Raw genomic sequence first — 144179 nt, 5'->3', positions numbered from 1 at the left:
AACATTTCTTTTGTGCTCTTTTCCTGACCCTTTTTATATGCATTTGGGTGTTGAGAGCAATCTTTTAGGTGATTATGAATTTCCTTACTCTAGGGTCATGTCTCCACTGCACCATAATTACACAGTATGACTGCACCCTTCCTTCGCTTATGTATTCCTTAAAGAAGGGAGATCTGTGTTTGGATGCACAGTGACAGATTTACAAAAGCTTCAACTGACTAAGGAGTCACTTAGACCAGAATCATACACATGTTATACTTAAATGAGCTTTACAGAAAAGTATTGACATCTTTACAAATTAACCATAGGGAATGTAAGCTAAGATAATGAACTTCTGTGTATCATTTTCACCTCTTTTTAGACTATTCTCTAATGACACTGTACAACTTTGATCTATGGGTTGGTTTGTTTGTTTTTTTTTGGTTTTTTTTTTGGGTTTTTTTTTTTTTTGTCCACTATTCTATTTCAATATAGTTGAGAGAAAAGTAGAATTATTCAAGATTTAGATTTTGCTAAGTTTCATGACAACAATTAGTGAGGCACCTTATTAGTTCCATTTAGGCAGGTAAAACTGTAGTCTTCAGTGAACACCAGGGAAAGATGTTATAAATTACTTAAACAGAAAAAAATCTTGTCTGAATAGTGAATTCCCTACTGTCTACTTAAGAGGTCCTTCCACTTGAAACTTTATTCACTATTTCACATTTCATTTTTTTCCAATTCATTACATTTTCACTTCATTCCATGTCTATACAGATTGTCCAGTGTAAAATAGATGTTATAATTTTACTTTGTCTTTAGCCACTGAAATAAATTATTTTTCTGAATTAAGTCTCTCTCTATGGTAAGGTCTTATTATCATTGGCCAGAACAACATATATAGATGGGTATAACAGAAAGGACATGAGATCTACAAACAAGGAAGAATATATAACATCAAGTTAGGGTCTGCTTATTAAATAATGGAGATGGATTTATAGCTCTATAATTCTAAATTATGGTCTCTTAAACGCCCATCAGAATATATGAGAAGTTGGGACAGTTTTACTGCCCTAGCAGATAAATAACCATACAGTCAAGCATTCCTGATGGAAAGTGCAGGAGCAAATTGATGGATGGACATCTGCAGCACAGCAGCTGATTTTTCAAGTTAAACTCATTAAGACAGCTTAATAGTGATTGGCAAGTTCCTTCAAACAGAATGGCAAATAGGTGAACAGGAGTCTGCTTAAGAAGCCGTCATGTCACTGATTAGGAGTGAAAGCCATGTCTAATCTATTTGCTGGTAAATCTGCTTGTTGAACGAACAAATTTAGCTATTTCACATAGAAAAAAAAAAGTGTTCCAATGAAGCCAGCTGTTACCTGGAACATTCTCAGCCTAAGCATCCTGGGCAGACCTGTGTGAGACAGTTTCAAAATGCTTGGAGTCTACAAGTTAAAAAATTGTACAGACCGTGCAGCCTAATGTTTAGAGTAAAGGAAAAGAGCTAAGAATCTTTGCAATTTTTTACATCTCTGTCCCCTCTCTTTCTTAACATTTCATTGTTCAAGCTTGTCCCACTGTGAAAAACAGCCTAAATGATGACAATCTGCCTGTATTTTGATTACAAGATTTAACCTGTCAGATACTGTTTCTATGCAACTGGAGCTAAAGGAAATACTGACTTTCATGGGTACAGGAACAGAACATTAAGGATTTTAAAGTCCTTGCATCCAAAATACTTAAGTATACCTAAGTGTAAAGCAGACCACATTGAAAGCTATTTTGCCAAGAATGTGGGTTCAGTACCATAGTCAGTCTTCAGATGCTTGAAGAAATCCTTCCAATGGCTTTATAAGGCATTTTTTTTTTATAAGTCATGTTTAGTAATAGAAAATTGTTGGCCTACTAACAAATATTTTGCTACTTTTTTCCCATCAGAATAATAGTATTAAAAATAGCAAAATGACTTTGCATCAGTAACTCTTAGCACCTCCCTTAAGCAACCATGTGCTATTCACACAGGCATATTTGCATAAGGCAAGAAAAATTTTATAGTGGAGACAGGGAAGATAGTATGAACCTGAAAAACTACTAGCAGGGAAAATGTAAGTAGTCTAGTTCTTAACAACTAGACAGACAATTTTGATAATATGCCTCTGAAACAATTTCCTTCATGACCCTAATAGGTAGTAGTTTACTTATTTGCTGGAGTGCAAATGGTTTGGATAGCTTTTTTATTCAACTATCCATATATCCATGGATATTTCCTTATCCATTTTTTAATTGTAGTTAATTTTGGCCCACTGACAAACATTTAACGCTTACTTGCCCTCAGAATAATGAGTCATGGAATCACTCTCTCATGGAATGCCACTAGAATTTAAACATTTTACAAAATATGTATTTATAGGAGTGCAACATAGTGACTGTTTAAAAATATTTAACAATAACCTGTAACAGAAATCTCTCTAACAGGTGTCTGCTCTGTCAGTGTAGGAGGGCATGGTCACTAGTAGATGGTAATAAGATAATCTTCCATTAGTTTCATAATTAAGATACATTTTTTATGAACTGCACAATTTGGAGATAGAATTTCTGTCCTATGAAAAGCAGTATGAGCTCTTTAATGAATGCAAGCAGCCTGGGTTGTCATTGTATACTTCCTGTGAAAGCTGATACTGCACGCAGATCCCTCATTCTTTGCTTCCCCACATAAATCACACATTTCTGAGGCATAGGATTTGCCCGGTTTTCTGAAATTCCTGCCAGATGTCACTTTACTTTGTCACTCAAGAACATAAACAATCTGGTGCTAGCCAGGCAGACTTTTTCCTCTTTTTATTCCTGACTAAAAAAAAAACCAAGTACTGCAGAACTTCCCTGTTTCACAAAACTATACCAGTGAAAATCTATTCTATTTAATATGAAAACAAAAGCTCAATTTGTACATGCAGCTCATACAGTAGCTCTTAATAATATCTACTAAAAAAAAATCTGTTGCCTATAAGTTAGCCATCATGAGGCAGGTAGTGGAATATTTAGCAGAATGTTTTTCTTTCTAGCAAATAAAATTTTCTTCAACAAATATCTGACAAAAACCTGCAATTTTCTTCATCAAATATCTAACAAACTTTGAGGCATAAAACCTAAGTAAAACATTTTGTGCCTGTCAGCCTGAATTTGTATATTCTATCCTCATGTTCATATTTTTTTATTAATAAAATAATGTTTTGGGAAGGATTCTACTTTTACAGTCTAAAGCTAGAAATATATATGACTATATTTCATAAAAAGCATGAATATTTCAAGCAGTGTTCTCTAGTTGTCCTTAGTAAACTTGCACAGGATGCAGAACAATGGTTATAATTTTATTCATATGAGAGAAATTAAAAGATACAGTAAATTCTAAATATTAGGTAAACATCAGAAAAAAAATAGGTAGACACATCATGCAACAGGTGAGCAATTGGTCTGAGAGCAATTGGTTTGAGTGCAAAGGGTTATAATAAATGGCTTTATATCAGGCTGGTCACCGTCACCAGTAGGATTCTGCAGGGCTCTTTTCTAGGGCCAGTTTTCCTCAACTTCCTCATAGGAAGTTTAACAAAGACCAGTACCAGATTCTGCACCTGTATTGGGACATCTCTGGATATAGGGACAGACTGGGGAATACGATGCTGAGGAGTGACAAAGGTGACTTGGCTTGTTAAGCCTGGAGAAGAGGAGGCTGAGGGGAAGTATTGTAGTCCACAACTTCCTCACAAGGGGAAGCCGAGTGACAGGTACCAATCTCTTCACTCTCTTGACCAGTGGCAGGACTCAAGGACAGGGCATGAAAGTGAGTCAGGTGACGTTTAGGTTGGATATCAGGAAAAAGTCATACAGATGGTACTTGACCACTGGAACAGACTCCACAAGGAAGTGGTCACAGCACCAAACCTAACAAAATTCAAGAAGAGTTTGGACAACTCTCTTAGGCACAAAGTGTGACTCTTGGGACTGCTCTATGCAAGAACAGGAGTTGGATTTTGATGATCCTTGCGGGTCTCTCCAACTCAGGATGCTCTATGATTAGTTGCAGCTTAAGTTAGCCATTTATTAATAACTGTAATTTGTTCTTGTAATAACTTCATACCCAGTTGTTACAGATTATGTATCAGCCCCAGTATTATACTCTCCTTTGGAACACGAAGCTCAAAATATCATGCAAGACAAAATAGATGAAATGTCCTATCACTGCATTGAAATCAGTAAGTGGCTAAAACCTGATATTTCAATACTAAGCAAACACTACAGACAAGGCATCAACATGAATAACAGGCTGACAGCTTTTACTTCAGAAAGAAATATCATCTTGGCAACACCGACAGCCAGCTATCTATTGCTTCTTCCTTTGGATTGGGAGCTCTTTCAGTGATTTCAGGAACAAGTCTGATCCTTTGCCCATTAAGCCTTTTGCCCGTCAGACCTGAATAGCCCTCATAAAAAACTTCTAATAACAACTCAGCATCACTAGTGAGTTAATGAACTGTTAAGTGCTTCATGGATTATGTTGGTTTTAAGATTGATCCAGAGCCGTAAAATCACTTCCTAGGAAAAAAAAATAATTACAGTAATGATTACAAAAACAATAATAATATCCACTTTTATAGAATTTTAATCTGTAGAAATCTGGATAATTTACAACCCTTCATATAGTATTAATATGTATAAATCAAAATACTTTATAGCAAAAAAAATATATTTTGAATACCATTATTTTGTCTTCTCTAATAGCCATGCAATGCACCAGCTGAAACAGACTTTTTGGTTAAGGCAACACAGCTGAATTCAGGTTGAAATATTTAATCCATAAATCATATTTATAAATAATACCACTGCTGTGGAATAGGGAGACATAGAAAACATAAAACATGGGTAACTTAAAACCCAACATGGGTAACTTAAAACCCAGTCGACCAAGCAGAATTTCCACTCAGAATGCGATTGCTAAGTGAGTCTGGTTAAGCATCAGGAAGTTTTATTCTTTTCTATATTCAGTCTGTTTTGCTCAGTTGATTTTCTGCTGAAGAGAAAACAAGCAATGTGAAGTCACAGCAAGAAAGAATGGCTTTGTGATTTTGCCAAATCCAGGATTTTCAAGACAGCTCACAAGAATGTTTAATTTCACTTCAAGGTCAAAAATAGTAAAAAATATGGAAAACAAATTGCACATCTTACAACTTGGAGCTGTGTGAGAAAACTTTCACTTTGCTCATCTACATCAGCTGCACTTCATGGCTTTTAAATATCTCCAAAAAAGTACCAAAATGTCATTGAACTTCATCTAGACCTTGGATAGCCAAATTGAATCTTCTTCCTCTCTTTCTTCTGTCTTCTATCTTCATTAACCACAATGTAAAAGAATCAATTCAACCATAATCCTAATCAGTAAAGAAAAATGAATTTTTAGACATGTATGTTCTTTACAAACCTCTGATCATAAATGGGAACTGGAATTCTTGCCCTAGGAAATCTTATGCTACCACTAAGTAAATATTGATCATATGTTTTAAAATCTGTTCTGGATTACAGAGTTTAGCCATTCACAATAATATGAGCACTTGCCAATGATTCCAAGAAAATTTGAAAACATGCCATCCTGGATGATATCTAGAAACATACAACATTTGCAGAAAATGCATTGTGTGACCTCTAAAGAAAAATTTGCACTGCATATGGTTAGCATGGAATTCTTTTTTTTTTTTTTTTTTTTTTTTTTTTTTTTTGCCTTAGAGGAGCAATGAGACAGGTTTCTCTTTGTCTCATTATTGTCAGCTTCAGTGCCAGTATATCACAGAGTTTTAGAAGGTATTGCCATGGAAACCTAGAACTAGTACTGTACAACTTATCTTTGTTAACATATTACACTGTTTGCAAGGTCCTTGTTCTGTTCAGGGAGTTTAAGGGATAAAAGAGAAATATCTCTAGTTCAGTCTCAATAGGAAATCATGTTCAGACTTGGCTTTAAGTCAGTCAGATTCTATTTCTCTGGACACCCACCCAAAATGGATTTTTTGGTTTTGAGCCATATCAATTACTAAGGTCTTAATTTAACCCTGACATTTTATCTGCACATCTTTGAACATGTTTCAAGAAGGAAATAAGTTATTGAATGTGTATTCTGTTTAATTTGTTATCATTTGCTACACAAAAATCTCTTATTGGCTTCATCATCGCCTTTAGTTTCTGTCCACAGCTGTAAGGTTTTGCAGCCCTGGAGGGATCAGATGGAATATAAATGCAGTTCTCTACACACTCATTTCTATGAAATAATATGCACATAGTAGTGCTACACAAATAGAAAACCTACTGCTTCCACAAATATGCCATGCTTCAGTCTGCTAAAACTTAATTGGGCACAGTATGAAAGCTCAATTAATAATGTAAGTTACACTGCTTAATGTCACCCAAGTGGCATCCAATTATTTTTTTCATAACACCTTTTGTTTAATCCCAGGCTAACCTAAGAGACTGGGGCCAGTGTCCTTCCCCTTCCACCAGCCCTTTGGTAAGAAGGCAGGGATCTGTTGGCGAGTCTCAGCATGGAGGCCGCTGGCATGGCAACAGCTGTAACCCTTTTACCTTTCCCAAAGCAGTTCTGTTGCTCTGATGCAAACTAATGAATCTTGAAATTTGACTGTTTGGTAGATTTTGCTTCATAGCAGCCTCATTCAAATTCATCATTTTTAATTTTTTTTTATATTGGGATTTTCCATTAATTTTTCCTGGGCACTGGGGTCCTGATCTCACAAAAGAAAACACCATCACGCTAAGAAAAAGCACCATAGGGAACATCTGTCTTACACTTTGTTACTATGGAATATGGTGGTATAATACACTAAAGGAGATCCCAAAATCCAAACACAAGCCTCTCTCAACCTTACCTTCCTTCAGAGTTTGACTTGACTAGATCACATTAACACAATTCTATTCATAAATCTTTGCAGGTCATTAACTCCCAGCTATTGAAGGGACAGAAAATCCAATACTGTCATCGCCTCTGCCTAGGAAATGGTTAGCAGAGTACCTTTAACACTGAGCTGTCAAACAAATATCCAAAAGGATTTCATGTCATCTTTTCCTATAAACAGAAGCTTCTGCACAGTAGGGAAAAAAAGTTTAATTGCAGAGAAATAGCAGCACTTTAGCTTCTATCCTGGTTTCAGTTAGGGTGGAGTTACAGTAGCTGTTACAGTGCTGTGTTTTAGATTCGGAAGCAGAATGGGGTTGATAACACCCTGATGGCTTAATTTTTGCTAAGTCATGTTTTTACTAAGTCATAGACTTTCGTTCCTTGTCTCATGCTCTGCCAGTGAGGAGGTCTGTAAAAGAAACTGTGAGGGAACACAGCTGAGACAGGTGACCCAAACTGACCAGAGGGATATTCCACACCACAGAATGTCATGGCCATTATATAATCTGGGGAGGGTTACCTGGAAGGGCAGTTGATCTGGTTAGAGAAACGAAAACCAACTTTTTTAGACACACTAATAAAAATAAGGTGATACCAATTAAGCCAAACTAAAAACCTGGTTCTGTGGAATGTGCAGTGCTTCAAGGGAACAAGAGCATTGTTTAAATATACTGTAAGTCTGCCTGACATGTGCAAGGTCTGAGCTATCTGCAATGTGGAGAATTTGTCTTTTGCATTATTATAAAGCTCTCCCTGATTGCTGCCCTACTGGGTTGCCATTGGTTCAGCTTTATGCAACTCATTCCTTACCAATTTATTGATCTCAGCAGCAGCAAGGTCCTTCTCAGGCCTTTGATTGAAAGCTGATGCCTGTTAATAAAACCCCATATAAAATGAAAGAAGACACCAATGTGCATTGAAAATCCTTGCACTTATTCTGAAATTCTTGCTACTTTATGTAGATTTCTCTGTCTACTTAAGAGCTCCAAAATAACTTCCTTTTTTTGTGTGGTAATTGATTGCTGCATGTCAAAATGTGAATACAGCTATTGGCAAATTTGTTCCAGAGATTCTTCCCAACATATTTTAGTCCCATATTCTTTTTGTGAATCCTCATGTTTTGAGAAGTTACTTATGTTCCTCTAAAAGTTTAATCATTATTTATTTCCAACATAAAATTATTGTAGGAAATTGCCTTCTGCTGAATCCTTAATATACCCCTCCATATCTTTTTTCTGTGATTTATATTTGTGCGCACAATTTATATTAAAATGCGCACCTGTTAAATATATCCATACACCTTCACAAAGGTGTAGTACAACACCAGAAGTGAGTCTGCTTACTCTTGATGATTCTAAAAATGAACAGAAAATTTCAGCCACACTCATCAGTTTTTAGCAGTTTCTCACTCTGATTGGTGTTACATGTGTAGGGCTACCAAAGGCAACGCATCAGATAGACAGGCACCAGCCACTGAACCTGCTACTGCAGTCATCCAAGCAGGTGGGTCCATCCATCTGGGACAGGATGCTGTTGAGCTGTCTGCAGGCTCCATCCCACCACTTTTGCACCTGGTTCAGTCTGTTGCACCTCCACCCCCCACATCAGTACTCTGGTCACCCCCTTCCAACTGCTGGAAGAGGAAGAAGACAGAGAGTATGTTGTAACAGTGGCTCAGGGGAGCTTGCAGGCAGACTTAAATGCCCAGAAGAGATTTTTGGTCTGAGTGTTCAGACCAAAAATCTATGTGCCAAAGTGACATAGACTCTAATTTCCCAAGGTGATAACTTTGGCTTCAACTGCACTTCCAAGAGCTGCTGCTCATTCTCCTCCTTAGCCCGACATCCCATTGAGCCACTAAGTTACCCTGACACAGCTGCTGAGGTACCTGCACTATATCAGGTCAGTAAAACCAGTTGTAAAATAATCCCCTGGGACAGCATCGTAAGGATCCTTAGGATGGAGTTCCTGGAAGGCTCCCAAAAGCCTGCATGTAATGATTCCAGCCAAGGCACTGCTGTTCAGGGCCCTGCACCTGGAAGGTACTATCAGGAAGAACTAATCAAGCAACAAGAGCTCCTTCTAAAATTTCTAAGCCAGGTTAGAGAGGGTAATTTAGCTATGAAATTGGTCCAGGAAAGTAGTCCCCTGGTTGCCTCACCTTAGGCTTCTGTAAAGAACAAGCTTAGTGCAAATGAAAGAACCTCTTTGCAGCAACACTGAGCCTCGGAATGGGGGGAAGGAGGAGGGGTTAGAGATTTTTAAAATTATATTCAAGCTAAATGTTCAACTTGTATTTTTTCAATAACCTCATAATAAAACAGAAATCTTACATAAACAATTTGAACAACTACGACATAGGGAACAATGGCTGATGTGTTATGTATATAATGCACATCAGACGTGGGCAACTGCTTAATTCTAATTTAATTTCTCAGCCCTGTAGTCTGCTTTTTGATTTTTACAGTAACATTTGTATTTTTTCCTGATTTTGCAAGCTTAATATTTTCTGATTACATAAGTTGTAGTTAATAAAGTGAATAGTCAGAAGCTCTTGCGTAATCTGCCCAAGGCATTTAGCAATAATTTGCTTGTTCTGTAACCTAATAACCATTTACCTTCAGGGTACAATAAAACAGAAGTGCTAATTCAGTAGTGTTAAAGAAAGACTAATTATACCGAGGACACATCCTCTTCTGAGTTTAGTCACTTGTGACCTATTGTGAAGCTACCAGAGAAGAGCCAGGCACTTTCCTGTGCTGAATTATTCATGGGCTTATCTGCTTCAAACAGCTGATGGAAGCATTGTTCATATGGTTCTACTCATCATCTGGCTACACTCAGCTCAGCACAATTTAAGAAGCATTCCAGTCATGAACATCCAGATAGGGAAACATAGATTCATATTCTATGTGTTCTTCATCTGATTTTCAAAAAAGTCAATCCATTTCTGTATAAATGAGACACAATGTGCAAGAAAAAAATGACAGGGAAAATCTCATGAGCAAATGTGTCAATGGGTTATCATCATAGTCTGCACTAAGATGAAATTACCTGTTAGCTAGAAAGGGAGCCCAAAATTTCCCCTAACTTCATCACCTACAGGTGTGTAAAAGTCTCTTTATTTCATGAGCCATATATTGCCATCATCACAGGAATCCAAGGACTAGACAAACAAAAAAAAAGTCTTCTGAAATTGGATTTATGTATTAAATAAAAGTAAAATGTACCAGCATTCAAGCAGAAAGCCTATAAGTTGTATCAGCAGCAAAACAGGATTCCTTCACATACTGTCATATCCTGTGCACAGCAGGTTTTACTTGAGACACCAGAAGGAAATTCAGTCTCTGCGTACATTCAGTCCTTGACTCAAAAGCTGACCCAGATAAGTATTGTACAATTTTGCTTTACATTAAGGGATGTGAGTGCCCATAAAAATAATTTCAGATGGTACCAGTCATAATATAATAGCACACTTAAATGCTATTTGTCTTGGATAAAGCTAAAAGCTAGAATGACAAGGAATGCTCTCTTTTACTGCACTGTGTTTAAGCTATCCAGACTCAATTATGCAACTTTATTCCCTGTGAAAATTGAAGCATAAGAATTCTTTATTCCCCTGTGTATAATAAATCATTGTGCAGGGCTTTCTGTGTAAAACCAACTAAGGTAATTAAGGCCTTGACCATGCAGTGTGATTTAAATCTAGCAAGTTGCTTCACATTTTTATACATACTTTAATTTGAACAGGATGAAAAGTACCGGGCACATGCAGACCCTACATTCTAAACCTGTTAACACATTGCACGCAAGCAGTTTAGTGATGCTGCCATCTTGGGCATCACACTCTTTAGTTAATCAGTTCTTACCAGAAGCAGCCTGAAATAAGAGCCAGGTAGGAGGGATGGTCTGTTCCTCTCAAACCTCACATGCTGCTTAGAACTGCTGTAATGAAGAAGCCATAATTTTAACATATGCACAAACCTTTTTTTGAAATGTGCTATCTCAGGGAGATAAAGCTACAGAGTCAGTCTGAATAGACCTCCAAATTGAATGGAAAACCAGCAAAGTTCACTTTACTAGAACTATTTTCTAGCTCAGATAAATTGAATTGGAAATGTGGAGGCAGACGAGGAGGACCTAGCCCCAGTGGCTGCATATGTCTGTACATATATATGTATAATATTTATATCACAGTACTAGACTTGCAACATATTGAGTTGATATGTTCTAAAACAACCCTTGTGCTTAAAAATGAGCTAAATTCTTTAGCAGATGCAATCATACAAATGCAGCTGTCTGAACGTGACCCCATGTTCCAAATATAAGCATGTGTATTTATTACTGTTCAAGAAAAAAAAAAAAAAAAAAAGAAATGCTAAAAAAATTAATGACTTTTGCTGGGTGTTGATGTGGCTAAATATGCACCAATCCAGCAAGTCAATACATACTAGTTGTACTTCTCTCTCTGACCAAATTCACTTGCACTTCACTGTGAAAACATGAATCCATTTGTTTAATTTTGAATTTGTCCTATTAAGAGTCTCTGTTAGCCTCATAATGAAAAAAGTCACTCACTAAGAAAAACAGTAGAGGGTTTCTATATGACATTTCAGAGCAGTGGAAAGATGGTGCCATCTCAGAGCAATGGTATTGCATAAAATAGCTGCTTTCAAATGGTGAGAGAGGAGAGCAGGTGCTTCCTTATGCACACAACTGTCATTAGCAAAGGTGATTTATAATGAGAGCAATAAAGGAGCTTGTAGCAGAGAATAAAGCAAGCAATGGAGACCTCATTGCTCACCTGGTTTTGTTCACCCTCAAGGTGGACTAATGCCACTCTATTTAGACACAGTCATGTCAGAGTAACAAATCAGGGTCACATCTTTGTGTCTTGATGGCACTCTATTCCAAACAAACATCAAAAACATGATTATTGCATTGTATCACATACAAAGCTGAGGCTCTGCCACTACCACAAAGGTGGGGCTAGGGAATAATAAGGGTCAAAATAGAAATCCAGAGATATATTGTTCATGGCTTAATGATGGATCCCCTTCTTTTGAAGAATCCATGTTGTATTTTGCCAGGCACACATTTATCTGAGACTATAGGTTATACAGAGGTTACTCTTCTTTCTGTAAAGAGCAACACAGCAGGTGATCACATCTTCCCCGCTTAAACCAGAACTCTCTGTGTAAGAAGAAAACATGATGGACAAAAGCCCAAGTAAATGTCAAGTCTGCCCTAGTTCAACATCTTTTAGTGCAAAATGTCTTGAATATCTAGTTAGCACCAGTACTTGCCCCTATTATGAAAACAAAAATGAAGATTCTTCAGGAAAATATCCATATACAAGGATAATAATAAAGATTCAGATCAAGAAATTTTGTGTATGGAAACAGACCCATGAGATCTACCAAAGGATTCTATGATTAGAAATCTTCTCTAGTCTTATTTGACCTGCTTATGAATTTACATTCCTTCTATATTTTCCCTTAGATGAATGCTCCACAGCTGGAAGTTTATCTATCCATCTGTTTCTGTATGTACAGAATTAACTTTATAGCCAGAAAGTGCCAAGCCCTGCACATTTAGCACAAAGGTAATGGAAGGCACACTAATGCTTCCACTGCCCACACTGGATATTTGACTACCACTGCCAAAACTCTTCTGACATTTATCTCACTGTCTCCAATATGCTTACAATTGTGACGTTCCTTCTTCCAGTACTGACCCTCTCTTTAGCTGTCATGGGTACATTCAGCATGCTATTAGTACCTCAGCTGGTTCTTTTTGTCACTTGTAGCACTTTATAGCTGACCACTTCAGTGTATCTGGACAAAGAGTCAATCATATCCCTAGAATGCAGAAGTTTCAGTACCTGCTCTATTCCCTTATTTATTTGTCCTCATGCTTGCATTGGCATTTTGGAATAGGTTGCTATATGGTCTCTGTGTCCAGACAATGGATCTTCTTCTGCAAGAAAACAAAGGCCTGTGAGTGAGGTGGATGGGACCCGTGGTCCCTCCGGGCAGAGAGGCGCAATGCACACTAGGGACCAGATCAGGCCATGTCACAGGGAGCAGTACAGTGTAGGTAACATCTTCCTGTGCCATCAAAGCCCATATTCAGCTCCCTGTATTCCTCAGACCCCCCTGGTGCATGTGCCTCCTACGGGACCCTTACAGAGCATCTCTCCACAATTTTTCTGTCTCTTTTGTGTCACAGTCCTCTCACTACATGTTCAGTCCTGCAAATGCAAAACATAAGTGAGCTGTGAGGACAAGTGAGTTTCTCTGATCATCTTTTCAGCTTTACTTCTGTGAAGAAATGAACAGCTGTATTTTATTTTCTTTTTTAGAAGATTATATTTTTCCAAATATAGGAAATTTTTCATGAGTGAAAATTTGTGAAAAGCTGTAGATGCATAAAAATTTGTTGTTCTTGACAACTCATAGAAAATAGAAACCCCGTCAAATAACTCAGTTGACCAGTCAGGCAATGGAGATTGCTAGCTCTCTGTGGTGATTACTCTAAGGAATGGTTATTATGAACAACCTAAGCAGTTCACCAACTGAGTTATGTCCATCAAGACAACGCCTCCTCAAAAAAAAAAAAAAAAAAAAACAGCTGAAAGAAAATACTCAAAAGGCAATCAGTGAAGAAAAAAATATCTGGCTATCTGCAAGTAAAAAAACCCCAAAAAAATCTCACATGTACATTTCCTTCCTAGGCAGGCTGAACTTCCCTGACTGGAACATTCTGCCAGCCAAAGCCTGTTCAAAACATAGCAAATGGACTTCATTCCTTGAGCCTTGACTTGCTGTTTGAGCTGCAGCTAAGGTGTTTATAAAAATCATGCAAATAAACAAGCATTATTATTATTATTATTATTATTACTACTATTGTTGGTGCTGCTGTTATAACTACCATCATTATCATTATTATCACTATTAACAGCAATATCATTGCTATTAAACAAACTGCTATTTCTTTCTATCTCCATAGTTTTTAAGAGCTACAGGCATGGATTAGGACTACACTGTACCAGTTCTAGACAGTCAAGCAAAGTGCACAGGGAAAACCTCCTTAGTTTATGGCCCTATTTACACCTGTGCCCAGCTCTGCAGGAGAGGGATGTAGGGGGGATGTCTGACTTTCACACTTGGTTCTCTGAAGAAATAAAAATTTTGTATTTGACCTAAACATCAAAGGGATGGTAAATACCAGTGAATGGATTAAGAATGATTTTCACATTAAAATCTCACTGTAAATACTTCACAGTGATGAACAAACCAATATTGTAAAATGTCTGCTCTGACAACTCTTAATAAATTACAAAATGGCTGAACTACCCAGAGCTGCCACTACCAACCTGTGCACTTACAGCAGAAAATGTTTTATTGCCAGACAAATGCTTATGTGGTTGTATTTATGCAAGAGACCACAGCACCTTGTGAGAAGTAAATCACCTATGTCTATACCAGTCCCTTCTCCATCTTCCCTGAAAAGAAATCTTATCAGGGCACCAGGCGCTGTGTCAGCCTCTGCCAAACGAAGTACTTGGGGTTACCCAGCACCAAAGTTAAGCAGAATGACTCATATTATATGAGAAAACTGCGATGATGAAGCCTTTTCCAAAAGGTCCTTCATCTTATGCCATCAGCTGTAGTCTAGGCCCAAGCATAAGTCTTTCCCTATGATCTGAGGTTTCACTGTGAAACAAGGGCTGTCACTCACATATTTCCTGGCACAGTATATTTTCACCGCAGGTGATTGCCTGTCAAACTGCTGAATTTACAAAGCTATCAGTGAAACCTCCTTCAATTTCCTTGTGATTGCAGTGATTTTTCCTGTTGCAAATGCCATGTTCTTAAAATGTGAGCTTTGTTGTCCCTGTTTCCTGAATTTGCCTTAGCCATTCTGCCCAATTTTACACTAAAGGACGTAAGCAAATGAAGCAGTTGGTACATGGCAGGTTGTGATGCCGACCTATGGTTAGTAATACACTAAAGGGTAAACAACTTCAAAGTACCTCACATTTACTTCAGACTTAGGCATACATGTGGATAGTTTCTGAAGAAAAGCTTGGTAACTCCTGTAAATTGTGAATCTGTGTCTTAGAAATATAGACTGATATAGTAGTCCAGGTTGGAAGGGATCTCTGGAGCTCTCTAGTCCAACCTACTGCTCAGAGCAGGGTTGTGCTCAGTCAGGTCTTGAAAAGCTCAAGAATTTTTCTCATATAATATATTCGTATGCAATCCTGCTGCTACTATGAGGCTGCATATTGACAGCATGTGGCAAATATCTATAGCCAAAGAAATTAAGAGTATCAATCAATAGAGATAGAACATTATTCTTCTCATCCTGAATCCTGTCACAACATGGGACAGTAAATATAAGGTGAGCCAGAAACACACAGCATATTCTTGTTATCAAGAGCAGGAAAATAAAAATAAGTGGGAAAATTATGACTATCAGGAATGAGTGATTTAGGTTACTTAGAGAATCATTATCAAAGATATTAACAAAGGCAGGTTTAATACAAATTTAAGAAAGTCTGATAGCAAGGTTCACTCTATTGCTACAACATGGATGAAACATACAAAGGAAAAATTGCAGTCAATTTTGAATGGGTTACACAGAAATTATAGATGCTAAAGGGTAAGGACACAAAGAGTGAGTGTAAGGGAGACACTCCCATCGAGGCACAAGGTTCAGAGTTGCCCCCCTTGCTTTCCAAACTCCTGTTCAAGATTAGGTGTGGCTAGGTCCAATCCTAATGTCACACTTGGAGATGTATTTAAATGGCATGTATTTAAAGGATTTAGCAACACTTTATTATTTACTTTAACATTTACAAAATTATTCAGTAGGATTTACTACAGTTACAACAGGGACTTCACTGTAGTTCAAGACAACAACATACACAGTATATGTTCTACAGGATGCCTAAATTGATCCACACACAAACACACAAAGATACAAATATGTTCATATGTAAATGTACAAAGGCATACTGGTTAAAAGTTCCCCTCAAGGTCAGAGAAGTACTCATGTTGAATGTCTTTGAATTTCTCAGTATTCAAGGGTTGAGCCTCAAGGAGTGGGGTATCAGCCCAGGCCCCATCATCAGCTTTTGGGTCGTTCTGAGTATCGCAAAATTGAGAGTTTGCAAGCTCTTAGAGGCATCTCACTCAGAGAGAGATGTTGGCACAGCCTGCTGTGGTCCAGAAGAACTCAACGGACCTAAGGACCACTGTTTATAGGATCACAAGGCTTTATTCACCTATCAACCTCCATCCTGGCCATAATTCAAGATGGTAACTACTGTAGCTTTTTAAAAGTCCAGTAGCAGTGGTATCATTCCTCTCGTTCTATGATTCAGGCAAGTAATGTTCCAAGGCTCTCTATGGCTGAGTGGGTATCTCTTGTCCCCCTCCTTAGATGGGAAGCCAAAGTTCCTGGTATGGAAAGTGCTGCCCCCACCTTAGTCATACAAGATTTTCTGATAAGCCTAAGGAAAACTTCAGGAACCATCACTTCATGGCCCCATGATGTCCCTGAGTCTCACTTGCCTCTAATACATCATCATCCTGACACTTTACTATGTCATGTCTTAAGCCATAATAAATGCTTATTGTGTTCATAGCCTTAAAGGACCATGGAAATGCATTACTACTGATAACTTTGGGGCAAAGACAGGTTTCATTTTAAAATAAAAACAGGGCCATAACATCAAGAAAAATCTGAAAGAAAGCACAGAGGGAAACAGGTATCTTCTATCTTAGTATCCTGGTCTGTCTATTTTCAAGTCACAGGAGTTAGGAGGTGTGTACTTGACTCCACTTTATAGGATATGCACTAGCAACAAAATAATTTCTTTATTAAATTATGAGAATTTATGTTTCTGTACAGAATGCTTCAATTATGTAAACCACCAGTTCAGAGACTTTGTGACCAGGGTACACAACACACTCCTCTTTCATCTTTACAATAAGGCTCTTATTATTTAAGGCTCATCCCTGCAGCTCTTAATAATGTAGAACAGGCTCATATGGCTAATTTCTTTAGCATTTGTCAGTGGATATTTATTTATGGGAGGCAGCTGTCACACTCAAAACATGCTAGACATTTCCTCCACAAGAGAGAAACAGCCAATGTGTACAGAAAAACCTGCCTTTCTCTTTGATCTATGTTCAGACCTTTAAGCAAGTAGTCAGCCTGATATGCATCTTACATAACAGTGGGCAGCAGTGGGTGTTTAGTTAGCAACTAGTGATAAGGTCCAGAGGTGAAATCACCTACTTTTCTCAAGAAGGTCTACCTATGAAAAGACATTTAATTTCATTCTTTACAGTGGTCCCACTGGACATTTTCATTTTCAACTTTAGTTTTTATGATGTCTTTCATCCCAAAAGGTCTTCAAAGACACATTCAGCTGCACAAATAGCTTCATCCTGGTATGAGGTTCTGCAACTCTTAAATGACATGTACAAGTTACATGACTGCTCAAGACAGTGAATGGTAGCCTCTAATAGTTACTACTAGAATTTGATCAAGCAGTTATATTTTTCTTCCAAAGTTTAGATATTCTCTTTCTGGTGTCTTCAAAAGGAGTTTTTACCTGTTGTCTGATTAGCAGAGTATCCCATCAAATTCCTGCTGACTTTAACAGGTTTGGTATAGATCCTAGAAGGACAGCAAACATGGATGTGAGTCTTCTTACTAGTGCATATGTCTTTAACCCAGTTAAACAGCTGATGGGATGAAAACAAATTCTGTCCAGTGTTTCTGAAACCATACAGGCTTCTCTTGTAGGACAGTCCAGGTTCTGTGTGGATCTCAATTCAGGGAGCCCAATGATACTCCAGCCAGGTGGATCAGACAGCACAGAGTGCCAAGGGATAGCTACTAGGTACCTGTTAGCTACATTAACAGTGTGCCTCATATCTTATTATTTATCTGCTTGATACCCATGTGTTCAAATTTATATTACTGCTTGTGATGTAGCATCTTGTCCTCATAACACAGTACTCAAGCATTTTGCCCATGTAATATCTTCTGACTGCAGGTACATATGTACTTTATGTGTTTGTTAAAACCATATAGATAAGATTGAGCTGTTTCTAAAAATCACAGCTAGTCCTCCTGTACATACTTATTTGAGTAAACACTGGATACCAGCACAGTGAGATATCAAAAATAGAAAGGATTTAAGGCTGTTGCTAAAACTTATTCCACGTTGCATTTTTTAGACTTGAATTTTTATACTGATAGCATTTTCCAACATTATTTAAACATTATGAAGAATATTCATTGTGCACAAATCAAGTTGGCCATAATTTCTATTCGGTTTCTACGTTTCTCACATCAATATGTAGCATTTTGCTGATTCTGCAGACTGAAACCATTTATTTCTCTTTATTTTTGATAATCATGCAGGGCTTATAGGTTTGTGAGGAAGCTAGCACCTAGATCATCGATAATACAGTTTTATTCAAAAAGTTGAGTTTTTCTGGTTAGTAGCATGCAGGCAAGCAGCAGCCTTAAAGATTTAGTACTTAGTTTTAAACCTAAACATTTCTTGTATTTGTCAGATGAGCAGATTTAATTTAGAAATACAGAAAGGCAATACATCTAGACCTCCACGACATTTTACCACATTTTTTAAGAAATGTATGGTGAAAGATAATATTTTCCAAGCATCTGATGTGTCATAATGTTTCTCATTTTACTGACATAAACAAATGGCAAATATTTTACTTTTTAGAAATGTATTAGACCTGACCATCCCTAGCAACTTTTTCTTCATTCAATTTAAGCAGATTTCCTACACTCAACATGTCATTCACAGGTTCTGAGTTGCAATTCCCAAAACAGTAAGAAAAACAGAGCCATAAATACCAAATGTTACACTGTGAAACCACAGGTCACTGATTTGCACTCCAGGGACTCAAAAGTCTAATGTTTCTATTCTGTTAGGGAGTATGAGGAAAAGGAATCAGTCTGCAACAGGGGCCAGAAGTCTTTGCAATACAGTCCCCAAAACATGGATGATTGTGTTAGGAACATAATTATTCTCTTAAAGGTTATAGTAATTACATCTCTAATTTTGTTTGAACACAGATTAATTCACTCTGCTAAGATCTAGGAGAAAAGAGACCTCCCCAGAGTTCATTAAGAACTGTTGGAAGAATTTTAATTGCAAAAAAGGTTATGCAGAAACATTTCTTCCTACAGAATAAATAAAATAATGAGAAGCTACTAGAAATTTCCATGCTCATGTAGAAGGATAACAATTGTGTGCCCTGTGAGAGTCACTTTGGTGTGTTTAAGCGCAAAAAAGATACAAGTTTTACTTAGCAGGCTTTACTGGATTCATGGAAAATCAAAAATAGCAGTTTCAAACAGCCTAATAAAAGAGATGGACATACTAAAAAAGAAGAAAGAGTATTTTTCATGAGCAGCACGACCCAAAAGCACACACTTGAGAAATTAAAATGATAATCCATATTAGGCAATCCTGTCTTTAAACTGACTATAATCCATAATTACCAGTTGTCTCAGTATTTCAGTAAATCAAGATAAATATTTCACCATAGATACACCTGTCACCAGGAATGAAGTCTGTAACATTTGCCCATGAAAAGTAAGAAGAATTTTTTTTTTTTTCAAAACAGTATTCTTTCAAGTGACACAGTTAACCCCCAGTGTACTTTTTAAGCCTTTTCACAGAGACTGAAAATACTGTAAGGAGAGAAAATTAGTCAGCAAGCCTTTCATTTCTTAAATTGAATTAATGTTTTAAATTTTTTGTTTTCTTAATTGTGTCTAGGAAATCCCCTGTAAGAGAAACCAGACATTTTGACTGTACATTTTTAAAGGCCTGAGCTATTTCATTTGAGGACCACTGTGTACACGTTGAGCAGCAAAAGGATTGCCAAAGCTTTGTACAGAACATTTGTTTGTCATGGGTGACATGAAAGAAATTTCATCTGTTGATTTGTTTAGTTAGTTGCTTTTTCCTTTCACTTTATTTCTAGGTGTCCTGCTAGAACAATGACCACACAAAGCTATTCTTCTTCTGGACAGGGGAAGAATGACAGGTAGGTCTTTTCTATTATATGAAGAAAAAGGTTTCCCTCTGCAGTGGCAAGTACCTTCCTTCCCCCTTTTAAAAAAGAGTTGACTGGGATACAATCCCTCCTTGCACAAGATTGTATAAAAAGAAATCATTATTTCTAAAGTATTTCAAGTAGTTCTGCAGGTATCCAAGAAACAAAAAAGAAGCTCAGTCTGTTAATATCCATATTCTAATTGGATACCTAATTTGCAACACTGGAGTTGCACAAAACACGTATAAACAAAACAGCAATTAACCTTTAGCTCTTGGCATTTTTTTCTTCTACCCAACATGGGTCAGTTACCATAGAGATTATACCTACAAGATCTGCAGATGTGTGTCAAAACCAGCTAGAGTCTTAATCTCAGCCACATCTCAGTATGGCACCAGGATAATTAAAAATCTGCTAAAAGAGAAATGAAAGCGCATCTGAAACACTAAGAAGAAAAACCAAAACAGTTAAAAGGAAAACTGCAACAAGGAGGGAAGGACTTTGAAACACTGGCCAGAAAAAGTGTCCTTTCATAAAGACAAGACATCCTGGTCAGACCTCAGGGTCTTCTCTTGAAGTCAATGCACTGTGAACTTTTAGTGCCTCATGTGATTCAGAGCTCAGCACAGAGCAGGGCCTGGACTATCCACCAGCTCAACTCAAAGTGTTTGATTCCCTAGAGCGGAACCACACACCAAGGCCAAAAACTTATTCCATGCAGCAGTTATTTTCAGCTGCCTATGTGTAGAGCTCTCTGTAATGGTCCAGGGAGTACACCGAAGCCCTAAATTAACTGTTCTAGTTAATGAAGAAAACATTAAAATTGGCAGGAGTTAGCATCCTGTCCTGATGAGATTTTCTCAAGGGCTTTCCTGCAGTTTTTATAAAAGCCAAAAAAAGAGTAAAACTATTGTTTAAGGAATGAAAGAGAAAAGACTCTTCAGGTTTTGATTATCCTCCTAATTTTATGTAGGATTGCATTTTGGTTACCTTTCCAAAATTACCTATATAAGCATTCATATGATACACTTGCAAGAGAATTTGTATAACACCTTCAAATAGAATAGCTTTTTGCACCATCTGAGAGGCTTTGTTAAAAGTCCTTTCTGCAATGTATTCAAAAGGAAATTTGTCAGCACAGTGTTCACCATTATGGCATGGATATTTCACTGAGATAAGAACCATGGGCTTCAGAAAGAGAGAAAAGTTCACAGAGTGCTTGGAAAACACACATGGTATTTTTCTCTGCATCAGAAAGGAAATGAAAAGTAGTCTCTGTGTCCCACAGGCTGGATCATGTAGTGCATTACCACAATTTTATTGGAATCATCATCATAAAGTTCATGTAGCATCACTCAGGTTAATGCATCACAAAAAGACTGAAGAACATCTAGAGAATTAAACAAATCATGCTAACAGAGGAAAATCAAATACAGAGAGAGCCATATTGAGGAGCTGTATGAGTGCCTACAGCAGTACTCTGTATGTACACAGTGTCTTTTAGCTGACAATTGCAACTTTCAATGATCTGGGACTCTGAGGTAGGGACACCTTATTTCTTTCTTTCATCTCAAAATAACTCAGTCAGAAATACAATCCACATTACCTGTTACAGCCAGTGCTTCAAACCAATGGACTGCATTACCTTGAAGTTAAAGCAGAAGAGATGAGAAAAAAGACCTGAAGAGATAAAAGCATAGAGAAAGCAGGGGATTTTTACCGGAACTATGAGCAAAGTTATAGATTAGGTAAAAATACAAAGCAGAATCTTGGAGAAAAAGCCTGATGTATTTTTCTTTCTTGGGGAGAAGATAAGATGAGAGTGCACCATAATCCCAGAACTCCAGAAATGTTAATTGGTGTCTGGAGAAGCAGGAGTCAGTGGGGTACCCCAGCAACATCATGGAACTCGGCTGTTTTATTTTGAAAAAGTAGTTGCAGCCACCCTGAAAGCAGTATGGAAAGAACTGGTTGCTGGAGCTTAATGCATCCTTCCTGGCTCTTATTTCTGAGATTATGGCTATACAAATTATTATGAATTACTGTTTGTACAGTACTCTGGCCATGTAAATCACTGTTCCTTTGTAAGTCACATGCATTATTAATGGTATAATTCTCATGAAACCAAACATCTTTATTTTACTGGGCAAAGCATGTAGAAGTTAACAACCAAAACAGAACAACATTTCTGTAACAGAACAATGCCATTCTTCTCTTTGAAATGAGGCCAGGTAGTAATCCCAGATGAAGCTGAAGTACATGACATGGGAGGTTGAATATCACTCACGCTACCATGTGTGTGTGCAAGAGAGACAGAAAGTGCCATTACCTCCACTTGTGCATGAAATCCTATTCAGAATGTTTCAGTGCTATGGATTGGAAGGGTAAACCTGCCACCTGGGACTGCTTAATGAACATTGTAATTAGCAGCAACAATTAACTAATTGTTAACCTGACAGGAAACAGTGCAGAAGCAGCCAGTCTGCCTGCCTGTGTTGTCCTGAATGCTATTTTAAATCCAGGAGTCTTGCAGCATATTAGGACTTCTATTTGTGGTTGGAACATGATGGCTAGATGCATTTTTCCTAATGCATCTCTCTTAAGTGAAGTACCACCACTGCCTTAAACAATTTCCAACAGAGTAATCAAAAATTAGCATTGACAACACTTCTGATCAAAGGTAGATTTTTTTTTTCCCTATCTCCTACTTTCCCCCAAGGGAAAAAATTTTTAAAAAATCAAAAAAAACCCTAGCCAAACAAATAAATAAATAAATAAAACACAACAACCTGAAGGATATTGAAATCCTAAGGGTAAAATTTTAGATGAAGAGGAAATTTTAGAAAGACCAGACAAGGCAGAGGTCCAGTATCCTAAAAGTGACTATGGCTTTTAAGATCAACAGAATGAAAGATAGTTCTGGACCATAAAAACAGCTGGTATGAAATTAGAGTCCTGCACAAGGTGCACAGAAGGAATTGTTGATCCACAGGTCACTATGGAAAAGCCTGCAGCCTCTGACCCTACCACTAATTGCACAATGGCACTGAGGCCCTACCCCTGCCTCATCACTGAGCCCAGCCTGCTGCTGGGGACCTGCTGCAGAATTTCTTAGGCCCTCTGATCTTTGATGCTTCTTAGACCAAGGCCCAAATTTTATAAATCCATTGTAAATACAAATGCTTGTCAGCATTCTTGAAACAGATGGTTTTACTTCAACTACAGCTAACCACAAGCAAATTTCACAGTAGCTACTGCCATAATATGTAGTAATCTGGACCTTTACCATGAAGTAATTAAAGGAATGAGCACTTTATGAGAAAGTCATTTGGGCTTCCACCTTACTTGCTTCAGATTTTTAGCAAAACACAGATCTATTTCTGAATTAAGAAATTATAAAATGCTGGTTGATATAAGGAAACACAGCAATGTTAGCTGTTAGGTGTTAGCGAGAATTAAATAGTTTCGTATTTCTCTGCAGTTCCTAGGCATTTCTTCCTTAAATTTTACTCAGACACACACTAGTCAATCGATTAGCAGAACTGTGCTCCTCCACATCTTGGCATTTTAGTCCACAGCCACCCCCCACTGTTCTACTCATCTCTTCACAGCTGCTTCCCATGCTCCAGGCTCCACATCCCTCTCTGAGTGCTGCCAGCTTTAGCAGTCAGGACGTCTGGGGCCAAAAGTGTTGTGTTTCTTTATAAGCCAATAGACCTTCAGTGCTTCTGTGAGGCATTCCAGTGGGTCTGGAGTCCCTGTATTAATGTCACACCAAAAAAAAAAAAAAATTCAACTTCTCTCTGAAAACACATAGAAGCAGAGGAGTAAGATGTATAACACTGAGAATGAAAGAAAATTTAAAATTCAGTCTATATAATGTTAATTACAGTCTCTCACTCAGCTTATTTAGATTATTTCTGATTTTGTTAACACTATGTAATGGAATGGTCTAACATTAAGTTTAAATTTGGCGGACATTCATTGGTACAAAGGAATAAAATCACCATCCCAGAATGTTCAATGTATTCTGATATTCCAAATCTAGTTCTAATTATATGGCAGGTATATTTGTACTCTGCAGAATTCAATGTAGCATAAAAATCCTTAGCTGGCTGAAAAAAACTACCTTAGGTACCAAAAATAGCTTAGCTATGACAACAGAGGTGTCAATTTTGGTTAATTTACACTTTACCCAGGCAATCTTTACTTCATTAGGATCACTCTTTCTGATGCAGCACTTACAGAAAAAAAGGTGGTCCCAGGAACTTGGTCCAAGGAGAGCTAGAACAAAACACACATGAAAGAGTCCTGACTAGGCAAGATTTTGCATCTAAATTGATGAACCCACAGACTATTGGTGGGGAATCATTCACTTTTATCCTCTACAGCAGCCACCACCTACAGCCCAGCTCCCATTGTGTGGGTCTCCCTGTCTTTGCAAAGTCAGGCAATAATGGGATGTGGCCTATGCCATGGCCCCTTTTCATCACCTTGCCTTCTGATTCCTGATCCACCTCCTGCATCTATCTAAAACCATTCCAGGTTCTTCATGCTACACCACAATCAGACCATCACGTAGTCTTCTCTGAGGTTTGACTTCTGGTTCATTCAGCAACAGACATTGCTGTTCTTACTGTCAACAAGCCTCAGCCTGAACATATATGATATTTTCACTGAATCACAGCAACAAGTTGACACCAGACAATTCCTTTGGTGGCACTTACATTGGAGAATTCTTCTTCTGAAGGAAGATGGTATGAATAGCCCATATCCTTCAGCAGGGGCTTTTTAGGCACCCTGGCAGGCTACTTCCTCTGACTGCTTCAAGCTCCACTATACCTGAACTGACAAACTAAGAGTCTGAGTCTTCAAGGCTATCAAGAAAAGCTAGCACCTTCAACTGGCATCAAATTTTCTCAAAGTGCTATAAATAGATGCCTTTTGTTTGACTTGTTCTTAGGGGTAAGATGACATCAATGAGTTTTATAGAGAGAATTCTCTTATCTACCCTTCAGTATCACTATATGTCCTATATTAAAAATTTCTATTAGGGAATGCACATCGTCACCTTATCTGGTTTTACCCCACAATAACAATAAAACAAAAATCCAGACCACCTAACTATGTGCCAGGAGCACATCACTACTTATCTTTTCTATTTTACCGTGTAAGCCTGAGATTCTTTCATTGCCTAAAGTACTTTTTACAGCTTATCTAGCTTCAAATGTGCTTTGAAATACAAACCTACGGCTTTGCAATAATGACACTTTCACATCTTCTGATCACTTTTGGGAAATCAAAACTGAAAAGCACATTTGAATGGCAACTTTGGGTCATGTGCCCATGCAGTGGAATTCTTAGCTGAGGCTTCAGGACGTTGAAAGGCACAACAAAGACAGAGGAGCTGTTCCATTTTGTGAGATGTACTTGGAGGACAAGAAAGTTGGAAATGGCATAACACAGTTATTCGAGGATAAACTGTTATATAAGAAAGAGGCTTTAAGAAGGAGAAGCAGCAAAATTTAATACAAAAGGCTAAGAAGGGATAAAATTTTTTTGAAGTTTTTCTTTGCATTCTGAGCATCTGAGATCAACAGATCACAAGGTATCAAGGGCAATGGAGATTTTTACTCTTTATTCTTACTCAGAAAAGGCAAGCAGACACATTTTATTTGTCCAGGCTTGCATAGCTGTTGACAAAGGGAGAAGACCCTCTCAAAGAATCCATAGCATGAAGACGGAGCTAGAGGCAGATTTTCCTGACTCCAAATATGGTGGTATTCTTCACTAGGTCTCTCTCCATTTTTACAAAAAATCCCATTTCCTGAAAACATTAACTGCTTGCTGCAAAGCAGCAAAAATTAAACTTGAAATGATTGAGATATGTTTCAGAGAACTTTTTTAATGGTTCATACAATTAAAGTCAGATTGTTCTGAAAGTATTTCAAGATGAACTTCCATTCATGGCTTGAATGCAAAGCAATAAGAGTTTGCATTTTTAAGTGGAAAAATGAATGGCATCTTTTGTAACTAACCTCCTCATTAAGTGTTCCTCCTTCTTCCTTTGGGCTTCCCAAGTCACTAGTTTACACTAAGTTAAGCTTACAGTGCAGCACAGTTGAACAATCTGTATTTTCATCATCTTCCACTGGAACTCTCAAGGTCAATCTACTAATCAGTTCATTTTTCTCAGAAATCCACAAGGGTTGATTACCCCAAGGGCATCACTAATTAATATTCAGGTTTGAAATAGAAGACAGTTAAGTTGGATGCTAATTAAAGCTGGAGAGTTTCATCCCCAGAAGCCCACAATGAAATCAGTTTTAGTGTTAGAATGTGTTTTGAACCACCTATTTTTTTCACTTTTACTATTTCAGAAATTCCTTCTGGAATCAAATGCACCAGACCTCTCTTCTGTCCAGTTTAATGGTCTGAGACATATTTGTTTAGCTTTAAAAATCCCTGCTGTTATTTCAGAGGTCATCAGACACCTTACACATCATCATGAAATCTGGAGGGACATTTGTGAACATCCAGCAATTTCTGCACTTTAAATCATTTGCAAAACATAGAGTCTGCTTTGTCGTGCAGCCTTGCCCTTCACAGGAAATCTTAGTGGGCATGAAGGTGTTTGGAGGATGAGAGAACTTTTCTTTGACCTCACCCAAGCAAAAATGATTACGACGTCCCTGATATACATCCAAAGCTCACTGAAGACCTCTTCTAAATCCTGTCAAATTGGTGGGAAGACTGCCACCCATTTAAAGAGACTTCAGCTCACATTTTACAAAGACTTGAGAAAATGAAGCTTTATGTGCATATTCATATTTTTATGAAGATAGCTTTACCTCATGGAGTTCCTGCCATTTCTCATTTACCTTAGTCTCGATACAATTCAGGAACTATCAATAACTATTAATTTGTCATTTTCAGATTTACATACAGGACACTGCATCACCCTCAGTGTCACTGACATTTGATATCCTGCTATTTTATTTTCTTGGAGGGCCAGGGTCTCTGAGGGACAAAGGATTGGAAGTAGTGTGCTGCACCCATTAAAGTTAATTGCATGCAAACATTAGAAGCCAGACACCCATTTCAGTCATGAAATATGGATAAGGATTTGCTGAAAGCCATTTATATTAAATTACTTTTATGATAATATTTAACTTTTTGATATTAAATATTTAGTGCCCTTCTGCTTCCCCAATATGATGCACCTTAAAGTCCCATATTTTTGACAGAACTGCAGAAAATTGAACAGGCTGACTATTACCTTCAATGCTCTTCTTTGAACCAGAGGTGGACAAACAAGTCAGAGCTATGAGCATCTGCATGATGCACCACTGGACTAGGTGCCAACAAGTTGTGGCCAAATGCAGAACATAAAATTTCAGACAGGTCCAGACTCACTGTCATGTTATAGAAGAAGGCAAGATAAAGCTTGGTGCCACTGCAGCACCACTATCTCAATTGGGAGTTCTTACCATAGCAGAGTCAGGATTTCCCCCTGCCCTACCCCTTAGAGAAAAACCCTTTCCCTCACTGTTTTTTTTTCCTTTGTGTTCCACAGTAATTCAGAGGGGAAAAAACAATAAAACATCAAAAGCAGTTGTGCATTTTGGCTCCACTTCTCTTTCCGATTTAGGTAAACTTGATGTTGACTTCAGCTTCCCGGGTAGATAACATGGGAACTCTCTGCGTACCAGCTGCTTCTGCTCCTAATGATCAAAACCAATAGTTCAGATTATGTTTCAAAAAACAGCAAAAGAGATGCTTCAGCTGCTTATGAGGGAAATACTAGAGTGGAATCAGCAGTTATAGCCTTGAAATATTTGCCTCTGAACAGAGTGGAGTGACAATATGATACACAGAGAAGCACCCAGCTGCTGGTTGTGATCAAAATCTCAAGTGAAAGACCATGCAAATAAAACCCATCTTATCACTGGCAGTATCAAAGATTATAGAAGGCACATTCACTAATCTATACAGAGGTGCTCAGTCCTGGGAATGAAAAGAAATTAACCACAGGAATATTAACTGTCCAGGGAAGTGGATGGCATTTGCCCTCTTACTAAAGAAGTGTATCTGACTAGATGTCTGAAAAGTTGGCCAGAGCAGTTTAATCATGCCTGTGGCAAATATCCCATGTAATTCATAAGCATCTATGTATAATTCACATTTAATTTTACCTAAATGCAAAATCACTGTATATGATTGAGATTAGTTCCTTCCCCATGCACTCACACTGAAGTGGGTTGTCAGGTTTCTTCCTCTTCTCTCCAAAGATAAAGAAAAGCTGGATATAGCTCTAAAGAGTAGTGCAGAACCTTTTTGGAAATATCCATCAAGTTTCTTCATTTGCTCAAGTGCTTCAAGGAGAGTTTAGACTACGCATTCAGTCATTGTCAGTGATAATCAGAGGAGCAGCCCTGTTTCTTTTCTCTGCATTCAGCCAAAGCTTATGGATGAAAAACAGGTGCTTGTAGTTGAATTCAAGTAAGTTGGGCCAACTGGCAGAGTGCACAGCCCACGGAGCTGGCAGTTCTGGTGTAGGCACCCAAGACTACTGATACAAAAGCACATTTGGTCAATGCTGTGCATCAACTGGGTTCCTCAGCTTTCAACGTCAAGCTCTCACAGTGCTTCGTAGGAAAATCCAGCTAGTGAAGAAAGTTACAGCACATTAGCTCAGCTACAGGGGTTATAGCAAATGCACCTACCAGTCTTCAGCTCTGTACATGAGCTTCCCAGAGGATGTGAAATTAAGTTCTTAGTCTTGGTCTCTATCCTCAACATGTTCAATGGCTTGAGGCCAAAATAAGCTAGAAGCTAGGCACCCAGAAAATTAGAAACACACACATGCTGTGTTTAAAAAAAAGCTTTAAATGACTTGCCAACTTCCTAATAGAAATCTCCTACAAAAATTTTTTCCACAATAGATAAAGAAATGGAGAAGCAAGCATAACATTTATGTCTGTAATATATCAGGCAGCTGCCAACTCATAAGAATTTGCTTTTCTTCCTGTCAGTCCTTGTCTTATTGGCTGCACATTGTTTAACATCTCCACCACACAACAAAGGCATCTCACATGAAATGATTTCACGTCCTGTGTAAGCCTGACTCAATCCACAAGCAGGGCCCATGCTGTGCTGTGAATGAAGCTCCGTACAGAAAGGTACCACCGCTGCATCATCAAAGCCTATACTGTGAGACATAAAAGGACAGCTAAGATTACAAGGGCAAGTTTGGTCACATCTACGTTTCTTGTGCAGGTTAAGACCCCATTATCCAAGCTTCCTACTTATATTGCCCAGATGGTGCAATGACCTAGAGTGAAAAGGTGAGCAAACACAACACAGTGTGCAAATCCACTAGTTTGGGCCTGAGTGCTACCTAGGCCCCTGAGCTAGTATAAAAACATAACTTTTATTAATACCACATTTATTGGGTTTTGGTTAGGGGAATTCACAGTCTTAATGTTCGTCCTGTTTTGTGTGAAGCTTTTCTCAAAAGATGCTACCCAAGAGTGTGAGCTGAAAAGCAAGTTCTCACTGATTTCTGTGGAGGCAAGGCCAGATCTCCTGTGAGAATGATGATCCCTCAAGCATGTCAATCTGCTCCATAGGACCTAGACCCAATCCATAAAATCATTACTCTCTTGTCCTGCTTGAAGAGGTGCCTCTTCAAGCACAGGATAATGTTGATAAAACCTTGTTTGACTGAAATTCAGCTTGGAGGGTACACACTCTGAATGCTGCTGCTGGGTAAGATCAGAACTTCCTGTTCTTCCTGTCCTCCATTCCCTAGGTTTTCCTTTGTACCATCTCTGTGGTGTGCCATTGTGTTCATAGAGCAGCGAGCAGAAAATGGCCTGGCATCTTAGGAGTCTACAAATTCTTACCACAGAAATAGCAGGTAATAATAATGTCTCTGCATGTACTGGGGCAACTGAGTCCAGGGGATTTATTCATAGAGGAAAAAGGTACTACATTGCCTGGCCAGATAAAAAGTTTTGTGTTGCATTGACTGCACATTAAAAATAATAAGAGGTTGTCTGTTCAAAACTGGAATTTATTATAAGCAGCTTCTTTCCAGCCAGTAGTGTGGGCCTAGATGTTGAGCTGCCTTTCAGCCTTCTGCAGGTAAGAGATAGGAATCCTCATGCCCTTGGCTTCATCCTCAGAACTGTCATGTTACGGCCAGCTCTTCTGACCAGGCTCTGCCAGATCCTAGCAGCTTCTTAACTCTGCTACTGCACATTATTTTCTCACTGGGTGAGTGCAAGGGTGCTGTAATTCCCCAGTCCTAGGTTGCTAGTGTCCAAGATCAGGCTGAGAGCAAATGATTTGCTGTAGGTTCAGCATTTGCAAAAGCACTGCCTAGGCTTGTCAGGTAGCAAATTACTTTGGCTGTGCGTGGCTCATCTTGGCAGAAGGAATGCCAGTCATTGGAGGCTGGTGACATTTTGCCTGCCACAATCTACAGATGCTCACTTGTTACAAGTACATGTTGCACTTGTCTCACGCACTGTAGCAATCAGCCCTTTTCTTGGATTTAGGTGAAATGGTCTGAAAAGGGACAAAGGTTCATGGTATTGGAGCAGCAGTTTAAGAAGTAGTTTTGATGCCTGCCCAAACAGCTGTTAAAGACAATAGAAGTGCCAATTCAGAGCTGGCAGAGTATTTCAAGTGCTTTCAGTGCACAAAACTGTGATGGAAGTGACAATCAGATGATGCCCCAATCATCTTTTCTCATTGGAAAAAGCTTAAATGTACAGTCATTTTCAAGAAGATAAAACTGGTCTAAGGAAAAAAGGGTTTTGTTTGAGGGCTTGAGTGGTGTACTGAACAAGTCAAAACATATTTTAAAGCAATTTTTCATAGCCAGGGCTTGCATTAGAAATTTTCAGGGGAAAATGAAGCATATCAGGAAGGCGGAAAGCGTTAAAAGCATAGACATGACTTTAAACCTCTATCAAGAAAATAAAGCAAACCTCTAAAGAGTGTCATACCTGACGTAATTCCATCCTTTCATGAAAACTAACGCCTAAATAATTTTGGTTACCCCAGTCTCCTTTTCCATTCCCTCACATCTCAAACAGCTGTGGTGCTTGCTCTAGTGTTACCCTAATGCCAAAAATGTTTGTTCATATTAGGGAGATTTTAGGGATATAAGCAAGTGTGAGTGTGTTCGTGTAATGATTTTGAAATATCTTCCCACTGTCTGTGGAAAGGGACCCAGAAGAAAAGATCCAGAATGTCTGCAACAACTGGTGAATGACTTAACTTCAAGGGAAAACTAAGTGCCAGAAATTCTCTTCTTCAACACTCCACAGACCTCTCCTTCCTATCCTGTGTCACCAAAATATGCTTAAAGGATCACACTGAAACTTTGCAGGATAGTAGGTGCTCATTTTAAAGATTTAATAAATTAAAAGGCAGATCCAACAGACTATGGGTCTGCTAATGTCAGATGTGAATTGCTGCAAATCCACATGATAGATCTGGGCTGTTCTGTGATCATTGTTTTCCCAGAACACAGGCCAAGAACTCAAGTTAAATGGCCAACCATGGCAGTAGTGAAATAAGAGTTTGTCAAAATCAGTAGAGATTGAACTGAGCTCAATAAAATACATTTTATGGCTTCAAGCAATAGCCCAGGTTAGGAAAAAAAAAAAAAAAAAAAAAAAGATCTGCATTTATTCAACAAAGGACTTGTATTATTACTAGTGGATTTGGAAAAAATAAGCAGCACAGAACTGCCTGAGTCTCTGGTTGTCCGCTGTTAAACTGGGTTCTTAGTCATATAAGCCAAGGTGAAGTATTAATGACCTTGATCCAAGGAAGCACTCAATCACATTCCTAACTTTGGTTTTATAACCAGTCACCTTGGAATCTATTGTACAGATCGAATACTTAAAGGTACACATAAGTCTAAGTATTTTCCTGCCTAAATCTTTCAAATGTGGAGCTAATATTTATAAACAGGAGACAAGATGAAAAAAAGCATGAAGTGATCCAGACCAGGCAAAAATAAAGACCAATAAGTGCAATTGCAAAATGTTTCTAATTATGGGAGGAAGTACAGAGGCACTAAAGTAATGCAACTCAAAACTCTAGATACAAACATTAGATATTGTACATGAACTGCAAGACTGACTAACAATGTAGCCAAAGGACAGCTTTCCCCAAAAGCTTGGACACAATATTGCCACTGGAAATTAATTTAATTAGATGAACAAGAGTATGAAAGTCCCCTTGCAAACATGACTACTCACGTATACACAAATGCAATTATTTTGTGTTTAACTGACAGGGGAAATTTGTGTGTGAAACTAGCAAGGAGAAGAACTATTGCAAAACAAACAACATGGGAAAGAGCTAACTGCACAGTCAATGCAGGAAAGAATCTGTGTTCTGTCTATGACTCAAGGAATGAAATAGAAAAGTTAAGAGCTCACACCGTGAGCTCCCAGCAGTATGACTGTTTATGTGCAACAAAAGGACTAAATAAATACAAGGAAATGGGGAGGAAAAAGTTCCATCAGCAATTTTTAACCAATTTTTTAAAGAAATACCCTTTCATGGAGCTTTAGCTCCACTTACTGGCTGTAAATTAAAGTCCTCATATATACTCAAAGGACAGCTCCCAAATAATTTTTACTGCCTTCAGGCTGATCTCCTTTTTCTTCCATCTGAGCTCCCTGACTAACCTTGGTGCAGCTTAAATCTGAGACACAGCAGTCAGAAGAAGTTGGTGAACTCTGCATACACCACATTCCTGGTGCTCTGAACTCCCCTAGGCTGCCCAGCTGTTTCCAAGTGCGTCCGCTTCTGGCAAGGCTAAAAGGGTTACCGGGATCTGGAACATGGCAGAGGCATGGCAGAGTGAATGTAATTGTGATTTGTGGAGAGAGATCATGTACAAGCCTTTGTAGAGTTGAAAGATATGAGTATTTATCTGCATGAAGCTGTGGCCCTGCCACCTCACTGCCAATGTCTTTTTAAACCTACTACAAAGGGTGCCTGCTTCATATCACAGAGCCATGGAGACTGCTATGCTTATCTGGCTTGGCTCTTCCTTGGCATCACAACAGGATTTGCAGATTGAGTTACTTTAATCCTTCTCAGTCTTATCACAGAGTGCCTGTGGAGTGTGTGAGTGCACACACTTACAAAGAGCAAGAAAAGCCAAATATAAGAAGAGCTGCAGTGTCCAAATGTGGGTTTGGAATTTACTGAGTTACCCATGCACTAAGGCAAATGGCAAATGGTGGGCTCTGTAGGAATAGGTACAACAGTACCTATAGATAGCTGATCAGAGAAGAGCAGGGCAGCCTGAACTTGTGCCAGCAATATTCAGGGGATCTCAGCAGTTACTCATTCAGGCATGGAGAAGCACACATGATCCACAGAGTTACAGAGGACCTCACTAGCAGAAGGAAAAAAAAATTCCTTCCAGACTAGGGAGAACAAGACATGCTGTAAGTGGTCCATTTAAGGGTATTGCATTACTCTAATTGAATCCAAACAGCAAAAGTTCCTTACAGAGACAGAAAGCAATCAAAGGTAGACTCAGCCATGAGACAACTGTGCCAAAAATACATTCATGCTACCTGTAATATCAGATCATCATCAAGAAGGGAAACAATGTTCTCAGCCAATCCCCTGTTCTTCAGTACTGTAGATTTTGGACATATGAATAGCTTCACAGCTGCCAGTGTTCACAAAGTTTCTGACCATCAACATGGTGAAACAGACTGGGTTTCCCTACATATTTCCTAGTCATGTCTCAATTCTTCTGGGAAGAATCTCAGGAATGTGAATTAACCACCTGCTGTTGTTCTTGCCCACAATCAGGTACTTCACCCAAGTGCCTGATGCCTGTCACAATGGACAGATTGCAGTGGCATGTACAGGCAGTGGGTAAGGCAGAAGCACAGGTGGTAGAAAACATTGTTTCTGTGATCACTCTGAGTCTGCAGGGAGTCAAGGCTGCCCCTTGACTTGCTCACTTGAGACATAAAACATTGCAGCACAACTGTACTAGCAAAGCAGTCATCTTTAGGTCAGAGTTAACTGAACCCAACATGACCTTGCTTCAGCTTATTTTTCTAGTGTAGAAAAGCCCAAAGGCATAATGCAAAGTAACACACATTAAGAGGGATTACCTTAGAAAGGTTAGCTCTTCATTTAATCATACATTTCATTTATTGCTCAATTAGCATACCTCATGCATTTTCATCCCTCTATTACCTGTAGTATCTTTAGACCCGGAGCTGTACAGCTCAGCTCTCTGCGAGACATTTACTGTTATCAACTCAGATAGGTAAATCATTTTCTTTAGTCCAGGCTGTCAGCATCTATCCTTTCAAAGGAGATGATAATTTATGTGGTATTTTATGTACCACAGAAAAGGACCCTTTTTTGTCTCCTTAGCTCCCTAGCTGCACTAGGGTTGAAGATCTTCCAGGCTGCATGCAGGTTTCAGGGCCCAAAATCTCTACAGTCTCCTGCTCATCAGGGTCTTTGGTCTCTATACACCAGGTAGCACCTAACTTATCATGTCCATGAGTAAGAACTGCAATATAGCAGTTTAGAAATGCAGAAGGAATGATCAGGAACATCATAAGCAGACTGTCTTTAACAGATCAAATTTTCTCTGAGCACAGAGTGAAAGATTTTGTTCATTCCTACAACAGCTTTCCACCACGACTGTACTACACCATACACCAGAGACACTCATGCAAAGAGCTCCTCAGGCTCTTCAGTCCAGCCCAGATCCAGAGACAATTACCTACAACTTGTACAGTGCTTCTTGCTAAGCTGATCACACTGTTTTCAGGACAAAAAATAGTATCTCCAGGCAGAGTTACTGCCCTACCTATGTGTAACAACCTACTTAGTGGGCATGCAGACACCTCAGTCCCATGCTCCAATGTCATGTAGGTGAGATTTCTGTTGCTCAGAATCCCCATGAAAAGTATTTGTAAGGCAAGTGAGTCACAGCTTTTTGTGCAGAGTGAACTCTGTAAATATAGACTGGATTTAGTGCAGTGCTCTTTTGCCTCTCCAGATGATGCCAACCCAACACTTCACATTCTTTACTAGTTCATACACAGAACAACTGGTGCCTTCACTGTTTGTCACTGTAAGTGCCAGAATCTTAAAAGCAGTGTTGCAGAAAAGATGAACTGATTTCGAAACACAAATTGTGTGTGTCCATCCTTTTGGGACACGACTTTCCGTATCTATGTATCTTCTACATCTGTCTTCCATATCTAAGAAATCACATATTAAGCAATGAATGTACACTGGTGTAAAGCTACTTTGCACAAGCAACTGCAATGCTCAGTTGACGCAGTTGATAAAGTTGAGATGTTCCTGGTTTTGTGAATAGGAGAGCAAGTTTAAGATCCCCTGCCTTCATACATGAAGCTCAAGGTCTTATGTCCTTTTCCAGTATGAGGCAGAGAGGATTTGTGCTGCTACCTCCACAGGGAAAATCATTCACAATAAAAGCCAGGAGAAAAAAGAAAACAGAGTCATAAGAGCTCTTTTAATTGAAATACATTGCCATAAAGAACAAGGAGAAAAAACTTTGGAACTGGAGAAGAGTTTGCTTGCCCAGAAATGTTTATCCATTTAATATAAAGCCTGAAGAAGGAAATACAGTATTATCACAAACTGCTGAATTACCTAAAATATACATTAAAAAGTCACCCTGCCACATGAAAAAATATCATTAGTTGCCTATCTTTAGACCAGACAATTCCTTCAAGGAATATCTAATATTAAAGCATACCATACCTTCTTTCAGCTAAAATGGTTCTGTACAAAATTTTAAAAATTAAAAAATACAAACCAAAACCAACCCACAAAAAACCCCACCCAGGTCTTTTAATAATCATGTAAGCTGAACTACAACTGAATTTTTTTTATATTCCCATACTTCTGAAAAGGAATAATTACATAGATAAAGAACAACTTCATCAAGAAATTGTCTGTCAGTTTTAAGGTAGAATGGGATTTTTTGTATTGCTTTTTTCCTCTTCTTTCCCTATACATCCATTCTGGTGTTTCAGATAAAGTTAACAGTCATGAAAGAGAACTAGACCGAGAACCCTCAGGAGTAAATGGATACCCATATCCATTTATCACTAGGTGAAAATGAGCGGAATAGATTGAAGGATACATAGTTCACAACTTCTGTGTAATTATTTAGTGTGGGTTTCTTCTTGTTCGGAAATTGAACTCAATGTCTCTTTATTGCCTAAGTCCTACAAAGAGTATCCAAATGGTGGTACTGTATTAAAAGAATATTAAAAGAGACCTTGAGATGACCAAGTGTACAGTTGTTCATTCCAAATAGTGAGCCTTGTCTAAAACCAAATGATCCATTCGATTTACGGCAAATTCAGATGAGATTGGTAAAGACTAGAGGATTAAAAAACAATTTAATACTTAATTGTAGATTTGAAAATAATTTGTACTAGGTCCTGAGTTTGACATGTTTGAAAGACAGTGGGGGCATAGGAGATAGACTGTCAAGGATCACAATCCATTTCTACTTGCTGAGCATGGAAAGAAAAATGCCTGTGTCAAAATAGTGGCAGCAGTATTGGAATTTCTCTTCAAGAACAGATAAAGATCAAAAGATCATGGAAAAAGGCCTACTTTTCATCTTTTGTCCAAAAGATGCATTCTCCTGCAGTGAAGGGGATAGATTTTTGATTCTACCTTCTTTCCATGGGATTTATTGCCTGGTCCCCTACTCCAACATCATAGATAGCACCACTGCTTTCCCAGCACACCCACTTCTTCCATGAAACAAGGTGCCTTACACAAATACAAGGAAGGAAAAAGAACTTATTATCAATTTGGGATCACTGTCTCATGAAGACTGATCAAAAATTTAATTATTTGAAAGGATGATGGATTTGTTTTTATTATTGCTAATGTAGAAAACAAAGTGGGATGTAGAGAAAATAACCAAGAACAGGGAAAGAAATCTGGACATGTATCTTCATTATTCCTTAAAAAAAAAAGGTCTTTCAAAACACTAAGTGTACAGATAATTTAAACATCTGAAAAATTAAATGCCAATATAAGGTGCTGTTTTACACTGGCCCATTTTAAGCTCTAGGTACCTGTAAATATCTCTTTGTTTAAGGAAGTTTAACTAACACAATATTTAGACACCTAAGAAGTCTATAAATCACAAGCACATTAAATAATCCCATAGCATGGATGCCAGATGGCCCATGTTAGGAACTGACTGAAACTTTAGCTCAAATTTGCAAACATACTGTTTTCTTGGGCTTCTCCTCTCCAGCATGACTTTAGGTGATATTCATTACAACTGGCGATGCAGCTGAAGTAAGGGGAATAATGCAAAGGTGGCTCAAAAGGAGGTTTCAAATAGCTCAGAAGTTGGCAGCAAGCACGAAAGGACCATCCTCATATCCTGCCTGACAACGCACTTTGCAGCAGTCTTATCACGGCCATGCCACAGCACCAGGAGTGCTGTCAACCACATGTGAAAGCTCTTTTTTTCTCACTTCTTAGTCATACTTAGGAGTTACTGCAGCTCTCCCTCCTCCAGGCTGAGATCTGACAGCCAAAGTAGGGCTATTGAATGAATCTCACTTTTCTCTGTGCTTAAGTCTCAGCTAGTTCTGCCATGACAATGGGACTTGAGTGGTATCTAAAGCTTGTGGTGGCTCTCTGGAAAATAAATTTCTCTCTTTGTTACTGTGTACTTTTAAAGTGACTGATTTTGCCATTCATCCAAGAAACCTGTTACAGAATTATTAACACTGGAAATATTCATGTTGGTATAAATGACATAGGAATGGAAATGTGGGTATATAAAAGCACCAGAAAAGGAATGTCAGAGAAAGTGCTAAAGGACTGGTGAGCATTAATTGCCCCAGAATGGTGTATCTGTGATTTTATGCAAATGACAGAGGAAAGGAAGAAAAAACTTAAATATAAGGTAAAGGCGGAGAGCAGTGCTGGAGCCATAAAATACTCAGATAAGGAAAAAGTTAAATTCACTAATTTAATCTAAAACATATATGGGGACAAGAAATATATAAGGCAACAGGTACAAATACCTGGAACTCTACACAGGGGCATGTGTATTTCTCACATTCCTTATTTTTAACTACAATAAGCTACCACTGCAGAAAGACTCCAGAATGTGTATGTATATCTTTCCTCCCTTCTTCATAATAAGTCATTTCTTCATCCCTTTATTATGTGATCTCATTTTAGTTTACTGGCATCATTTCTTTCTGGGATGTCAAACAGCAAAAGTAGTATTTCCAGGGATCCTTCTGTGCACACCCTCTTCAAAAACTGGACCTTCTGATCTAGTTGCATAGTTGCTGTTTGTTACATGTACATAAGCAGTTTGCAGCATATAGAGCAGACTTTGCTGGTTGTAGCAGGACACTCTGTCCTGGGATGGGGTCAAACAACTCAGACAATACCCTATTTGCAAGGCTATCAGTGGTGGACTGACAGGGGGTGTCATGCTGGGTTTGATGTTGAATTCTACTACAACCAATCTGATGCATCAACTCCCAATTAACATCCTGATAGTGAAACAAAGATTTGGCAGATAAACTGCCTGGCTGACTTGGAGACAAACTGTCAGCAAAACTGTAGGATAAGCAAAATTCATATGACTGGCGGTCATATCACTTTACACCATAAAAGTCCAGTCCACTTTTATATGGTCGTTTCTTCTGACATACTCCTTCCTGGAGACTGTGTATGAAGTTTTCTCCCTTAAAGTGGGGACAGCCCTTCAAGGATACTCCTCAAGACTGAGTGAAAGAGATCTGCACACAAGCACTGGTACAGTGAGGTACATCAATCTCTGCTTAATAATTGTTTCTCTTTGATAGCTTTAATATTATTGCTTTGATACAGTGTATTATACTATACTATATACTACAAGTAATTCTGGCTTTTACACTGTACAGTAATTAATTTGATTAATATTTTGGTCTAATAATTTGTCATAATAAAGAATTAATTTTATATAAATATATCTGATTTACTATCTTTAATCCTGCAGGACAAGGTTACTTAATCCATTGACACTCTGGAGCTAAGACTGGGATCAGGCATCACCAGACTTCTCTCTGAGAAGGAGTTTACAATGCAGGGGGTCCTGTCTGCGCTTCATGGCTCAGCAACAGGACTTCTCCAATAAACTTTGTCTGAAGCCCTCAGTATCATCCATGACACAGGTCTGACATATTTTTTTTCCTAAAATAGTGTCAAAAAAAGAGTCAATAGGTTCTCAAAGCTGCTTAAAGCATATTGTATGGCCTCTGGAGTGATAGGCATTTCTTCACTAGGAATATTTCAACACCTGAGACAGATCTAGGGCCACTACAACTCTTTGCAGCATTGCTGGAATAGCAGTAGCAGGAGACTTTGTCTCCTGTTCTGGGAGCATTTATGGGTCCTTCCCCAGCCCTGCCACAACTCATTTTGAGTTTTTAGGTGAGATATTGACACAATCATAGCATAGAGTATACACCTGTCCTGAGAATTGACTCTGATAACCAGGCTGCACTGCCTGCAATAACCTTGCCAAAATAAAGTGTGCAATGTACAACTTCTACCTGAGGCAAGTTTGGAAAAACTACTGCTGGTCCAAGAAGAGTGAGTCTTCCTTTCATCTACACAGCAGAACATATGGCCCAAATTCAAGTTACAGCTGAGTGAAAGACAAAGAACTACACACAATAGGTGGGTGATGTTAAGCATCTGGCAGGGACAGTTTGTTACCATGCCTCTTGTGACACTAGTAGCAGCAACAAACAGGTTGCATCACTTCAGCATCATCTTGCTGGAAATGACACAAAGTTTAAAAATTTTTATATAACTTTAATTAGGGGTTCTGTTTGCCTTTGTCCAGGAGCAAAGGAATTGAAGTTTCTTTTCAAAGGAGGGTTTCACCACTTGAGGCCTGATGAGCTTAACACCTCAACAGGCTGATACACAAAGCTACACCAAAGATAATGACCATTAATGAACATCAACTTCAAATATTAGCCCAGCATGGAGACACCTGGAAAAGATAGATAAGAGAATGAAGAATGATAACCTAATCAACATCGAAGCTGAAGGGGTCGACAACCAATAGGAAACCAAGTACTAAAACCTGTGTAACTTGACCAACAAACATTGAACCAATTAATTTATCTGGGTTTTGGCTGAATAAGTATGTGAAAAATCTAGTAAAGACCATGTGTGATGGAATTACTTTTTCTGCACAAGCCAGGCAATGTGTAGATGAAGTGATTTCTGTTGCGCATCCTGGCCAAAAAACATCCTAGCCAGAATAAAGTAATGTCTTAATTCTCTAACACTAAAAAATGTTGTTGAAGAGTTTTTGTTTTTCTGCAGTTTTGGTAACAATGTCATCAACGGACAAAGCTGCCAGTAGCCAAGAATGTGGAGGCAGGAGAAAGACTCTGTCCCCCACTTTGTGTGGCAAGTGGCTGAGCTGCAGGAGGCAGTGAGAGAGCTGCTTTGCATCAGGAAGGTTGAGAAGGAACTGGATAGCTGGTTCCAAGCACAGTCTGCAGTGGACTCACAGCCCACCACCAAAAACTCCTTCATGGGCATACACAGAAGGGAGGGTAGCCAATAATGTCCAAGAATGGAAGTTTGCAACAGCAAGGACCTGCAAGAGGAAAATATTTCCCCAGAAGCCTGAGGTGCCTTTCCAGAATCGTTTGATGGCTCTGCAGATGGACAAGGAAAGATCCATCACATCAGAAGAGACTGGAGCTGAGTAAGGCAGCACAATCTTTTCCCCATGTAACAACCAGGACAACTAAGAAAAAGCAATGGGTGGGAGAAGTAGGCCACTGTCCTCTGAGAGCTACATAGGCAGCCATTTGCTGACCTGACACACTCTCTAGAGAGGTGTGAGGCAGAGGCTCCTGTCAGGGTTGTCACTGAGAAACTACGGAGCTTTGTACAGTCCAGACTATTACTCACTGCTTTTGCTTCTTGTGGGTGCCAGAGATACAACCAGGAACAGTCTGAAGTGTGTCAAGCATTACAGAGCTCTGAGAGTGATGGTAAGGGACTCTGGAGTACAGGTAGTTTTTTCATCAATCCTGCCAATCAAAGAAAAAGAGTTTGAAAGGGTCAGTCAGGTCTGGAAATTCAACAAAGGGTTGAATGGGTTCATTCAACAAATGGCTCTGGGAAACCTGGTCCACTGAGGGGACTGATGGGATCCAACTGTCACAGAAAGGGAAGAGCATCTTCAGTCACAGGCTTGCCAAGATGGTGAAGATTAGCTTTTAAAGAGTTGATGTGAGAGAGGAATCTTAATTAATCTCTCCCCTACCAGCCTGGAGAGGGTAGACAGGTCAGTGGTAGAGCACCTGAAGAGCAGCACTTGGCCATTTCACTATCTGCAACTACTGCAGTTTATCAAGTTTGAACACTGTGGTGTTTTTTCCTTTTTGTTCTGCCCCAGACTAAGCCAATAGAGAGACAGGATGTTCCTGGAGAGCAGCAGGGGCCATAGAAGCAGATGGGGACAGGCCTGTTCCCTGCTAATCCTGGTACACTCTTCACAACTATATTTCCTGTGCTTTGCCTTGTGCTGTGAAAGTTCCTGCAGGCAATGGAGAGAGGACTGCTTGTAACATAAGCATAGCATGTGAGTTGTGACTTCTGTCTTTATTTCTAGTCCAGGTCTTTGAGTCATAGAATATATGTTGATTCCCAAGGCAAGAAGATATTCCTCAACTGCTTCAACAGTCACACTTTAAAAAATTAATCTTCTCTTTCCTCCCCCAGCTTACAAAACCATTCTTTCTTTAGATTATTGTATATTATTCTTATTATTGTTCAAATCAAGGCAGCAGATTTACTGGCACCATAAACTGAAGACTGACAGATAGACTCACACAGTGTATTCATGTCTTATGTCCTGCCACGCCTGGGCTAGACTGACTGTATCCTCACTGAAGTAAGAGCTGTTTTCCTTGCTTTTGTCAGACCTTTTTCAATATAAGGATATACAGAGCTATACACACCACCCCAGTGAAGCAGCTCTCATGAGGAAAGTCCATACTGAGTACCATGGTATGCTTTCTGCAGTATTGTCCAGCCAGTGCTGTTTCCACATTTCTGCAGATTTTTGTTGATCATAACAGAATGGTAAATCTAACAGAACTCCTCTCATTTCTTATGCATTAGGAACATGGTCATTGTGCAGCCTAAGCTCCCCCTTTTTTGTACACTTGAAGACAGCCCCTTCAACTTTATTCTGAGAAATGCAACAGAAGGGAGAACACCAGATGAATTGCCAAATGGAGAGGAATTAAACTATGCCAAGTGCTAACTGGAATTTACTCACAGACACATACACCCATATCACAAACTGTCTGGTTGCAATATTTTTCTACTAGTACTAAAAGTGGTGTAAGGTGCATTATTGTGCATCTCTTTATGGATCACAAGTTTCCTTTATACTCCAATGTGCCCAGCTGTTTCTGAAACACCATGGTACATCCCAGCCTGTCTGCTCTGTCAGCACTGCAAATGTTGATGCATTCTGGTGTTACAATAAAGCTTCATAAAAAATAGCATCCCACCAACTAAGATTTATTCCTTGGGAGGCAGATAATATTTTCTTATTGTTTTGACTAAACTCCTCTGAGTTCTCTTGAAGTGCTGCTGATTTTTTACACCACACCCCAGCACCAGCCATTCACAGGTAGTGGACATCCCTGTGTCCTGCAAAGAAAGAGCATTTGCAGATCTGCAAGTGTATTAGAAATAGCTGGGCTTTCAAAGCTGGCCTTGTTCGAATACATAGTCCATCTTGTAATTGAGTGTCAGCTTGATTTACAATGGCAGTTGTGATGTGCTTGGAGATTTCAATCCAAAAGGCTCTCTGAAATAAATGAGGACAAAAGTCAATCCAGTGAGGCAGCTCGATTTGTTAATATCATCAAAGAACAAGGAATGGTTTAAGCAACACAGCAAGCCAAAACAAAATGCACTCAAAACAGAAGCAGCCCAGACAAAGGCAGTTCATAAAACAAATCACAACTCCTGTAAAAATTATAGAAGCAGATAGAGGAATGAAGGTCAGCAAGGGGAAATTAAAAAATCATTCTATTCAGAAGAAAAGCAAGGAACAAGCAAGAATATTTAAGTTCTGAATATTTTGACCCAGATCAGATGCTTTATATAATTTGTTGGAAAAAGCTTCATAAGAATCTAAATTATATGTTTTGGGCCTGAATTTGTGGCATTATGAATCTTCCAGTCAGTTTGCTTCAGAAACATCATGCTTGATTATTATTTTTTTTTTTTTAATCCTGAAACTCTAGTTAAACATTAGGAAGACAGGTAAAGGGCAAGGGAAGAAAATACTGATAGAGACCTCCATGCTTCTTGGTTGCTCTGTGGAACAACAGACCTTAGCTTCAATCCCCAGGCTCTGAACATCTTGGATTTTGTAGATATTGCCTCTCTGTTTTTAAAGTGAATAGAGACACTCCAGACAAACTGAGGTTAATCAGAACTGAGGGGACTGAGGGAAAATCTATTTTTCACCCACGGCAAGAGCTTGTCAGCAGGTGGACAATGTTAACACCTTGTTTTCCAGCCACAATTTTATTTTTTCTCCTGTATTTAGGCTAAATTTCTTTTTTTAGGCTGACACACCTGAGATTTTCACTGAACTAGAATCAGAAACATATTGTTCAGATATAATAAATGGCAATGAAAAGCAAAGAAAAGCTGACTTCAAAATGTATCATATATTTTATACAGAAACTTATATATTAAAATAAAGAAGTTTTTGAAGGAGACACAACAAATTAAAATATTTTTTATGATCTTGATTCTTCATGTAGACCCAACTGACTGATTTGGATAAATTATTACTTTGCCACTGGGATCCTTCCATCTCTTACTTCTGATTTCTGTGCTTTGCCATTAGCAAACAATTTGTTAGTCAGACAATTAGCCACATCAGCAAGCAGCTGCCTAGTAATAATACTTTATGCATGCCAGTATTGAACTTGGCATTGCAAACCACAAGTGTTGTGGTCTGTCCTTAGGTGTATCAATCCACTGGGCAGGCAGATTAACCCCTTTGTAATTGAAGAATGCTCAGACAGGCTTTTGGTTCAAAACCAAAATCTTCTCCCAGGTGAACTACAAATAAGTCTCCACTTATAGCAGTGTAACAAAGTCACCTCTGTCCTCTTACTGCAAAAGAACAAGGACTTTTGAATGCTTGGTTGCAGTCAGCAAGAGGACTATATAACTATGGCAAACATCCAGACCAAGGTCCTACTCCTAGTGCTCCAATTTCTTTCTTCCCTTATATAGCTAAGGCATTCTTCTTCACTCCTTGAGAAAGTTTAATTATTTCTGGATTTCAAACAATTTTTTTTTCTGTTGGGAAAATATATCCATACTGTTTTCAGTGACAATATTTACAGAAACTTTCTCCCTTTTTCAGCTAAAAAGGGGTATATTTTTTAAAGAATATAATTCTGTTCCAATTTCTGTTGAAAAATATTTTACCTTGGAAAAGCTGAGGAAAACATAGACCAATATATAAGTGAAAATACGTGTTTCAAATAAACCAACATACAAAAGGACAGATGGTGCTTTTCATCAACCTTAATTCTCCTTCCAATACTTCACATCTTCCTGATCTCACCACTGGAAACTCTCTTACCTTTCCATTCACATGCATCTCTTAAATTCAACTTGATACCTCCTTCCTGTTTCCCTACTACTGTCAGAGTGGCTTTCAATCCTGTATAAAGCACTGTTCTATCTTTAAATCTCTTTTACAGTTTCTGCACATATAACATACAGCTCCCCTGTTACACAAAATCAGACGGATTAACCAGACATTTTCTTAGGATTCCCTTGACTTAATCTGGTGAATTTTGTCTCTGGATATTATCACTTACCTGGAAATGAACCTATGGGAGCTCACTAAAATTGTGCTTTTTTGACCTTCTCTCAGAAGAGGATGCAGGACAACGATATTAATTAAAACACAGATATATCCCAAAATCTCAAAAACATTCCTTACAAGTATTGTGCTCACAATTTCCATCCATTCATATTCCCCAGAATGTGGATTTATATTATGGCTGTCAGAGGGCTGTAGCCCTCTTGGGATTGTTGGTTTAAGACTCTGTCTGGAGAAAAAGAGGAAGTGCTGCAGCTGTATAATTCTTCTGAGATAAATCATTTAGCACATTTTTATATGTGGATGGCTTTATTAAAGTCATTTAATTAGGGCCAGAAATGTTGAAGTTCAAAATCTCCAGAGAGTTTAAAAATAAACTGAAAATGAATATGGGATTTCACAACAGCAGTTTCAGGGCACAATTAGAGAAAGGGACAATGCAAAAGAGATTTAAATATGGCATTTTGGTATGATGGAGAACCCATGGAAATAAGGTATGAAGAAAAAGAATAGGAAAGGAGATATGGCTGAAACAGAAGATTCACAAAATATTGGAAGTCTTTGAAAACAACCTGCAAGGAGCATACACAATATTATATCATTGGTATGTTGTGATCAGGGAATTGACTTAAACTAGATTAAAACATAAAGAAGTAAGTGCTTCCTCCAAAGTAGCTGTTCATTGAAATGACAAAAAAATCAATTGAGAAAGGATAAAATATTGAACAGCTGGAGTTCCCTGGAAGATGAGATGCAGCATGAGAAATTCTCTCTGGGAAAGCTTTCTTTCCAGATTTCTGAAGAGTCACTGCTTTTCAACACATAACTCTGCTCCACAGGAAACTTCACTCCTCAGGACTGTCAAACCCACAGTCTGGGTAGCAAATGTAGCTGCTTGGAAAGTAAGTTTCACTCTGGTACCAAAAGAAGAAGCAGCAATTGTTTCAACTTTGTCCATGCTCTGCTCAAAGATGCAAAGACAATGTCTTAGATTGAGAAAAGCTCCTGTGAAACAGTAAAGTATTTCAAAGGATGACAATGGAATACAATGTAAGGAAGGGATGACCAAAGCCAGCTTTCCTCAGAGTACTGGAAGCCTTTGAAAAAAAACTTGGAAAAGATATTCACCAAGTTCACTAACATTTGTATGCTGAGATCTGTGTAGACAAAATCATTCTTCGAGCTCTACATCTTCTTTGGATCCATCTGTTTCTTGACCACTACTTCCAAATTCTACTTTGAGTCTGGGATTTTACATGCTGAAAGAAAGATTAAAAGAGAGGCACAAACTAATGCATACTCTCAGTAGAAAGTTCCTGTGAACATAAAGGAGGGAAGACTGAGGGCTGGAGATTTGCTCCGTGTTCAGGAACAAATCCAAAATTATGTCACTGGCATCAGAACTCCTATTCAGTTTTTGCTGCTGTAACTGAGAGCAGAATCCAACTTTATTTAGCTCTGGCCAAAATTCCTTCATTATAAATGTGTGTGCCTATTTTGTGTGGTCTAGCAACTTCAGAGAGAGACTCTACCTGCACTATGGGATTCCTGTCCTTGAGATGGAAAACTAAAAATAATCGGAGGCTTCTGAAGTATCAACATTCATATGCTATCCTGCTACAGGAGTCATTGTTCTCCAGCTGAGGTCAGACTCCTTCTTTTCACAAATAAATGTGAGCCAACATCCTGTTTTCTCGCCTTCTGCTCAATCTTCCCTCTGTTAATCTGTGTAAAATACAATAGAAAATCCAAAATGAGAGGGCAATGCTGGAAACATATTAACAAAGCGAAGTTCTCCTGTGGAGGCTTTGAAAGTGAGCACCAGGAAATCGAGCAAGTAATAAATGTTACAATGTTCTATCCCTAATATTGGAAGAAACACGGCCACAATGCACTGGATTCTTCTCTGCAGACCCTAATTGTCTCTTAAATGTCTGTGAGAATTTGCAGTTGCACAGCAGCCGAATGTCCCGTAGCACAGCCCTTCCTTGGTCAGTGTGTGCGTGCTGTTCTGCCACCCCATTGCCTGTCAGGGGAGCATTCCTGTAATATTTGGGAGCTGCACACCTCAAGCATCCTCGGGATGAAGCTGTTGGAGAGAGCAGGGGAAAGACACTTGTATCTGCCACTCAGAAACAATACCACGTGTGAGCTTGATTTCAGACCTTTCATATAATTTTTTTTTCCTAGCTGCTGAAAACATTCTTATTCTTCTTACAAAAGAGAGTGGAGTTTATTCAGCTCTTGTGAAAATCCATTTACTCATGTTAGAGATAAATTTGCCCCTCAGGACTCTAAAGAAAGCAGTCAGAGCATTCTGGAATGCAAAGAATCACTCCTGCTCCTAAAATCCATCCTGAGGCATAATGTATTCTCACCCACGCAATGAGCAAACTCTACTGGCTGGTAATGAGTAGGAAGCAGAACAATATCTCTGCAGCTTCTCCCTTTCACTTTGCTTTTTTCCAATCACCATCCCACCTGACTGTATGGGAGCTGCCTGTCAAGTGCTGCTCAGCCCTTACCAGACATGGAATGGAGGAAGACAAAAGACAATCGCCTGTTTTTTCCCCCCATGCTTCTCTTGCCTGAACAACACCAGACTCAAGCTTACCACCAGACTGTAAAACTGCAAAGGTTCTCTCAGCGGACAGAGTCTGTGGAAACATAGCATCAATCTTAATGGCCTCCTATTGGCAGTGTCTGGGATCATCCCTGCTTGCCTGCAAGCATTTATTGAGGTCAGTAAAACCACTCTGACATTTATGTGTTGTTTGCAAAAGGAAAGGAGTGGCTAAAGACTTACATTGGAGGTTGAGTCTTCATTTTATCAGGAGCTATTTGAAGAATGCTATTTGAAGAGTCAAACTAGATTTAGTGAGATAGTTCAGGAGGGATCAATGGAGCTTTATTTCATATAGTCCTAACTTGAGAGCCAGAATTCCTTTGCCTGAAATTGCTGTCAAGCTGCTTCTCAGTAGAAATGTGGGGTTTATACAGCTAGCCACCATCTTTTCTCCTTAAAATCCTATCTGACATCTCAAAATTTCAGCCTTTGAGGATGCATTATTTGATTTTTACATAGCAACCTCTTTGATTCATCAGGATGCACAGGGAAGCCTGATAGTTACACAAAAGCCCAAAGCAACAGTACGAAGTAAACTCAAAAGCCAGGGTTTTCTTTGACATATCAATAAAACCTACAAAATTTCCAGGGAGAAGTTCCCATCTTTATTTACCTCCCAAGTAGCCCAGGCAATGGCAGCCTTTATCAAGTTGTCACTACCAAGAATAGCACTCTGTCATTTTGGACCATCACTGCAGAGTAGTGCAGTCAGGTCAGCAGACAAGAGCATCTGGTTCCATCACCACAGCAACAGCTCAGACAGGATGCTCTGCAGCTCACTGAGGCCAAAGCACCTTGCAGAATAAGCCCCCTCCAGACTTTTTTGTTTGTCCTTTTGAACACCTCAGAGTGGCTATGCCAGGCCAGCCCAGCCTTCTCACCTCATTGGTGAGGTTTAGTAGCTTTTCTTTGCCAAAAGAAAAAAGAAAAGGAAAAGGAGACAAACCAGGTCATTGCAGATAAATAAAATTTTCTTCATCCTTCCTCCCCAAAGTCTCAGAGAGCAGAAACTGGGATCTAAGTTTAAGCCAGAAACCTCTGGCTCAAGTTCTCTCAAAATAACAGCTGGGTTTTTATCAAGGAGCTGTAAAAGTCCTTTAACTAACATGAGACTTAAAATATTAATTCATTGCTGAGACCAGACTGTGATTCTCCTGATTCAGCAGTACTCACTCAATGTGTCTGAAAATGCTTATAAATTTAACCACTAAGAGCCTGCGTGGATGACAGATGGAAATAGACAAAGTGGTGATGACAGGGGTGGAGGGTTGAGTATTTCCTTTCCCTATTTGTTTCTTAATCAAATAAATGGCAGCCAAATAACACTCTCCAAACTCCCCCATCTCTGCAAGTTAAGGGCAGCTAAAGGATCTAACAATGGTATGTAACTCAAGGCTCAGCTGCTATTTTTCATGTGGAATAAGGAACGAAAATATAATTGGAAAGCTTGATGGCTGCATGATGCCTATTTCTTATTTCTCTGATTGCACCTGAGAGTTACTTGTGAAATTATGCACTTAAAATATGTATATGTGTTATATTTAAAAAAAATACCTGACTATAGAACTTTTGAATAAATAGAAAGCAATGAACCTTTAGTACTCACCTGTAGGAGTATTTCAAGTAGTCCTTTTATCTAGCTATTATTCTTGGCCACTTTTTTCCAATAATTTTATTTTTGTACCAGAACAAGAACCTTGGAATCCAAAGTCCCCTAAACAAAGAATAGCTGTAGCACAGGAAGCAGCAACACAATCTCTCTGTTTCATTAATATTGCCAGCCTCTTTCTCTTGTAGCCAAAGAAGAAGCAAAGCAGCCTACATCTTTTTTTTGGGGGGGCTATATATATCTTCATCCAGGACTTTTGGTGTGGAACTAGAAATACCAAGTTTTTTCCTACATTACCACTCTTTAAAGCACTAGTTTTAATCCATGGTACAGCTGGTCTGTTGTCTATATCCTCTTTATTCTCTGTGTTAAAAACACTTGCTTTAGGGGCCCTAAATAGCTCCATATGCTTTTTCCTATTCTTCTTTGTTGTTACATTCTTCCAGCTTCTCCCTTTGTATCTACACATTTATTATTATTGACCCTGTCATCTTCTACATTTCATTCACTGTGAGCACATCCATCATACAGTTATGGCAATTGTGTCTCTTCATAACCAACAGCTGCATCTCACCCCAGCAATGTCTGCATTTTGCAATCTGTGTCTATGAAAATTCAGTAGTAATGGGCTGTAGTAAAAATTCTCTGGCTGCCCAGAGTGGTTCTCATTTTCTGTCCTTCAACTGGTTTTCTGCTCCTGAAGAAATTATTTTCTTTGCCAAGAGGGAAGCTAAAACTTTGCTGGTTTTTACAGTGTTTTTTTGCTTAGCTCAGAAATGGCATGTTGTTATTGTCCAGACAGGAGCCCCAGGTGGGATCTAGGCCTGAGACATCAGCTGTTTAAACAAGAGGAACAGCTGTCATTAATCTCTGCTTCTGGAGCTCATAACAGGAAAATGGAGCAAGCAGGGAATTGGTTCTCAATAAAAGAAGCCTTGCACAGTTTCATGTCCAGCCACCAGTCAATATATATTGTTCCCATAGATCACAGTAGCAGCAGGTGAGAAATTGCTTGGACTGGAGGCTTGTGTAGAGTGGACTTGTGAGGATTTCCCATGCACACTACAAACAAATCAATCTTCTAGAATAGGACTTGAAAGAAGGATCAAGAAAAGGCAAGAAATGATACCAAGGATGTTTGGGAACAGATCCTTTGTGGGGAATATTTAAGACAGGTAAAAAGCCTGGTTCTTGTCAAAAGGGTTTTCTTGTACTTCAAAGATCAATACAAACATGTTAGAGGTATGTCTTTGCAAAAATACTGATAGCTGAGAGCTGACTGCAGTGTCACCTGGCCGCACACCAGGCTTTAACTTGCTTGCCAGTACCAAAAGGAAGTCTAAAAAAAGCCAGAGGCAATTTTTGAGTGCCACTACAACGTCAGGTAGTGATAGGGCAAGGGGATGGGGGTGGCTTTAAACTAAAAGAGAGCAGGTTAAGATTGGTTCTAAGGAAGAAATTATTTACTGTGAGGCTGATGAGGCATTGGAATAGGTTGCCCAGAGCAGCTGCAAATGCTCCATCCCCCAAAGTATTCAAGGGCAGGCTGGATAGGGCCCTGATAAACATGGTCTAGCAGAAGATGTCCCTTACAATGTCCAGGAGGTTGGAACTAGGTAATCTTCAAGATCCCTTCCAATTCTAACCTTTCTGCAATTTTGTTTCTAATGCCTCATTCGCAGCATCTACATCAAAAATCTGCAGCTTCAGAATGATGTTTCTTATTAAAGGCTTTAGCTACATGAAAATCAGTTTTTCTTCAGAGACAGAGTAAAACATCAGCAGTATTTAAGTGCTGTGTAAAGGCTACTATTTCATGGTCAATCACAATCTTCTCTTTTCACTGCTGAACAGTAGGGCACGCACTTGACTGGGCATCTCTGAAGGAATGCTTTATTGAGCCCAACAGCTGTCTCTTCTGTTCAGAACAGAGGGTACCTGAAAGTGGGCCACAAAGGAGAATAGAAAGGTTTTACTGGCTTGGACTTTGCTTGGTAGGTAATAGAGCCCCAATGTTTTCAGATGCTGGGCAGGTTAGAGCAAGAGGCATTTCGATTCCCAGAAGGAAGAAAACACTTCTGGTTATATTACCAAGACAAATAGTGCAGTGAAATCAGTTTTGAGAGACAAAAATTGGTCCCAAAAGATTGACTGAGTAAATTTTCAGTACAATTCAATTCATATGCTCCTCTGATACTTTCTATTTTTTTCCCATAAGCAGGTGGTAGGCAGTGCAGAATGTGGCAAGCTCTTTTATATGATTGATGGTTTAAACTTTTCAATTAAAAGCATGTTTGCAGGTTTGAGGAAATATTTGGGATGAAGGAGAAGGGAGAGCTCTGTGTAAAGAAGAAAGCCTTATTTTCTCTGCCTATTAGCATCTCCATTCCTGTTTAAATTCACTCATTTTTTGACTAAGGGATCAAGACACCACAGCACATTTTTGTTGGGTGGAGGTGTGACACCCAGCTCCTCTCCAGAACAGTGTCCACAGCACCCTGCCAAGGACATGGGGAAATGAAGCATGAACTGGAAGTTTTGCCATTGTTGAGTTGTTCTTGGTCTTTTCTGTCACCCATCTCATCATTCTCTAAGGGTCTGCCTAGGGAGGAATAAACTCAGGGAAGCTGTGTGTTCACTACAGGTCTGAGAATTTTTAAAAAGTGTAAAAAAATATTTCTGCTCTGAAATATTATCATCCAGTTCCCTCTTCCTCTTTGGCAACACTGGAAATGCCACCACTGGTGTACCTCCTCTTCCAAGCTGAGGAATGCCCTGCTTTGGTTCGGCAGTTTGGGAATCACAATCCCCCCACAGCCAGGGCTGTGCATGGACTGAGTAGATGCTGATGGGCTGCTTCTGTGTGCTCCCACACACTGGCTTATTTTACAGACTTTCTAATAAACACTGAGACCAGACACCTTGTATTGCTCTGTTGCCTAGCTCCTGGCAGATGTTTTGAAAAAGACATTTCACCTTTTTTTTTTGCTAAATTAAAATGATTCAGTGAGGATGATATGCAATGAATATTCAGATTACCCATGATTCTTCAGCTAATTAAACTTTCTTATTCTTGTAAGTGGTAGTCTGTAGCATGTCCTTAGCACATGTGGGGTTTTTTATGATATTTAGTATCCTTGATACTCAGACATTGATTTTGCCATCTAAGAAATAAGATTTTGATTGACTTGTCTTATAAAAGACATTTTATTATGATCACAATTTATAAGAGTCATAACAAGCAAGTTTTTTCTTTTTTTCATGAATTTATTGCAAATTACATGACAGAGTATCCCAGTGAAGGCTGATACCTTCATTGCTTAAACAGTCATGGGATGAAAAATGCCTGTTTTCTGCTAGCAGAGAGAAAAGCAGACTTTTTTTGCCATGTTGCCATTAGCTGTATTTTGAGCTGGGAGTTCACTGACAGTTATTTGTAAGGTACTGAAACAACATTGTAAATTGGCTTGGCTCCAGCTGTACTTGGAAGAAGTACATGAACAGTATACATCATTCAAACCCACCACATTTCAGAGAAGTGCTTTTGTTGTAAATTTGGGATGCAGAGCAACTATAAGGCAACTATAAGGTTTCCAGACTACAGGTGTTACTTCAGTTAGTTGTCATGTTCTGTTAATCTAAGGGATGTTACTACAACATAACCTCTCACTAGCTATACCTGAGTAATTATCTGGAGGTGCATCGCTTTCTTTCCCTTGATTACAGATATCTTTATACCTTGATCCCCAGTGAAGTGCTTGACTTAAACATCCCAGACTAGATGGAATGAAGCCAGTCTGTGCCTCCCCACTGAAAGCCACAGAAATTGATGTAATCCAGATGTGAGAAATATAAGGACTGTGAGATTTTTAGCAAGACTGCTAAAGCAGGCAGTATACATCAGGCTGGATCCACAATTTGTGATGCTGAAAATATTCCCATCGGAATAAGCATTGTAGCCAGGTAGAGGTGGCATGGTCTGCCTATGTTAACTGTAAATATCTATAAAGAGAAAACTGGGTGAGAAATCCTTGCATGGGCTTCTGTGGTACTTGGAGCATGAAGGTGCTTTAATCAACAAAAGCTATCAGGGAGTATAAGACACATTATTCTATCATGTCCACCAACTCCCAGCCCCTTGCAGCTTGACATATTCTTCTCAGAAAGGTTTCTTTTGACCACAGACTGTGTTGTGGGATAACAAGCCTGGCCTTTCCCCCTTCTACTGTCTGCACTGATTTAGGTCTGAAATGTATATGACCAAGCCTTACCTGAGTTTCCCTCTATGGCAGCAAAGATAAACCCTAAGATGTGCAGCAAGGACGTAGCATTAAATGATTTTGACAGAGCTAGGATTATTTGGCCAGAGAGTCAGAAGAAAGCAAGAAGACAGCATGAGAAGTACGCTGATAAGGCAGCTGAGACTGGAGTCCAGAGAAGAGTCATTTGAGGTGAAAAGTCAATAGACTGGGCTTAGAGCATTACAGAAGAGGCAGACCTGGTAGCAGCTGCAACATTGTGCCTTGCATCCTGCAAGACTCGGAAAGCCCCTGTCATTTGAATGTCTATGGCTGTTGAAGATAAGCCGGGCATGAGCGATGGTAATTAGCATCTGCCTATCTTTTGTGTGCAGTTACTCGGTTCCCAGTGCCATGGTACAAACACCTGAAAACACTGCTGTTTAAGAATGACTAAATCAACTTTTATCTGAATTTCCTTATGTTTCTTATAAATATTCATGTATTTATTTTTACAACACCCTTATTGCTCCATCAAAGCAGGGATTTAAGCACCTGAATAACATAAACTTCCAGCAAAAAGGGGACAGGTTCTGACCCTCTGAAGGTATAGGTTAATGCCCCAAAAACTCACTGTACATGAAGGTCTACATCAACTCAGAAATGTGCAGTATGGAAAACAGGACTTTCGTGATCTTCACTTTTTGTAATGTTTTTTTTTGCCAGAAAAACATCCTTCCTGTGTATTGTCCTAGTGTAAACTATGACACTGTATCTTACTTTATTTAAATGAAAACAAGTCTTAGAGGAGTGTAGTAAAGTAGCAAATGAAAAAGTTCTACCTATGCATGGCTTGAGCTCTACCTGTGTAAATTCATTATATCTTTTCTAAAAAAGGGGATGTGGGACAGATATTTGGGGTTTTATTCAAATAACTTCTCTAAGGAGACAATCTTTACTGCAGCCTGTGAAATTATTAGCTGCTTACAAAACTCATCATAACTTCAAGTACAGCATCTTAGCCATGACTTTGACTGTTCACTTGTAAAATCTTTGTTAAGCCTTCAGTGCCGTGATAATCCAGTTTCTTTGTCCTTCTCTGGATGGAGGAGGGTATGAAACTAAGGGACTATGAATATTTTTCACCTATTCCTAAAGTTAGAATTCCAGTTCATAGCATTGCCACTAGAATAATTACTTATTAGATTTGTCATTAATTCTAGTTATTTTTAATGCATTTGCATAGAGGCTGTAAGAACCAAGGGAACAGAAACACTGGAAGTTACTTCTCACACATCAGTGAAATAATAAAACACTATGAACTCAAAGTGGAACATGATCTTAAAGAACAAAATTGCATTTGGAAAATTTATTTATGTATCAAAACTAATTATTGCAAGTTCCACCTCAGTAGTACTTGAGGATTTCATTACAAGATCTAATTGGACTTATATGTGCTGTAAAAATTTTTTGTCTTTTAATTGGTAGCAGAGATCAAAGCAAAGAGAATGAAAGACAAACTTGGTATTTGTTTCATAAACTCATCTTCTGACTTCATTTGTATTTGCATGGTTTCTTGGAGCTGCTCATAGCAGAGGCTTGTATTAGCATGCCAAAGAGAATCTGCTCCTGTTTTTACAGTTCAGTGCTTCAGAGATTCGTCAAAGTCATTCAGCCAGTCAGATCTTAATTACCAAAGGATGCTACTTCAAGTCAGTCCTGTGTATCCAGCCTCTCCTTATGCCTTTCTAGAACAGGTTTGGAAGAAAAGACAAGTAGGAGCTGTTGTGCCATTTCAGTCAACAGTCCACGGTGTAGCCGCAAGCCTATTTTCCCAAAGGTGAGTGATTCCTTGTTATAGCTCATCTGAATTAAATTTGTGGGGCCGGACCATAGCCCTTTTAAACTTCACCCAACCTGGTAACATGAACATTTTTGGTGGATTCTGTCTTAAATGCAGCCAAGCTGAAACAACTCCTTCAAAGCTCATGGATGTAAGTTTGAAAATGACTGAATTGTGTCCGCACTGCCCAATGCTGTCTTCTGCATTGACCCCCACTAATGCCAATCTGGCTGGCACCAAATCCAGAATCAGTATAGCTGTTCTGTCATAATGGCATAAGTTAAAAATGAAATATATACAAAAATTAAAAGCCACTTTTTGCAGTACCATCCAACAGTCACTGGAGCTGAACTACTGTGGATGATGGGAAGAAAAATATCTATTGAACCGAGGGGGAGACTTTCAGGAGTCAGTGATGAAGAAGGGACTTTAACACACTTGAGAGGTGGGCTGAGGCAAATGTCATGAAGTTCAACAAAGCAAAGTGCAAGGAACTACACCTGGATAGCAGTAATCCCAGAAACATCTACAGGCTGGGTGGAGAAGTGCTTGAGAGCAGCCCTGCAAAGCACTGGGGGGCAACAGTTGATGAAAAACCCACCAGGAGCCAGCACTCACATCCCAGAAAGCCAAACCAATCCTGGGCTGCATCCAAAGGAATGTGACCAAAGGAATGTGACCTCCAAAGGAAGGAGGGGATTCTCCCCCTACCACACTCTTGTGAGACTCCACCTGGAGTGCTGCATCCAGTTCTAATATCCCTAGCATAAGAAGGAAATGGAACTGTTGGAGCAATTCCAGAGGACACCATGAAGTTGGTAAGAGGACTGGAGCATCTTCCCTATGAAGACAGGCTGAGAAAGTTGGGGCTACTCAGCCTGGAAAAGAAAAGGTTGTGTGGAGACCCCATAGCAACCTTCCACTATCTGAAGGGAGCCTACAGGGAAGCTGAGGAGGGACTATTCATCAGGAAATGTAATGCTAGGACAAGGAGTAATGGGTACAAATTGAAAGAGGGGAAATTAGGCTAGGTGTTAGGAAGAAATTCTTACTGTGAGACTGGTGAGACACTGGAACTGGTTACCCAGGGAGGTTGTGGATGCTTCAACCCTGGCAGTGTTCAAAGCCGGGTTGAATAGGGCCTTAAGCAATCTGGTCTGTTGGGAGATGTCCTTGCCCATGGCGGCAGGCGTGGAAATAGATGATCTTTAAGGTCCCTTCCAACCCATAACATTCTATGATTCTAAGTGGATTCTTCCAGTCCAGTGAAAAAATGGATCTCTTAAATGTTAAATATTTAAGCTGGCAAGTTAGGAGGCAGAATGAGCAAGACCTGCCAAAGAGACTGTAGAGTTCATTTTGTACTTACCACTCACATGTTCTTGACATTCTTTCAAGAATACAACATGATTTGTTTTATTTTGCAAAAGACTAGCTTTGTTCTTTCTTTTGTTGCACTTTTATTTTACATGCAAATTCAATATTTATGAGAGATGTATTGCCTGTCAAAGTTTCCACTGGGAGGTATTTAATCTTCCCAATTTTTTGTGTTTGAGCTGTGTGGGTTACATCTGTAACACATTCCAGTCCTGGCCACCCAGCCTGGGAGAACAGTTTTATGTGTCAGAAGCATACCCCCTCCCAGTGTCTTCGCTTGAAACTGGAAGTTTCCAGTCCAACCTTCTGGTTGTCCAGCAAGAAAAAGGCAGATTTTTTCCTAAATTTGAAAATACAAATAGCTGGCAAAACTGCATGCACACCACAGACAGAAGGGGAGAGGGTAAAGGAATGCTGTTTTCAAAGGCTCTTGACCTCCTTGCTTTGTACCTTGCTCTGTCATTTTCCAGTGCTGCACTTTGCCAGGTAGAAAAAGGAAACCACAACCTTTACACATAGATTTCCAGAGGCCAGAAGGCCAAACTGTCATTGCTCAGTTGCTTTCAGAACCTTCAGAGAAAGTGACTCAGGAAAGATAAAATGTGATGCTGACCCAAATGACACCATGATTTGGTCTCTGTGATGGTCCTGGAATGTCTCCTCCACTGAAAAAAACATCCTGTTTCCCATGGTATTTGGACATAAAGTGAGTATCAAGGAGTATTCTTTCCAGAAAGCTGCTTTATTTCTTTTTCTCCAGCTAATTCTAACTCTCACCCTCTCCTTGAGATGGCCCAAGGGCTTCAGTAGTAAGTCTTTCCCTTTCTTTTCCAGATATTAATTAAAAAGCTCAATCCTCAATGCATTTATTATAATAAAGGAGTTATGCAGTGCAAAGTAATCTAATTTTCCCTACCTCACAGAGGCCAACAAAATGCCCACTTTGAGGCTTTAATAAAATAAAAGAGCTGCAGAGTTATTTAGAGCCAAGCTGAAGATTCACATGTTTGAGTGGGTCATAGGTGCTTTATTATATGCTTGTCATTACCAAAAAAAATGCTTATTCTGTAATGAGTTCCAGGGTGACAGAAAGCAGGCAGAGGCTCTTGTAGGAGCAGCCAACATCTCACAGAAAGTATGTGCAGCCCTGCCTCTGAATTATTAGCTTCTCACAGCTAAACAGCTGCAGAACTGGATGTGGCCCATGACAGAGATGGGCTGCAGAGCAGCACATTTCTTCCTGAATCTACAAGTTGTGCACTGTACCAGGTCATATAAATGGACAGATGTGAGGAAAGGCTCCAGCTTCTTTCTGGTGGTTAGTGTGCCCTAGTGACAATGCTGAGAAGTAAGTCTTGCTCTTACCTGGTATTTTTTATGTCTGAGAAAATGAAGGTTTTTGAGATCTGATCATCTTCACTCAGCATTAGAGTTCTGATGAAAAAACTTGTCTGAAATGCCTCACCTGCAGTGTGTACATTACAGGATACTGGAAATCCAACCACAATATACAAACCCATAGGAAATCAGACTTCATTAGTTCATTTGGTCTCAGAACTACATGTTTATACATGATGGTAATTCTCTAGCAAAGAAGCCTTTCATTGCATGAAAGTTCTCCTGCATACATAATCCTCTGCCTGGAACATCCTAATCCTCTCTTTGCACAGGCATGTCTATACTTTGAAGTGTTAAATCATTGAAAAAAGTTCACAGACCAACGGTACAAGAATGGTTTTGGAGTTTTGTTATATCAAAATATACGTGAGGGGCCGATCTCCCCCTGCTTGGGTAGTCATTTTACATCTGTGTAAAATGAACTTCAAGCCTTTCCAGTCTGATTCAAATGAGTTCTGACATCCTTTATGGGTTAGTTTATATGACAGCATAAGCAGCAAGACAACAGAAAATCAAGCACTATGATTTGGATATGCTAGCTCAAAATGGATAAAGCAATAATAAAAAAGATTAGCATTGTGGCTTTCATGCCAGCAGTCCTAATATCATTTACGTTGTCTACAGGAAAATAGGGACATAGGATTGGCAGAGTCTGCCTGGGTCATTGAGTCTGGTCCTCTGCTATCACAGGCAACAATATCATCTAATCCCTTTCATAACTGTTGTGACTTGCCAATAAAACACAGGAAACACATGGGAGAATGCTACAGCTGTTCACAAGAGCACAGAAAAACTCACAGCCTTTTTACAATTAAAAATGTGACTGAAATTATATAGGCCTTTAATAGGGATGAATCAAAAAGTTTGGGTTAGTTCAGCTCTGCTCCAACATTTTCTGCCGTGCAAGTGGGAAAGGGTCATATGTGAATATCTCATTCAAGAGATTCACATACCTCTTTCATATATAAAGAGGTACTTTGAGATGTGAGTTTTGATTTGAGCACCAGCATCATCAAAAAGTGCCCATGGATCTTGAATAACCAAGACTGGTTCAAAATTCCCCTTTATCTATCACTTGACATATATTCAAGATGACATTTGAGTGGGTTGCCTGTTGACTCAGGGAACGGCTAAATAAATTCAGAGGAGAAAACAGCCCAGCCTAATTCCTCTTTTGTATGGGATGTCAGACTCACTCATCTATGACATGGAGAGTTCTGAGAAAACAACTGCTGTTTCCAAGAAACTTGTCTCTGTTCCATTTGTGATTCAGGCATTTAACTTTGTCTTGCTCCTTGGTAAGTTTCATATAAATAATCAATTGCTAGTTGAGTTGGCTGCCCAAAGGGACAAATTCAACGGCAAGAGAAAGGGAGTAGTTGAAATGCCTCACTGGAACCAATAAGGCTAATGAGGAAACAGTTCATATTGTAAACTTCTAAAGAGTGCATGTCCAGAAGGTCAGACTTTTGCTGTTTCCTTGACAGTAGCTGATATTTCTGTCTGTATCTTAATAGGGGAATCATAGGTCTCTCTTTCTAAGTTCTTCATGCTGCAGACTGTATTATTAGCCAAACTATAAGCAGTAAATAATCAAGGAATTTAAACCCTTGATTAAAGAAAGGACAGAAGAAAGGCCAGAAGAAAAAGTCCAGACTGTCTCTTAAGCTAAAGGGAAACAGTCTGTTCCCTGCTTGTCCCCTACAGGAGACAGTTCTCAGTGCTGCATCAAACAAAGCAGGAAGGAATACATACCTGCAGAGGATCTTCTTATATAGTTTGTTTAGTTTAGGCTGAAAAATAGTTGGTTTGGGCAATACTAGGTCAAAGCTGAGAAGGCATTTCGGTGGTCTTCAGCTGTCACAAATTCAGAATGGAAAGAGGAGTGAGTTGGTAAGGGTGAAAGTTTAACCAGTTCACAAACTGCCACAAACTCTGCTGACCCTTGCATGTCTTCACTAGTCACTGTTTCACACTATTTTAAAAAATACAAATTGAGGCCAAGCCTATGCCTCTTCCAAACTGTCGTGAGATTATATGATGTCAGCAACATCATTCTAGAGTGAATTTGTTCACTCTTACTATATATTATACTCAGCTTTCCATAGTATGTGTAAGATTGTATTGCAACTGCAGATTTCCATCATGAAAGGATATAGTTATACTAGATAACCCTTTGCTTGGGATTGTCTACACGATGCAGAGATGAAAGAGGCACTGAATAAGGTGTTGGTCCTCATTTGGAATATATTACAGATGAGATGTTGAGAGAGAAGAAAATGGCCAGTTTATAGAGTTGAGGGACAATTTGTCAGAGAATAATAAGAAGATGTACATAATAAACACCTCTGGCTTCAGAGCCTGGGAAAAGAGATGAGAGAGGCAAAGAATTATGTGGTTTAACCACAGAGAGAATTTCTGTGGTTTAACCACAGTGAGAATTTCTGTGGTTTAATCACAGCTAGCAACCAAGCCCCACACACCTGCTCACTCACTGCCCACTATGGGGTGGGGGAGAGAATCGGAAGGGTAGAAGTGAGAAAACCCATGGGTTGAGATAAAGACAATTTAAAAGGTAAAGCAAGAGCCATGCATATAAACAGAAAACAGCAAGGAATTCATTCAGTGCTTCTCATGGGCATGCAGGTGTTCAACCATCTCCAGGAGTGCAGGGCGCCATCACACCCTGGTTACTTGGGTAAAAAAACACCATCACTCTTAACATCCCTCTCCTTCCTTCATCTTCTCCCCCCAGGTTTACAAGCTGAGCATGTTGCCATCATGTTGCCATAATGTTGCCATAAGAGAAAATATTTGTTCCTTCCCCAACTTTGAACCTGTGCAGCAACACTCAGGTCTCCACACTAAGCATAAACACAGCAGGCTGGTGGTTGTCTCAAGTCTACCTCCTGCTGGGCAGAGTTCATCTCTATCTGAAGTACAAGAGCAGAGAGACTATGGAAATGTCACTAAATTACAGCAAGGTATTCACAAGGGAAAAAAAGACATGCTAGCCAACAAGTGTTTTCAAGGCATGTTAACAAATCCAGTTTATCTCACATGCCAGCTCTCACCTACCTCATTCCCATTCCCACTGAATAGATACTAATTGAAAATTATGTTTTCAATGTGAAGGCTTTTTCTAATTTGGTCTTGTTTAAAAGCATTTAGGGATCTTATTGTTTGTTGTATTTCAAATTGATTTGCATGAACTCTCCAGGGAAGCCAACAAAGGGCACTACCAACATTTTGCTGGCAGACAGCAAGGGTTTCTACTCAGCACAGAATATTCATGTGCTCCAAGAAACACAGATTCTTGAGGTAGAGAAGACAGCTGAAGAGCTCCAGTGCAAAACATTTAGGAAACTGTTGTAATATCTATTCCTGTTCAACATTTTTAGCAATCATGGTAGACATAGAGCTCAATTAAAAATATAAATTATTTAAAAATATTTTTCATGGGAAAGGTAGAATTGCCTATGCAATATAAACATGCTCAAAAAGATGCTTTCCAGGCTTTAAGTCTCATGTATGCATCACAGTGCACACTCTAAAATCTTTTCATTGAATTCTATAGACTCACAGACATTTATGACAAATGACTACACATAGTGTAAAACATTTTGTATTTACCCAACAAATATGTCATCATGCACTCAGGCATGCACTACACACGCGCCTATATATTTGACACATGCATGATGCCAGACATTGTGCATATGCACATATTTGTGCATTATGTTATATGAGTGTGTTTGCAGATCATACAAAGCACAGGAACAGCCTGCACCTTACAACACACACCTGCAGGACCTGCACACAGACAGACATGCCAGTAAAGTTCAGATTACTGATACCTGTGTGCATTAACAAAACCTGTGTTTACAACATCTTCCAATTTGTATGTATGCAATACATGTCTGTACATTCATTTACTTAATGAAGTGTGGTATTGAGGAGAAAAAAAACATGAAGGCATACAGTAAAGTCTTCAGAAGAGAATTTGTTAAACAGAAAGCCCAGTTCCTATTATTATGAGTTTTCAGATTGGTGTAAGACCTGGTCTGCATGCGAAAGCTTAGTTGGCACAGCTAGGTTAAGAACATAAAAAACAACACCATTAATTGACATCCCCATGACAACAGAAGTCTTAGAGCTATGCCAGAAAAAAAACTCTTTGGCAGTCTAATTTCTCTAGTTCAAGAAATGGGAGAAGGAAAAAGAATATTTTGCTTCTTTTCTCAGAGTAATTAGAGATTCAATTTGCCATCAATTTTTTTCCATTATAACAAAGGTCTGCATCTACTTAGGATGATTTTTCACATTAGAGTGGCTCAAAGTGCTGGAGGAATATTATTTCATTCTAATCTAGTCAAGTTCCAAGTCAAAAAGAATCATCTGCTTAGAGATCCTATTTCAACGACTTGGACCACAGCAAGTGCTGCAGACTGTGGTTTCCATAGCTATGTTTACACAGCTTGCTACAGGCCACAGGGTGTCATCCAGGTGGCATGGACCATTATTAAGTACTATTTGAGCATATATTCCAAGTACTCCAGGTATTTCATCCACACTGCCAGGATTTTTCTGAAGTATGTCTGGATAACACTGCCAGAACCAACTAAAAACAAATCTCAGTCCCCAAAATTCTTCTATCTCTTTTGTCACCATCTAGCTCCTTCTGCGTAGCCACTGTCATTTTCATACTCTTTATCAGCCAGCACAGATGAAAACAGTGTTCCATGCCATTGTAAATGCCACTGCAAATACACAGAAGCTGTGGGAAAGTTTTCACAGCTTGCTGCCATGTGGCTTTAGCACTTCCAATCTGTCACTGTGCTGCAGAGCAGCTCTCACGTGTTTTCAGAAGCAGTGGCAACAGCTGTGTCACCAGCAGCAGCCTCAGGAGCAGTGGAAGGTACAGGATGTCAAGCTGCTCACTGTGGGAGCTGGGTCAGCATCCATGGCTGAATTCATCAAGCAAAAGGCAAGTGCTGGGGAATTTCATAGAGTCATAGAATGGGTTGGGTGACCTTGAAGATCATCCAATTCCAACCCCCCTGCCATGGGCAGGGACACCTTTAAGCAGACCAGGTTGCTCAGAGCCCCATCCAGCCTGGCCTTGAGCACCTCCAGGGATGGGGGATCAACATCCCTGAGCAACCTATTCCAGTACCTGACCATCCTCACAGTTAAAGATTTTTTCCTAATATCCAATCTATATACTCTTTCAATTTGAACTTTGTTCACCCTTGTCTTGTCACTACACACTCTTGTAAACTCTCGCCCCATCTTTCCTGTAAGTTCCCTTCAAGTGCTCTAAGGCTGCAATTATCTCACCCCAAAGTCTTTTCTTTCCCATGCTGAACAATCACAGCTCTCTCAGTCTTCCCTCACAAGAAACAAACTTCTGTCCATCATGGTAACTCTCCTCTGGACTCACTCCAATAGGCCAATGTCCTTCCTGTACTGAGGACTCCAGGTAAGACCCCAGAGCAGAGCAGAGGAGCAGAATCCTCTGCCTCGCCCTGCTGGCCACGCTGCTTTGGATGCAGCCCAGCACACGTTTGGCTTTCTGGGCTGCAAGTGCACATGGGTGGGTCATGTCCACCTTCCTATCCCCCAGCAGCCCCCAGGCCTTCTCAGCAGGGCTGCTCTCGATCTGTTCATCCCCCAGCCTGTATTGATACTGCGGATTGCCACAATCTAGGTGCAGCACCTTACATTTGGTCTTATTAAACCTCATGATATTCCCAAGGGCCCACATCTCAAGTTTGTCCAGCTCCATTTGGATGGCATCCTCCCCTTCATGTGTGTCAGTTACACCACTTAGCTTGATGTCATCTGCTGAGGGTGCTCTTGATCACATCTTCTATGTCATTAATGAAGATAATAAATAACCCTCATCCTAATACAGACCCCTGAGGAACACCACTCATCACTGATGCCCATTGGGACTCTGAGCATTGACCACTACCCTCTAGAGGCGATCATCCAAGCAATTCTTAATCCATCTAACAGTCCACCCATCAAATCCATCACTCTCCAGTTTGAAAAGAAGGATGTTATGGGGGACCATGAACTGGCAGTGTGAAAATGCAAAAGCTTGGAAGCAAAATTCAGAGATTAAACCTGTTCTGAGTGAGCCCAGAGAAGCAACAGACTCACATTGGAATGTCCCAGGAGGTAGGAATCATGGCATGGCAAGTCAATGATGACCATCATAGCAGAGAGCCATAATGCATCCAAACTTCAGCCTGTAGAAAAGTAATATCCCAATCATTTTATGTCCTTTCAATGAAGGATGGAGTACCCAATTAATTTGGAGTACCCAATTAATTTGGAGTATCCTATTAATTTGTCATAGCCAGCATTGTATGCATGTGGAACTTTTCAACGAAAGTAGCATAAACTCAGTATAAACCAGTTATCTGTCCCCCTTTCACAGATGCTCTTTCAGCTAAACAATTCATGCTATGAATTGCTTTTAAGTCTATGCTATGTCTGCTTTAGTCTTCTTGCCAAATATCATATTTCACAGTCCCATTTTCTTACTCTTCAAGATTTTTTTTTCTCTAATATTGGTGTATGAATGTTCTACACAAATAAGACAATCAAAGACTCTGAAGAGGGCTGGGTTTTCAACCTTTAGCCAGCCTTGCCTGGAAAGACATGCAGCATTTTGGTCTGCAAACCAGAGCGCTGATTGAGCACAGTTAATGCTCACGGCAGACGCTTCATGGGGCTGTGGGAGCTTCTGAACTGTAGAAGAGAGAAGCATTACTAACACATTCACAAACCATTTAAAAGGATGTTCTACATTTCCTACACACTGTGGCAGGGTAAGAAGTAAGAAGGGTACAAGCAGACTGTGTACAAAGGCAGCACCCTGGAAAAAAAATACAGAGGGAAACAAAAACCCGGCTTTATTTCTCAAATCCCTTTTTTCGTCTGAATTTGGAGATGTGACTTGGAACAGACTAGGCGTAAGGTTTTTTCCAGAGGGCCGTGCGGCGCGGCTCCGAGCGCGGCAGGGGAGCGGAGCCGCAAGGGCCGGCGCCCGCCTGCTGCCGGGAGCGGCTCCCGCCGGGACGCGCGCCGGCTCCTCCGCGGGGCCCGAGCGCCGCCTGCCGGCACCGCCTGGGAGCGCGTCCGGGCTGCAGGCGCAGGGATTGCCGCTCCCTTGGGAGAAATCGCTCGCCTTGCCAGGAAGATATTTTGCAAGAAAACCCGAAAACATTACAAGGAATTCGTGGAAAATCTGCTCTTCTCTGAAGACAGCAGCTAGGTGCTTATAGCCACGCAGGATACCTTTAGTGTGTGCCAATAAAAGGCTTTACATCTGCAAACATAGTCATGCATTCATGGTGTTCCCCTGTGATACCTGGATACCCTTTTCTGAAAAACTCTCCACAGATTTTTAAGATGGATGGAGGGTAATTGCTGTACCCCTTCATATGTAAAACCTCTGTTAGTGACTCAAGCCCAATTCTAAAAAGTGAGATTAGAAGAATTCAGGAGCAATTGCTCATCCAGCACAAGCCAACAAATGGATTCTATTTCAGTCGCTTTATTATTCACAGAAGCCTTCCAGGTTTGGTTCACGGGGTTAGAACACTGTTCCACTGTGAAGTTTTCATTAAGCATGTCTTCTCCTTCTGTCATAATAGAAGTCTTTTCTTGCCTCATCTATGGTTTTGTCTGAGGCTGGTCCTCCACCAAATACTGGAGAACTTGTGGGATAGGAATAATTTTTTTTTTTTTTTCCTCTGAGGAAAACAGAAAACTTCATTAATTTTGCAAGTAAATCTTTTTTCCTCTGAAGAACCTGCAGTGATTCCAGAGTACTTGATTTATGGGCAGCACACAGGAATGGGTGTCAAATGCACAACGACAGCACTTCATTATCAAATTTACCACAGGGTTATCACCACATGCTTGGGTTTGCAGAGACTGAGAAGAAAAAAAGAGAGAAAAATCCTGACTGATGGCCAGATTAACCCTGTTTTGTGAAACTATGAGACTTGCACTGCAGAGTCTAAAAAAGCTGTGTGTCATTCTCAAATGTGCATTTCAAGCTTCTGAGCTCCTAAAAATGTATTTTCAAAAATATCACAACTTTAACAAAGAGGTCCATTACTAACTTTGAAAAAAAATTCAATTTCTTCAAAATGTGTAACACCATCAGCTCTTCATTTACTTTCCTTTCATATAAAAGCTAAAGACTAACAGTGATTAATTTTAAAGAGGTTCATTATAAAAAAATGTTATATATATTTCATAAATTGGTGAAAACTAAAGGCTAGAAAATGGAAATTGTTGTCAGGAGAGAAAAAATTAAATTAATGATGTAAAGAAACGAGGAAGTAATTGAGGAAATAAAATTCCAGGATCACAGGATGGAAACAGAACAAACCTCAGAGAAAACAATTTTTTAATGTGGCTCTGAATACCCCTTTTAATTTTGTGTGTTCTCTGTTAGAAAGACAATGAGAACAGCTGAATGCATCATTGCTACAGAAAGTACAGAAGTATAATTCCAAGGCCTATAATAGATGTTATAAAGATGCGATTACAATAGTTAGTTGTAACAAAATACATAATGCTATCATAGCATTTTGAAGTTGCTTACCATCCCACCCTACCAGTTAATCTCCCTGCCATGCAGCCAAAGTCCGGCATCGGAGTTCATCTCCCATCACTCTCCAGTGTCTGCAGCACCCCTTCTGCTCTGCTACAGAATGCAGAGCCAGTCTTTCCCAGAAGGTACACAGCCCCTCTCACAACCATTTTCATTCATGCTTACTTCTTTTTCTCCACAACTGTCATGCATACAACAATGCATAAATGCTACATATTTATCCATGCTTGCTATGAAATGTAATCACAGTTTGATAGAGTGTTCTTGACCAAAAAAAAAAAAAGCGAGAAAATGAGATAACAAGGCAGCTCCATCAATATAAACAGTTCAGCAGGGGAGAGTAAAAGGCAGTTTAATGAGATGTTCATCTTTCCTCCTTTTTGGCCAACTTGTAAAAGTTTGCCATGGTAGTGCTGATAAAGATGCTTATAGTGAATTTTAAAATCTGCATTCAGATGCAATGCTGCCTGGAAACTGCTGGAGGACAAGAGATTGACATCTCTTAAAATCCACCAGGCTGCCTGAGGAAGCTCTCCCTTCTTCATTTTCTCCCAATGAGAGGTTCTCCTAAGCATGCAGGTCTTTTGTTACATTAAAAATATTTCTTCTCTCATGTTACATTTTGTTCCCACTACTAAGATTACCCAGCATATTCTTTTAAGATTACTTTGGGTAAATATGATGACCACCAGAACACCGAGGGGCAGGATGTGGTTAGAGCTCTCTTGGATCTGACAGCAGCCACAAGCTTCCATACTCTCAGACCCCGTCCGAGTGTGCAGGAATGACATGAATCCACCGGTGGACAGGTAAAGGCACTGGGTCTCAGTTCAAGGAAGGGGAGAAAGGTGACTGCCCCTGTCACTACTGCTGTCACTACTGCCACTGGCTAAAACACTGAACAGAGAAAAAGAAGAAGATAAATGATTGATGCTGCTGTACACGCCTGCTGCATGGACTCTGGAGACAGGGTGGAGCTTCAAATGCCTCCAACAGCATCCTTCATGCTGCTGGAAGGATATTCAAGAAAGGTCCAGTGCTTTGTGTAGCTCAGCCTCAGATTCACATCTTTCATCTTAAGTGCCTGTGAAATTTACAGGAGGCTAAAGCATATTGATGTACAAGAAGACACTGACTGCTACCGACTTAAAACCTTTGCCACAATTTCTAAATGGCGATTAGAGCCTAAAGAACATATGCTGCCTTCGTTGGCATGAGATGCAGATACTTCAGTTTCTGGAATTAGGGAGCATCTTCTTCTGCAGGAAAAGATCACAGGAAAGCAGTCTGTCTCGTACTAGGAGCTCAGCGTGCAACAGGCACTTCCCGAGCATCTTCCAATGTAGTTGTGTAGGACAGAGAAAAAGGGATACAGAAACGAGGCGCTGGGGAAAAGCATCAATCAAGGGAAGGAGGAGTATGAAGAAAAACCCGGGGGGACGCAGGGGTGAACAAAAACAACTCTACGAGGTGAAGGCCATGGCGCATCTGTGAGCACAAGAACGCACCCCGCAGCGCGGCCCCGGCCCGAGTCTGTGGCGGGGCGGATAACGCAGGGCTCGCTGAGCAGCCGCTAGGGCCGGGCGCTGCGGGAGCGCGGCGCGTGGGGCGCTCCGCGGGCGCGGTCGCGGCCCCGGTCGCGGTCCCGGTCCGAGTCGCGGTCGCGGCCCCGGTCGCGGTCCCGGTCCGAGTCGCGGTCGCGGTCCCGGTCGCGGTCCCGGTCCCGGGGTCGCGGTCCCGGTCCGAGTCGCGGTCGCGGTCCCGGTCGCGGTCCCGGTCCCGGGGTCGCGGTCCCGGTCCGAGTCCCGGTCGCGGTCGCGGTCCCGGTGCCGCCGCGCTCCGCCTTTGGGGCCCGCGGGTCCCGGCCCTGCAGTGCCACCGCCCACCGCCAGGCGGCGGCGCGCAGGCGGCGGCGCGCGGCCGCTCCGGGACCGGCGCCTCGCTGGTGCTGACGACGCGGCCCGAGCGGGAGCGGCGGCCGGAGCGGCGGCGGCGGCGTCAGTGGAGGGTTCGGTGTTTCGGCGGCTCTGCCCCTTCCCCGCCGCGCCATGCCCACCGTGGAGGAGCTCTACCGCAACTACGGCATCCTGGCGGACGCCACGGAGACGGCGGGCCAGGTGCAGTGTGGCTGCGGCCTGCAAGGCCTCGCTAGGCCTCGGGCTTGTGTAGCGCCGCCGCGGGGAGCTCCGGGCCGAGGCGGGGCGGGCGGGCCGGGGTGCCGTCGGAGGGGCTCCTCGCCTGGCCGCACAGCCGGCGAGCCCCCGGGGCTGTGCTCGGGGTGGGTTTCCTCGGGCCGGCGGCGGCGCAGGGCGGGTGGAAATGAGCAGCGCGCCCGTGGATCTGCAAGGACCGCAGTAGCTCCCGTCGCTTTTGCAGCATCCGCGTCGCGTCGGCAGCTCTCCTTTAAATGCGGCGTCTCGGATATTTACCGGTTCTTAGCTAGAGTCAGGCTGTTTTTTCCAAGGGGGCGGGGAGTTTCGCCTGGCGAATTCGGGCCTTGAAGTCTTTGACACCGCACTTGCAGATCCAGCACACTTGCAGATCTGGAGGGCGTCTGGCAGGCTGTCTTGCTAAAAAGCTTGCTAAGGGAAGGTGAAGTCTCTTATGGTTTGAAAGCTGCCAGTAGCCCTTTGGTTTTTTCTCCCTTGAGGCAAGAACGTAAAGTCGACCCTCCCAACTGAAGATTTTTTTTTCTGTAAAATCTTGGCAAGATCTGCCATTTGTTTATACCATTACTGAATTATTCAAGAAAAGAAGATGACTTGGAATATTACCAATAGGAAATATTATAGCTAGTTAAAACTAGTTTTGGAATTGCATTAGTCCCTCCTTTTCCCAAATGGCCCCCTGAAAAAGCAGAAGATACTTTTTTTTTTCATTTTGGTCGTAATGTCAATAGGTAGGAAAGTAGTTTTGCCATATCTGTATCTAACCATGGATTTTAAATTAAACGACAACACTGCTATTCCATGTCACTTAGAAAGTTCTTTAAGAGAACAGATATTTTGGTGGTTGGTTTGGGGCAGGGGGATGTTGGAAGTTTTTTGTTGTTTTTTTTTTAATTCAGGTCCGTTCACTTTGCTTGTGTGGTTATGCCCTAGTGAAACAAAGCATCCTTGCAGACAGTCCAACAAAAGCATCACCTCAGAGCCAAAAAGAAAGTGCAAATAAAATGTAGGGAACTGCAGGGAGAGGTGCAGAGTAAAACATGCTGTTACCTTGCCACTTCAGAAATGCACAGTTCATCTCACTTTGATTCTTGTGAGTAGCTTATGTGAGAAAGGAATGGCCCTCTTAGGTAGAGCAAACTCCAGCATGGCTAAGAAATGCAGCCTGTGACAGGGTATGTGTGTAAGCACCTCTGAGGGTAAGTATAGAGTGGGGATTCCTAAAACACTCTACCAGCTTTGCCCCTCTCCAGCTTTTGGGTTCCCAGAGCCAGAGGAAGTGTCTCTGTAACAAGCATAGCTTGTGAGGTTATTCTTCAGTGAACTTTCCTGATGCTTTGTTGAGCTGAGTGTGCTTCTGGCTTCTGGTGTTCTGTGCTAAAACAGTTCATTGTTTTGTTAACCTTTGGGACGGAGTTACCTCTTTGAATTTGTTACTTCATAATCTTGCTTGGTGGCTCCAGTTTCTGCATTTTGAGAAGCCATGAGTAATTGTTCCTTGTTCATCAGTTTTATCTCACTTAGTGCTTTATTATCTCTTAACAACATCACGAACGTGATCTCTTACTGCAAAACGTCATGGTCACCCTGTCTCAAATAAAGAAATACTGAGCATGGGCATGGGGACTACCCGAAGTTATGGCATCAAGAGAAGTACTGACCTTGTAAAAGAGTGTTTCAGTTGAAAAAGGGGCTCAGGTATGAGGTGTCCGCAAGTGGAATGAAGGTGAGAAGGTGAAAAAAACCTGTTAGGAAGCTGGCTGAAAATAAAGAGGAAGACAAACATTTCTTCATAACGCATTGTGAAACTTGGCACAGGACACTGCAGGGTATGAATTGACTCAAGAACTAACCTAGAGAAGTTAATGGATGATTGGGCAATTAACAGTAATTGAAAACAAAGGTCTGGACGCTGTCTCCAGCTTAGGACATTCCTTTGTTACAGATGGGAAGGGAATGCACAAAACAGAAGGATCACACTGCATCTGTAGTTGCCTGTGGTTTTTCTAGAGCATTCCATGCTGCCAGGTACAGATAAAACAAGCTCCTGCATGACTGTATTTTGCCTCCATGGTAGGAGTAATTAGCATGCAGGAACACAAATGCAGGGAGCACGGGCTACTCTGTTCCATTGCTGTGTGAATGCTTTTTCATATGTGTTAAGTTTTATCTTACGTGTTCTACGACAGAACTTGCTCTTAACATGCAACCTGGGAACCCATGTCTGTACTGATGTGTGTTTTCATTGCTAGTTTGTGCTGGCTCATTCCTGCCTTTGCTGCTGAGTCCCCTGCATTGGCCCAGCTACAGAGTGAACTTGGTGATGATGTGGTTCAGCTGAAAGGCAACTGATTCTTTCACTGCTTATTTTTTCATCCAGATCTGTATCCCACTCCAGATTCTGGCAACACAGCTATCAGTAAGCTGTAGGGAGTGCTTCAGGAGCATGGGCACTAAATTTTAAAATGCAGCTTGCTTTAGAGGGCATTAATACAGTGTGCTGCTTTGTAAATCAGTATCTGTATTTGCTACGGGACAACTTTCATGTGGAGTAGTGGTGATACGTATATCTCTGTGGCTCTGGGAAATTTAATGTAAATAAAGCAAAGAAAGTGTCCTGTGCTGTCAGGGTTGCTTTTCAAAGTAGAATAAGCTGTTTTAAGCATTCTTTTTCACAACCATGAGGAAAATTAATCTTAAAAGTTCCTGATTTCCATTAGTATCCTAATAATGCTGACTTCTATTTCACAAACACACAACTAACCACAACAAAAACTTCAATTAATTTAAAGTTTCGTTCCTGCAGGCACAGAATCAGAAGCACCTGTATGATTCTAGTTGGAGCAGCTAGAGAAAATTTTACTGTTGTGGAAGTGTTTCTTCCTGTATTTGGAGTATATATTTCTATATTTAAAACTGGAGGTTTCTGGGATTTTTTTCTTAATCTACTTTCCCTTAACAGTTCTTCCAAGCACTGTATTTCATCCCACATTAACTACCTGAATAGATACCAGAGATTCCAGGTGAATTAACTACCTGAATAGATACCAAAGATACTTTAGCACCATATATGTTAATAAGAATTCATGATCCACTGCAGTGGCACAGTTACTGGGAAAGGTAATCTCTACTTCAAAGACAATACATGAGCATACAAAAGGCAGAAACTCCTTGAAAAACTGGCCAAGTTCAGTGGCAGGGATCATAGAATTCCTTGCACTAATCTAATCACAGTGTGCAAGAGGTGTTACCCTTAGGGCCAGCAGCTGGAGTGGTACACGCTTGAACTGACAGGAGCCAGAGTAACAGTAAAAGCCAGGCAACAGAGGCAAATATTACCAAATTGGCATGGCTATATCAGTCTAAGAGAAAAATTGTAAGAAGCTTGTATAATTTGGTTCACTTAAATCGTTTCAGAGAATGGGAGAAAAAAGTCTTTCCTTGTTTTGAGAATAACCAAGGATTTTTCAATTTATGTATTCTGGTTTTCTTTTTTCAGCATAAGGATGCCTACCAGGTGATCTTGGATGGTGTGAAAGGAGGTGCCAAGGAGAAGAGACTTGCAGCCCAGTTTATTCCTAAGTTCTTCAAGCATTTTCCTGAGCTAGCTGACTCAGCTATCAATGCCCAGTTGGACCTCTGTGAGGATGAAGATGTTTCTGTAAGAATAAGAGCCTTGTAGCAAGTTGATACTTTGAATTTATATTTTGCTATTATTCTCTCTTTTTGTTTAATGGTCTTTGTCTTTTGGGAGAAAATGATTGGTCTTTGGAAAACATGCATTTAATTGTATTCTTGCATTTAATTCCTTGTGTGATGGTTTGGGAAGATGCATCAGTTTTCATTTATCTTTTTTAGCTCCCACCACTGATCAAAGGAATAGCTCTGTAGAAAGAAACTTATAGTTTATTTGAATAGCATTCACATGGTTTCCTATCAAAAGGGACTTTGTGGTAACTGATTCTGGTGAATAAATGCTGCTGGGAGACAGAATCTTGTTTGCACCTGAGAACCACGGGGATGTGATTCTGAGTGTTGTGCTTCTTGAGATGCTTCGTGCTGGTTCTTTGGTGCTGGTGGAAGCTGTACCTTTGAAGCATCTCTGTTTATCACGTCTTAAGGCATTTGGACAGATCATTCAAGGATTTTTTTCAGTGTTGGGAACAAACCCTAGAGTTTATCCCTGCCATTTGCACAACTGTAGAACTGTCCTTCCTGTCAGCAAATAAAACTCCTTAATAACACACATCCCAGCCTTTATTTTGTTGATCATATGAATGATTTTGTGAACAAAAGTGCTGTGTGAATTTGTTTTTTCTCCAGTGCTGCCTAGCTCTAAGAAAAATATTTTATTTTCTTCATGAATATGTCAAAATACGGGGATTTGGGGTGTTATGTAATTCCTGAAATTTTTTAAATTTTTTAATTTCTACGTTTTTGGCAATTTTGACAGATCCGTCGACAAGCAATCAAGGAATTGCCTCAGTTTGCCACTGGAGATAATCTTCCTCGGGTAGCAGACATACTGACCCAGCTTCTGCAGTCAGGTAGGAGACACATCCTGGCTGATCTCCTCATGGCACACCTGAATATGTATACAGTTTTGGTTCTGTAAAACATTTTTCATTGATTCATAATTTATCCCAGTGCTGTTCGTGTCCTTCTTGTGTTTTCTTCTGTTTTATATTTGCTGTACAGTTAGGCTGAAAGGGCACTAATTATTCTAATTGAAACCAAAAATCTTTCTTTTAAATAAAACAATTTTTTTTCATTCAAGTTCTCTGAAAGCATCTGTAGAAAAAGGCAAGGGGGGGGCAACCTTCCAGTTATGGACTGCAGCAAATTGCTTTCTGAAAGAGTTACTGAATTTCTAATCCAGTTTCTAGAACCTGAAACGGCCTGAGAGCATTTTGTTCCACACAGTTGTATTTTTGGTGCAAAATAAATATTTTGGGGGTAAATTCAAAATTTAATATACATTTAATCTCAGTAAGTTATAAAGTAGTAAATATTAGGTGTTCAAACTTCCATTAAAACTGCATGATTAAGACTCTGGGCTTCTCAAGAAGATAGGTTTTGGTTTGGGTTTTTTGAGATTTATGTGTTTCTCCATGTAGTTTAAGACAAATAGTTCCTACCACATAGAAATACTGTAAATTAATTAAGAGTTTAAAAATAAATAACTACGTATTTTACATAAATTAAGTGAAAGTTAGCTTGTTTATTAAAATAACTAAATGTATAGATTAATAACCTCCCTTCAATTTTTCAGTCCTGTCAAGTTTTAAAGTTTTAAGGTTTAGTTTTGGCAGGGAGACTAAAGTGACAAATAGCTTTGTTTTTTTCATGGTTTTGAACTTCCTCAGTGTAATAGTTTTTAAAAATACAGGTTATGTTGTTTATAGGTAATTGCTGAAGACAGAATACTTCTTGTGCAGTATTAGCCATTTCGGTTTTCTCCTCTTACCTTTCCATTTCGAGTGTATGTATATTAACTTTTTTTCTCTCTCCAGATGATTCTGCAGAATTCAATTTGGTGAACAATGCCTTGCTCAGTATATTTAAGATGGATGCTAAAGGTAAAGGACAAGTTTTTATATACATGGCTTTTATTAATACTTTCCAGTCTGTAGTAGGATGAGAACAGGACTCAATTTTGTATCTTCTCAGTACAATGCAAAAGTGAGACACACACTAATTGTTTGGTTTTGCAAACAGTACTGAACTTATTAACTATGTATCTGAATTACGCAGACTAATAAAAGAGTGAATTTTTATGTCAAGATATGTGAAAATTGTAATTTTTAATAAAAGTTAGTATAGCAGTTATTTTTAATTGTGTTGTAGAATCTTAAAAGCAGGAACTTCTTCCTTCTGTGTAAAAGGTCCAGGTCTAACTTCTAAAATAATTTGTGTTACCCAATTTATTCTTCATTCAGGGACTTTGGGAGGTTTATTCAGTCAGATTCTTCAGGGAGAGGATATTGTGAGAGAGCGAGCCATTAAGTTCCTTTCTACAAAACTGAAAACCTTACCAGAGGAAGTGATGACAAAGGAGGTGGAGGAGTTCATATTGACTGAATCAAAGAAGGTGAGCATCTGATTTCAGTTCAAACTCAAGTACTGTTCAACCATCCCTTATCATTGGTGTTGTTTTGGAGGTCTGCTTGAGCATTGTACAAATCTGATCTTGTAGTTACCTATTCTGATACACTCCAAAGTTTGCAGCATTTTTTTGTGGTAATGTAAAATCATGGCTCTTCTAATTTTGTAAGAGTGACTTTGATTAGAATTGGACCTAATCATTCACATTGGAAAGGGTCTTTGAGAGATTGATCAGCTCAGTGAGTCATGCTCAGCTGAATCCTGATCAGACTTCTTTGTGCTTTTTCCAGTTGGGTTTTGAAAACCTCTAACAAAGGAGAGTTCCTATACTCTCTGGGCAACCAACTTCATTGTTCAAGTTGTCCGTAAGAGATCTTTTTTTCCTCCTCTATCCTGTTGAAACCTCCCCTTTTAGTTTTGTGTCATTGTTTCATTCTGACCATGTCTACCTCATCAAAGAACCTGGCTGCTATGGGTGATGTCTTGCTCTGAAGTGTTAGAAGATGACTTAGTTTGCCCCACCCACATACAGCTCTCTTCCTTTAGGCTGGAAAAGCCTGATTGCTTTAGGTTCTCCTCACAGCTCATGTGCTCTAGACACAGATCACCTTGTTGATTTGCCTTCCTAAAGCTTATCAAGCGCTTCCTCATATAGGAGAGCCCAACACTAGGTGCAGTATTCCACATTTGGTCAGATGACAGCCCAGCCAAGGACCTGTCGATTCTCTGTTCCTTTTGTTTCCCTTAGTCTGTGCTCTTGTCCTTAGCCCAGAACACTGCTTTTTGTCCAAGGTATGGTGCTGTCACTTGTGTTTAGCCTCAGTCTCCTCAGTCTTCTCAGCAGAGCAGTTCCCCAGCCAGTCAGTCCCCTACCTGTGCTGATGCAGGGAAGTTGGTTCATCCCAGCTACAGGACTTGGCATTTGTCTTTGTGGAATCTTAGGAAATTACTGTGCATTCCCTAAGCTGAGAAAGATGCAAAAATTTAAAATAAACCCAGTAATGAGTAGATACTTGTTTAACATTTATTCTGCCTGAAACATTTGATTTTTGTTAGATAGCAGTTTGTTCTCAATTTAGAGTTAAAAAAACTGTTCCCTATGCACAACTTGACAGTTGCTTTGATTTGTAGGTGCATTCAATTATACTAACTGTTTTCATATGTTCCTTCAAACTTCTCTTTTTAAATAACTAAATGCTAAATATTTGCATATTTTACCTTTTCAAATCCAGTAGGTTTGACTTGGAGGTTTGCAAATTGCCACCACAAAAATATGTTTTCTGTTTTTCTGTTAAGGTTCTGGAAGATGTGACAGGCGAGGAATTTGTTCTGTTCATGAAAATATTGTCTGGATTAAAAAGTTTACAGACAGTCAGTGGGAGGCAACAACTGGTGGAGCTGGTAGCTGAACAGGCTGACCTGGAACAAACGTTCAATCCATCAGATACAGACTGTGTGGACAGACTTCTGCAGTGCACTCGGCAGGCAGTGCCATTGTTCTCAGTACGTATTTGTTTGCTTTGCATGAGGACTATTGAGGAAAGTTAATGGCTGGAGCTTGGCTTTGGTGTTCCCAATGATTATGTTTGAAAGATCACAAATCAGTACTTCTCTACCTTTAACCTCTAATGTATCCAAATGTTGGAAAACATCTTTAAAGCCTCCAAATACAAAGATACCTTGTGTTATTCTCCTCTCTTTTCAAATTTAAGATGTTACAGTGAATTATGACAGAATTCTCACATTATTTTGCATGAATTTGATTATTTCAAGTCTAGTGCCAGGCAATTGCAGAGCTTATTGCCTATTCTTGGGTTGCAAGCAATCTTTTCAGCTGCTGTTGGGGGCATCCTCTGAATTTAGGCTACCTGCAAGGAGGTCTGTGTCTTAGAAATAAGAGGGAAGTTTAATAAAGCTTTAAGGTACAGCTGTGAAGCAGGCATTTATAATGGTGGAGGGTTGATAGGAGAAAAACATTTAGCCCCTTCAGACTCAAGAGTAACATGAATAATGTGTGATGGTTTGTTTTTGTTTTTTTGGTTTTTGTTTTGTTTTGTTTTGTTTTGTTTTTTCAGAAAAATGTTCATTCCACAAAATTTGTTACTTACTTCTGTGAGCATGTTCTGCCAAGCCTCAGCTCTTTGACTACTCTAGTGGAGGGTCTTGATATCCAGTTAGAGGTAAGCCAAAACTGAAATGTCTTCAAATAGTGAAAAATAACCATCCTAGATAAAGACAGCTATTTTAAAAATCATAAGCTGCTTCCTCAAGTAGTTCTCATTTCTTGGCTTGTAGGAAAAGTAGCTGCACTAGAAAAAAACATTTGCTCTATGAGGCATGACTGAGCATTGCTTTTTAAAGCACGTGTCATCTGTCCCAAGTTTTTGAAACAAGGTAGAATAAGTAGATCAGTGTAACCGTTTTTATATTACTCTGATTTTTTTTAAAGCACATAGCATTTATTGAAATGATGGTTGCATAGTTTGGGCTAATTTAGCCTCCTAAGGGAGTGGCTTAATGTGTGTAATTTTGTTTACATTAATCAGTGCTATGGCTTCAGTTAGATCTCTGTGGCTCTCACTTGAAGGTGAGCTGTGCTGCAGATGTGGAAGATTAAATTTTGTTTACTTGTTGACTAATGCTTGTTGGGATTAGACACACAAACCTGTGTTTCTATTTACAGACAGGAAAAACAAATTAGGTATGTTCTTCCCTGAATTCCTTCCTGCTGTTTTGGGAGGGGTTTAATTGTAATAGCTGGCCTCTACTGTGCCAGCCATAGTGATGTGATAATTGATTTTAGGTTGAATGTTAAGCTTGTGTACTTTCAGTTAGCACACAAAAACCTGGCTATCCTTACGTGTAGGTTTTGAAGCTTCTCGCTGAAATGAGTTCATTTTGTGGTGATATGGAAAAGCTTGAATCAAATTTGAAGAAGCTGTTTGATAAATTACTGGTAAGACTAATTCAATTTTTATTCATGTAAAACACTAAGAAATTAAGTTTTCATCAAAACAGGTTATTTTTATGTATTCATCTCTTTATCCTTTTTCTGAAGTGGCTATTTGAGAGATACTCCTGTCCACTGATAGAATGTTGAACATAATTTTGCAATTTAAAGCCTTTGTAGATAGAGAGCTGTTACCTGAATAATGTTTTTAATCCAGTAAACTCATGTGTGTTTCTTCTTTTTAAATTTCATAGTCATGAGAGACTCATGTTGATGTCATTAAATATTGTATCTGCACTGACAATTCTAAGCAAATTCAGCACTATTTCAGAAGCATTGGTGCAGTACATTATTGCTTCCTGTGGTAGTTGTGCCACCGTAGTATTTCCTCTGAGTCAAGTCACAGAAGTGTCGGTAAACAACCTGCACCAGGACTTTATTCAGTACTTCATTCATTAGTGTAGAGATGGTGGATACTTCTTAAATTGTTAGCACAGATAAACCATCCAATTCAAACACTGGGAAAGAGCAGTCAGTCAGCATAAATGTGTCTCATGCATTTGTTTTCCTTTCTGTTCTTCAGGAGTATATGCCCCTCCCACCAGAGGAAGCAGAAAATGGGGAAAATGCTGGCAATGAAGAGCCCAAGTTGCAATTCAGTTATGTGGAGTGTTTATTATATAGCTTCCATCAGCTAGGTCGCAAACTTCCAGACTTCCTCACAGCCAAGCTGAATGCAGAGAAATTGAAAGATTTCAAAATCAGGTGAGTGTTAATTTTCTGGTAAAAGGTATTTGTTAAAAAGTTTTAGTGGTGTTCCCCAGGGCTCAGTACTGGGGCCTGTCCTATTCAACATTTTTATCAATTCCTTGAATGAGGAGATTGGCTGCATCCTCAGTAAGTTTGTGGGCAACACCAAGTTGAGTAGGAGTTTAGATCAGCTCAAAGGTAGGAAGGTCTGCAGAGGCTTTTGGACAGGCTGAATCGATGGGCTGAGGACAACTGCATGAGATTTAATAAGGTGGGATGCTGGGTCCTGTAGTTGAGTCACAACAACCCATGTAGCACTGCAGTTTGGGCCAGAGTGGCTTGAGAGCTGATCAGCAGAAAGGGGCTTGGAGGTGCTGGTTGACAGCCAGCTGGCTACGATCCAGCAGTGTGCCCAGGTAGCTAAGAAGACCAATGGCATCCAGACCTGTATCAAGAATAATGTGGCCAGCAGGACCAGAACGGTGATTGTCCCACTGTACTCGACACTGGTGATGCCTCACCTCGAATGCTAGATCTGGTTTCGGGACTGTTACTCCAAAAAGGACATTGAGGTGCTAGAGTGTGTCCAGAGAAGGGCAGTGGACCTGGGGAAGGGTCTGGAGCATGACCAGTCTCATGAGGAGTGGCTGAGGGAGTAGGGGCTGTTTAGTCTGGAATAAAAAAGGCTCAGGGGGGACCTCATTGCCCTCTACATCTGCCTGACTGGAGGTTGTAGTGAGGTAGGAGTCGGTCTCTTCTGCCATGTCTCAACTGAAGGGACAAGGAAATGGCCTTACATTGCACCAGGACAGGGTCAGATTAGATATTAGAGGAAAAAAAATTACTGGAAGACTGGTTGGGCACCGGAATAAGTTGCCCAGGGAGGTAGTGGAATCACTGTCTCAGGAAGTGTTCAAGAGGCATCTGGATGTGGCACTTGTGGGTATGGTTTAGGTGTGGCAGTTGGATTAGCTGATCCTGTAGGTCTCTTATAACCTTTATAATTCTCTGACTCTGAAGTGTGAATTATTGTCTGGATGCTAAATCCGATTGATCAAGAACTTACTTTGAGCATTTTTCCTTAAGGGGAAGAAACAAGACTACAGCTTCCCTTTGCTTATGCTTTTATTTCTACAGGACTATGTAAATTTTACTAAGGGATTGCTTTTAAATGTTTTAGGCTACAGTATTTTGCTCGAGGGCTGCAGGTGTATATTCGACAGCTTCGTCTGGCACTTCAAGGTAAAACAGGAGAAGCTTTGAAAACAGAGGAGGTAAGAATTGTTCAGGAATTCAGATTTTTCTAATTGAGCCTACTGAAAGAACCGTTGGCACGTATTAATAGACTGCAGTCAGTTTTAAGTATTCAAATAGATTAAGGGAATAATAGAGCTAATATTATTGCAAGTGCATGTTACCTTTATGCTACTTTTTGCAAATGAAGATGATCTAGTTTCAACTTTCAGCTGCTTGCTGCAGCCACATCTATTTGGTTTAATTGTGCTCTGTGCTTTGTTTTGAAGGGGAAATTTTCATATGTTGAGCAAAAAAAAAACACAGTGGGAACTACACTGGAACATTAAAAGCAACTAGTTAGTGTGAAACTACAAGAATCTTAAAAGCAGCTGTGATAAAAACTTGGAAGTGTACACACCTTTCACTATCACTGTTACAATAGCAATTAACTAGGAAGAGCAGTGAGTTTATTGATAATGACTTCATGTGATGAGGTTGGCATAAAGCTACTAGATGCTCATTGGTGTTTGTTTTTTTTTACAGAACAAGATTAAAGTGGTTGCCTTGAAAATAACCAATAACATTAATGTTTTAATCAAGGTAAGTCCTCACATTATGAATTACTAAATTCCCACTGCAGAGTAACCTATGCAGAAGAAAGGAATAGATTTAAACCAAGTTGTTTTGTGTTATTGTGTTAGTTGGTGGTAGCCAGCTCAGAATTGGTTCTGCTTTACTTCTTCTGAAGAGAGGTGGATCTTGCTGATCATGCTAGCAGCTTAGCTTTTGCTGCTAATTGTCTTGGTATTGGGTGTGGACACACTTTCGTGCAGCACTAGTTGTCCCCAGGAAAAGACCACCTTGCTTCTTTAGGGATCTCTGGATTTTCCTGTCATTTCCCTTTCCTGCAGTGTCAGTGGGGAGTACAGAATAGTTCAGAGAGGTGCAGGAAGATATAAAGGAGGAAGGAGGCAAAGCAAGCTTCTGTACAGAACCTGTTTCTGCAAAACACCTAGAAGAGATGGGCTGCAAGAAAGAAACTTTCAACTGGAGCCCATGAAACCATTCTGATTTCTTCTAACCCCTTTTTTGTCTCTTTCTTCATTCTCACTTCCCACAATAAACCAAAAACTCGGCCCACCATATAGAGGAGCCTATCTTGTACCATCAAAGGGATATCAGATGTCTTCCAGCAGGAGCCAGTGTAGTTCATTGTAAGATGCTTGATGTGCACAGGAAAGGAGAGAAAGCCTGAAAGCCTGGGCTTTCTCTGTAGATGCCCCATTGCTTGGAACATTCAAGGCTGGATTAGATGGGAGTCTGAGCAACCTGATCTAGTGGAAGATGTCCCTGCTCATTGCAGGGTCATTGAAGTAGATGGTATTTAAACATCCCTTCCAACCCAAACTAGTCTATAATTCTGTATTTGGTCAGTGTAAGACACTATTCTGCTAATATAAATCCTACTTGAATTTCCTAGTAAAGGCAGTCAGTAAAGGCAGTATTCTACTGCCTTCTCTCTCTGCCATGGGACTAAAGGATTTTAAATTATTGGAAAGTAGTGGGTTTTTTTGGAGTCCCACTAAGTAGCTAAAATTTTGAAGTGCAATCGACATAAATTTAACTGTAGAATAAACTGTCCAATTCTGCATCCATAGGATCTCTTCCACATTCCTCCTTCTTACAAAAGTACAGTTACATTGTCCTGGAAACCAGTACAGAAGGCAGATGCAAGGTAAGAGTTCTTCATACAATAAAAGAAAACAGTGGGGTTTATTTTGTAAAAAGTAAAACTAATGCTCCCAAACTGTGTCTGTACAATACAGACGGCATGTCAGCTAAAAGTTTCACATCAAAAATAACACCCATCCTGTAGCTGTGGAGTGATGCTCTTAGTCCTGCTTTAGGGATATTAAAGACAATCAGCTGGAGACTCTTTTGAGATACTGTTGTTCAGGGCATCGTCATTGGCTGCTGCTGGCTTCCAGTGGTTAAACTTTGTGGCTGAGCTACTATTACTGTACTTGTCACCATAGGGGTGTAATGATACATTTTTGTTTTCTTCTGTCAGTCAAAAAAGAGCAAGTGAAGATACAACCTCAAGTTCACCCCCAAAGAAAGCTTCAGCAGGACCAAAAAGGGATGCCAGGCAAATATATAATCCTCCCAGTGGAAAATACAGCAGTAACCTGGGTAGTTTTTCTTACGGTAAGTTAGGCAGCTTGGAAAAATTTTGTTTAGTGACAGTTGTGTCTTGGGGTGGGGCAAATAAATACCACATTCATGGAAGATCAAATTCTACTGTCATGAATTTTTGTTTGTGATGGTCTCTTCCTAGCTGTTGATGTATTGCAGTGTTTGAATGTTACCAGCCTATGACCTAGGTCATTTGCAAGTTAGTTTTAGTAGTGTTGTAATACCTAGAGTTAGTAATTGAACTGTCGTGCTCTCTGTTACGACACACAGCGCACCGGTTTCCCATTGAACAGGCTAGTTGCAGCAAATGGCAGTGCTCAGTCACCTCCTGTCATGCAGCTGGACCTGTGCTGCATTCCTATTACAGCCACTGCTGATGTTGCAGACCTGATCCAGAAGTTCTGGGAATTGCCAGGTTCACTGTGCATGCACACAGTTATGTCCTCATGCTCCCAGTCACACTGAATCTGCCTTTCTGCGAGTCATATTTTTAGGTGAAGCACAAGAGCAGTTGCAGACTGAATGAGTAGGACCAGCAATGGCAGCAGCCCATTCCTGTCTTTCCTGTAGGTCCATTGGTCTGACCTCTGGCAAGTAAATGGTCAAGTAAACTTGACAAATGGTCACCCACACCCACGGGTTGAAAAACTATTATAAAGCATTGGCAGATACATAAAGCAAAGAGAAGAGATAACACCATCTGAAAATTTCTTATTCTAGACTTCAGGTGACACACCTGTGTCTTTCAAGATAAGCTTGTAATCCTGCAGGTCTAAAGATTGGGAAGCTTTCAACCAAAAATATTTTATTGCTTGCTACTGTTTCTTGTTAGTGAGATGCTTCAGCCTCATCAGTCAGCTTCTGATTTCTATGGCCTTTAAAACCAGCATGCAATTCTCTCTGTAGATTAATATAAACTGTATTTTAAGACTGTACATGAAGAAAAATCCTGAAGGGGAAATGATGGTTTGGTACATCTTCAAACAAATTCAAAGAAACTATATAAACTTAATAGAGTTTGTGTTGTTGGGGATTTTTTTGCTTTGATCAGATATGTTCTTAAAAAAGAGAAAGGAAAAACTTTCTACAGTATGCAAATATTTTGTGTGGTATCCATCTCTAGCTAGGATTTGTAACTGAATGATGATATCAGCCCCAGAAAAAAGAATAATATGCTGGTGATAACTTAAAGATAAAAAAGGACAGATAGAAAGACAAAGTTCTGGTTTTCCATAGTTCCCTAAAATCACTAGTAGCAAGTCAGACTGACACCTCAAGGTTAATATTGTGTTATTGAATAGGAGGAAGAGCTAGGCAGCCAGTTTTCAATTCTGTGGTGATGGATTGGCCCAAATATAGTCCTAAATTACAGGGACAGTTATGTATAATAGTATTAGTATGCAGAAAGGCTGCACTCAGTTTGGATGGGCTCGTTCTCCTGACCTCCTTTTAAAATTAGTGGGCTCCATTTTCCGTCAGAAAATAACTCAGCAATCTCATGGTCCATAAGCAGGCATAGCCTCAGAGACTGAAGTTGCCCTTTAGTACCTCCAGATCCTGCTATTCAGTTTGGATCTGTATACAAAATAAAACCTGCCTGAAAAGTTTCAACTTTTATTTCAGAGCAAAGAGGTGGTTTCCGGGGTGGACGAGGAAGAGGCTGGGGAGGACGTGGCAATCGCAGCCGAGGAAGAATCTACTGAGAAGACTGCTAAATCTTCCATGCCCCTGAGGGCTAAAGTGAAAGTGCTATTCAGCAAGTTTGCTTGGAGCATTGTTTTCTTCAAGGACTGCCTTCCATTGAGACTGACTTAAATGTTCTTTATACCTTTGTATGTATGATCTACTTTTATAACGGACTACAACTTGTCCATAGTGAAACTACAACTGTATTTTTGGATGCTTACAGTCAGCAGTTTTGGGTTCTTAATTTTGAAGTGTCTTCAAGATTCAAAGTTGGAAAAGAGCATAGATATTTCATCAAAAGCTGCATCTTGACAGTTTGTATATTAACATAAAAGTCAGCTACTGCATAACAGAAATATATAATTGAGTTTATGTATTAAGTAATGGATTCGAAAGGCATGACAACAGAGATAATGTGTTAGATAAGCTTAGCAGCTGAAGTAATCCTTTCCTCATCTGTAACCATATTTTGCAATATGTGGAGAAGAGTACCATTGTTAAATTTGCTTTGATTTACTTTCTTTAATTGAATTGAATGAAATACATGCTGGTTTTTTAAAGTTTGCAACATGGCTGGAAATCTGTTCTGCTTGTAGCATGAAGCAATCTTCTTACTTAGAGATGTGGAGAATGTGGCATTTTTGGTTTGCACATCTTACTCTTCTCCGTGCATTGTAATACAAAAGTGATGTTTTGAAAATTAATTTTTAATGTTTAATATGAATATGTGCATATAGTTATGCCGTGAAATCTCAGTAAATGAATAGCATAAAAAACCAAAACAAAAAATGACGAATTATTTCAGGAGTGGGTAAAGACTGATGCAGTGATTAAGCTTCCTAGACTGGAGCTGGACCATAGGCGTTTCTGGCTCTTTTCTGTTTTATGCAGATTTCTGGATTAGTTGGCACTTGAGGGTGGGCTGGTTGGTTGGTTTTTCTTGTTTTGTGATTTTTTGTGTGTGTGTGTTTTGGTTTTTTTTTCACCAATAGTTGCATTTAAAAATATATAAATAAAATTGTATTTTGGGTAACATTGAAAAATTCCAGCTACGTAGTTTGATTCAGGTGGAAAAGTTAACAATTCCATGCTATTTTTTTTCATAGCAACTTGAGATTTTATTTACTGGTATGCACCCAGAAAATACAATGTAAGAGCACAATGCTTTTTTCTTTTAATTCTCGCCACTCAAAATTTTAACTTCTCAGGTCATTCAGCATTGTAAAGGAATTAGTATATAGTAAAAAGAAGTCAAAACAGGAAAAGAATTTAAATTAAGTGTTCCAGGGCATGTTGATGTAAAATAACTTAGGCTTTAGAAGAGTGAATAATACTTCTTACCCTCCTTTTCTTTGCCCAGCAATATCCACAGAAGGTGATGTCTCCCCAAACTAGTTCCATTTGTATTTGCTTGTGAATCTGATTCAGGTGTTTTCATTAACACTCCTTAATATTTATCACTACAATCCGAAGGCCAGAATACCAAAATTATGTCAAAGTTAGAAACATTTGTTGAGGATGCTAAATTCAAAGTCTGTTTTTGCTTAACTCTGGAACAGTAGGTAGGAAACTTTGGACATTCCAGGACATGTGAGCTGACTTTGGATTTCTCATTTCATGCCAGCTGCTAAACTCTGATTTGGCATTAAAACCATGAAACTTGGCTAAAAGCTTTGAAGGAGAAATTTGTGAGGTCAAAATGTCACTCTGAAAGCAGGCACTAGATATGTAATAAGCTTCTATTGGGAGGAAAAAAAGGAAAAAGAAAAGACATTTTGCACTTATGGCTATAATTGGTATTTTGAGAGGATTCAATAATGTAATCCCAAAGCCTAAACATAGCTTGTATTTAGACTAGTAACTAGGTACTAGCGGCTTCTATTCTCACTGAATTTTGAGTGAGATTTCTTTGTGTGACTCCTGTATTTCAGAGGTGATGTGCAAAGCTCTTGTGGCCTCAGAAGTAGTTAGATTATTTTTCTCCAGTTTCCTATCTAATTTTAACATAGTGAGTTCTTGTGGAAACACCTGTTTACCATCATGTTGAATTGTAAATGTTCCCTTACAGCTTTGGAATAAATTCATTTTGTAATTTTGTTTGGCTCATTGTTTCACAGTTACTCTGCAGTATTTTGTCACCTTAGTAAAAATTCTGTGGTACCTTTTTTTTGTAGCTCAGTTACTCCTTAGGTTGCTGTAGGTGCAGAAAGCTGTTTACCACTAATTAATGGATCGTAATAAGATTGCATTAACTGTTTGAAGTTTTAAGTAATTCAACTTTCAAATGCAGAATTTTGAGGGGGAATTTAAATATTCAGCAAAAGCTGCATGTTTACATCTTATTTGGAAATTCGGTAAAAAGGATTCAGTCATTGTCTTACTCAAACTCCTCGATGTTGACAGTGTGATACAGTTTGTTAGTACCTTAGGAGAGGAAAGCGAATGTCTACAAACAATTTGATGGATGAAGGTGTGGGTGTTAACATCTTTGAAATGGGTCCCAATGACTCTCCTAACTTTGGGCAGCAGGTTTGTTGCAGAGCCCGGACAGCCTGGCTCCTGAAACAGACAAGGCTCTGTACAAGCCTGAGTTTCTGAACTTTGGGGTAAAATGGTAGGTTCAAGGGAGGAATATGTGGAAGGTGGTTCAGGAAGGCTGTACCTTCCTGGTACCTCAGCCAGTGGGCATAACGTGGCCAGTTTAGGATAAAAGGAGACTGCACCTTCCAAAACCCCAAAAGAGAAACCCCACAGCTTTGTGCCTCAGTGGACTCTCTCCTTTTACTGGAATAAAGTTGCAGGACTCCTCTGTCTCCTTTTTGGACATAAACCTCTGGTGTTTGTGGATTTTCCTGGCACTTATAATAGAGCAAGAGCTACTTGGAAGGGCAGCATAGGGTTTTTTGTGGAATCTAATACGCCTGATTTGAAAACTCTGGCAGCAGTAAGGAATTATCATACTTGTGCGGTATTTTCTCTAGGCTGATAGAAACCAAATACGTTGAAGCACTGACACATCATTTTGTAAATTTGTTTTTATTTCCACTTAATGAGTTTGAGTTGCAAACGAAGGTTGCCGTTTAAGAGACCCTGGGAAGTTTGGTGTTCCCAAGAAGCTGGACTGCAGAAAGATTGAACACAACAACATTTGAGCGTGGCAGCTTTTAGATTTCAGTCGGTACTGGGGAAACAGGCTCCCGCTGCTGGGTTGGTATTTACTGTCAACTAGCACAGGAAAAGTTCGGGTTTTGCTGTGTAACTGAAAAGCATTAGAAGGGATGTGGCCTTCAGAGCTCTCTTCATCCAGCTCCTGGAAGGCTGGCATTAACTGTGAGCGCATGACTGCAGGTACGGCTTGCTTTGCGCTGGGCACAAAGTCGTTCCCTCGAGCTGTCGTGGCAAATGTTCCAGTGGCCCGGACAAAAAATTACCTCTTTTAAATTGAAGCGTTCAGCGTGTCGCACACGGCGCTTGTTGGCATTTAACGCCGGCCTTGCGCTCGGGACCGCAGCTCGGCCGTTACCGGCGGCTGCCAGGGGTGCGGGAAGGCGCCGTCGGGCGGACCAGGCTCCCCGCACGGGGCAGTCGGAGCGCGGGGCCCTAACGGTGCTCCAGGGCTGCGCCCCCGCTGCTGTGCCGCCCCTCAGCCCGGGGCTGCCCCGGCGCTGAGAGCGCTCCGGCCGGGAGCTGCCGGGAGCTGCCGGCGCCGCCTCAGGCACCGACCCGGGCCCGCCCCTGCCGCGGCCCCCGCCCCGCCCCCCGGCGCGCCGCCCGCTCCCAAAATGGCGGCGGCGGCCGTTCCGCTTCCGGGGGGTGCGAGCAGGCCGGGATTGGGGAAGATGGCGGCGGCTGGAGTGTCCGGGCGGGGCGGGCTGGGGCGGGTATGGGTCTTCTCCGGCTGGGCCCTGGGCCTGTGCTCGCTGCTGGCCTCGGGGACGCGGCCCGCCGCTGCCACCACCCACTGGGTGGTCACCGAGGACGGGAAGATCCAGCAGCAGGTGAGCGGCCGAGGGACGCGGGGCGCTGCCCACTCGGCTGCGGAGGCACGGAGAGCCCCTGTCCGCGCCGTCGCTCACCCATAGCCCGGGTGTGCCCCGAGCTGCGGGGCGCGGGGCTGCTCGGCCCGGTGCGAAGCCCTGCCTGTCCCCGCAGCCGCTGCAGCAGCCGGGCGGCGGGGCCGGTGGCTCCCGCGGCCCCGGCACGGGGGTCTCCCGCAGCGAGCTGGCGTCGCTTGTGAAACGTGGCTTGAATCCGCCGGAGCCCCGGGGCGAGGCAACGTGGAGGGGCGGTCGGTGGGTCGGGGTGAGGCGAGGATGGATTTCGGCTGGAACTCTGTTTGGAGCAGCGGCGGTTCCTGCCTAGGGGCCGCTCCCCGGGAGCCTCCGGCACGAGGCCGGGTCCCGCTGGGGTGGCGGGAGCAGCGGCACCGCGGCCCCGGCCCGCAGCCGGGACCCGAGCGGGGCCGGCCCCGGGCACCCCCAGGCTCCTCGCCGAGGGGAGGAGATGTCAGTGAGTTTGCGATTTTTCACATCCAGTCGCACCCGACCCGGCCGCTTTTCCTTCCTGCTGCAAGTAGGAAAGAGAAGGTGGCGCGTGTGCTCGGGCAGGAGAGCACGCACTCCCTGTGCGTTTAGTCAAAATGTCTTATTTTGATAGTGGGCTGTGCCTCACGTTCACTAAGCGCCTTGAAAGAGTCGAACTGTCTCATATTTAGGCTTTTTCTTAGTTGCTTGCTTTCCTCTTTGTTGTAAAGGGAGCAGTACTAGAAATTTACTTTTGTGTCAGATCTGTCCGTTTCCCTCTGGAGTGGAAGAGTTGATCGCTGTAGCAAGCAATGGCCTTCCCCCTGTACAAAAGAGTGGAGACATGAATGTCCATTATCAGCTTCCATTTGTGAGGATTTTTAGTCGGGTTTTCCTGTCAAAATGCATTGAGGTCCTCAGGTGGAGCAGACTTTTCTCTGCCAGAAACTCCTGCTGACTTTATGGTTCTCCCGCACTTCGGCCGTCTGGGTGGATCCAGGCACTCTAAACACCCTCATTAATAATAAATCAATTAATGACACCACTTCCAGTGCTATCTCATCTCTTTTCCTCGCGTATCTTAGTGGGGAAGTGGTGCAAGTATATGATAATGGTCTGGAAGCATTTTGCATATACTGAGTGTATATTATAAAATTTGGGCCAGGTGTTGATTTTGATCACTGCATGGAAAACAGCTGTGACTTGGAAAAAATCCAAATAGAATGGCTTGAAAATCTTAATAGCTAAATTCATTGCTTATTTTAAGGAATGGCATTTCATGATGTCAGCTAACTGATGGTACAGGTAGAAGCTTCCACTATACCATTGCTATGCATTAGTCTTTTCTATCACAAATGCTTTGTAAGCAGGGGCATTCACGTGTTCCCTCTGTCAAGTTCTCAAGGCCTGTAGGTGGGGTGAGAAAACAGTATCTGTGGAATAACTTCTCTTACTTGCATGGTCAAAATTAATTCAGCCATTTCCAGCAAGGAAATTCCAATTTAAGTATGTTATTACTTGGACTATGAGGAGCCAAATTCTTCAGTACTTGGAATATTATGCTGTGAATTGTCCAGTGAGTTTTTAGTAATTAGATTATTTTGGCATCTGTTACTGTCATGTCCCTGGCTCTCATGAAAATGATGTTTATATTTGTGGGTATTGCTATTGCAAACTCTGCATGGCACTTCTGAATTTCATTTTTTCCTCTTTCTTTTGTTTTGGGGAATCACTGGACAAGTTTTTTAGTGAACTCCAATGTTGTTTTAAGTGCCAAAATGTAGCAGTGGTCCTGTAGTTAACAGCGAAAGTGACAGTCTCCACCTGTCCAGCAACAGGCAGGAATTGTTGTCCCACTCTCCATTGCACAGGTGCAGTCACACCTTGAGTGTTGCATGCAGTTTTGGGAGCCTCAGGATAAGGACGTTAAACTCTTAGACTGTGTGCCCTCCCAGAGGAGAGCAGCCAGGAGGATGGAAGCTCTCAAGGGCAAGACTTACAAGAAGCAGCTGAGGTCACTGAGCTCCTTTAGCCTAGTTCTGAGGAGACCTCATCCAAGCCTACAACTTCCTCAAGCAGAGCAGTGGAGGGGCAGGTGCTGGTCTCCTCTCCCTGGTGACTGGTGAGAGGACACGAGGAAATGGAATGAAGCTGTTCCAGGGCAAGTTCAGACTGGACATTAGGAAAAGGTTCTTCACAGACAGGTTGGTCGGTCACTGGAACAGGCTCCCCAGGGTCACAGCACCAAATCTGTCCGAGTTCAAGCAGCAACTCAGCAGCACTTGGAGGATTCATAAGGGATTTATCAGTTAATTGGTAGAACCACAATATTCCAAAATATTTAAGCTCTTCTCCTAATACCAACAACTTATTAGCAGGACAAAAGCCTCCAACTTCATTGCAGAGCATTCCTTTGCTTTAGTTTTTCAGAGTATTCTTCATTAAGTTGTTATGTAGCATGAGAACTTAGGGGTCCATTCCAACCTGAGATACTCTGTGATTCATTGGCAGCGGAAACCTCTGCATTTTATGTGCTCCAGGGCCCTCACCACCTCAAATGGGCTTTGCTGGCCCTCAAAGTGGGGACAGGGGCCTTCACGTGGGTGCCTGGTGGAGGGACATGATCACGCCCCTCGCCCAGTGGGCTCCAGCCTTGCTGCTGCAGCCCAGGGTGCAGTTGGCTGCCTCAGCTGCAAGGGCTCGCAGCTGCCTCACCACCAGCGTTCTCCCCACCAGGGCCCAAATGCCATTTCTGGCAAGTTGTTTTTCATTCAGCCCCTGCCTTTCCTGTTGCATGGGGCTATTTCATCCCATGGGCTTGTGGCTGCTGTTGTTGACTTCATGAGACAGGTCCCTGCCAGCCCATTCTCCACCACCTTGTCTTGCTGCATCCCTGCAATGGCCATGCTTCCCCATCTTTGCAGAGGACACCAAGCTTGTGGTTCTTTTTTGTTGCTGTCAGTAGTAAAGAGTTGTGTTAGTAACGATTGGTATTGATCCCTGAGGGATGTTGCTGGTGGTCAGCCGTTGTTGGACCTTGCACTGCACATTGCAATGTTTCCAGCACAGCAGTCTCTGACTGGAAGTGGCTGCTGGTGGCAAAGAGTGGTGATGTTAATCAGCTTTTATATGATCTAATTTTGGAAATACTAGCATTCTTAAAGTCTGAAACACATCTTCAACAATTACCAGCTTTTTAGAGAGGTACAGGCTTGGTCTTCAATTGGTTTACTTCATTTTATCTGAATAAAGCCTATATAATAAAGAGGTAGGGAAAATTTAGTTGGTAGTAAGACCCAGACATTCCTACTGCTAAATGAGCCACTATCAGTGGAAATGCAGCTGAGCACCAGTGACAACTGACTTCCTTGTAGCTTTCAGTTTGCTACTGTGAGCTTTGTTTTCCTTGTTACCAAAGTGCAGAACCTGTGGATGAGGAGCTGACAGCAGGAGTCACAGATCCTGACCTAAATACAAAATATAGTTGCTGGAATGTGTTTGAGGGAAGAAAGGTGAGATTATTATACGTTATTGACCTAAAATCTCTTTGCTGTTTCTCCTTACAGTGCAGCAAGGGTGCAAGCATTTAATATGAGACTGTATTCAGGCATTCAAGTGAGACTGACTTTTCTGTGACACAAGACCACAGGTGTACCCTGGCTCAGACTTGATTTCCTAGTGGTATAAAAACCTGGCAGCGGTGGCAAAATTAACACAGACTGAACAATTTTCTATATATCAGCAAGATCTCATCTGGTAAACAGGAGTACTTGCTAAGTAGGTACTGTTTTTCAAGTTTCTAGTGAGCATTTCTATCTAAATGACAGAACAAATAACTAGCAGTGCATATAATATTTCAGAGTTTCAGCCATCAAAAAAAAAAAAGCCATCAAGCTGTATCTGTTGCTATAGTAGTTGGTTTTGAGATCAAAGATATCAGTCTCTGGATCAGTTCATGTTCTTCTTTTAGTCTGAGTCCACCTTCAAATGTGTGCTCTTGCAAAGCCAGAGACTGAGAATCGTCTCTCTTTAATGAGATTATATCTGCTCAGTGCACGTGTTTATAAGCCATTTCACAATTCACAGTATAAAGTTCAGGCTAATATATAACTGATTTTAGACAGTGCTTGTCTGCCAATAGGGAGGCTAGTCACTCTGCAGAAATACTAGTGGACTTCAAGAGAAGAGAGAAACTCGGTGTAAAGAGAGGACAGACAATTGTCAGATTAAATTCAATGCAGGATACAGTCATTCATGGCTTTAATGATGAAGACCACCTGCTACCATGGCTCAGAGACCATACGAGAGCAGAGGTGGGGTCTTTCTAGAGATGCCTTGATGGAGGTGATTAAAACAGAGCAAGCTAGTGGGGACTCGAGGTCTGCCTGTTTGTGGGCTGCTGTAAATGCTGAAGAAGTTAGGTCAGAATAATTAAACTAAATGAAGCACAGAAACTTTCCAGGCAGATGATCCAAAGCAGGACTGGGAGAGTGTTGTCAGGAGCAAAGAGAAGAAATCTGAGTTGGCAAAAAGTTGTTTTCATTTTAATGTGTTGTTATGTGTTTTGAAGTTCATGAGAGATAATCTGGAAAGTCAAAGAGTAATGCTGGCTAACTTATTTGGAACTAAGACAACCAGCTGCTCAGTGAATGTGACATCAGAATTTCCTCCAGTGCTGTAGTGTGCTTCACTGTGGCTTAGTGCAGTAGAGAGGAGAAACAGTACCTACCAGCTGTTCATTTGGTTGCAGATTTGAGTGTGAGTGCACCTCAAGCAGCAGCAAGGCAAGTTGATTCATGGATGGCTTTAGAGTTAGTTATTGCTTGACTCTGTCTGGCATCTGAGTGCACATGTATGCTAACAGGTTGAGATGACAGCAGTGGTCCATGTGCTCAAGAATACAGGAAAAGCAGCCATCCAAACCCAAGGAAAGCTGAGATTCTAGTGCAGCCAAATAAAAAACCAAAAAACCAACAACAAAAACAAGAAAACAAAAACATACACATACACACACATACAGAAAAAAAAATTGTTCATTTTTACTGAGGTGTGTAAGGTGGAGCCATGCTTTCCCCAAAACAGTTGTCAGTCCCTCCTTATGAGGGTGTGCAAAGACATCTGGGCTGGTTGGTTTGAATGTTCTGTAGCTTATTAGGTGTTATCCTATCCACAGGGTGATGAGCTGAAGCAGAATGGTTCTGAGGCATAGGTAAGGTTTTCCTCAAGAAAAGGAAAACTTGTTCTGGTTTAAAGCTTCTCTCTTGATCACCAGAGCACCATAGACCTTCATGTGCTATAGTAGTAGAAAGATAGTAGTTAAAAAAAAATCTCTTTAAATTTTCTGCCTTTACCTAAGTGTATAAGAAGTTTTTGAATGCAAATGTTTTGTGAATGGCTGAGTTGCTTAATGTCCTTGTCCCCAGTAGGCATTTTGAACTGCACTTCACCAGCAGTGCGTGCTCCCATGGGAGCACAGCCTATGTATGTCTGTGTTGCTGTGGACATCATGACTAGATCTGAATTTATAAAAATAGGCCTTGTGGTAGCCTGTACATGGCATCAGAAATGCAAATGTTTCATTCAGTGGAGCGGTGGTAGAGAAGTAGCTTCCACTGCTCTCTACTCATCAGTCAGAGATTTGCATCTGAGGTGCACAAGCTAAGAGGCAGATCCTAAGGGCTGCTGAGCTGCAGCTGTTGGTGGCTGTGCCCCTCACAGCTGCCATAGTCCAGCAGGTAATCTTATGCCAGGTTTTGACTGCTGACAGAAAAGCTGTAGTGCAAAGATGTCTGGATTTAGCTGAGCATGGTAATACATGCCAAGGCGGTTCAGGCTGTAAGTCCTGCAGTGGCTCTGACCATGAGTAGGCATGTCCTGCTCATTCCGCAGCTCCTGGTTTTCATACAGCCTTTGTCCTCTGGACACTGTGTGTTCCCAGGTCCCGTTTCTCTTAGGATCCTCACAATTTGATTTCCTGTTTTCTGTCACCTTTAAAATAAGGGTTGGACAATCTGAAAAGATGAAACTAACCAACTGTTTAAAACTGGCTATTCTGAGGTGAGAGTTATGCTTGGTGCCTGGAATGCCTTCCCTGCATTGTGAACTTCACAGCTGAAGGGTAGCCTTGGAATTGGCCCAAGCACATGTTGGCATGAAGACCCCACCAAAGCCCAAAAGAGCAAAGTCAGCAAGACTCTGAAATCCACTGTTACTACATGTACCTGCCTGCTTTAAAAATACACTTCTGGATAAAGTAATTTCCCTCAAAGTTTAACAGAAAAAGTTAATGGGTTTTCATGTTGTTCATTTGCTAAAGAAGTTACTGCTCAGGTTTCATCTTTTTTAGATATCTTGTAAGTCTAATAATTAGTCTTACTGTCTGTATTTTCAATATTAGAACACTTGAAATTTTTAGGATTTGGCAGTGAGCAGATATCAAGAACCAGTCTGCTTATATGAAAAAAAGTACTTGTTCATTACAAATGTAATCTGAATGATCTCTCCATCTCTTGTTTTGATTCAGCTGAGCATATGGCTACTGAAGAATATAAGGCTTGCCTGGAATATACACGTTGGAAATTTGTACCCTTAAATATGACTAGCAACACATTGGACACATGTTGGAGTGTTCCAAGTAAAGTCATGTTTCCTTTTGATGTATTTGGATCTGTTACCCAGGATATTCATAGCTTGTGTGATCTCAGTTGAGCAGAGCTATTCAGTATTACTGCGACTTTGTTAGGTTTTATTTCTGAAGTGCTACAATTGTTTAGAATTTGTGTTTTCCCTGTAGCACAGCTAGTATTAATAATATCAAAATATCTAGTGCTCTTTGCTAACAGATTCTGCAGCAGTAAGCTTTTAAATGGCTCAATACTTATAAAAACGCATTTCAACATCATTTTTCTGTGTGAATTTTTCAGTGACAATCTTGGAACAAGTATCTTCTGACACTGCCTACTCATCATTTGGATGAGTCAAAGAATTTATTTTCCAGTTTTGTAGTTTGTCTTGCACTGAAACCTGTACACATTTTTTCATGGCTTCCTCAGAAATGCCATGTAGCATCATGTTGGAGTGTAAAGTATCTCAAGACAGCAAGACCAAAAGACAAGCACCAGTTTTCAAATCCTTTGCTCCCCCTCAAGACTGCAAGAAGTTCCAACCTGTTGGAGGGGGAATTGCCTTTGTTTTTTACAGTGACAGAGCATCCACTGCCTATAAAACAAATATGGGGAGCCTATTTTTCTGTATGCCATCATTTGATACAGTGTGTTTTCAGCTTCTTTCTCTAATAATCTGCCTTCTGCATGTAGTATAATGCTTTTAGGATGTGCAGAGGCACTAACAGCAGTTCTGATTTTCGTGTGCCTGTGCCTCAGTTAACAGTGGGGTTTCCACAGTACTTTAAAAAAAAGCCTTACTTAAAAATAATTGACTGAGGCATTTTTCGACCCTCATTTAAAAAATATTACTTCCTGGTGCAATGTAACTGGATTGTTGGGGAAAATATGCTGGAAGGTTTGGCAAAACTTGCAAGTCTAATTGCTGAGAGACTTTGATATATGGAGGTAACATAGGAGACTAAAACTTCAGGGTTTGATTCAACTCGATGTCTTTTTTTCCTTACACAAATTCTGTGTGTTTCTTGCTGAATCAGGTTCTGGGTGTACTTTGTGAGAGTGAATAAATGTGAACTGTGGTTTATAAAGAAACTTTCACCTTTGGGCAAAGTTGAACAGAGACCACTTATTCTAAAAGTGTTTTACTGGCAGGCTTTCTGCAGTGTAACTACAGTAGCTGTCAATGGTTCAAAGAAAGCTTTTCAGTGCAACTTTTTTTTCCCTGTTTACTGTGTTGGAATTGAAGTCAAATTCTTGCATTTCAAGCACTTCATCTTGCATGTCACAGTTTCAGCACTTTGGAGGAAGAGTAAATGAATGTGGTGTTTTGCCATCAGCATTTTAACACTTTGAGTTAAAAATGAGTAAGTTGGACAAAGCATGTGTTCTGGTGCAGGAGTCTCCACTCTCCACACCATGAGGCTGTGTTGCCTGTGTAGGTTGACATCTGTTCTGTTTCATCCCAGAGGAGCCTTGTGGAGAGTTGCTTACATTTTGAAAAACATGATCCAAGTGACAATATCTGTGTATTTTTCACTTGTCTGAGTCCCAAATCAGGTGACAAGGCACAACAGACTTTGCATGGAGGGGTGAAGGTGGCAAGGGTTTGTAAGAGCACGAGCATGACATGAGTCGAGTGAAACCAGTATCCTCTGAAATCTGCCTTAGAGTCTTGCTGTGAGAAGGAAGGGGCATAATCCAGAGCAGTCTCTAGATATCCATCAAATACCTTTTATTTGGACTATTGTATTTCTGACTAAAGAATTATTTGACAGGTGAGTGAAGCTCTGAGAGCTTTTCTAAATCTTTGGGGTATGTTGCCTTCTCTTTGAATCTTTCTTAATAAGCAGCAGCTCACAAGAAAGTTCTGAGCTTTTTTGTGGTTTTATTCTGGGTATAATTTTCCTGGTGTGGGGATGTGGCTGCACAGGAAAGCAGGAAGATGCCAGGTGGAACTTGAGCACAAGCAGCATGAGGGAAGTGTGAGCATCTATGTGACAAGCCCTGCAGGGCTTCAAGTGTGTCTTCCTGATTTCAGCACATCCTGCTTCCCACTTATCTTTATCACTGCTGCTACTCATGTCTGTGCTGTGCAAGTTATGCAGATGCAAACATTTGTTTGCAGCTTACTCACTGTATTCTTCATGAGGTGTCACTACTGCCCTCAATTGCAAATACAGTATTGGTGCTCTTCATAGCTCAGTATGTCAGCTTTGTCGTTTTCCTACTGTAGAAATGGCTGGCACTGTGAAGAAAATGTGTTTGATGTAGGGGTGGGTGTTGTAAAAAGCTGGATAATGAACTGTAAGTCTTCACAGTGTTGCTGACTGGATCTGAGATGAATAAGTTTCAGTTCAAAATCCATCTGTCTGTCACTACAGAGAAGGGAATGATGAAGAGCTTACCAGGTGCCCACCAAAGCTGCTTTATCACTCCTCTCCTCAGCTGCACAGGGGAGAGAAAATACAAGAGAAAGCTCAAGAGTTTGGATAAGGACAGGGAGAGATCACTCACGAGTTACCACCACAGGCAGAACAGACTCAACTTGAGGAAATTAGTTAATTTATTAAACATCAGATCAGAGTAGGGTAATGAGAAATACAAGCAAATCTTAAAAATACCTTCCTCCAGCCCATCTTTTTCTTTCTGGACTTGACTTTATTCCTGATTCCCTACCTTCTCCCCCCCAGGTGGTACAGGAAGATGAAGAATGGGTGTTGTAGTCAGTTAATCACAGAGTAGTTTTACCACAGCTTTCTCCAAGAAGAACTCCTTCTCCTCCAAGGAAGAACTCCTTACTGTGCTCCAATGTCATGTCCCTTCCCCAGGAGAAAGTCCTGCATGAACTCCTCCAGTGTGGTTCCTTCTCATGGGGTGTCACAAACTGTTCCAGCTCAGAGTCCCTCCCACAAGATGCTATCCTTTAGGAACAGGCTGCTCCAGTGTGGGTCCCCTGGAGGGCCACAGGTCCTGCTAAAAATCCTGCTCCAGTGTGAGCTTCCCACAGGTTCACAACCTTCTTTGGGTATCCACCTGCTGTGGTGTGAGGTCCCCCCTAGGCTGCACGTGGACCTCTGCTCCCTGATGGGCTGCAGGGGACAGCCTGCCTCATCATGGTCTTCACAACAGGCTGCTGGGAAATCTCTGCTCTGGCACCTGGAGCACCTTCTCCACTGACCTTGGTATCTACAGAGCGGTTTCTCTTGCACATTCTTGCTTTTTTCTGGCCACAATAACTTCTTTTCCCTTCTTAAATGTGTTACCACAGCAGTGCGACCACAGTCACTGATGGGCTCGGCCTTGGCCAGCAGCAAATCTGTCTTGGAGCCAGCTGAAGTCCTCTCTGTTGGACTTAGGGGAAGCTTCTGGCAGCTTCTCACAGAAGGCACCCCTTGCCATGCAAACCCAATGCAACTAGTAAAATTCTGTTAGGAGCTTTGTGCTTACACACTGGTAAGGTTCTCTTTCTACTAGGCTGAAGGATTCTGCTGTTACTAAAAAGTAGTTATTTGCCGGTGACCAGCTGAGTCAGATGTGGAAGGGAAAATCTGAAGACTAAAGAAAAATATCCTTAACTGGGATGATTTCCTGGTGGATCACCATAACTTTATGAATTAATTCAGTGATATTGCTGTTTGGTTGTTGAAACTTTGGTTTCTGCTGCCAGATGATAGTTGATGGGAGTGTGGTACGTATTGCATTGCTTTCCTGTCAACCCACACTCACTGGGTTGGTAATGTCCCACTCCAAATTTTCCAATACTAAATTCAGACCTCTCATGAGACTGTCTTACCAAAAGTTATAAACCGAAGGCGACCCTGAATATCATGCTGTTTCTGAATGGATGATAAGCCAAGAACCTTCATCTTTCAGACTAAGGTTTTCTAATTGGTGATGCCTGCATAACTTTCTCCAAAAATGCTCAGATGCTGTTCATCACTGAAAGTGGAGCTGATAGTTGACTTTTCCCTCAGTGACTGTGTAGAATCATGCCAGTGGCCTTTAGATGTCAGATGAGCAGTGCTATTTTGGAATGGGTGATGAAGTGCTTTAAACACAGTGAAACTTATTTTCTTTGCAAATTAATCTCTCATTCATTTGCACATACTGTGGTAGTTTCTTCAGTAAGTGAGGCATAAACCAGTGCTACATTCAGTGCATAACTCCGTCTTTGTGTGCAGCCAGTTCAAAGTGAGGTGGGGCCCATAGGATGAAATAGGAAATATGACCATGAATAAAATGCTGTAGACTTTAGTACTTCAACTAACAAAATCATTAATTTTTTTTGAAATGGTATTTTCTGTGTTTCTCTGCATCATGGTGAATACTTGGTCATCCTTTATTTGCAACAGTTGAATCCAGAATCTCCAAGTTCACAGTGAAAAAATGGATTAGTGTCAGTAGCACCCATTATTTTCTATTCATCTGGTGATATAAAAGAATTAATTTGCTAAGGAAGAAAATTAGTTTTTTATATAACTGTATAGGTAGCGACTCATCAGAATGGCTCCATACTAAAAGAAGCACTGCAGCTTTTGCTTTGGAAAGGAATATTTAGCCAAATTTAGCCAAAACCATGCTTGGAGTTTAGTAAAAGGAACAAGCGTTTATATCTCAGAGGACAAGGTTCTTACTCAGTCAAGAATCTTGCAACAAATGTAGACTTCACAGTCAGTAGTTCATAGAAAGTAGATTTGAGCTTCTTATCTGACTCACAACCAAGAGAGTACAGCCTAAGGTGTAGCCAGTTGGCAGGACACCTTAGGATGACCGGAAAATATGCTGGAGATGGAGTTCTCTGAAGTAAGAGAGTGTAACAGAAATTTGTCCAAGCTATTTGGAAAGGTGACAGAAAAGGAAGAACTGTAGCTCAGGAGGTTCTCCTGCACCTGTATATATGGCAGACTTTTCCATCGAATTGTAATGTCATCAAGTTTGCACAGATGTCTTGGGGGTGGACAGCCCATTTAGAGGTATCAGTGCTAACAAACAGGTAAGTGCTCACATCTCCATGCAGCAGCTGGTTCTGTATCCTGAAAGCTTGAATGCAAACTGAGCAGATCCCGGAAAAACATCTTGATGTAGACCATCTAACAGTCATGTTTGATGTGTGAGGTGTTGCTGTCCTTGTCACCTTGTCTGTTCATCCTGTCATCACATACTCCTATTTCCTTGTTTCTGTTCTCATGTTCATTGAATCCTTCATGAACCAATTTAGTTTACTAGTTCAGACAAAACAACCAGGAGGGAGTTATGTTCTGTTCAGCTCCTGAGTTTGGGTTAGCTTCCAAGGGATCCTGGTGGTCACCAGAGCTGGTGTGCAGCCAAGTGTACTGCTCTCACACTGACACATGGGAGGGAACAGGGCTGCAAGCCTGGAAGTGAGCCTTTGTATCAGCTCAGCTGCTGCTACACCTTCTTGTCCACTGTAGGGACTTTTCCCCCACCCAGTGAGACAGCAGAGTTTGGCAGGAGGGCAAGGCTGAGATCTTTCAGCCGTGGGGTGAAGTACCATAGTAAACTGAGTCCAGCTAGGGGCTGATGTGTAACTGCTCTATCTGTGACCTGCCTCTAATGTCCCTCTTCATGAAGCTGTGAACTCCTGTGCATGGCTATGGAAGCTGTAGCCTGGTCTTCTGTAACAGAGTTTTCAGTCTTCCCCTGCTTCCCCCTTGATTTTGCTCCTTTACTTATTAATCCTGAAAGCAGTAGATCCTAATGGTAGGCCAGTGTGTTAAATTAGTTGCAGAGAGGAGCTGAAGCTGAACTACTCTATGCCTTTTGAGGGATGTGGTGGAGGAATTTTAAAGTTACAAAACAAAGTAAGTTTCTTTGATTGCAGTTTAAGATACCTAGTATTTCAGCAGTAAGTACTCTTAGTAATGTTTGTTGTGGAAATTTATTTGCCTCTTATGCTTAGAACTTGTGTGCCTGATTTAATTAAAATAGGTTTAAACTTAAAGCATGAGTTGAATTGGATTCTCAAATTACAATGTTGTTTGAAGTATGGATTTTCATAATGGACATATTATGAATGTTGACTGGACAGAAAATCTCTGAACAGACAAACTGTGATTGAATGAACATAATTGCCTTCTTTTAAAATCACTGTAATTAGATGAATATCTTACATGATGGACTGTTAAAATGTCTTGCAGGTGGACTCACCAATGAACTTGAGAAACCCACATGATTTGGTAATACTAATGAGACAAGAAACAACAGTTAACTACCTCAGAGAACTGGAGGTAAAGCATAACATTTAAGTACTAACTAATTCTGAAAATACAGATTTTTTTTTCCTCATAGAGTTTATAGTGATAGCTTTAGTGATAGTTTTAGATGGTTTTATATAGATAGTGTTAGTTTTAAAAATAATTTATTTTTGGCAAAGTTCTCCTTCAATGAAAGGATGAAAAATTTTTTAAATCTCAATAATTTTTTGCCTCAAGTTTGCCTTGGTCTCCAACTGGTCTCCAGTTGTATCATTCCCTGTTGTTAGCCATAAATCTTAACATTTTTAGATAAAGTCACTAGATTGTGTTGTACTGTATTTCAGAAGAACACAAAGCAAATCCTCTCTGTTTTTCTTCAAGCCCATTTATTATTAAAAAGGGGTCCGAGACCACCTTTTTGAAAAGGGCTTTAATAAACTTCAAACTCTTAAACTGAAGTTTAAATATAATTGGGGTTAGGTAAGCAGACAGCTCACAGCCCTTCTGGCCATGCACCCCTTTCTTGTGCCAGCTTTGGTTTTATCAGATTGGGATAACTAACTAAGTGGAAAGCTAGATGAACACCAGAGGTAGCTTTAGGTGAATGGGTAAAGTAGGAGAAAGGAAAATAAGCAGGTCTGCTCCTGGTGTGGGCTCCTCCTTTCTCATCAGAGTATAATCTTTTCTGTGGTGATGGGCATTTTAGCTGTTGATAGAATAATACTTGCAAGCTTTTCGGGGCGTGGGTTGTGGGTGTGGAAATCACTAATGTCCAACTTGTGGTACACAAATGACTTTCAGCACAAGTTACCGATGATAATGTGTCAAATTCTTGTACAAATTGCTACTAGTATATGTACCTCTATGGTTTCACAGTAGCATGTAATCAAATGTGTTTGGGTTTAATTAAAAATGCAGGTTTTCTCATTTCACAGGTATTCATGCGCGGTACTATTCACATGTACTCATGTTCAGTTGTACTTAGCACACTGACTAGTTGATGATGATGATGATGATTTGCTGCAATGTCTCGTGTTATTTCCACAAGGTCTTACAGTGGAAAAAAAGGGAGCCAAATGTGAAAAATATTATGTACTTGTAGCAACCATTTCTTCTTTTCCTAAATGGCCTACCATGGATTTGGAATGCTACTAGCCCACTTTTTAGGCAAACAGGAGAAATAAGGGCTCATTGAAGTTGTCTTATCTTTAATGAAAACATTTATATGCCATCCAAATCCAAAAAAACCCTAGAGATCTTATAAAATATAAGGAAGTATTCCCAAAATTTAATGAGAATTTTTTTAGATTTTTTTCAAATTAACTTTGTTTTAAGGATAAAAGTGGGAGTGTTGAATTGTAATAACTATAGCATTTGCTTTCATTGATATTATATGCTTCTGTTTCCTTTTTTCTCCTACAGAAACAGTTAGTTGCTCAAAAGATTCATATAGAGGAAAATGAGGATAGAGACACAGGGCTGGAACAAAGGCATAATAAAGAAGATCCAGACTGCATTAAAGCAAAGGTGCCCCTGGGGGACCTAGATCTGTATGATGGCACATACATCACCTTAGAGAGCAAAGATATCCGGTAATAAGATGTTTTAATAACGTGCTTTATATTCTAAGATTTTTATTGAATGAAAAAAAATCAACAGTACCTTTAAACACAAGTGAAAAATTACTAGCTCTGACTTTCTTTAAGTGGCAGTTTTTGTTTTGTGTTACTGTGGAATAATATTGAAACAATATCTGCCACTAGTTGTGAGCAGGTGCAACATACAAAAACTGTTTCCCCCAAACTATCTATGCTAGCTCTGTCTGCCCTGAAACTTTTCTTTTCCCAGTTCTTTGTAACTACTGTTACTTTGTACTAATACAACCAGGCATGTGAATTAAAGTGAAATATGTCATGTAGAAGGGGGTTGAATTTGCTTGAGTGTGCTTTCAGTGTTTTGAGCCAGATACTTATTTTAGTGGAAACTGTCTTGACTTAAATTTGAATGAAATTCCATTGATTACCAAGCTGTTGAACTTTCTGATCATATTTTGTCCCGTGTTCACAAAGTGAAGGATGAGCAGTCGGTGTACTTGACATTCAGCTTCACTGGTAATTTATCTTCGGGAATGACTGTTTTGTTTTAGTTGGTTTTTTTATCATAATCACATGAGTACTTGAAGTGGGAAAAGATCAATTTTATCGTCATACACCTTCATTTGGACTTCTGATTGCCTGTATTTGGGATTGGTTGGTTTGTTTCAGTTGAAGAGTCTGCATTGCCATTTGCCTGGCAGATACATCATTAATCATAGCAGTGATACACTAGGTTGACCCTAATACATTTTGGAGGCTATCCAAATGTTGATATTTTCTCTAAAGCAGACAAATTTATTTACTTTATCCTAGAGTCATGACATCCCAATACAACTGAAAGCTGGGAATAAACAGAAATGGGCTAATGTGCCCCAACAGGGGATTTCTGTAATGATTAAATCAGTGTACTCTCTATATCAGCTACCATACTGTCTCTTAGGAGCTTCAGCAGTATTTTAATCTGCAGTCTGCTGTGTTATGTTATTACGTCCTCAGCCCTGAAGACTATATAGACACAAAGTCCCCAGTGCCTCCAGACCTGCAGCAGCCAGACTGTACAAAAGTTCTAGATCTTCCATACAGTATTCATGCTTTTCAGCACTTACGGGTAAGTGAGCAAATGCACGTATTTTTTCCCATGAGGAAGAGAAATAGAAAACTTCTATTGGCAGTTCTCACTCAAGGCTGAAAGGTACTGTAATCTTCCAAGACTCCTTCACACTTTTTTAAAACTACAGTTGGGCCCTGATTAAAGTACCTGCGTAACAGAGGTTATACCTGTTCCATCAGGTATACGGTTTCTCTCTTTTTTTTGGTCTTATTTTAGAGGACATTTTTAGGAAAATGGAGTCTTTTCATAACACATTTCATTAGCAAATTGGCAGCTTTCATTGGGACTACAACTAGCTTGTGAATTGTCTCAGTTGAAATTTGGAGAGTGCTGAACAGGGTCCTTAAAATATATGAAGATTCAGAATCAAAAAATTGTTTGCAGTTTTGTTGGTAGCTCCTGACAAACCTGAATGTCTGTTTAGTATCTGAATGCCAAGCCCTAACCCAGAGGATGAGATAATTGTTCCCTACTAATACAAAGTTCAGTTGCTTTAAAAAAGTCACAGTGGAAGAGTGGTAGGAAAACTGGTTTTGTCAACAGCATCATATGAGCAGATTTTCTAATATGGATGCAGCTTTAGTGCTTTTATCTTGATATTTATTTTATTGCAAGTCTTTTCATCAACAAATAAGGATTTTCTTACAGCTAAACACTAAGTGGAGTTTTTTTAGCTCTGTTCCTGGGTGTGATTTTTGAAAGAAGTATGTTTGTGCTTGGGGAAGGAAGAAAGAGGAGAGGTGTAGGGATACTTCCACTGTGTGAATGTAACCTGACAACCCTGACTTAAGTGCTTCAGTGGTCATTAGTGAAATCAGTAACTACCAGAACTGAATATTTCCCCTGTAGAACTCACAAGCAGAGGCTGCTTTTGGCTGCTTCTACTGTTTTCCCATCTGCAATAATACATATTAGTTATCTGTCAGAGGTGAAATTGTTCTATCAATACCTAGAGATCTTGAAAGGAAGATAAGATTGTAAAATAACCAAGCCGCACGTTTTCCTGGAGTCATGCTTTCGTTTATATTTCTCTATCTTAAGTGTCAGCAAATACCTGTATTCAATTTTTATTTTAGGGTGTCCAAGAAAGGGTTAATCTTTCTGCACCCCTGTTACCTAAAGAAGATCCAATCTTCACATACTTATCACGGAGACTGGGAAGAAGTATAGAGGAAATAGGTCACCGTATTTATGACGGGCTCATGAAGGTATGAAACTGTAATCTTGCTGGATGCACAAAAAAGAGTGTTGGAAAGGTTTCACAAGTTTAGCTACATCTCATACAAGCAGTCAGATCCAGTTTTGCGCATGTATTTTTGGTTTACAGTTCAGTTTCAAAAGGCAAACAGACCATTTTCTGATAGGCAAGTAGAAGCAGGAGAAGGTGTCAGCAAAGCCAGTAAATAGATAGTTACTGTCATCTTTAAGGATTTATGTAGTTATGTTGTCTAGCAAGCCACATTCATTGCTTTATCAAGGTAATAAGAGTTTTTAAACAAAAAATACAGGTACTTGAAGAGCAAAGAAGAAACAACAGTACTGAAATGTGTATGTTTTCATTAAATGTCTTCCTGCAAAATCTAGGAACCCTCATTGAACTCCAGCTAAGAAGCTGATGCTTAAACTATGTTGCTTCTCATTTCACCTCATTTTGTATTTTTACCTGCCTGAAATGCAGAAATTCTGTCTCTTTAACACATTAGTATGCTAGTTCAGTGTTCCTAAACATTGACAACTGTTGCCAAACGGCAGCTTTCCAGTGGAAGAGGATAGCTTAGAGCAGCTGAGCACCAACTTTGGTGCTCAGCTTTTCATCCTATAGTAATTAAAGCCCTGATTAACCTTTTAGTTCATGTGTTAGTAGTTAGTACAGTTCATGTGTTTCTCTTTACTGCAGAACTCTTCTTCTTGGGTCCTCTATAACATGGCTTCTTTTTACTGGCGAATAAAGAATGAGCCATACCAAGTAGTAGAATGTGCCATGCGTGCCCTTCATTTTTCTTCAAGGTAAGGATTGCTAATAAGGATTTCTTCTCAGACTCCTTTTCTAGTTATCCTAGTTCATAAACAGGTTTTCGAAGGCTAACCTGGGACCAAGTCCCATGGGGTGGCCCTCAGTTGGCTGGTCAAGGGTGCCTGGATAGCGTAATTAAAGTCCCCACCAGGAGGACGGCAGGACTCTTGAGCTGCTGGAATCCGATTGGGTTTATTGAGGATTGATCAAAGGAGTAGGGATGCAGAAATAGGAGCAGGGAGTCAACCACACTCAGGGAAAGCAGACTTGGAGAGCCCCGGGGAAGGAGGGGCCAGAGTATGTACCTGGGGAGGGAAGGAGTAACCAGGGTACAAATAATCCAATGGGAAGAGGGTGTAGGGGAGGAACAGGGGTGGGGTAACATGAACTGGGCCAATGAGGGAAAAGGGAATGAGTTGTTTACAGAGGGAGCCATTAGAAATAAGGAGAGCAGAGAACTTTCCAGAACTTGGGGAAATGACAACCATAAACTGACAGGTGATGGGCAGGTGATGCCCTCATTTGCACTGGGGGCAGAGAACTCTGGGGAAATGCCTTATGCTAAACAACTGTAGTTTCCCATGGCATTCCTACACTGTCCTCCCATGGGCACATCCCACAGGTTTTGGTTTGTAAATTGGTATGCTAAGGAATAATCTGTGTTACTCGTTCTTGGTCTCTTTCTGCTATACTAGGCATATAAATAGTTGAGACATTTTTCTAGCAAGTGATATGTTTTAATGTGTGACTGGCAAATTAATGTATCCTTATGCATGATTCTTACACAGTCTTACCTTCCTTAATGTTAGTTTATAATTTTTTTCCTTTTTATTTTCTTTTATTCTTTCAGGCAAAATAAAGACATTGCACTGGTAAATTTGGCAAATATTTTGCATCGGGCTCACTTCTCTGCAGATGCAGCTATTGTGGTTCATGCAGCTCTGGATTACAGTGACTTCTTTACCAGCTATTACACTTTAGGAAATATATACGCAGTAAATACAATCTTTATTTTCCAAGACTTGAAAAAAATTAAATATTACTTAATCTTTTGGGGTTGACTTGTAATGGTTTACTCTTTTACAGTGTCTCTTGTGCTCCACATGCATCTCATGCTTAATGCTTAAGATTCTGTCAAGATACTTTTATTCAAAAGTCTGTCTATTAGCAAAGGCTTTTATCTGCACCTGGAAATAAATTCCAGTAAAATTCTTCTGCAGCCTTTCTTTAATAGATGTAGTGGCTTGAGTGTCAGAAATGACAGGCTGCTTGTTACCATAATTTAAAATTTAAGTTAATGGCTTTAAAAACTGAGCATTGTTTATTAAATATTACTGCACAATGGCTAATTCTCTCTCTCGGTCATTCTTCAGATGCTTGGAGAGTACAACCACTCAGTCCTATGTTATGATCATGCTCTACAGGCCAAACCAGGGTTTGAGCAAGCTGTAAAAAGGAAGCATGCTGTCCTATGTCAGCAAAAACTTGAGCAAAAATTGGAAGCCCAGCACAGGTAACTAAAATATCCCAGTGGCAATGCATATAATCTCACTTCTGTAGTTCTGTTGCAGCAGTTATTTACATTTCAAGAAGAATTGTTTTTAAATTTCCATTTTGCTTTAATTATACAGTAGGGTTAAGCATAAGGAAACTTAGAGGCCTAGAGCTAAAAATGTGCAAGAGTGTAGGAAAAGGTGATATTCTAAAAAGCATTCAAAGTAAATCTTCTCTGTTTAATTTCCAAGATCACTTCAGCGAACATTAAATGAATTAAAGGAATATCAAAAGCAGCATGACCATTACCTTAGGCAACAAGATGTTTTAGACAAGTACAAGCTCATCCAGGAGGAACAAATCTTGAGGAACATCATTCATGAGACACAGATGGCAAAAGAAGCTCAATTAGGTACAATTTTTAGTGTTCATGCTCATTAAAGCAATGAAATGTGGCACATATTCAAATAAATGTCAAGATATAACTCCTTCATATATTAAGATGGCCCTGAGTGGCTCTTGTGTTTTGCTTATTAAAACAAGAGATTGCGGTATGTTCTTGAACAGGGATTTTTTTGAGTCTTTTGAGGTTGGAGTTTCCTCTGGGCTGAGGGAGTAAATAAAAAGGATTGACCAAACTGGGGGCAGAGGGGTTGACTGTGTGCTGTCTTTTGTCTTCTCAGAAACCACACTTCTCTAGTATAAAAAAATATTTTCTGCTCTGCAGGAAACCACCAGATTTGCAGATTGGGCAACCAGCAGCATAGCTTGCACTGTCAGTGGGATCAGCCTGTTCGTTATCACCGTGGAGACATTTTTGAAAATGTGGAATATGTTCAGGTTTGTCTGTGAATTGAAGCCACTGCTTCAAATTGGATCCCATTTGCTTTATTAGCAATATCATTTCAATGTTTTTAGGGTTGACAAAAGGGTTACATTTTGGGTGTGGTAATTGTAGTGAGAAATCTTAGTCTTTCTTTTCCAGAGTCAAAGTATTTTAATATGTATTTCTTTTGATACTAGTACAAGCTGAGAGACTGTGAACTATAGAAATAGAGAGGATTTCTTGTAAAAGGCTTTGTTTTACCTAGAGAAGAGAATTACTTGAACTCAGAAACTTCATTTTAGTCCAAAGCCTTAGTTTCCTATGATTGCACCAAGAAAATTTGGTACAAAAGTACTAAGAAGTTTTGGAAGCAAGTTGTGTACTAATAAAAATCCAGAATGACAGGCACCTAAGCAACACCTCTGCTGTGTTAGAACTGCAGATAAAGATTATGATTTCAGTTATTTTGCAATGTGGAGTATGTTCTGAAGTTTTTCCTTAACTAATTTAAGAAATAGGAATAATTATTTTTAATTTTACTGTTGTCTTCTTGTTGTCTTTGTTTTTCCTATTATAGTAATTATAAATTCAGATTATTGAGATAATTCTGAAAGCCATGAGTCTTAGCAATTCTGACTTGATCTTGAGCTTTGCAATCTAAATAAGTAGATTTTATTTGTGGCCTATTACAAGTATCTGCTTCGTACCTTTTAGCTTTTTTTCCTTGATTTGCACTTGTGTTTTCATTGTTCACTTTTTTACAGTATGAATATTACTCTTTCATGGTCTGAGTGGATCACGAGGCTTAAATGTCTTTTTTTTTCCTGCTACCCACATTTCAGCTCATCAGTGAGGCTTAACTACATAAATGGGGAGGGGAGGGGAAATACCATGGAGAAATTCAAAATGGAATGTACCATCTCCTTTATTAAAATTTGTCTTTCTGTTGTTTCTAGTTTGGTGAACACTCTTCAACTTCTAGTATGACGTCCATGAATTTGGATCTTCATGCAAACCAAAGCGTTCACAGCCAGTCCTTGCAGTCTTCCCCTGTGGCTCGTTCTGTTGTTTCAGTGTGGAGTGTGGAACCTAGCAGAGTGAGTGAAGAGGATGAGCTTTGCCCTTTCACAGAGGAGGGGTGAAAGTGAATCCTCTCCTTGTTTGTGTGAAACTTCTTAGCATTTGGGCCGCAGTTTTGATGTGTGACAGCACTGGAGAATGTAGCATTCCAAATCTCTTCAACATACAAGCATCTGTCTGGTTTCTCTGTACTGGTTTCCCATCTTTGAAACTACTGGAGCACAGAGGGAGTTGTTCTGTAAACATCTGCTGCAAGTAAAGCAGTTCAGCTAAGTAAAGATAGAAATTTCAACTGCTGATGTTAAAAAATAGATGGAAAAATAATACTTACAAATATCTCAGTTTTGTTTTGTTTCTCTCCAGACTATCCTTTAATATCCCTTTTATTACCTTGTTCATTAGAATATTAAAATGTTGAGAAAATATTAAAAAATAATTCCTTTCCACCTTAGGACAAACAGCATATTCTTTGGCCTCAGCGGTCAGAATGCATGAAATCTTTCCCCAGAATTCCTGACCCAGAAGAACTGCCAACTTATTTCTTGCCTCCAGAAAACAGGGGATTCAGGCAAGTATTGATTTTTAAAAGCTGTACTTATAAATCTTTATTTTATGAGTGAAGAGTATTTTCTTTGTGGAGATGATGGATGCAGTTAGTAATCAACAGCACAGAGGTGTTCAAGCCTCCTTCTCTGGCCCTTCCACAGAAGGAAGGCATTTTCCTTGATTGTTGTCTTTGCTGTAAGTGTAACATCCAGATCCAATTTCATGGTGATTCTTCCCTGACTGTTAGTCCAGGGTGAACACAGTGAACACATTAATCACAGACAGAATGAGGATTTAAGCACATGTCTGAATGTCTTGTGAACTATATTAACAAAAAAAAAATATCTTGAGAGAGAGAATGAGGTGAGTATCTATTTGATAACTACAGTTAACTCCTGTACATTACATCCATCATATTAGCTTTAGTTATGATGACAGAAAACTATGAAGACCAGAAAACAGTAAAAAAGGATTTGGAGTGGAAAACTCCAACTCGTTCCTTTGGGACAGGCATAGAAAATCGGCTTAGTCCTGGAAGAGTCAGTAATATTTGTTATTCTGTAGGATAAAATAAATGTGTCTGTACTGCAATAGCTAACTTATATAGATCAATGCATTGTTGTTATACTGTAGTCACTTAAATTATAACAGTGGTAGTAAAAAAGCTGCTTTGTTCTACCTAGTCAGTATAGTACTAGTATTGAGCTTCTGTTAAAGATTCCCATCTAAAATCATCCACCAATTTCCTTTGGAAAAAAACAGTTTTCATCTTAGAATGTTCTTTATGCATAATTTGGCTACCTTTTGATGTTTTTGAAATCAAGTTCTAGTGTAAAAATTCAACTATTTTTTATCGCATATCTGTTTAGTCCTAAACTTCATAGAATCCCTATTAGGATAATATGAGAACCTTCTGTTATCTCTACTGCACTGTTCATTGTTCTTGTTATTCTCTGCTTAAAAATGGAAAGTAAAGACCTTATAAATTAACTTTTCAAGGGAAGGGTGGTCCCTGAGTTCTTCATGTTTGCAGCTCGTGTCTCACAGAAGTCTGCAGTACAAGGCTTAGTAGATTGTTGTATTTCTACATGGTGACGTGCAGCACATGCTGTTAATTTTTCTTGGTTCTCCTTATTGCTAGAATCCAGCCAATACTGAATATCCCAAGAGATACTGTTGAGCATGGAGAAGCGCAGGCACCAGATTGTTCTTCCATTACTGATGCTCGTAATAATGAATCTCTAAACATACTGGTCAAGGAACTAGACACTAATCTAGATTTGAAATTCAGGATGCCAGACGATCAAGCAAGACAAGTAAGAGGTGTTTTCTTGTTGGCTCTCTTCTGGTTTAAAATCCTTCTTTTTTATTGCCTTAAAAATGTTATTCAGATCATGAAAGATTTTGATATTTCAAGGTAATCAGTACTTCTGAAAAATGTGGGCAAATTGTTTCTGATAGTAATGGAGAAAGGGTTAACTTGTCTGACTTCTTTCAGATGCTGACCAACAGCACACAAAATGGGAAATTTAATTTACTCTTTGAAATCACATCTTTCTTTTAAATCTAACAGTCACTTGATACAATTCATTTCCAAGAGCTACTGCATTCTACCAAGCTGGTAACTCCATAGTGCATTCAGCAGATTGGTTGCTTTAAGTGTTAAGTGTTGACATCCTCTTTTTAGTACAATATATTTATCTTCCCTTTGCTAAAGAGAAGATTTAAGGAAGCAAGTATTGAATGGCCCTTACAGATCTTGACTGTAACATTTATTCAGTAGTTTGGGGAAAAACAAATCTTTGTCTTCCAGATTTTGCATTCTCGTATCAACAATGAAACTATTACACTGACGAAGATAGGAGTGTTTCTAGATCATGCCATGAAAAAGGTATGTCAATCTGTCACATGAGATGAATTCAGAACTCTTACTTGAGATTTCTTTTTATACTTCTGAAGTAGTCAGTTTTTATACTTCTAAAGATGCACTAGAAAGGAGTTCATTTGCTACCTGTAACTGAGACGAAACTAACTTGAAAAGTCATGTTTACAAGTAAAGCAGAAATACATAGAGAAGTATCTAATTTAGCTTAATGTGGACCAAACAGCCCTGTAGTTGCTTGTTCTTGTTGTGAGGATATGGAGCAGCAAATATTAGCTATTTCTGGCAGCCATTTGTTACACTGGGAGAAGTAGCTTGGAACTACTCCTCTGTCTGCCACCCCTTCCTGCATGCCTGCCTTGTGCTCTTCCTCCTCCTTCCCACTACTCTGCTTTTCCCCCTACTCTCCCTCCAAGGAAACCAACCCTCTGTCAATCTTCTGTCAGGATAATTAGCACTCTGGGGCAAAGAATGTACCTCTGTATAGAACCCTGTGGAATGCCACCTCCATCTTGCGTGGGGCCTTTGAGAGTCAAATGACAGGAAGCATTGACAGAGACGTTGACTCTTTTTGACATGGCAAGCTGATATTTCTCAGTTTAACTTTCTTGTAGAAGTTGTGTCAAGGTATTATATGCAGAAACTCTTTTAGTCTAAAATCAGTACCATTTACTATGTGCCTGTCTTAACCAGGAGAAAAAATGAGCAGTAGGAGTTGACACCTATTATGTTGTTCAGAACACTCCTATACATGTCTAATATCTTACTGTGCAGTGCATGAATATTTTGGTTTTAACTGTAGTATTCCGTTGCTGTCATGCTAAAAGCCTGAACTTTTCTACCTGCTGATGTAAGAACAGTCTAGTGTTTTACCTGTTCTGCTAATGATAAACTACTTAGAGCAGGAATGCCACAGTTAGTATTTTTGTGTTGGGAAAGACAAAATGTTAATAACTTGCTGAGGATTTAGTTAGGGAGTTCCTTGAGACCTGTGAATGGAGAGTAATTCAGTGAGGAGTTTGGAATGAAAAAGCATGCAAAAGCATGCAAGTAATCTTACGTATGTGCATTGCAAAACAGAGGTCATTAATAATCTTGAAATCACAGATTATGTAAGGTACTCCAAACAAAGACTATTGTATCATGATGATGTCTTCCAGTTCATCTAGAACCATAGTTAGAACCCTTCTGTGGGAGGGGTTTGTTAAAACTCGGAACAAAAGTGTTCTTACTAACTCAACATGGTGTCACTGTTTGGCTTCCTTAATCCTAGCTGCATGTTTGCTACTCAGGCATGCATTTGGGCTTCAGCCATGTAGGTAGGACTGAACATCCATTTCAGGTCTTGCTTTTATACTGTAAATGTTTTGTAAAACTGGGTAATACAGAATGATGAAAATATTAAAAACTAGAACATGCTTCTAAGTAATTTCAAAGTGCATCTGAAAGTGGAGGTTTTGCCTACATCTGTCAACTTGTCAATATTTTTAAATTTTGCTATCTCTCCTCTAGGTTGAGTGCTTCTTTTTGCTGTTACAGGTTAAAGAGGAGGAAGGAACATTCAAGGTGTATTTGACACTTCCTCCATTCTTTCACCTGCCCTCACTTATCGCTTACTATTTTATAATCTTTAAACAGTATCTAATGCATGCCAGTTGTCAACTTTCGTAAGACAGATAACTAAATCTAAGAAAAAATGACTCTGAAACCTTGAATTGACAGGGAAAGGTAATATTACACAGAAGACCTGGAAGCGCATCTAACTGTAATTTAATAGCTGCCTGACTTTCAAATTGTAGCATTTTACACAGATCTGTGATGTGTGTTTGTATAATTTTAAGTCTCTGAAGTGGCCACAAGTGTCGCTTCCTGTACTGAACTAACCATTATCATTTGCACATTTTAAGGGATTTTTGGTCATGATACAAAGCATTCATATGAGTAGAGTGTGAGCAACAGCTGCTACTAAATTGCAGTTCAGCCTGTAAAGCATGTCCATTTGAGTAGAATGGGGCAGATTGAATAATCTGCTAGTAGTCACAGCAAAATCTAATTTGTATCCAGTTAACAATGTAGTATGCAAGAGTGAGTTCTGTTTGCTTCTTACTAAGGAGCAGGCATTTCTGTCTTCCTGAGGCACCTCTTTATGGGTGTTTTTATCCTTTTCCCTGACTCTCCTATAGCCAGAAGATTCTCTGTGGCTTGTGCTTAACGAAGCTGGATTGTACTGGCGTGCAGTTGGAAATAGCACCTTTGCTATCACCTGTTTGCAAAAAGCATATAATTTGGCTCCACATGAGTATCAGGACATCCCTCTGGTCAACCTTGCTAACCTCTTGTTTCATTATGGTCTTCATTCGGATGCCAGCAGGCTCCTGCTGAAGGCTTTGGCCATAAATGCCTCTGAGGTAAGACGATGGGGTTTTATGTTTGCCCAGCAATGAATGTGTTTTCCCTCATTATTTTCTAAGTATATGTTACTTGTGTTTACCTGCACATGCAGTTCATCTTCCAGCTGGTGATTTGCAATGGATGTTAATTTCTATGTAAACTCCTGACTGCACTGGGTGATGCTGACTGTTGAGAGTATAAACATCTAGAGAAGTTCTTGTAAATCAGTGACAGACTTCTAGCCTCCCAAAACCTGTATTATCAGCAGTGCCTCCAAGGAATTTAATCCTGGTGTTTGGCAAGATTTTAACCTAAAACAGAGATCTGTCAAGCTGTCAGCATTGTATCTTCATTCTTAAACCCCTTAAGGTAGTGTGTATGCTAACAATAGACATCTTTCTGTGAGACTTGATTTTATCTGTGCAGTTTTATTTGTCCCTAGGTTTTGTCTATATGCATTAAGGAAAATGTGTTCCAGTTGTTTGGTGGCTTTATTTCTGACCATAGACTCAAACCAGGTTTTTGTATTTCTGAACAGTAACATGATAAACATTCTGTAGGTTGTCACCTGTGTCATATAGACAGTTTCTGTATAAGCTGTTTGAGCTACTGGACTGGCCAGAACAGTTGTGAAAAGAAAGGGGGAGGGAATGGCATAGCAGGGAGCACCTTTTTTCTAGCAGATAATTTTGGTCTCACATCACAGACACTTCAGTAAGAAGTTTAAGTGACTTCTTTCCTGTGCTTCTACTTCTGTAGTTAGATTAACAGCATTTAAACCTGCCAGACCATCAGTCACCTAGCACATAAAAAAGCTGAAAACAGAGTAAGTTTATTCAGTGTAGCACTCAGAAACTAATTTTCAAGTGTTGGAAAGGAGTGTAGTCCATTTGGGTGGCAGGTAAGAGTGCAAAAAGGAACTACAGAAAGAACTATGCTTGAATCATGTGCCTTAAGAAGAACATATGAAAACACAGCCTTGGAGGGGAGGAGCCTAGGAATCCTTAGGACCATGCTGTGTGAGTAGGGCTTTTCTTGAAAAATACTTGTAAATGCTGCCTCCTTACAGTAATGCCTGCTCGTGTTTTTTTCAGGTGTACTCACTCCTGTAATACCTATTGTACCAATAAAACTAGCAGGGGACATTGTACTTGAAGGGTATTTCCTGGAATATAATGGAAAGTAAATACAAGTTAAAATTAATTACAACTACTGGGAATAAAAGATGTGCTCCATCAGCAAAAGCTGTTAAAAACTAAAAAATCCTGTTGCTCATATTGCACAGTTTTCTAAATGCTGTTTAGTAATGCAAGCTGAGTTGGAAAAATCTTCAGCTACTTCTCAGTCTTCACATTTTTAGATAATGAATGTAAAAAACTGTTTCAGTGGGAAAAACAACTGCTTAAATTACAATGCTGTATTCATTATTCTAGCAGCATACTGTTAATTGCAGCAAATTACATTGTCCAAGTGAAAGACTTTTCAGTCAACCAATAAATGTAATGTTTCACTGTGTGCCTGTATTAAAGTGTTGAGTTCTACCCAGTGAATAAGGTGTTTGTAATCTTTACTTTTCAAAAAAGTACTTATTTTAGGGAGAGGAGCCAAAAGCAGTAGACAAAAATATTGTTTTGCAAAGAATTGAAAGGCATAAATGTGTACCTCTAGTCTAGTGTGACATTGGTTTTTTCAGTAACCTAGCTTTGCTAAGGTAAATCTGAACACTCTTGGCAAATGCAATGCATCTGTCCTGCTAGAACACTAGTGACTTTTTTTTTTGTGGACTTTTAATGATTCTAAATTGCCTTTGCGCATTTCAGTTTAGTCCTTTGGCATTCTCTGCAGAAAGCATTATGTTTCTGATGGTTATAAGTAAGTACTTAATGCTTCATTTCAGTCTGTGTGTATTTAACAGCTGGTTTTTTTTTTATTGTACAACGATGGAACTCCTAACACATTCCTGTGGCAAAACAGCTTTTGGTTACCACCAATGCATCAAGCTGTTAGTTCTCCATTGTAAGAATAGGCAGTGCCTGTTTAGGAAGTTTTCTAAATTCTTTCCCACCAAATTTGGGAGGGTGTGACTTAACAAGGGTATTTCCTAGTTGGCTTCAGTCTTAAAACAGTGAACGTACTTATGCTGCAGTGTGCCGCTCTTGTGTTCACAGCCCCTGACTTTTCTGAGCCTGGGAAATGCGTACCTGGCTCAGAACAACATTAGTGGAGCGCTGCAGGCCTTCAGACATGCTCTGGATCTGACAGCCAAGTGCTTGGAGTGTGAAAGCAGCCTGAAGATGATCCGCTGTTTGCAGTTTTATCCTTTCCTGTACAACATCACCTCTTCCGTGTGCAGTGGTAAGCAACTGCTGAAAGATGGACCACAAGTCAAATAATGTCTATTTGCCTTGGGTGTGGAAGATTTTTTTTCCAAGTTTCCACCATTTTGCTTCACAGTGCTTTCTGCCTTTGTGGGTCAAGGTTGACATGTTGCTTTTAATAGAAGAGTTACAGTCCATTAAATAATTGCTTGAGGATGACTTCTTGAATATCTAGAGGTCTTCCACTGAGTGCAGATTACTTCCTGACTGTCAGCAATACCTTAACAGCACCACCAATTTCTTACTGGTAAACGAGGAATGCTGGATTCAGTATTTATGGAAGGGCACGTCTACTGCTAGGCTGCTCAACAACCCCTTTGTACATCCCTTCAGGTTTTACAGTCAGCTGAAGAATTTGATGAAGAGCAGTTTAGTTTTAATTCATATCCTTTCAGTGTGTTCAGTACTTTGGTTGTCATTTTCTAGAGTTCAGTCTTCAGGGAATAGACAGTATTGTGTCAGCATTATATTATTTGTATGAGACCTGCAATTACTGCTCTTAACACTCCAAAAATAGGTAAGAATGACTTGGAATCCAATCTCTTCCCCAAAAAAATTGGTAAATATTTTCAACAGAATGATTTATTGTCATTAATGGCTACATATATTTTTAAGAAATAATAGGTTTTGGAGATGGATTCATTCATTTTATTCAATCCTACTGAATATTTTCAGTACTTTGCCTGTACTTGAATATGGCCAGTATGATGCTCATGAGCAATCTTGAAGACAATTTATTAGCATATTTTCTAATCCCTCCTGCCTCAAATTGTTACTAAGGTATCTTTCCATCTAATATTTTCTTCATTTTCAAGTGTAAACCTCACCAGAGAAATGCTTGTGATTTTTAGCATTGCTAGGACTTCCTCTGAGGGTTTTTTTAAAATTTCCTCTCCAGTGGAGAGACATGGAGAAACCTCTTCTGATTTAGCATATAGAATTGTGCTGTCTAAACACAGACTAGAGACCATCCTATCTCCTGGTAAAATATGGATTATGCCATCGTAGGTAAAATTCCAGGACTACGCCATTAAAATAATACTACTTTATGTGGCCCTGTGCATTTTGCTGTGATTGAGAGCCCATCAGCCGTGCAGAGAAATGAATGCTGTTTGGCTGAGTGCACTGTAGTGAGCGGTGTAGCAGCCCGGCTGACGGATCTCTTGCTGATATCCATTATGTCAACTCCTATGCTGGTACCTCACAATGAATCTCTTAACTTCAGATTGCCCTTCTTAGAAAAATCCTAAGAGATACTGTAAGCAGTAATGGAACGTGTACATTTCATCACAAGAGACACACTCTTCTGAAAAGAAAAACAAAACAATGTTTACTTTTAATCAGGGTCTTTTAAAAGTCTGTAACTCACAAGGTTAGTTATTCCAGTCAAACCTTAGTCATAGCTAGTCTATTTTGAAGTTAGGCAGAAAGCAATTTAAAAGTCTGTTCACAGAATAGAAACAGTAACAAGCAGTGGTTGTATCTGAACTCCAAAGTTATTTATGGCATCTTTTGTTTTATATGTATTTCTTTCTTCAACTTGTCACAATGTAGTTTGATTAATTCTTGGCTTCCGTTTGCAATGGTTCCTGATCCAGGATGTTCATTCTGAGGTCAGCTGTTACAGCATATGCTGTTTAGGAAGTTTGTGTTCCTTGAATGTGAGGGAAAACCCATCTCAAAAGTGCTTAAAAGTGTTATCTTGCCTTTTTTTGCCAGCTTGGCCACTGGTTAGCAAAGTGAGCATGAATATATCATCTGGTACATTGGAGTAGGGATTTGGTCAATAAGGAATTTGTGAAGCTACTAAATCAAGAAGGAGCAGAATGTGCCTTAGCATGTTAATGTGCTCATTGAATTTTAGTATTCCATTATTTAAGTATTTTACTCTGTATTTATATTATTTGCCTTTTCCTAGGACTTTTCTTATTTTTTTTTTATTTTTCTGTATAATATCCTTTAGGTCATCTTTTGTTTTAGTGCAAGAAAGCTGAAAATATAACGCTTATAGTGTAAATATTCTTTGTACCTTCTTAAGCAGAGTGTAAAATAAACATATTGGTTAATTCAGCCTTGATGGTGAATTGTGGTTTAAGTCCAAACTCAAAATTTAAAGATGGAAAAGTAGATTTACCTATCTTATTTGCATAGGGTTTGGGTAAATATTTTTTGCCCCACTGTTACCATCAACTGACTCAAGAGGAACCTTGACAGGCTATATGAAAGTGAGGTAAAGTCTTCAAAACCAGAATGATTTCAAGAATGTGTACTCAGAAATCATATTTTGCACTTAAAAGTATACTAAAACTTTTTGAGTCTTCTGTTGCTCCTTCAGTCCAAGGAAAACAGTTGAAAAGAGATTGTTGTTATTATTCACTCAATGGCATGTCATAAAGTATTTGTAGCCTTTGAGATTGATATGCTGAATATTTTACAAACAATTTGAAATGTCACATGTTTCTCTGGTTTAATATCTTGTTTTGATGAGCATTCCTTCAGTAATTCTGAAAGTAACAGCAGTAGGCTTCCTGTGCTTTGGGTTGTAGGCCCATGTGATAGCTGTGTTTTTGCTTCGCCTGTCAAAAGCCCCTGTTCATGAAAACTGAACTCAGTAGTGAGACATGGAGTTCCTTGCTCTGCTGCCGTGAGCCATCGGCAGAATCCAGCAAATGGTCAGTGGGAGTTATATGCTAGCATGCGATGGAATATGGGATCAAAAATCTGAATTCATGGCCTGATTTTTGATTACAATATGTGCTTGGTGTTTATTTCAAATAAGTGAAATAGGCATTTTCTCAGGCATGTTGGGACGTTTGCTGTTAGCACAGGATGTTGGAAGTGTGACAGACTAACGCTGACTTTTTGGATGCTTGCTTATATTTTCCTGTCTATACTGCTGCCTGGTCCTGTTTTTTAGTAACTTACTTCTGGTACAGATAATTTAAATTTCAAACCCAAGTCACTTCATGCACATGAGAATAAGGATTAAAAATCTCAGACCAACACTTTTCTATTTAACTTTTTCCTTTTGTATTCAAGTTCATATAAATGTTTGTTTTCATTGTAAAAGAATTTCTAAATCTGCAGAGGTTTTTGGTGGGTTTTTTTTCTTATGGAGGATATGTGTGAAGTGTCCAAAGTTAACTCCAACCCTATCACCTGTGACAGGTATTTTAGACAGCTGCAGGAGTTCAGGCAGTTGCATCTAATATAGATGCTGTATACAGCAAGAACCCACACAGTGCCTTATTCCCAAATACCTGAGAAAACGGTTGGAAGACTTCATTCTTCCAGCATTATCCTGTGGTGATCCTTCTAGAGGTGACTTGGCAGTGTTCAGGGTGTTGCTACATCAGCGGTTAGGTTACTGGTGAGTCAGTTCCTGAAGCAGGTTAAGAAACTTTGTGTTGCTTGACAGATAACTTCAGCACCCATGTCTGACCCACAGGTAACAGGACCAAGAGATGTGTGTTAACAAGTGTAAAAAGCTTAATGTGAAAAACAGGGACACTCTCAAAGGTACAGAAATGAAATATTTGGACTGCTAATTAAGCTAGTAGAGAAAGCCAGCATAATTTTTGTCTGATACTGAATGGTGCATTGCTGAGATTTGTCTTGCACACTTTATGGCTTAAAACATTGCAAGTAGCTTTTATCAGGTATGAAGGTCTGTAGAGGACTGTCCAGCTGTGGGATTATTCCTGTGGTACTTCACTGGCTGATGTAAACATTCAGATGTTGCCAAGCCTTACTAAAAAGGTTACAGAGTATGAGAACCATATTTTTAATGTGATGGTCAGCTGGCCATTGAAGCATACTGATTTGTTAGTTGCTGTTGGGTAAGACTTTCTTTGTGTAAACAGAATTGTTGCTTGGGCAAACAGAAGTAATTTGTACTCAAAATATTTTTATCAGACTAAGCATCTATCTCTGACTCAAAGTTCCATTTGGTTATGAGCTCATGCACTTCACATTCTTTTAGACAAGACCAAAATTCAAAATCTTATTAATAGACTGATGCTGTTCAGAGCATGAAACATGACTTGTTTCAAGCTTCAATTTCAAGTCTCACTGTCTTTCATCCTTGGCAGGATAGTTCTTTTACAAAAAGCTTTGTGCTGCTCTGTGCAAAGTCGAGGGAGTGTGGGTTCATTATGAATGTATGTGCATGCCACCAAGAAACCTGAATCCTTGTGTATAGAGTGAGTGTTTGTGAGAGCAGTTCATCCTTCTTCCTCAGCGCGAGTTCTGTAATGTGGATCCGCTTTAGGCGTGGCTTTAGTGCCCTCTTGCGGTACCTGTGCTCTGTGCCACATGAAATCGAAACTCCTGATTTATTCCATCTATTTCCCCTTAAAATAAAACACGGGAAAGGTGTTTCAGCTTATATGTGTATGAATTTCCCTTTGTCCCTCAGCACTTAGGTTCTTACAAGTTCAAGTAAGTTAAAGTTAATAAGCTTATACCTTTAAGCAAATTGACCCAAAGGGGAGAGGTTGACCTGAAAAGAGAATCTCTACGTGAAACTCTAATAGTAAGCTTATGACAGATTAAATAACTTCCTTAAATCAACATCCCAGTTTAAGCAAGCCTCCAACACTAGTTTGACAGCGGCAATCACCTCAACTCCCTTTAGTGATTTGAGATACACAAACATTAAGCAAAAGCATGACATAATTTTCTTTTCAATAGTGTGTTAAGACACAGGGATTTGAAATACTTTGCATTTTTAAATGCACCTTTCACTTAATTCAGTTATTCCCTACTAGTTATGACTAACTTGATAGTCCCAGCAACTGACAGCTAAATTTTTGTTCTAAATTTCCTATAAAATGAGGTCCTTTTAGACATTTTTATTGTAAAAGTAGTTTCCTCTTCTCAAGCTGCTGTATCTTGTTTGTCCAGTGAATGCTTATCCCTTACAGTGTTAATGGTGTTACATTAATGTTAACGGAACAAACATCCCCTAAGACGCTTAGTCTTGGAACAGGGGTATTGAGCTTAGCTCAGAATTTAGTTGTGTTTTAGTTGAAGCAAAAGGCCAGAAATTATACCAATTATATGGGATTCTGAACTGAGCACTTCTGTATGTTTAAAATTCAGCTTTTTCTCACCTTGATTTGCATATTAGAAGGCAAAATTCATAAGTGCTCCTGAACCTTATTGAGAATACTGCATGTATTAGTACTCTTATTTATCTTAGAGTTTGCAAAAGGGCATCTGTGACTATTTGCTTCTCTGTTGCTTTTACTCTCTCTCTTGCCTTCTGGTAAAGTTCATCTGTATGAACAAAAGAGTCAACACCGGTAGAGTTTTTAAACAACAAGCAGAATTCTATGAAGCACATGAACAGCCTGTCAGAGCTCTCAGAAGCACATCAGGGCAATAATTTGCCTTGGTCATTTAGCAGTAGCATGGAGAAAGCGGGTTCTGTGTGAAACAGTGGCAGTTCTAAGATCATTGTTATCCTTTGAAGTTAAATACTCAGTTGTTTATTGGTGCCCCATACATGCACAAGAGTGCACCCATGTGCCTGTTGTTCACCCTGCAAGTTCCACCTGGAATCTGAAAATCAAGCTGGATTCTTTCTCCCTCTGGCAGCCAAGCATCTCTGTCATTGAAGATCGTACAGTGACCGTCCATCTGAAACATCTGGTGGGTGCCACACAGGTAGACTCTAGGTCACCATATTTGGGCTCTTTAGTGCTAAAGGAGTAAGAGGAGGTTAAATTGTACTTGTGTAGAGTGAAAACATCTTGGAGAATACAGGCAGGGGGGTGATACGGAGAATGACGTCTGCTTTTTGTCCTGGTGGAAGCCAACGTCCCTGGGGAGTGAGGATGCCAGGAAATATCAGATGTGCTTCTGAGTGGAAGATCTGGGAGAAATGCATGTGAGAATGTGCTCTGTAAGAATACTGTGACCCAGTTATTTTGGGTTTGTGCTATTGTTTCTGCACCACTAGCCCCGTAAGAGAAGAAGCAGTTCCCGCAGTCCACTTTTGCTGCAGTAATCTTAGAATATTAAGAATATTGATGTGATCTTGAAGGTAGTTGACCAGATGCAAGCTTCTTGGTACTTTTCACTCCCTGGAGCCTGATTTATAAATTATGCTTTTCCCTGAAAAGTCTTCATTTAGTATCTCTTGATTGGCTGAAGGAAGTTGAAGGTGAAGGACCTTGCCCTAATACTGCTGTGCCAAGCTCATTGAAACCTGTCTTTCCTTTCAATGTATTTTCTTGTCAAAACTATAAAAGATGAATAGATAAGAGATGCTTAAATTGAAAAAAGAAGGAATGTGGTACTACGTTAAACATGGCATTTTTAGCCACACCAGTATCCAAAGGCTGTGTGCCCACTGCTTATGCACATTGCTTCCAAGCTGCTGCTTGCTGGAAAGGCACTGAGAATCTTAAAGGTTTCTGTAAACAATGCATGATTCCTTAAGTATATCTGTGTTGCTCAAATGTCATTCTCTTTTGCATGCGTTAAATATGCTAATGAGTGAGTTTGTTCTGCAGCTGCTTTCATCACACAGAATATGTCTTGCTATCCTACACACATGGCCTGCTTATTTCCTGCATGGCAGTGTACCTGACAGCTTCTCCCAGCAGTCATCAGTGTCACTTTGCATCATGCTCCGTTAAGAATGGTATACCTGCAGTATTTAGTGTTCTGTATCTATTTTGGCTTTTCCCAAGATCAGAATGCCATTGGCTAGCAGAAGAGAGAGGAGAAAATCATGGCCTCAGCTGCTGGAGCAACCAAGGAAATGAGAATTGTACTGTGGAAGGGAATTTAGAACTGTAGGAGAATTCAGTGAGAGTTTACTGATTCAAAACCATTCAGTATGAAGAAAAAGCAGTACAGTATTAAACTAAATATAATACAACATTTCCCATTTTTACCTGCCTTTACAGTGCAAAAGACTATGCTTTGTGTGTTACCTAGATCTTTCCTTTACTTGAGCAATAGCTACATGTTCATGTAGGAGGAGGAGAAACATCAGGCATTGCTCAAAGGGAAAAGATTCCCTCTCCAAATAAGTTTTCAAAAGTTGATACCTTCAGTTATCAGACGTATTGCCATTTCTCTGCAGTGTGGTGCTTTTCTGTGACAAGAATGTAGAGGAAATGAGAAATTTGTGACTGTGTCTTCCCCTCTGTTTGAGAGGCTGTCTTTGCCAGTGGCGGTTACTTACATGTAGCTGCTAAAATTTCTTACTGAACCTTAATTGGATGCACCACCTAGAGCTGGACCTATTTAAAAAGTTTCAACCACTGCATATGTTCAACAACCTTTTTAGGAGGAATAGTAATTCCCCGGCTACATCTGCAGGAAGATGTAGTTTCACAAACATGTTCACAGTTGAGCTGCACGCACTGAATTAGTGAGTTGGTTAAAGCATGTTTGGAAGAGAAAAGAATCACATACGGGAAAGTGACAATGTGTAGTTTAGTGTCATTAGCAGCTGGCCTAGACCTTGAAGGCTGTATTCACTTGGCCTAAATCTGAGAACTTGTAAAGCGGTAATGTGTGGCCTCAGCCTGTAATGAGTCATGTTGAGGTTGTCTGGAAGCAGCATGCAATGCCATGTGCTCAGATTAAAATGAGCACTGCACGCTGAGCCATGGAGTGCCAGGCACTTAACTACCCCTGATCTGTCTGCTTTATTGATTTGTTTTTTCCTTTTAAGGTTGGTTGCCTGGTTCATGTGAGTTTGTGTTGGGCTCTGACTGTCCTCAAAGCTTTAAATCTATCATCTGTTCTGGCTACTAGAGACTGAAACTAGGACAGTTCAGCATTTACCTAGAGGAAGAGATTGAAACTTCTTGAATGTAACCATTTTGGGGATAACGGACATTCTTGCAAAAATTGTTAGTCTTTCTGCAGTAACTATTCTATGGCTTTGTACTGTTCTGGCAGTGTGAGGAGAGAGTTTCTTGTTGAATTCTAATTTAGAGTGGTTGGCAGTATTCTTGTCAAACATAACCTTCTGCAGGATCATCACAACCATCAACACTAGGATTTTTTTTTTTATCCTATTTACAGCAACAAAATTCTGCTTTTTAATGGATTTGTGTAGAATGTGCCCTATCAGGCAAACTGTCAAGCACTTAAAAAGCTCTCTTAGAGATTAGTAAGGGACAGGCCTACCTGACCAGTTAACACTGGTATGATGTTTGGGTGTATCAGTACCTCTGCTTTGGTGTCCAATTAGGAGGAGCAGTTGCATGGATATCTATTCCAAACAAATCTATAAATTGTCGTGGATCAAGTCTGACTATGAATCTGCTCTTGCTGAGCAGTATAACCTAGTGAAGAGATACACAGATAAACATAAATACAGCCTATCAAAATAGTTTTTCAGAATAAAAAAATATGTAATCAGGTCCCTGTGGTATATTGTTTAAATTCCAGTATATGGTGCAAACCTTACAGACAAAGTCATTATCAAGACACACACATAAGGCCTTTCCTTGGCTTTGGAGTTTCAACCCCATGCATTCAGAGAAGTGGGAAGCTAACAGTAACCCATAGTGGAGTTCCTAACTCTTGTGGAGTTCAAGTATCTGATACCATTTCTCAGTAGAAGGTTACTGTTGTACTTAAAGTCCTTTTTAGACTCGAGTTCATAGATATTTAGGCTCTAACAGGATCTACAAAATATGTGGTGCTTAGCATAACAGATATGTGGAAAAGAGGAGAGATTAGAAAGCTCAAAAAAAAAGCCACTGTAGGTGGGCTTTGCTTATGCTAGTGATACTTAAACTAAGAATTGTCTTTTGCTTAATCATCAACAGATTTCAGAATTGTATTGTGTACAGGGATGTAAATATTAGTCATTTACTATTCACAGCAAGCCTTATATTGGAATCTACTGCAGGTGAGTATTTATTGTTAAGAAATTAATAAGTAACTATTTTCTTACCTACAGTAAAAAAATCTGGCCCAGGGAGAAGTCACTGAGGACAAGCCTTTGTCTTCAGAACTTTTACGTGCTTACTTCTCTTGGGTTTTTTTCTCTCTTTCCCCAGAACAAACAAGCAGGAAGAAACATTACCCTTGAGACACAAACTGCAATTCAGACTGGAGGGCTACTTACCTTCCTGCTCTATACATAGAAACAGGGTCCTCTGAAAGAGACATTTTCCAGTCTTCTTTTATTCACTGACAGGATTGAGAGGTTTTGCATGTAGCTATTTATATGTTTCTGTGTTTTATGCCCTATTCCTGGAATCACAGAGTAAGTTTCTGCTTCTAGATGTGCATCATGAAAAAAATAAGTTCCTATTTTAGTTGGTGAAGAGTGAAGGCTTTAGGTAATCAGTCCCTTTGATTTTCTCCTCTGTGACGCTGGGAGGAAGATGGATATTTTCTACTCTGTCATAGAGTAGCCTACTGAATTCTTCAGGATGTTTTGCATGCATGTCCCTTATTAAACTGCATCACCTTCTATTTTAAATAGGTTTGTCTTTCTCTTTAATTTTTTCCCATGGTTTATTTATCAGTTCTTTATATTGCATAAGGAGAATTTTCGTATCTGTTCATTAGGGACTGGTCTGTTATGTAGTGGTGAGATATTTCTCTCAATACGATCAAGAAATCTGGTTATGTATTGTTGGCATTTGTATGTTTTGAAAGGTTTAATCAGAACTGCTTTGATAAGACAAACAGATAACCTTTATAGCTAAGCCAATTTAGAGGCAGCTTTTTTGCTACAAATCAGATTTTAAAACTTCCTACAACTGAGAAGAGTTTTACCATATAAACCTCTTAACTGGAAAACTGTTGTTGGAATAAATAATAAAAAAGAAAGAACTTCTGTATGCTTCATTTTGTGTGCTTTGGTCTAAATTTTGTTGGCTTAAATGATCATCCTGTTTTTGCTATGCATCAAATGAAAGCTTTTTATGTAGTGTTTTCTTTGACTGTTCCTTTTTGAACACACCTCTCATCATCTTTGAAGAAGGGCCACTTGCTATCAAAGGGAGGAATTTATGAAAGTCAGCTTTTAAAGTACTTCATTTTGCTTTTCATTATTTGTTTTCAATACTTCACTTTTTCAATCAGCAGTTTGTCCTGTCCTTTGAAAATGTTTATTTTTGTCTTGTAAATTCTGGCTTTTCAAAGGAGGATTTATATTAAAGGAAAAAGCTAAAAATTAACAAATGTTTGTGTGTAGGGAGAAGACACATTAAAAGCTTAGTTCAGAATTTGGGCACTACACTCCTCATTCTTTTCCAGTACCCATATGGATACTTAACTTCATCAGAGTGGGAACTTAGTGCAGTCTGTCTTTTGTTATCCAGAACAGAATCTGTGATGATATGTGCGTAGTTAGATACATCTTTTTAGTGGTTTATCCAGTGTGTCAAAACTGTAAAAGGCACTGGAGGTCCACTGGTGGTGTTGTTCTGGAGATGAGTCATGCGTGGCTGAAAGCACGGTGATTGTATGGTAGATCTGGTGTATTTCTCTTGAACTAAATACAGACCTAGCAAACATTAACAGATCAGCATTGCACAGCCAGCTAATTCTAATTAAAACTTCTAGTTTTCTTCTCCTTTTACTTACCTGCTCTATCATTTGGTGATCATTTTTCACTAAAAATTAACTGGATATTCTTTTAGTTGTATTTTTTTACAAATTGCTTGTGTGTGTGGAAATCAACACATTTCTTTAGTATTGCTTCTGGAGTTTTATTGCAGTACTGTTTTACAGTTCAGCAGTTATGGCCTGTGACCTTTCGCTAACATTTTTGATGGCAATCCTGTTCAGTCCTAAGCGCTGTACAGTTTCTGCTTTCAGAGCTCAATCATGGGATTCATTTTGAAGTACAAACATGGTTTTTTTTCATTGAAACAGTAAGAAAAGGACTGCATTAATTTTAGAGCAAAATCTAAATAAAACCATGTTAATTTATTATTAAGGTGAGCAGAGCAGCAATAGCTGCTAAAGATAGGTCTCTTCTGTAGTTACTGCTCATCCTACTGCTTTTAAAGCTCATGTCAAAAAAAGTGGCTTGGATTTTTTCCCTTAACAAACGCTTTGCAATCAAGTATATGTTTATATGCGATTGGAATAACATGGTTGTTCTTAACATCTCAGAAGATCTTTAGGAAATTACCATGTTCACCTTGAAAGATCAGGGTAATTACAGTATGCAGTGTGTTAATCACCAGTGTTAACGTTGCCATGAAAGTCAAAGTTCATGTTTTTATGTTGTCTAGAGGATGGTCTCCCAAACAGCACTTCCCTGTGACACTGCCTGGCTTGTTAATATCAGATTGCAACAGAGTCACTGTGGTGCAGAAAGTAAGACAGTCCTTAAGGTGCTCATTTAGCCCAAATGTTGATGACTGAGATCCCAGTAGTTATAGATCCACAAAAGGTTCTGGTAGGTGAATTCTCTCATTCTAGATTATTTTTGTAAATTCTGGGAAATTATATTGCCTGTGACTCAAAGCACTGATCAAGACCGGTTCTATAAAAGTGATGTATGACAGTGTGCTAGGTTTCAGTTTAATTTCTGTAATTAACTTATTTTAGCCTAATTATAAATATACCTCACTCAAGTAGTGAGCACACCCAAATTTTTCACGTGACCTCTAAGCAGCATCATTGCTCATTCTCAAATGTGAAGTGGTAATACACCACCTCCTTTTACTTATGTGTATCTGCATCTGTGTAAACGGTGCAGAAGTAAAGAGAAGACTATTGATGCACTGATGCTGAGATGTCTGTATATAAGTCTGTTCATCTGCATGCAGGGATTGAAACTTTTTTCTACTGAGCTCAGTGGTATGTCATTCCTGCTGTAAAAAGAAAAGAAAAAAAAACCTATCTTTACTGAATTTCACTGTGGGGAATACTAGTTTTAAGCATTCATAAAAAATAAGTATGGAGTTAGTGACTCGTGTTAGCAGCTTGGTTTCAGTTTGTTCTCTACTCTGACAACTCAGGTATTAGGCTGACTTACATCTGTATTAAGTGCAGTTCTCTCTTGGCTGTGTTTACCCATAAAAGAGGCAAATCATTTAAGTGACACATATCTCCAGATAACATGCATTTTGCCTAACCTAATGCAAGTCACTGACTACAGCAACAGTCCTTCACTCTTGTAATAATTCAGAAGATAATGCAGCTCTGTTTATTCCAAATAGTAGGGGGAAAAAAATCAGTACCTCAATTTCAAATGACTTGACTTTTAGTTCGGAGGCATTATTCTGCCACTGTAATTTCTAAATAGGTACTGAAAAAAATTCAACAGAATAGTCTGTATAACATTAGAAGTTAGGACTCAGTAATTTTCATAAGCCTAGGATGCTGGAACATAGGTGGTGGAGTTAGGAATGCTGTAGGGTTTTTTTTCAGGTTCTGCCCTGACAAAGAGCTAAATGTCAGTAAAAATTTTGTGCTGACCAAAGAGACTTGGAGGTAACTTTACTTTTTATTTCTAATGCTATTGATGACACCAAATCATCTACCTTTAGTTCGTATATAGGAATCAAACAGTGAAAATATTTGAGGCCTCATTCTCTCTGTCAGATGTACCACAAGAAACAAATAGCTACAGTGGCAGTTAATTTGCATTTTTTGAACAATCAGTGCCTAATACAATGGTGAGGTTTGATTACTTTGAAGACCTTACTCAAAGTGCAGCACTTCTGTGTGATACTCTGGGGATGTTGTTTGTTGATCTTTCCTCTTTTCCGTACTTCCCACATTTCTTTCCTTGCCTTAGGTGAGTGGCTTTCAATCTGAGCATCTGGAGCCACCTAAATTGACAGAAATTTGCTCTTAGAAAAAAAAAAAAAAACAAAAACATAGCAACAGAAAAGCTCATATGTAGTGAGGAAAGTTCATAATGGTTTCCAGGTGTGACTTTTCTGAGAAATGTGACAACATTAAATGTGGTTCAGAATAAGTATTTGTTACTCATTCATAGATGGAGCAACTCTTAAACTTCAGCTACTGCTTTGCTTCTCCCTCCTAATATTTCTCCTTCCCTATGACAGATGTCACCACTCTGGGTGCTTCCCTCCTTATGCTAAGTGGATTTCAGCTTAAGAGTTCACCCCATTCCTAAAGCACTTGAGCCTAACTTTTTGTCTAGGGTTTTTCTGCCCTACCAACTGCAGTAGTTACCACAGCTTCAGTGGACATTTGAGAGGGGTCCTGAAAATCATGAAGGTGGTTAATATTAAATGGGATGGATAATCTAACAAAACTTTCCTATATTTAAAGTTTGGTTTGTGCTAATACTGCACAAGTGTGTTCACATTGGCGAAAAAATTATAAATTGTAACAATATGGGAATAGAGTCCTCCAATAAACAATACTGTGTTCTGCTTTTAGTCTCCAGGTTCTCAAGGCTTCAGTTTAGAGTTTGTATTTGCTTTTTTCTCCAGAGGTTTTCCATTGTAAATTAGGATCTAGTCTCTGGGGTTTTTCTGCCAATTTCTACATTAACCTGGTACAGACTGTTTGTGTTACTTACATCACTTAAGTAAAGGCCCAGACATCTGTTTGTATCGTCCCTATGATTTTTGTTTTACTGTCTGGAATTTAGTAACCAGGTCTCATAATACATAAGCTAAAGCAGACTCTGATCCACTTCCATCTGAGCTTGCTTAGTTCTACAGAATCAATGGGAAGAGTGACAACAGCTGATCTCAGAAAATAAATGAGCAAGAAAGTGATCCTTCACTAGTAAATTTTCAAGATGGAGTAAGCGGAACTTACCAAGTACAATGTAGAAATTTTAGACTTTCAGGTTTTGTAATATCACTGTGTCAGAACTTTACACCTAAAACTCACATGTGCTGATTTAGACAGACAGAATATATGTGAAATATTAATAATAAATAGTTGGGCGTTTTTAGGTCAGTGGTGACTTTTGTCCTTCACATGACAAGGGTGCTGTAAGTATCGCAGTGATGCACCCAAAGTTCGACAGACTTAATGTGCCTGGAGTTTGGGGCTGTGTTGTTCCCTTGCTGGTCTTATACTCTTCCCCACTGGACTTCCCTGGTGGGTTTCAGGCATCTGGCTGACAAAAGCTTGTAGTATTTCAGTACCACCAGCTTCATGATTCACTCACTAGAGATCTTCAACTTCCATTGGTTTTTCAACTAGCATTTTTGTCTCCAGCAATATCAGACAACTGAAAGCAGCAATTTGAAAAAATTAGGTCACTCAGGTTGCTATATATAGCAAGAAAGCCAGCACAGTCATCTAGCATGTTTTTAGCTGTCAGTGTTTGTAAATTAATATTAACAGTTGGTGTTAAGTAGAATTTTAAGTGCCATGAATTTTTTCCTAGCGCTTGTGCTTTTCCAACTTTTAAAATTATTTTTGGCATTTTAATTTCAATTAAAAATAGTTGTCTGGGTTTTAGCCCCTCTGCTTCTTCCTTTATAATCATGATGAGTGGATCTTGAGCAAAGGGAATTGTGGCCATCACATTTCTGAGAAGCGGCTGACTTGCATTGAAATCAGGCTTGATTTCAGGCTTGGGTTGATGTCAAGTGGGGGCAACTGAAGTGTTCTGTGTGCACCATTTCTCATAACTAAATGTTAGGCTCTCCATGTATTGAAGTGATTGTTTACTGTTTTCTTTTTTTTTCTTTTTTTTTTATGAAACCAATTAGTTTCATAAAAAAATTTAAGAATTAGTTTTTTAATGGCAGAATGGGAGAGGTGGGCAGGGGATTGAAGGAAGAATCAATGATAGAGTAGGAAAGGCTGAGTTTAACTGGATGGCAGATATTAGAAGAGTATATGAAGTTAACTACTTCTGTTTTATATATTTACTCATAACAATGTGCGTCTTCTTACATACAGCAGAAATGGTAGGACACGAAATAGTTTTCCCAAAGGATTTATAAATCTAGTTTAATTTGTTTGATTTTGGTCACTCACACACACAGAGAAAATACTGGTCTGTTTCTCCTCCAGAGATGACACTTGAGTGTTCCCAGATGGAGAAGCAGAGAGCTAAAAGCTGTAGTTTCACTTTGCAGAGAAGCAGTGGAACAGGTTACCCTTACATGAGAGTTAGAACCATCCTCTCATCCCACTGGCCTGATAAAGGCATAAAACCTAGAATTATCCTTTGTAACATAGGATCATTGTGTGAAGTAGAAAGGGGTCACTGATGTACTTTATTCACATTCTTGTTATTTTATGCTTCTGATTGAAAAGAGTAATGCTACCCATTTGCATGAAGAAATACAGTTTGCACTCAGAGAAGGCAGAATGGGGAATGTACTTGAGAATCTAATGCATTTAATTTTTATTTTATTCAACTGTGGGCTTCTTAATTCATTTGTATATGTATACTATTTTCAATCACAAGTGATTGAAATAAAGGAAGGAAGGGTTTTAGAGCAGTAGCTGTGTACATGGAATACATTTTTCTCAGTGGGGACAGGTTTCCTGTGTGATGAGACAAGTGCCCCCATTCTGTGTCTCAACCCTGTAGCTGTGTTCCCTAAGCACCTGGCCGTGGAAAGTACTTACTGTTAGAAAATCTGGGATCTGTAGTTAAAATGTACTTATTATCAACAGTATTGTTACAAAGATGTAGGTGGCCACCCTTTAAAGTGTCTGAATGCTTATGTGGCACTAAAGGATGCTCAAAGGCTACTGTTGCAAATGTGTGCTTTTTTTTTGTTGTTGTTGTTTCTGCTTATTACTGAGACTACATTTGGATTTTTCCCAATGCTATTCCTGAATCTTTGCATTTGGTGGAATGTGGACTTGTAACCTGGGTACAAAATTATAGATGTTAAACTTTCAGCTGTATAAACTTCTGATTTTTTGCACTGATTAATGCTCTTAGCTTTTGTCTTTCTGTTTCATGAGCTAGTCAAACCAACATGCTGTCGGTTGCTGGCATAGAAGGTCAGTCTGGCATTCCCAGATCAGTCTGCCTTGGCCCTTTTTCTCTTGCACATAAGCATGGTGACCACTGTGGTGTCTTTAAGTGAAAATTCATGTGGCAGGCAAACACCTCATATGGTGCATTGTCACTAAAACATGTCTTGGGAGTGTTCATTGGAGTGGGTACCAGCACACAGTAATTTCTCATCTCCTGTGCAACCTTCCCTTGAAAAGTAGCTGATATTTCTTGCATTAGTAATTCACAGCATATACCTCATAGCATAGTTTCCTGTAACTGTCTTACATGATCTCCCTTGTCACTGAGCAGATCAGTTTTTTAATCACTAAATGAAGTCTTTCATACTTTGCAGAGTTATTATTTTAATCCATAGATTAACAACATAGAAAATCCACAGAAAACTAGAAGATGGTAGTTTCCACAATACAGCTTCTCCACTTGTATCCAGGAGGAGCTTTCTCTCATGGTATATCATTAAATTTCTCTCTTTCAGGCCACTGTCATGAGAAAAATCCAGATGGCAGTTATGGCAAGGAGAAATACTTTGATGACCACTATGAGTCAGCTACAGCAATGACAGAAGGACACTCTGAGGGAGGTACAGAAGATCCAGAAGTCCTTACTCATAGTTCAGCCAGGGATCCCTCCTTCTTGAGACTGGAAAGTAAGTCAGCCTTACAAAAGCAGTTCTGGCAAATAAAATGGCTTCTAGATTTTTCAGAAAAGCTGTCTGTTTTCCATTGAGAAGCTATGTTTGCCCCTCTCTGTCCATAAGTAACAAGTAACCATAAACTAGTTTCATTCTTTTCACCATTCTTCTCCAAGCACAACAGGGATGCTTATTTGTGGTGAGGAGGTCTGCATTGACTAATTCTCTCTGCAGTGTGCAGTGAGTAGTCAGTGATACTTGGGTTGTGGAAAAGTCAGGTCACAGAAAAAAAGATTCTTTTTGTACAATTTGTGAAAGCACAGGGAAAATAATTTTTGACGTTTTTTATGGTATTCCCTCTTAGACACAGTCACTGCAGAAAGCAATGGTTCAGAAGGAGTGGAGGGTTTAGAAGATGATCAGATATCTGAAGAGATGCTGGCTTTGGTGGATGAGTTTGAAAATTCTTGGCCTCAGGAAGCTTTTGAAGGGGCACTGGAGGTAAAAGGTCGTCGGATGGACTTGCAGGGAATCCGGGTCCTGAAGAAGGGATCTCAGGATGGACTTGCTAGCTCCTGTTTTGGGGACTGTGGTGATGATGATGAAGCTGAATGGGTGAGTTTGAGTTAGTTTACTTAAATCTTGTACTAAATGTTGTGGGCAAGGGAAAGATGAGAACAGTTCAAGAGGTTTAGCACTGGGAGATACAGATCTGTGAACTTCCCCTATGAGCCTAAAAGATGTAGTCGTTGATGGCTGGTGTGAAATGAACAAGTAGCTTCAATCCATCACCAACTTCTTGCTCACAGTTGAAAATAAAAATAAGATTTTAACCAAAAGTTCTAGTTAGCATGAAAACACTGAAATCCCTCTTGTCATCATGTTACCAGTAAAATATATAATGAAAAATGCCTTTCAGTTCTCTAGCAGTTAAATGGATTTTCTCCTGTGTTGGAGGTCAGAAGTTGTATTCTTGATTTGCGTGATGTGAGGCAGTGAAAAGGAGCAGGCTTTGAGAATGAGTTGAGATGGGGAGGAAAAGAGAGAGACAAAAATCTCATCTGTAACATCTTTGGACTAAAACAAGTAGTGCATTGGAGCTGATAACAGTCATGGTGTTTCTTACTGTTAACCTTGCTAATACTAATTCTTTTGGTAGATCACTTTTCAGGTCAAACGTTTAAAGAAACCAAAAGTTGAAAGCTTGGATCTTCAGGAGCCAGCTGGGAGAAATGTGGAAGAAGGGACTAATGGAGAAAATGAAAACTTTTACCAAACTGCTCTAGAGATCAGTGGACCAAAGATACCTTCTCCTGGACCAATAGGTAACCTGCAACTTCTAGAGAAAGCAAATCATTTGCAGCTTTTGTATTACTGTGGTTTATTTCCTTTGCAGCCTTTATGTTACACTGGTTTATTGCTGAAAATAAGCATTACAAAACCTATATAATGAAATATCCTGTCTAGATGAGTACATGGAGAAACAAGAAATCTCTTCCATCAGCACCTTCTTGATGAAGTGTAGCCTAACTTTATGTGTTGAAGTGTAGCCTAACTTTATGTGTTGAATAAAAACTTTCTAGTTAATTTCCAAAACTTCTGGGGATGAGGTGGTGAGAGTGGAGCATGAAAGAGGTAGATATTGGGAGTAGAAGTTGTAAAAGAGAGAGGGAACTTTGGTGATCTCTTTTGATAAACTGAATGGGCAGAGGAGTTAGTTTATCAGGATGCAGAATAAGAGTTTGTACTGACTTCTGGCTAAGCAGAAGATATACAACTCAAAGAGAATGAGCTGAAAGCTTAGTCTAATAAAAATGAAGTAAATAAATAAAAATCAAGTGTTCTGCTATGATTGTTCAGTAATATTATAAGAGAAAACTTAGAGTTTATCTTCCAAAACAGTGTAGCTACAGAAGAGTAGAGTTCTGCACCAACACAGATGAGATTTTGAGAGGCAGATGGAGTTTTTGCTAGTTGAATGAGATGAATTGGAGAATAATCTGTTAATATGGTGCCAAAGAATAAAACCCAAGTAATTGACCTCTATACTTCTTGCCTTACCTTTCAATGGAGCTAAAATCTTAATGTTGTGGGACTGATGTGTAAGCAAAGTTCTACAGTGCATCTTAGTCCTTGATGATTTGATGACCTGTAAAGTGGTTTCACATTTTGAAGGCTTTTACATTAAATCTTTAACAACTGCCTTTTTTAGCAACTGACAAATGTAGGTTATTGAATTAAATATTTAAATGGGGAGGGAAGGAATACATGAAAATAGAGCACACACCTGTCCTTTCCCCAGTGTTTATCTTCTTTCCCTCTGAGTTACTTTTGAGGCTTTTTTACATAGCATCCCTCGATTGTACAGTAATCTTCCCAACAGTCCTGTGAGGCAGGGTCTGCTGGCATCCTCTTTGCAAGAACTAAATCATCCAAATTTAAGTAACAAATTGAAGATCACCTGGAAAGTTCTTGGTAGAATGGAGGAATGATGGTGTCTGACTTGGGTTTCACTCTTTCCCAGACTATTGAACTATGTCTGTAGTATTTCCATACCTCTTTATGTCCTTTGCTTTTTGTGCCAGTAAGAACTTGCAATAGGATAGTTCACGGTGGTGGTGATGAGAACTGAAATTTCCCTTTGTACCTCGACATTAATTTCCCTTTTATCACAATATTTTACAAGATACATGGTATTGCAGACTTCTTCATTATTTGCAAAATATGATGAAGTGGTTTACTGTAACTTGGATGAAAAATAGGCATTGCATCCAAATGGGCAAAATTTCATGTAACTAGAAATAAATACTGAAATATTGTCTACGTAGCTGGTTTGATGGACTGGCATGTTGTTAAACTTGGCTTCCCACTGTGCAAATCTATTGCTGTAGTGAATTTTTCTTATGTTCCAAATAGTTTGGATGTTTCTGATAGGAGAGGAGGATGTTTCCTAGCATTTAACACAGGCCAGATTCCTAGGACTTGAAACAGTATTCAACAAATTTGAGGGAGAGATTTCAGTAGGCTTTAGTTCAGATGTGAAGATCAGGTTCATGTTTCTCTCAGTGATCTGTTAGTTAACATAAAGCAAGTTATTTCACCTTTCCCTGCCTTGCTTTGCTTCTCTGAAAATGGAAGAGCGAAAGTGTAATTGTTAAATAGTTTCAGGAAGGTTTCTATCTTGAGTGTAAGAACACAGTAAAAGCCACTGACTGTCTTAGACAATACTCATTGAACAGTATTGGCAATATTTTTTGCCTGGAACTGTCAACAGATAGACCAGTCAACTTTTATTAGTTTTCAGCTGTAGCTGTAGAACATTAGTAATGACTCACAAATTTGGTTTAAGGACATTTAAGTAGCGACATTACCTGTAAATGAGATTGGCTATTGTTCTTAATCTGTAGTTTGGGAAAAAGTGTAATGAAACAGGTTTGAAACTTCATCTCCTAATCTGTCTTGTGCACAATCTGGTTCTCTCTGTGTGTGCTACCAGTCCCTTTCAGTCCATTTAGATTCAGGAAGGTTCTTAAAGAAACTGTCTCTGCAAGACAGTGACTTTTATAATGTAGGGCATGTACCCACTGGCATAAAGTATTTTAAGAGTCATTGTACTGATGTAGAATGTCTTTCTCCTTCCAGAAAGTTTCTTCTATTTTTGTTTTACTTTCTCAAGGAAAAAGGCGTGACTACCGTAGCCTTGGCTGGCCAAGTCCTGATGAATGCCTGAGACTCCGCAGGGTAGAGCTTACAACTGTAGCCAGCACGTGGCTTGCTGTTTCTGCTAAAAACATTGAGTGAGTATCTTGGATATGAGCCCTAAGTAAGTTACTTACACAAAGCAGGACAGTAACACGGTCTTCAGTGTGTGTAAACATGGTTTCAGTGTGTGTAAGATTTTATGTTAGGAAGGACTTCCAGGATTTCTAAGTTTGAAAACATCATGTGGAATTTCATCAGTTAGACTTGAAAAGTGCAAGTGCAGATGAAAGATCCAGTTTCTCTTGCTTCTTGAGCTACTCAAATGAGATTCTGCCAGGTTCTGGGCAGTTTACTTTCACTAGAGAGCTTTCTAATGACTGTTCTGTTCTCTTAACTAATTTGACTTGTTTTATGACATTTGTAGCATTACAGAACACATTGATTTTGCCACACAGCTGCAGGAACCAGCCATGGAGCCCCTTTGTAACCCAAACCTCCCAGCCAGTATGCATACTTTGGACCACCTGCAAGGTGTCTCTAGTCGGGCCAGCTTGCATTACACTGGAGAAAGTCAGCTGAAAGAGGTATGCCAGAGCTAAAGGCCATCACACAGAAGTGGCCATACTGTGGCAGATTCAAGGTGCATTTAGCTCAGTGCCTTGTCTCCAGAGGTGACGCTCAGTGAGTGAATGCCTGGATAAAACCGTAAGAGCAGTGCAGCATGAAATTTTACCAGAATGCTTTCCCAGCCATCTACAGTCTGCCCTGAGGGAAATCCTAAAACACCATTAGTGTCTCTGTATTTATAGCTCTTCGTGGATGAATTAGTGAATGTAAATCCAACTCAGCCTACTCAGAATACTCTTAGTATTCAGTGCCATGGAGTTATAGCACTGTGTTACTCAGGTAGCATCAACTCAACATAGACAGTGGTGTTTAGGTTGAAGCAGGTTACAGCATTTGTAAAACGCCAGGCAAAAAAGCAGCCAACAAGCAAGGGGACATCTCATACCAGGTTCTAGCATCTAAGCAATTTTACGTCCTCTTCCACAGGTCCTACAGAATCTTGGCAAAGACCACTACTCACCACAGTCACTAGAACAAGTTGGTACTCGAATAGCCAAAGCTTTGGAAAAGGTATGTGTAAAGGAGAAGATGAGAAGTCTGGGCTTACTGCTCATGACTGGCGTAGTGGTCAATCCGGTCTCAAATCGTTTGTCTGAAATCCTGCTCAAGGAACGTATTAGCACTTGGACTAAGGATTTGTGTCTATTTAGCATCTGTAATGCCCTCACAGGTATTTTCTTGAGGTATATCCTATGCTTATACCATCAAGTGTCTTCCATATCTCTCTGCTGAAACCTAAGCTTGTCAGATGTCCCAATGTTTCCTGCCCTGTAGTGAGCAGCATTGCTGATTATTGATCTATTAAAATATTTCAACAACTCTCAGCCCTCTTCTTTCTCTTTATGCTACATTGACCTGGAGCTTATGGAGAGTGGAGTTAAGTCATGTCTCCCCCTTTCCAGTAACACTCCTGGCATGCTGCTGTCAGACGGCTCAAAGGAGCTTCCTGTTATTTCAGCCTGCTGCTTCTACCTGGTGCAGTGTTGGCCTGAAGTGTCAGATGGGTTCAGGCAGAGGTGTGGTACCATGTGCAAGCCTGCACTTCCTGTTCTCCCCAATCCAAGCTTGCTAGCTAAAGGACCTCAGCTGTGAACGCTAGGATGAGAGGATTAGGGACATAATTTCCACAGGATCCACAAAGCAGACAGGAATGCCAGGGATTCCTGTTATGTATTTACAACTAGTAGGAACAATATCCCAAATTACTGTGGAAAAGGGGGCTCAATGAAAATAGTTTGGTGCCTCTAGCCTCTTGGACCAAAAGCTGTCTGAGGTATTTGCTGTACTTTGAAATTATTACCAATACGGCTTTGTCCATCCCCAGAAAGTAAAGACGTTACTCTTATCCTTGCGTTACAAGAGTTAGTTTATTTTCACTTTAGAGGTATACTAGCTTTTTCACTTACATGCTGGTTTCCCCTGCAGACACCAAGATTATCCAAATAAGCTGAATATTTAGTGCAGAGATTAGAAACAGAATTCTCAGTATTTTCCTTTGTAACACAGGGCTTGGGAATCAGCCAGATAGAGACTGGGCTTTGGCAGGCTTCTGGACTGAGCTGCATCCCAGGGCATCCTTTCTCTTTCCAGTGACTGCAGGGAGCCTACAGATCCAATCAGCTAATTTAGCTAAGTTTTTTCCTACATGTTGGGTAATGTGTGTGCACATATAGATGCTCAGCATCAGAGAGCTGGTTAGAAGCTGTTGTGGCTGCTGAAACTATTTAACTGCTGTTCTGTTCCTAAGGAAATGATGTTGCATTTGGAATTTGTTTCATTTGGTAGTCTCATTTACCTTGCTGTTGCATATATGTTGTCAGAAACTTTTTGCTGCTTTGAAATAGTTTAATGCTCTTTTAAAGTAACATCCTCTACCTCAGTATATCAAATAAATTGGAAGAGCGAAAGGTGGGAAGAGTATTCACTACCAGTGTTTACATGGCATTTTTTTGTGTTCTTCTTTTGCCAGAATCAGACTTCATGGGTCCTCACTAGCATGGCAGCTCTTTACTGGAGGGTGAAAGGCCAAGGAAAGAAGGCAATTGATTGTTTACGGCAAGCATTGCACTACGCACCCCATCACATGAAGGTGTGTACACGCATGTGTGCCCACTGTTTAGGTGAAAGAATGTTTTGCTTATCACAGCAGAGCTTTCACAGACTATTGTTAAGGCCAACACTACCTATCAGGTGTTTGTAATGTATTAGATACTAGCTAGTTGAGGTGAAACCAAGATTTTCACCATTTGTTTAGTATGGACTGTCTCTTAAGGTAACTGCAGAAAAGGTTCAGTGGAATTTCCTGCAGTTCAGTGTGTGTGACACCTCCTCTGGGCATCCCAGACTTGAACTTCCTCCTGTTATTTAGGACTTTGAGTCTTCATCAGCCTTCATCTGGACAAGTCTTCTAACCTAAGATGCGGGAGTATGTTTTCTGGTTATGCTTTTAGAGAAGGGAGTATGTTTTCTGGTTGTGCTTTTAGAGAGGGTGGGAGGTGATTATCTAAAGGAATTACTTAAGTGCTTGTATCTTAAGCATTTGGGCTGTGGATCTCAGTTGCACACTAGTCCTTGACTTTGTGCAGCAGTTCTTTGCTCAAAAAAAGGCTGTACTTTGGACAAAGTCTTCTCTTTAGTGTTTCAGCTGGCTGAAGTGCTCTGTACCCTTCACCTTGCCAGGTGCTGTGCTGAGCATTGTAATGTCTGCTCTTAAACACCAAGCTCCCCCTAGCAAACTGATAAATGCAATATAGGCTCCTTACTGAACATAGCAGATTTTTCTTTTTGACCTGGGCAAAAAATTGTGCAGCCTGAAAAAATGCAAACTCCACTGGCATATTGGTCTTCAACCTTTCTCTGAAAATTGTGAGACAAAATAATTCATGCTTTCAGGATATTATTAGGAGGATTTAGCCATTAACAGCAGAAATGCCTCAGCTAAGAAATGTACATCCCCACTGCACATCCTTGGTGTGTTTCCTATAAATCTATTTATTTGCATTATTCCTTTAAAACAAGATTGGAACCAAGACCTGACACACCCAGCTTTTGCTTCTTTTCCTGTCTTCCCATATAATCGGTTCCTCAGGAAAGGAGTCCTTAGCTGTGTGATTTGTAAGGGTCAAACTATGAATTGCAAACTACAGTTTGTCAAGATTATCGTGAAGTAGTGCTTTTTTCTAGAAGTATGATATAATGTTGCTTGAGATGGTATGACTCCAAATCTGTGCCTTGTTTTTGTCCTCCATATTGAAGCTGCCTCCAGAGAAAACTCTGGATCTTGTTTTTCAGGATAGAGCTGCAACTTTTACTCAGAGTTAGCACTGAATGAAAAGCTATTTTGTGTATTTTGGTTTATCCTCCTCTTTGCTTTTATGCACTTTGGCTACTTTCTCTTGACTTTTCTCATACAAATAAAAGGTAATTAATTTTCCTGTGAACTTCTCTTGTGATTCTGACTTCCATAATATCTGCTTTGCAAACATGTATAACTTGTCCAGCACAGGTATTCTTTGCCATGTGAAGGTTAAGGAATCAGGAATCACATACATCCAGAACTTTTTATTGTCCTGTTGAAGGCACCTAAGCCTTGGTACTAAGCTGTATTTTGTGCTTTGAAGGTTTGAGGCCCAGCTCCCAGAGAGTCTGTTGTGGCTGCCAGGGCTCTACAGTTTTTTTAGTCAGACAAGGTAGCAGTCTGGAAATACAGGAAATAAAGAACATACTATCAGTGTCTAGCTGAGAATTTTATTTATAGCTATTACTCAGCATCAGAATAACAATTCTGTGGCGGAGGCAGGACAAAAAATGGTGCATCTGTTGCACTAATGGTTAGACCATGTTTTCTTCCCTGCTGTCCCCTTTGTTCATATTCCCTTTCCTTTTACACAAGACCTGAAGGAGGGTATTCAAACAAAACAGCTTCTCTTGTCTCTAAAGAGTGCACCTCATCTTTGGGGAGAAAAATAGTCTAAGAGCTTCTAAAAACTAAATGTACATTCACTTAAGTCAGTTAATTGTTGAGTTGTTTTTTCTGTCCAAGAGTAATGTTTGTCACTGTTGTGAGTGGATGTGGATGTGAGGTTTTTTTGTTTGTAAACACAAAGGCTCAAATGCAGTTTTGTATTAAAATAGGTCTGGATCATTATTCTCAACATCAAAAGAGAGGGAAGTGGGTAGGAACCAGATGAGTGCAGTTTGGTGGTGGATTCTTCTGTTTGTCTTGCTGATCCTGAGACAATTGCAATGGAAAAACACTTTGTTGCTTGCTCTTCTCCTCCAGGATGTACCACTAATAAGCCTAGCAAACATCTTCCACAACGCCAGACTCTGGAATGATGCCATCATTGTGGCTACCATGGCAGTGGAAATAGCGCCGCACTTCGTGGTTAATCATTTCACGTTGGCAAATGTCTATGTAGCAATGGTGAGTGTGCTGCTGCCCAGGTATGGCTGACTTTGGGACACTATTTACATGTATGTAAAAGTCTTATTCTCACAAATAATTTTGAAGGAGCAACAGTCAAGAAATTAGGTATGATCATCAAGAAGTAGTATCTTTATAAAGACAAAACTTTTATTACTTACTTTACCCCTATTTCTCATTTAATACTTTGAGGCCAACATTTTTATAAGCTGGCTTAAGAATGCTGTGGGCAAAGCTTTGTAAAGACAGTAGCATTGTCTGCCAATCCAAATTGGTAACTTGGATTGTCCACCCATCTAAATACAGGATATTTTTATATTTCTGGAAAATTAATGATTAATTTGGTCTCTCTCTTGAAAAGCTAAGCTTGGAATAATAAGTAAAACCCAACTTGCAGTTGTGGTGAACAAATACAAGGGAAGCTCATTTTCAATATCTGGATTATTAATGCCCAACTTAATTTGCAGATTAAACTCAAATTTCTTTATACTGTCTATATACACTATTAAAATACACCTTTTTAAAAAACAAAGATTTACAACTCACCTGGATCTACTTAGTCTTTATGACCAGAAATTCATCTTATCTTCACTGCATAACTAAAGTTACTGGGAAAAGGAACTTAAGAGAATAAAATAAGTTATGAAACTGACTGAAAGCCCCAGAATGTTTTGGGTCTTTTCTCCTCTCATTTTTCCTCTAACACTCTATCGGATGTTGGCATGCTTTCCTAGTTAATAAAAAAGCAGGGTGGCATAGGTAATGAGATTTCAGCTACACAAAAATAGATGCTATTTCCACATGAATGCTTCTAACTACCAGCCTGGAGTCCAGCTTATCAATTGAAATTGTCTAGCTATTGTATGCTCTTTAAGTTTTGGGGGGGTTTTGTTCAGGTTTACTCTTTTTATTGAGTAATCTTCTCAAAATAATTTCAGGTTGTTTCTAAAAATATTAGCTTTTCAGAAAATTTGATGGTTTTGCATTATCCATGATTTTAAAGCTTTGATCTACTCAAAATCTGACTGAAATCTGTTTTTAGAAGTTACTTTCACAGCAAGAATACAGAGGTGTACTATTAAAAAGAAAATGTGAGAACATTGGTCAATAATTCTCAGCAATAACTCAACTCCTTTCCCTGGATTATGCAGAACTGAATCATTAGCCCAAGAAAATATCAGTTACTTGTGGGAGAAGGAAAAAAATCCTAAATCACAAGGATTGGTTTTGTTACTTTTGTGCACATCATGCTGCATAACTGGTTGGGATGGGAAAGGCATAGAGAATGCGTTCACTGTTTTTAGAATCTGACTCTTTGCACTCTGGTTTCTTTCTTCACAGGAGGAGTTTGAAAAGGCCATGAAATGGTATGAGTCAACACTAAAGCTTCAGCCGGAGTTTGCCCCAGCAAAGAACCGAATCCGCACCATTCAGTGTCATTTACTTCTGAAAAAAGAGCGACGGTCTCCTTAGAGATCAGCATCTTTCTCTTTTTTAAAAATGTCATTATTCTCTATTCTGCTCTTAAGTGTGCTAAGATAAATTGATGAATTGAAATTTTTAACAAGACTGTTAAAAAGAGATGGGATTTGGATCAAGGGTTCTTTTATTATTTTTTTTGTCAAATAGAGGAGCATCTTTGGAAAATATATTTCACAGACCATAATTTTAAAACATCCGTGTAAATATTAAACCAAGAAACTTCCATGAGTCCATGACCACCTGTAACAGGACCTAGGCATGGTTAGTTTTTCCATAATGCTCAGATTGGCATCAGCATCCAAAGTAACTTGCTTCATGTCTTATAATCTAAGCCACTGGAAATACAAAGCACACAACCGTACCAAATAGTAAGAAGAGATAATCAGCAATTCATCCATGTGAAACTCATGCTTTGTCCAGTCTTGTTCACTCCATACCATATTACCTGCTTTTTTGGAAGGAGAGGAACAGACTTTTAAATATTTATTAAAAAATATGAGAAACATGAAGCATTTTTGGAATTCTTTGTTTCTCTTGAGGAATCAGGAGGAGATAACAGCAGGACCCTAAAGTCAAAGTAGTTTTTAATCATACTTGCAGAGAAAAAAAAATTGGTAAAAATCCCAATAAGATGTTTTATATTTGTCTGTATATTCATAGCCCTCTGCCTCCCTGAGTGGTTGATTTACTAATTCTTTGTTCACTGTATTTCTAGCCGTTTTGGAATAAGGTGCAAGTTTATGCTCACCCTGAGCCATACTTTTCAGCTGCCAAGGAGGAGGAGGGACATGGTGTCAAGGTATCAACAGCAAAAAAGTCAGGTGGAAGATTTCCAAATCAGTTTTGTCTTTGGTTGGTGGAGGACATGATTCTCCAGAATCAAAAAGGGCACATACTTGAAATAAAATAAATTGTTTATGAACAACTCACAGCTTTTCCTGTACTGTGTATGTCATGCGCCACTTGCAAGAGTCCAGGTTTGTCTAGAGGAGCTACAGCCTTTCCTTGGGAGCAGACTGAGCTGGGAGCCAGGAAAGCCTTTGACAATCCTGATCAGCCAATGATTTTGTGCGTACCCTTGGAAAATTCCTTGCGCCTCTGTGTCTGATTCTGTTTGTGGCAGAAGGAAATAAGGAAAAGTTAGCTAACTCAGCTGTCATGTAACCCACTCTGCAGCTTCTGGTGTTAAACATGCTTCTTTGTGATTCTTTTTAAAGAACTAACAATGCTTATGAAGTTACTGGGTGTTTTTTCTCCCCCAATATTTTTCCTGTCTCATTGATGCAAATTAAGTGTAAATATGGTAGTGG

General features: G+C 39.8%; 2 protein-coding genes and 2 long non-coding RNA genes across 5 annotated transcripts; 3 read left to right on the top strand and 1 right to left on the bottom strand.

Annotated features, from left to right (window-relative positions):
* Positions 1-19883: 19883 nt before the first annotated feature.
* LOC137475894 (uncharacterized) lies at positions 19884-31740 on the top strand. Its single transcript, XR_011000117.1, has 4 exons — positions 19884-20055; positions 29344-29411; positions 30171-30213; positions 31305-31740. It is a non-coding gene; the product is annotated as an uncharacterized lncRNA (long non-coding RNA).
* Positions 31741-65714: 33974 nt separating this feature from the next.
* LOC137475893 (uncharacterized) lies at positions 65715-68447 on the bottom strand. Its single transcript, XR_011000116.1, has 2 exons — positions 68082-68447; positions 65715-67873 (listed from the first exon to the last, which is right to left on the bottom strand). It is a non-coding gene; the product is annotated as an uncharacterized lncRNA (long non-coding RNA).
* A 271-nt stretch (positions 68448-68718) lies between these two features.
* Positions 68719-85992, top strand: API5 (apoptosis inhibitor 5). 2 transcript variants are annotated; one of them, XM_068193730.1, is made up of 14 exons: positions 68723-68922; positions 72473-72634; positions 73427-73520; positions 74487-74552; positions 74913-75064; positions 76375-76581; positions 77154-77258; positions 77945-78034; positions 78612-78793; positions 79959-80052; positions 80558-80614; positions 81673-81749; positions 82086-82222; positions 83834-85992. In XM_068193730.1, the coding sequence occupies exons 1-14, from the start codon at positions 68854-68856 to the stop codon at positions 83911-83913; spliced, it is 1572 nt and encodes a 523-aa protein (XP_068049831.1). In that variant the 5' UTR covers positions 68723-68853; the 3' UTR covers positions 83914-85992. The 2 variants fall into 2 exon arrangements, with proteins under 2 accessions (XP_068049832.1, XP_068049831.1); XM_068193731.1 differs by lacking the exons at positions 82086-82222; positions 83834-85992 and having other exon boundaries at positions 68719-68922; positions 80926-81749.
* Positions 85993-87666: 1674 nt separating this feature from the next.
* On the top strand, positions 87667-143794 carry TTC17 (tetratricopeptide repeat domain 17). The gene is made up of 25 exons (XM_068193733.1): positions 87667-87894; positions 100700-100789; positions 102179-102348; positions 103348-103459; positions 104539-104670; positions 105360-105469; positions 106327-106471; positions 106850-106989; positions 107222-107382; positions 107698-107810; positions 108753-108893; positions 109329-109444; positions 110564-110738; positions 111236-111313; positions 113488-113712; positions 115864-116050; positions 132477-132647; positions 132997-133247; positions 133792-133957; positions 136309-136429; positions 136759-136918; positions 137388-137471; positions 138931-139050; positions 141244-141387; positions 142729-143794. Exons 1-25 carry the CDS (start codon positions 87679-87681, stop codon positions 142858-142860), a joined length of 3660 nt encoding a protein of 1219 aa, XP_068049834.1. The 5' UTR covers positions 87667-87678; the 3' UTR covers positions 142861-143794.
* The last annotated feature ends 385 nt before the right edge of the window (positions 143795-144179 follow it).

This window comes from Anomalospiza imberbis, chromosome 6 (assembly GCF_031753505.1).
Source record: "Anomalospiza imberbis isolate Cuckoo-Finch-1a 21T00152 chromosome 6, ASM3175350v1, whole genome shotgun sequence".
Classification (NCBI taxonomy): domain Eukaryota; kingdom Metazoa; phylum Chordata; class Aves; order Passeriformes; family Viduidae; genus Anomalospiza; species Anomalospiza imberbis.
The sequence above is the reverse complement of the archived record's forward strand: the minus strand, read 5'-3'. Positions and strand labels throughout refer to the sequence as shown.

What these genes read in the sequence shown, in the direction of transcription:
- API5 (XM_068193730.1), top strand. Translation starts at nt 68,854, where the DNA reads ATGCCCACCGTGGAGGAGCTCTACCGCAACTACGGCATCCTGGCGGAC. An exon ending in CCACGGAGACGGCGGGCCAG is followed by an intron (nt 68,923 to 72,472) that starts GTGCAGTGTGGC and finishes TTCTTTTTTCAG; the next exon opens with CATAAGGATGCCTACCAGGT. An exon ending in AGCTGTTTGATAAATTACTG is followed by an intron (nt 78,035 to 78,611) that starts GTAAGACTAATT and finishes TCTGTTCTTCAG; the next exon opens with GAGTATATGCCCCTCCCACC.
- TTC17 (XM_068193733.1), top strand. Translation starts at nt 87,679, where the DNA reads ATGGCGGCGGCGGCCGTTCCGCTTCCGGGGGGTGCGAGCAGGCCGGGA. An exon ending in CTCCTTCTTGAGACTGGAAA is followed by an intron (nt 132,648 to 132,996) that starts GTAAGTCAGCCT and finishes ATTCCCTCTTAG; the next exon opens with ACACAGTCACTGCAGAAAGC. An exon ending in GAGAAAGTCAGCTGAAAGAG is followed by an intron (nt 136,919 to 137,387) that starts GTATGCCAGAGC and finishes CCTCTTCCACAG; the next exon opens with GTCCTACAGAATCTTGGCAA.